Raw genomic sequence first — 144179 nt, forward strand, 5'->3', positions numbered from 1 at the left:
TGCCAATGGGGTGAGAAAAATAATCTTGTTTCTGATTGAAATCTTGTTTTTTTTGTTTCCGTCCGTCCCCCATTGCAGATCATTTTGCCTGTTTTAAGCACACACAAAAAATCACTTAATTTTGATATTTTCCCCCAGAAAACAAGAACATATATCTTATTTAGATATTAGAATATTTAGATATTTGGACTGGAAACAAGAAAAAACTAAAATAACTAAATAAGAAGAGCATTTTTTGCAGTGTATTTAAGTCCACTTGGAAATACATGTTTAGAATCCCGAAAATGTTTAGATTGAGGTTAAATGGAAACATTAAGATTCTGCATTGACCATGTGATCTTTTGTTTTTAACCCTCTGGTGCTCTTCGTTCAGGGGTTGCATTGGTTGTCTTCCCGGTCATAAGTGACCGGACACCTAAAAATTAAACTTCCTCCACCCCAGTAAAACCAATGCAATTTATTTTTCTTCAATAATAATTTTTCTTTTTAATTTTGTATTTTGAGATGATTTGATGGTATTTTTTAATATTTATGCAATAATTATTGTCTATTTTTGCCATTTAATTTTTTAATTTTTTACTTTTTTATTTATTGCAGTATTTTAGGTTAAAATAGAGACTAGTCCTTCAAAAAAAAATTGAAACCCTCTTTTGGAATTATTTAAGAAATTATGCAACCATGGGTGTAATCCACTAGAGGTCTCTATGGAGGGGCTTGTGAATTCCCAAGTTCACTTTTCAACACATTTAATATTTTTTTTTAGCTGGATTTGAATATATATTTAAAAAAATATCAAATATGTTTTTGCAGATTTCCCATTAATTTCCTATGGTGGTCATTTTTGACCGAAGAGGCAAGTGGGAGTATTTTTTTTACAACCACTTAGCATGCTTGTTTGTGTGTTTACATACCTAATGTTAGAAAAGTCACCCAGTTTCCAATTTAAAGATGAAGCTGTGGTTTTTAAAAATTTAAAATGTGGTTCATAGGTTCAATTTTTCATAGGTGTGTGTGTGTGTATAAGTGTGCATGTGTGCGTGTGTGTGTGAGTGGATGTGTCAGTATCACTACTTTTCTTCAGCATTGTGGCCGATTTGTAGATTGTACACACAAATATTCAGAGAATTTTTGTGTTTTTGCCGATTTCCCATTCATTTCCTATGGTCGGTCATTTATGACCGAAGACAATGAACGTTACTTTTTTTTTTTTACGACAAGTCGACCAATTAGCATGCTAGAATCATGAACCCAATTTTTCTGTGTGTTTACATACCTAATGCTAAAAACGTCACCAAGTTTCATATCATTCTGATGAAGCTGGGATTTTAAAAATTTTAAAACAGAAAATTTTTCGGTCAGAAATGACCGAAGAATGCTCGACTGGAGAAGATGACCATTGGGTTTTGTTCATGCATCTCCAGTGCAAATGGATTAGTCTTAATTCAATTTCTGATTCTGATACTACAGTAGTGTCCAAAAGTGAAGTCCAGAGGGGATATTTGTTTTTAATAACTCTACAAGTTTTTTTTTTTTTTTCCAAGTTCATAATTTATCAACACTTGAATGTGGGTAAGTTTAATAATAAAGAAAATGTAATGGTTTGAACAAAAAGCTGAGAAATCATGTTTTTGTTTAAGCCCGGATCGATAATCAAAACACAGATGGAGTAGATTGAGTCCATCAACACCCCCAAAGATTCACAGTCCTGTAGCTCGTCCTGGGTCGACGTTATGTTAGGCAATTTTGATTCATATGCTGTGTAATGTTAATGATTGTGTTATTTTACATATGCATATGATTACATATTGCTTGTTTCTGCTTCTTTTCCTGTGTTTTAATCAGGAGATTCTGTACTCGCGCCCCCTGACGTATTACAGCGGAAACACGGATAGCCTTAAAATTCCATCAGTGAAAGAGTTGATGTAAAATATCTAGTTAAAAATAATGATTTGTAACATTTAATTACCACTTAACAGATTTTGACTCATATTGTGTGATTTATGAACAGAGTATTACGGACACATGATGTTACTCAAACATAGTTTATTCACTGCAATGCATTATTTAGGAGTATTTCTGTTCTGCAAATGAAAATATGTTCTCATGTACAAATACAGTGGTCAAAATGTAAACATTGCTGAAGAAAATCAACAGGTCAGCATATTTTATACACTTCATTCAAGAACGTCATTGTAATTAGCCTTAGACATAACGAGTTTTCTTTTATGAAATCACAATCAAGTGAATAACTGATTAAATAAATAAATAAATAAGTTCAGATAACAGGCAACCAATTATTAAGATTAAGTGCAGAGCAAACATCTCCCGACAAACCATGAAGTTTCAAATAAAGCGTCATGGCCCATTCAAAGTGTCTATGACATGACCAGAGATGAGGCATTTTAAATATCACAGAGAAGCAAAATATATACATGTGAGCCACTATATTTCATATCAAATCTGTGCTCAAAAAAATCTTCTATTAATAATAATGTGCCCAGCTGAAATTATCACATTCACAAGAATCAAAAGATGGCCTTCAACTAGCCCTCAATTATTTTTCATCTAAAAATATTAATTACTTGACATCTTTGTGCAAAAAGGATGGTTGTTTGTGATTGGTGAGGAAAATACACTTCTCGTACACAGTTGCACAGCACTTCTAACACGGCCTCTCAAACACCAAACCACTGACCATGTGATTAAATCGAACAAACCAAACATCAGTCAATCACATTCAAAAGAACTACGTTTCACAGCGGACGTGTTAATGACAGGCAGGCTGGAGCGTCTAAAATAACATTCGGGAGAGAATAGAAGAAACAATCATCTGAGTCAGATATTAAATGTTTGGTCCACTCAAATTATTTTTTTGATCATCAAATCCCTGCAGCCCATGTTTAAAGTTTTATATAACCTTTTCAATAACCATCAACAAACACTAAATTGGGAATAAAATGACAGTCAAATGCCAACAAATAGTGATTAAAAACAAGATATTGAAAATATTAATATCAAATGTGTTTCAGTGTAGTAGTTAAATGTTTGGTCCTTATGAGAAAGTGATTGTAGTCAACATCAAAAATATTAATTTTATATTTTACGAATAATCTCTGTATTTCATTTTCGTTCTCATATGGATAAAGGAATGCATCACTCTCAGTAAAAAAGCTACAGTGCTGTCACTGGGGCGGTACCCTAAGGTACAAAAGTGAAAAGGTACATCCTTGGTCCTTTACTTACCCCTAAATGGTACATATTAGTACCTTAAAGGTACATATCAGTACTTTAAGAGTGTGTATTAGTACCTTAAAGGTACATATCAGAACTTTAAGAGTGTGTATTAGTACCTTAAAAGGTACATATGAGTACTTTAAGAGTGTGTATTAGTACCTTTAAAGGTACATATGAGTACTTTAAGAGTGTGTATTAGTACCTTAAAAGGTACATATCAGTACTTTAAGAGTGTGTTTTAGTACCTTAAAAGGTACATATGAGTACTTTAAGAGTGTGTATTAGTACCTTAAAAGGTACATATCAGTACTTTAAGAGTGTGTATTAGTACCTTAAAAGGTACATATCAGTACTTTAAGAGTGTGTATTAGTACCTTAAAAGGTACATATCAGTACTTTAAGAGTGTGTAAAGATACATATGAGTACTTTAAGAGTGTGTATTAGTACCTTAAAGGTACATATCAGTACTTTAAGAGTGTGTATTAGTACCTTAAAGGTACATATCAGTACTTTAAGAGTGTGTATTAGTACCTTAAAAGATGCATATCAGTACTTTAAGAGTGTGTAAAGGTACACATCAGTACTTTAAGAGTGTGTAAAGGTACATATCAGTACTTTAAGAGTGTGTAAAGGTACATATCAGTACTTTAAGAGTGTGTAAAGGTACATATCAGTACTTTAAGAGTGTGTAAAGGTACATATCAGTACTTTAAGAGTGTGTAAAGGTACATATCAGTACTTTAAGAGTGTGTATTAGTACCTTAAAGGTACATATCGGTACTTTAAGAGTGTGTATTAGTACCTTAAAGGTACATATCAGTACTTTAAGAGTGTGTATTAGTACCTTAAAGGTACATATCAGTACTTTAAGAGTGTGTATTAGTACCTTAAAAGATACATATCAGTACTTTAAGAGTGTGTAAAGGTACATATCAGTACTTTAAGAGTGTGTATTAGTACCTTAAAGGTACATATCAGTACTTTAAGAGTGTGTATTAGTACCTTAAAAGGTACATATCAGTACTTTAAGAGTGTGTATTAGTACCTTAAAAGATACATATCAGTACTTTAAGAGTGTGTATTAGTACCTTAAAGGTACATATCAGTACTTTAAGAGTGTGTATTAGTACCTTAAAGGTACATATCAGTACTTTAAGAGTGTGTATTAGTACCTTAAAGGTACATATCAGTACTTTAAGAGTGTGTATTAGTACCTTAAAGGTACATATCAGTACTTTAAGAGTGTGTATTAGTACCTTAAAGGTACATATCAGTACTTTAAGAGTGTGTATTAGTACCTTAAAGGTACATATCAGTACTTTAAGAGTGTGTATTAGTACCTTAAAGGTACATATTAGTACCTTTTTGGTTTTGTACCTTAGGGTACCGCCCCAGTGGCAGCAATGTACCTATTTTTCTGACAGTGCATGTAAGCTTTTCCTCAGTTGTTCAAACTCTTGTGTAATGTCCTGCAGTGCTGGTTTGGGATCAGTTTCCTGCGTCCTCGTGTCTTAATCCACTGACATGACCTGATCCTGGATCAGCCTTTACCTCAGTCGAGCGGAGAAGCAGCGCATGTACTCCGTCATCCAGCGCTCGTCCCCCATGCTCATCGCTGATCTGCGGGCCTTCTCCAGGTCAGCTGACCTCGCCCTCCGATGGTCGGATGCTCGCCCATCTTTTTTAGACTCTCTCCGTGTCTGGACGCCCACGTCTGCCTGATGAATCTGAAAATCAAATCAAGTTTATTCTGACTCTGGGCACTCTGACTCAACTCATCTGCAGTTTTCTACACTGTTGATGAAATGCAGCGTTGTTTAACCTGCTGAACCTTTGTATAGCAGAGAAGGTAATCCCGCTGCAGCTTCAGGATATCACCGCTCTACGCTGAATAATTCACCGCAGGGTCAGATGTCACGCGCTTCATTCCACTGATTAAGTACACGGATGTTTAGCCACTTCAAAATTTCCCTCTTTGAATGTATAATTTATTAAAATCTGTTAAAAACACACTCATGTTCACTGCTAATGGCTACACATACAAAAAATGCTGTAAACAGTGAAGCTTTTCAAAATATTAATACATTAAAAAATATATTAGACATATACATTTTAAAATATATTGGATATATACATATATGGCCAAAAATGTGAGGAATATAGCATAAAAATATGTAAATATACTTTTAACGCCATAGCTATATATATAAATATATAATAATTGGCCAAAATATATGTTGTATATGTATTAATGAGCATTATTAAATATGTTTAGAGATCAAATAAAAAAATACATAATTGTACATATGACCACATAATATGAGGAAAATTATTGAGAAACATAAGAAATATAAATATATTATATATAGAAAATATATAGGAAATATGTAAAAAACAAAAACAATTATTAGCATATTAACCACACAAATATTGTTAACAAAATTAAGAGAAAAATAGTAATATTGTGAAATATTACGATTTCAAAATAAGTGTTTTCTATTTTAATATACTTTAATAAGTAATTTATTCCTGTGATCAAAGCTGAATTTTCAATGTCTTTAGTGTCACATGATCCTTCAGAAATCATTCAGATATGCTGATTTATAATTATTTTGTTGGAAACAGTTGTGGTGCATATCTAATGATATTTTATTCTAGTCATATGGGTAAATTACATCTGAGATAATGATCTGGGCTTAATATCACATCATAAACGGTTCTCATCTAGATTTCACTGACTCTGAGATTCGATATGACACAGAAAGCTGCATCCAGAGGTGGACAGTAACTAAGCGAGAGGTGCGTTTTTGTGTTGGCACAGTAACTAAGTACATTTACTTGAGTACTGTACTTAAGTACACTTTTTTGAGTATCTGTACTTTACTTGGGTATTATTTTTCTGGAAACTTATGACTTTAACTTTTTTAATTTGAAAGAAATATCGTATTTTTTCCTCCACTACATTTCTATCAAGGTCCTCGAAGTCAAAAGTCGTTTCTGTCGCAGCTCTGAAAGTCAGTGGATGATTTTTTTCTTCTTTTAAAGGTGTTTGGGTTTTTGCAGGAAGCCCTTCAGGAATCACTCTTGTAGAGTCTCGTGAAGTTCAATGATTTCACAGCGATTTTTGAACACTGATTTATACTTTTTAAAGCAAAATAGAAGAAGGTGGATGTTAAAATGTTCATTTTGTCGAGTATTCACACAAACAAAGTTGATTATGTCTTCAGTGAACATAAGCAGTTATCAGATGTGTGTCAGTGTATTGGATCCGTGCATTCTGTCTTAAAGTGACAGCAGCTTTGTAACTTTTATACACGTATTTAAATGAGTTTGAGCTAGTCGTATGATAGCATGTCGGATGGAGCGTCACTGACTGGCTTAAACCATCATGATGGCATAATGTGCATTTATACAACAATAAAATGCGTTGACATAAAAATTGAGTTTTCTTTTAATACTTAAAGGTCCACTGAAGTGCCTTGAAACGCGCCGCATTATTCAACGTGTTGACGTAATTTCCCCTGAAACGGCTCCAGCTGTTAGCAGCTCCTCCCCTTTTTTGAAACAGCCAATAGCATTTCGCTAATATACAGTTTGACTAAAGCGCAAGAGCGGACCTTTCTCTGTTTGGTAAAGCCAGTTTCCTCTAACACTGTTTCTCATCGCGCTGCTGCGGTGTGTGAAACTAACATGAAAACAGACTTTATTCGCCTCAACTGAAAGCATATTTACTCTGAATCGTTTCCTGTCACATATATAGTGTGCTGTGCCTTTCACCATGTAGAAATTAGTAACTGTGTGTTAACAACTGACCGATTTCAGCCGCAGCGTCAGCAGTGTAGGGGGCGGGGCTTAAGATTCTAGAGAGCATTTGATTGGACAGAAGATTTGACGAAAAAGTGAAGTCTGCGATGATGTCACCAAAATCTGAGATTTGTTTTAACGGAAGTGGGAGACTGTACATTTTAAAAGCTTATATCTCCTAAATGCAAATTTTGTCATAGTTTTGGAACACACCAGCTTATTCATAACTTTAAGGCTAACACAGTCATACTAAAAGCAATTTTTTTTTTATTTCAGTGGACCTTTAAGTACTTTTAAAAACAAATACTTCTGTACTTTTACTTAAGCAAAAATCAGTTTTTAACTTTCACATGTAACAGTAATATTTGACCAGTAGTAATTATACTTTTACTCGGGTAATGAAGTTGTGTGCTCTGTCCACCTCTGTCACTCTCAGGCCTCACCTCTCCAGCAGACACAGACGCTCTCATATTTGGTGTTCTTCTGTCCCTGGTCTCGATGTGCCTTTCTGCCCAGTCACAGCGCATAAAAGACCGTCTGTTCTCACGGTTGGATGTCCGCTCCTTGGTGTTGACCGGAGGTTGGCTCTTGGCCCTGGATGGTTTTCTTGCTATGGGTATGTGTGATTCGTCACTATCCAGCTCCTTATTAGGATAGCACGGCTCTGAACGGGGCGCCCGGTGTCTCTGACGCCGTTTTGCATTAGAAGCTGAGGGTCCGTTAGTGGTCACACCGTTGCGACCATTTTCTGTGATGAAAGCAAAATGAATAATTTGATACAGTCACTAAATCAGGTTTCAATCTATCAATAAAATGAAACTCAAGGATAGCAAAAGAAGACATTTGCTGCCTCCCAGTTCGCCTACTTACACTACGTCCTAAAAGTATGTTCTCTTTTTGTGAAGAAAAAGTAATTTTTTTTGAGTGTTTAGCAGAGGAGTATGCCAGCTTTGGGACTACTTCGTCATCTTTAACGGACTCTGTTGCTTAGTTACATGCATCTCATCACAGTTTAAACTGCCCTGTCAATCATCTTCACAGTTCAAATCCAAGTAGTATCGGAGAGAAATGTAGGCGCACGTTGATTTGCCATTCGTGGGTCTTTAATGAGACTCTCCTCATGTGTTTGTACTTTAAATATAATGATGCCTTTAAAAGTTAATGGCCAAACGTGTCGATACAAAAGTTCTCAATGCTGCTGCAGGTGAAATATAATGTGGATAGCACTGAAATAAATATCATATAAATATATATGGTCTAAATATATAATAAATATCTTTTCGTCAGGTTAAATACTGACTCTAAATACTGAATACTGAAACCTCTCTACTTAACCAGCGGACTCACACTTCCGTCATGTTTGTAGTTTTTTTAACACTTTTTATCCACGTTTGTAGTTCTAATCGAATCCTCGTCTAAAGCCGGGTGCACACTGAGCGATTTTGGCCACGATTTGGCCGTCTGAGACAAATTTAGCAAATCCTAAAAGATTCCTCTGATCCTAGGCTAAAATCTGACGTCTTTGGTCGTTAGTTTGACATGTTCACCGGCGGCCGATTAATGAGCGCAGCGATCAAATCTTACATCAGACCAAATTCTGGCAGTGTCTGAAGATTTGGCGCACAATCCTGCAGTGTGACTTCTCCTACGACAACCATCAAATATGTCAGTTTTTCAAGACAATCTATGATCAAAACGAGAGCTAGAGATTTCTTTGTAGCCAGCATTTCAGTCCCGCGTGTAATGCAGCTCACCGTCACCGAACGCGTCATTCCTTGATGATATAAAACTCACTATCGTGCAGTCTGACATTAATGCCAACTGAGATCTTACAGTGTGACATGGCTTACATCGGGGATCATGTTCGTACAGTCTGACAAGGGACATTTGCAAAGGATTTTGAAAAATCGCACAGTGTGCAGGACCCATAACTCGCAATGGGTTGTGGGTAATATCACTTCGAATTCTGACCGGAAATAGTAAACCATCCGGGCATACTCTTATCAGCATACTATGATTTGAGACATACTAATTCTATTTTCGAATACTATTTAGTATGGATAGTATGCGAATTGGGACTTTGATTGGCTTACCCAAAGGAGCCGAGCTTTCCAAGGTTGCACTGGTGTCCGTGTGAACTTCTCCATTCACCTGTGGCTTCCAGGAGTTGTAAACCTCCGCGGTCTCGTTCTTGGACTCGGATGAGGATATGTAGTTTTTGCCATTTGAGACGTTGACCTCTTGCAGTTTGGGACTGGACGTCCCACTCGAGTCAGATCCGCTGTCCCATCCGTTCTCGAATAACGGTCTGTGTGTCTGCTCCATCAGCCTCCGCGTCAGTCTGTACTTCACAGAGTCCTCGTAACTTTTCGAGAATGTCTCCCAATTGGGATCTCTGTACTTCTTCATGTACTCTGTCCGGACCTTCTTGGACATGATGTTGTTATTGGTAGACATTTCGCCCTGTTGATATAGTCAGTCAGTCACCTAAGGAATGAACATTATTATGTAAATGGAAAGTGGCAGTCTTGTCAATGCACACTCGGTTTCTCAGCAATGCAAGCAAAGTCCTTTAAGACAAGTCATTTCAATCTTTGAAACGCCTCTTGGGCATGCGAATGCAACTCCTATCTCTTTGAATGAGGAAACATCAAATTCTCCAAAACTGGTTGCCAGGCTTACAATTACATTTCATATTTGAAATCACCAATGAAATCTGACAGCGGTCTCATAAATGTGGTTTTTAAATGCTTGAATCATGATTTTAAAAAAAAATTTCAGCCTGGACAAAGCTAATGAGCAAACCTAAGCGTGCGCCTCAGAACACTGCCTGTTTCCATAGCAACCGGAACTTTTAACAGCAGCTGCAATGACGCAATGACTTTACTAATCAATGATTGGCTCTTTAATGTAGAAGGTGGGGCTTATTCGCCATATTAGGCGTAGCTCTCTCTCTCATTCATAAGCAATCGGAGTGCAACGGCTTCCTATATATAATGTCTTTGGTGGAAGTCGTCAGTAGTTTGGTAAACTTCTATAGCGGTGAATATGAGAATAAAATAAATAAATAAATAAATATATATATATATATATATATATATATATATATATATATATATATATATATATATATATATATATATATATATATATATATATATATATATATATATTTTTTTTTTTTTTTTTTGTGTGTTCTAATTTGCTCAAATAGCTCAAGAAAAACTCCATAACAATGTTTTCACAACTTTCAAAGAGAGGAAAAAATAGAGAGAGATGGATAATGGCAGTCAGAAGAGAGAAATGTAAATTTTACCGTCAGTCTAATAGCCGCTGTATTAGAAACACCCTTAAAGCAGCGTTAAAGCCAAAATATGTTGTTTTTTTCATCGCTAGTGATCGCTTATTCAAAACAAAGGTGTAGCTTGATGACGCTTTGATTTCGCTGAGCTTTTATTATGCCACAGTCGCTGCTTCTGCTCATGTGTATGTGTGGTAATGCAGAGCTGTTATATTATTATTATATAACACACATTTGAGTGTGAAAATTATGTTATAATGCTTGTCTACTATGAGACACTTGTTCACACTGCAGGGAGCTAGATGGATATTAGGCATGGTAAAACATGGTACTTGTGGTAAATCAAGAAAACCAAATTTAAACAATAAGACTGTGTTGAGCTGTAAAACAATGATTAGTTTTCTAGTCTATGAATGTATCCAAACAGTTGCTCACCTGTCTAATAAAACACATCATATATTAAAGCATCCTTGGTGTTTTCATGGTTTATACAAAATAAAACCGGAAATCAAGGGTAACGTGGGTATGATGTCATTGATAGGCAACATTGATAGGCCATGTGCTGTTTAAAAATTGCTTATTTCTCTGGATATAAACATTCTTGGAAACATTTGGGATAATGTAAGTACACAAGGATAAATTGATACAAAAATCTTACATATTGTGCCTTTAACTTTTTTTTTTTGTAAGATGAGGCAAATGTAATACAACACAAACTCTAGTTTTTATAAATGTACATACATTTAAAAATAAATTAAAAATATAAACAACTTTGCAGTTTTTATGATACTGAAAACACGTCATCGAAGTGTGTGGTTATGGGTTTGCAATGGTTTTGGTATTGAAAATTAAGCATACAAACGAACCCCAATCCTCCCCTAACATAGTACTATAGTACATGTTGTTAATTAATATAAGTCTGCACTTGCATATATAATTACACTGTAATGTCACCTTAAAATAAAGTGTAACCGTGTATTTTATTATTCCAGTTCTTTGGCCGAGTAGGTTACAGCTCAGTGCCCACATTATTTATTTATATTCTTTACATAATACATAAGCCGATGTCACATCCGAGCTTTCTAAAAGGGACATTTTTTGGTGACGTTTATCGTACGATTTTAATAAACTGTGACAATTAATGCTGCGATGTTCAAGTTATTCATAATCATAATATATAGTAAAAATTACACTTCATTAAAGAAGAATGCATTTTTTTATTTAGTAAGGAATTGCTCAAACCATTGACATATATTAATTGCTGATGTATTAATTAAATAAAGCCGTGTGGTTTCGCTGGCAGCGCTCTGTGTTTACAGGTCTGTCTTCACCTGCCCAGAGTATGTAGGTAAACATTGACTCGGATAAATGTAAGCGCTTTAAACTCACCCGCTCCTTTCGTTTCCGTTCCTCGAGGTTTAACGTCGGATGAAGACGTATTTTTTTTATTCTAACATCCTTATTAATTCCAAACACATCTGTCCATTATTGTTGAGCGCCTGCTGCGTAGTAGAAAAACAACCCTCACTGATATTAGAGCTTTGCTGATGTACAGTGCGCATGCGCACACCGTCATACTAGGACTGCCTGAGGACTGATGCTCAAGTGCGCACGCCCTATCCAATCCAACCTTTAATTTATCCTAATTCGATTAAAATATTCTGCTTTGTTCCAGTCTGTGTAGGGAGTTAATTATTTGTGGACTCAGTTTGCCGTTCGACATTTTCGCTTTTTTTTTTTTTGTTATGGGAAAGGACATATGCAATATCATCAATATGCCTAATACTACGTTCCTCTCATGATGACAGTTTCCCAGCGCATGCGCAGGAGACTTCTCTGACTGTCAGGAAAATATTTCACCTCATTACACAATTTAAACAAAAAAATGATATTGAGGTTTTGCATGTACAATATTTTTCTTCTGCTGTTGAATTGTGACTCGTATTGATATCTGTGCTGTTTGTTAAAATGGTATCAGGGTAATTTGTCTTAAAAACTTTTTTCTTTACAGCTAATAGTAGTAGTACCACATAAAAAGCTGAATAAAAAAAGATCCTAATTGATGTATAGTTTGTTTGTATATGACAATATTTGGCAAAGATACAACTATTTGATTGAAAATCTGGAATATGGGGGTGGCAAACAATCTAAATACTAAGAAAATCACCTTCAAAGTTGTCCAAATTAAGTCCTTAGCTATGCATATTACTACTAATTATGGTAGGAAATGTACAGAATATCCTCATGGAACATGATCTTAGTATACTAATGATTTTTGGCAAAAAGAAATATCAATAATTTTAACCTGTACAATGTATTGTTGGCTATTGCCAAAAATATACTGTGCGACTTATGACTGGTTTTGTGGTCCAGGGTCCCATTTATTCAGTATTAAATCAGTACTATTACTCATTTTAGGTTTCTAAGTAATCCACCTAATAAGGTATTATGATGTACACTAAAAGCTAATAAAGATTATGATGCTTTTACAGAGTATAAACTATAAGACTGTCAGTGCTACTGTATGTAATGCTCAGTGGTCCCATAAACATTCATCCTCCATTAGAGCCCATTTAAACAGCCCAGGTGGTTTATAGTTGTCAGATTACAGACATAACAAGACTTCTCGCTGTGTTATTAATCTGTAAACCATCTGAGAGGTTGGGTAAATGTTGTTTAGTCTGTCTCAGTGTAAATCTTATAAGAGTACTGACATATTCATTGACGAGTACCATGTTTAAAAACAGATTTCAGTTTTATTTGTCTGTTGAAGTGTGATTTGTGTTGGCTGTCAATTTGGGCGCACAGAGGAGCGCATGGCACTGGAATCTAAGGAAGAGAGGGATCTTTCCATTTCAAACAGCATTCGCCAAAATACCAAGCCATAGAAGTCAGTAATAAATACATTTGTGTGCAATAAGAGCGCCTGGTATTTTTCTCTCCCTTGACGTTAGCGTCCTTTTCTCAGTTTATGCTTCAACTGCTCCTACGGCGTCATCGCATAAATAACGGCTGTAGAAAAACTGTCCATAGGAGCAATGGTTCCTGAGCCAAAAGCAATGAGCCAGGCGCTTAGAAGCATTTGCGGTGGACGATGCTGGGACCAGCCTCATCGTATTCCTGCTTGGTGATCCACATCTGCTGGAAGGTGGACAGGGAGGCCAGGATGGAGCCGCCGATCCAGACGGAGTATTTGCGCTCAGGGGGAGCAATGATCTGAAGAGGAGGAGGAGATCAATTATTACTCAGTTTTCTTTCCATGCCTTATTGTGCACTTATCAACGCATGCTATTCCAAAGAAAAAAACAGGGCTTGACATTAACTCCTGACAGAGAAAACTGGATTTTTTTTGCGGGGGCAAGTAAAAGAGAATTTGAATTGCCCAACGGACAATCGGATTAAAACGGCAATAATAATAAAAAATAACTAGCGAATGACCAAAATGCAAGAATGATCATTCATTTAGTCTAAGTGCCGATCGATAGAGGATAATAGTATAATGTATAACGTATAATGAACTGATGATAACAAGGTTGTGTTGACACTCGCGCAGCCTCTCGAGGAGAAATCGATATACCTGAGCACCGCTCACACAGAGAAATTGCGGAAAACATTCAAAATGTGAAGTTTTTATATTTATAACATATGATACAGTTAAACAACATCACACAACCAAGTGTGCTGTTTTCCTAAATACCATCACCGCTGAAAATGACACTGTTTTCATATTACAGTTCCATAAACAATTAATTTACATTTAGTCACTTACATTTTAGATGCAATATTGACAGTTTTTGTTTTATTTCAGAAGCGAAAATAGTTCTAAACAGCAGAACCATAACGCTTTTCATAACAACAGTGTGTGTTACTGAATGATTCAGTGTTTGAATGAATCCGTTGAATCAAAGATTCAATAACCTATTCATAAACGACTGCCTAATTCTTGAAGGTAAAAGCCATTTGAATGAATCGTTTGAACGAATCGACAGAATGACTCACTCATTAGGACTCACCTGCTACCACCTATCACAAAAATATCACAAATAGGCATAATTAAAATATTCTGATTGAACACTGGTAAGAATATTGCTTCGTAATAAATTATATATTAAAAAAATTATTCGGGACAAGCTAATTTTTTACTCGGACAAGTGAATGACCGACTTGCTTGTCCGAAGGAGAAGCACATGAACATGCTTAATGTCGAGCCCTTGAAAAACATACCTTGATCTTCATTGTGCTGGGAGCCAGGGCTGTGATCTCCTTCTGCATACGGTCAGCAATACCAGGGTACATTGTGGTACCACCAGACAGGACGTTGTTGGCGTACAGGTCCTTCCTGATGTCAATGTCGCACTTCATGATGCTGTTGTAAGCGGTCTCGTGAATGCCAGCAGACTCCATACCTGTGCAGGTGTTTTAAAGAGAGCATATAAATGGCTGGAACGCTAAAAGGTAAGACAACTGATCATTTCAGATGTTTTCAGACATACCAATGAAGGAAGGCTGGAACAGGGTCTCAGGGCAACGGAAACGCTCGTTACCGATGGTGATGACCTGACCGTCGGGCAGCTCGTAGCTCTTCTCCAGGGAGGAAGAGGAGGCGGCGGTGGCCATCTCATTCTCAAAGTCCAGGGCAACATAGCACAGCTTCTCCTTGATGTCACGGACAATCTCACGCTCGGCTGTGGTGAACGACAAATCAGAAGTCGTTTTTATGGTCACATGCTAACTACATATGCCAGTAATAAGTGACAAGGTACACACCGGTTGTGACGAAAGAGTATCCGCGCTCAGTCAGGATCTTCATCAGGTAGTCTGTCAGATCACGACCAGCCAAGTCCAAACGCATGATGGCGTGGGGAAGAGCGTAACCCTCATAGACGGGCACATTGTGGGTCACACCATCACCGGAGTCCAGCACAATACCTAATAACAGCCGGAAACAAGAAATCAGTCAGCCAGAGATAACAGTAAGCAATAATGTGTGATTAAAGTGCCCCTATTATGCTTTCTCAAATATTTCCTTTCATGCAGTGTGTAAAATGCAAAGTTGTAAAGTCAAAAGTGCACAAAAAATAAAGTTATCCCAAAAGAAAGAATTGACTCTGACCCCACTAAACAAGTCGTTTTTGATTCGAATCCCACTAGATAATGTTGTACGTTGTCCACCCGCCCACAAACATAATTTTACTGATGACTGCTTCTCAAATCTGAGTTCAAAGCGGGATTCGCAAAACGCTTGCTCTTGAAAGATGGGTCAGAAGCAGCCGTGGGCCACTATTACTTAAAACTGTGTCTATTAATGCAGATTGTCTGTCGTTCCTACTACTTTGAGTAAAGATGAAGGATGGAGCTAGATTTGTTTTACAAACATTTACATTACATCAGTCATTAACATTAGTGCTTGGGTAAAATATGCCCTGTTATTGATGCAGTTCCCGCCTGTGCACCGCAATAAATCAGAAATATACACATCAGATTGTCGATGAACGTACTCTTGTTAATGGCGAGGAATTACAGCTGCAACATCTCATGATGGACCTCAAACCGAGTAGCGTATCACTGAGACACGTCCTGCTCAAGTCGTCTTAGCAATGGATGTTCGGGTTGAATAAGTAGTTCTTCCAATGTTTCATCATTCGACTTGCGCTCGGATTGATATGGTACAATTGACTCAGTTGTTTCTGTCTTTACAGTGTGTACCATCGCTGAGCTTTAGGAAGCCACCGGACGGAGCTGGAGTTTATGGTAATGGACGTTTAGCTTTCATAACACGCTGTATGCGGTAGGGTAGACTAATCACAACTCACTGGGCCATCTGGCCAATCAGAGCACAGTAGCTTGTGGAAAGGCGGGATTTAGAGAGAGTGAATAATCCCTTGAGTAGTTTGAGAATCATTAAAAAATGTGAAGTGCAATGTATATTATGAGAAAACAAGTGTTTTTTGACCCCTGATGCATGTAAACCTGTTGTAGGAGACTCCAAAACAGCATTAGAAGCTTTTAAAATAGCATAATAGGGGCACTTTAAAACGGCGTCAAATGCCTAAATGGAGAAATTGTTGCCCTTTCATGTCTTACCGGTGGTACGGCCAGAAGCATACAGGGACAGGACTGCCTGGATGGCCACGTACATGGCGGGGACGTTGAAGGTCTCAAACATGATCTGGGTCATCTTCTCACGGTTAGCCTTGGGGTTCAGAGGGGCCTCAGTGAGCAGGGTTGGGTGCTCCTCGGGGGCCACGCGAAGCTCGTTGTAGAAGGTGTGGTGCCAGATCTTCTCCATGTCGTCCCAGTTGGTGATGATGCCGTGCTCAATTGGGTACTTAAGGGTCAGGATACCTCTCTTGCTCTGAGCTTCATCTCCAACGTAGGAGTCTTTCTGGCCCATACCGACCATCACACCCTGGAGGGGAGCAAGAGTGACACGATCAGGATAGCTCAAAGATAACCCATACAATCATTTCTCTTTCACCTTGTGAAGACCAAAACAAATCCAGCAAGGCTCTCTGTATGTACCTGGTGACGTGGGCGGCCGACGATGGAGGGGAAGACAGCCCTGGGGGCGTCATCACCGGCAAAACCAGCCTTGACCAGGCCGGAGCCATTGTCGCACACCAAAGCTGTAGTTTCCTCGTCGTCACACATCCTGATGGGTTCTAAGAATAGACAGAAGTCAGTGAGTAAGTAAACTGAGAAGTTGAAGACGACACTACAAACTCAACTCATGTTATGCAAATAGAACTGGCCGCGTTATCCAAACCAAACCTCAGTTCACACTTAATAAGAAATCATAATAATATCAATCTTAAATATATTTATTCAGATACCCAACACTTAAATATCTGAGTGGAATTTAAATTAAAAGATGTGAGAAGAATTTGCACCAATATCATAACAATTGCATGAATTGCATAACTAACAAAACAACACTGCAAAAAAGAAATTTTTTAAATAGAATCAACTTTTATGTTTAAGTCATCTCAACTTAATTTACATTAAACTGACTTTAAAATGAGTTAAATATTGTATAGCTTTTGATGAGATAAAGCAATGTAAGTCCATTTGTTGTCATATAAGGTATTGAGCATATCATTTTTACAGTGAATTGCGCGTTACGGATTCGCTAAAAATAGCTAGATAAAAAATTATAACCTTAAAATACAGTCAAAGCAAACTTTCTGTTATATTACTGCAAGAAACTTTGACTCCTCTTAAACAAAAGCAAATCCTTCCATTCAAATCCTAAATGTTCCAGGTCTGAACCGCGATGGTTGAGCTAGTAGGTCCGCTGCTCCGACGCACGGGTGCGCTTACCTGCGGCTGCTCAAGTCAAACCGAAGTGCCGATGGCTCCTGCTGCACCGGGAGGCGCGACACCTTATATACCCGTCTTCTGCTTTTACAGCTCCTCGGACAGCCATTAAGGAATGCCCATGCATTCGAATGGAATTCTTCCCGATCCTCGTCCATATTTGGGTGTCGGTGGGTCGAGCGGAGGGTCTCTGTGAGCTGCGCCGCGCTCCGGGCGCACGGGACGGCCCATATATGGCGCTCTAGAGTCTAGACCCCAAACCACAGCGCGCGGGCGCAGGTCCGTGTAAGGGGCGAGTCCAGCGCCACCAAACGAGTGGACACTGAAGCCGGCACTGGGGGTTTGTAGGCTATCAGTATAAGGACATAGCACTGGGCTGTGATTGTTTACGATTTTCTTATGTGGGGCGTTCCTTCGCATTTAATTCTTTAATTTTAGATACCACAGGTTATTTTAAAGAACAACAACAAAGGAATTATTAAGTCTTATTAGCTGCAATATATTTACAAGTAAATTAGACCAAACGTTTTTAAGTCATTATAAATGTCAAAAACTATTTGTTTGCATACATTGGTATACATTATGTGTACACACACACATCAGGCATAATATTATGACTACTGACAGGTGAAGTGAATAACACTGATGATCTCTTCATCACGGCTCCTGTTAGTGGGGTTATATTAGGCAGCAAGTGAACATTTTGTCCTCAAAGTTGATGTTAGAAGCAGGAAAAATGGGCAAGCGTAAGGATTTGAGCGAGTTTGACAAGGGCCAAATTGGCTAGACGACTGGGTCAAAGCATCTCCTAAACTGCAGCTCTCGTGGGCTGTTCCCGGTCTGCAGTGGTCAGTGTCTATCAAAAGTGCTCCAAGAGGAACAGTGGAGAACCGGCCACAGGGTCATGGGCGGCCAAGGCTCATTGATGCACGTGAGGAGCGAAGGTCTGATCAAAATGTATGAAGGGAAGGAGAAAACATCTTGGAAAATCTCCTACCCGAGGCGGTTTAATTAAACAATGTATTCACCATATTAAAAAAAACTATATCACCGTTGAAAGAAGGTTGATAGGGGAATTTATTGTTCACAAGCTGAAATTATAATAGTAAAGAAGCGCTGTGAAGTCATGACAAATGTATCACCAATGACCAATAATATCAAAATAACCACTTAGGAAAGCCTTTCAGAGAACAGGATATTATAATGACGAGATGGTTATTAAATTATTACACAATCATTAGACGGCCATTTGACAATCACAGGCCTTTGGGCATCTCAATGATATCTGATGCCACAGCTGAATGCTACATCACAAACAAACGAGTATCATATATCCTAGACAGTTTATTTAGTATCTTTAGGGATTCCAGAGGCTCCCACCCCATATAGGGTGTCAGAGAACCCCCAGTAAAGCCCAGCTAACTTCACCCTTCCTTCCCTATTTTTAGGAGCTCAGGGGAGGCATATGCTTCTCCATCAGTTCAGCTGCTCTCTTTACACCAGCTGCAGGAGGAAGGAGAGGAGGAAGACTGAGTGGGAGCGACAGATGAGAGCAAGGAGTAAAAGACAAACAAGATGACGTTAAAAAGATCACCTGTCCTAAAGCCTTTCACATACTAAGACCCAAAGAACGTCTGTACTTCACTGCATTAGATATCAAACCGAGCGAGCGGTGTCTATATGTGGAATCTGATGCTTTGCTGATTTTCACGGTCCACTGACAAAAAACAAAGGCCTGGTTCCACAGACAGGGTTTAGATTAAACCAGGATTAGGCTTTCGTTCATTAGGACATTAAGTAGCTTTTATAAACGTGCCTAAAAAAAAGCATTACTGGTGTGCATCTTGATACAAAACAATGACAGTGATATATATTTTAAGATATGCTTTCAGTTAAAACAGCTCAAACATGCATTTTAGTCTGAGACTATGTTAAGCCTCATCTGTATATCTATGCGTTAATGTTTTGCTCTAAAAGCATGCATATGCTTCTTTAAAATAGTCCCTTACAGGCATCTTTACACAGCTGATTTAAGGCGGATGTGTGCCTGCTCAAGATTCAGTGTCTAGTCTCAGCTTCTTGTATAAAAGCATACGGTTATAACTGGTGTATAAATGCATTGATCGAGCATTAAACAGTCTGTGTAGAGAAACTGAAATGCCACTTCAGAAGCGCTCCTGTGCCACCTCTGCAGTCTGACGACCCCAATATACTCACAGAGACGTTCTTTTTGGTTCTTTGCTTAGGGGTAAAACTAAATTCGAATTATGTGAGCAGTGAGATACTGTCCGCGAACATCCTGACGGCGCCGCCCACACTGCTGGAAGTGACGTTTAGATGAATATGTAAATATGTGCTGCACGCTTTCATCTCAATAACAAAAGAAACCATAGAAAATTGAGAAAACAGTATTTTGGCACTCTAGTAGTCACGTTTATTTTTATATCCTTTTATACAATAGATTGCTTAAAATCAAGCAGCTTTACCGTATTAAACATGAAAACAGTGTCAGTGCCACAACTTCATTTTCTACTATAAAGCTGCTCTCCAGTGTTCATGTTTTCACTCACAGATGTCTGATCTCAACGCACTGAACAGGAGAAATGAACAGGATAAGATTTCCATGTGAAAGACGATGTAATCGCCACGGACCAATGGGAGTACGAAGGCGATTACCAGATGCTTCTGGAAGCTGTTTCGAACTCCCAAAATGAACTCTGTTTTGGCCTGATTTTCTTCGAAATGACGTCACAACAATTCTTCTTCGATTTTGCTTGAAGTATATTGGGGCCTTAAATTTCACCATTTGGTTGGCACCGATTTGGCTTTGTTATTCTATCTATATGCATCTTTACACAGCTGATTTCAGGCTGATCTGTGCCTGCTCAAAATTCTGTGTAAAGAAGTAATGCTGTGTAAGAGCCAGACTAAATCATGCCTGCTCTGACCCGCCTCAGCCCCTAGTATCAAAGTATACTATTAAAATTGCTGTGATATAGCATTTATGCCACTTTAAACAGTCTGTTTTAAGACATGCGCTTCTGTCCCACCTTTACTAAATTTGGGATATCTTTTGCCAAATGTTCACTGCAAAGGTTGTACAAGATCTAGCAACAGAAGAAAACCATTGAAAACGATCTGCCTGTAAATTACAGAAATACAGTTTATTCTGAAATTAAGTCTTGGATCATGTCTTTTTTTAATGAAACAGTACAAAAAGTTGGAATATTAACAAGGAAACAGTAGAAACGTGAAGAAATATCATATCTGAGCTTTCAGGTAGTGCTCATAATTGGCCCGCAGGAGGAACTCAAAGTACGGCTTTGATTTCAAACTCTCCAGCTCATTTTCCAGCAGGAGATCCTTCACGTCAGGCAGGTACGACTGCAGAGTAACACCTGTGTGCACACACAAAACACACTTTCACCACAAATGCAGATTTTAGCCTGCAACTCGCTGCATGCACCAAAGTAAAGTACTATATTTTATACTTCATATCTGCTAAAAATCAAACCTCAAATAAGCTCTAAACCCTCTGTGATACAAAAAGAGAGTCAACCATACCTTCTTGAATGAGTTTCTGAAGGATCTTGACAAAAGTGCTGTCTCTGGCTGCTTCTAGAGGATCGTCATTATCATCAGAAGATGACCAACTGCAAATCAATCGATCATTCAATCAGTTAGTCAAATCCAAAACCAGTAGGCTACGTTCAGACTGCAGGCAAAAGTGGCCCAAATCCGATTTATGTGACTCAGATCTGTTTTTCTCATGACGGTGAACGGCACCAACTACATGGCATCTGATCTTTTCGATTCTTATTTGGGCCACTTCCATAAGCGGTACGTCTGATGTTTTGCAATGCGACCTCAGTCGGAATTCATGCGACTTTTAACACACTATAAATAAATAACTTATCATAATAACTTATCTTCTGTGTTTAAAGGGATAGTTCACTTTAAGATGAATATTCTGTCATCCTTTACTCACCCTTAAGTTGTTTCAAGCCTGTATGAGTTTCTTTCTTCAGTTGAACACAAGGGAAGATATTTTGAAGAATGTCAGTAACCAAACAGTTAACTGGAGCCATTGACTTCCATAGTAGAAAAAAAAATACTATGGAAGTCAATGGCTCCAGTTAACTGTTTGGTTACTGACATTCTTCAAAATATCTTCCCTTGTGTTCAACTGAAGAAAGAAATTCATACAGGCTTGAAACAACTTGAGGATGAGTAAAGGATGACAGAATATTCATTTTAAAGTCAACTATCTCTTTAAGCGTCCTTTTGTGCATGCGGATCAGTTCAGGACATGATCAGCTCTCACTTGAATCTTGAATCTAATATTGGCCAAATTTAAAAACAACATGTTTGTAACAACATATACCACAAAATCAGATCTTAGCAATAAATCATAATTAAGCCCTAAGGCTCGCAGTCAGAACATAGCATTAATGCTCAATTCTGACTTGTTGTTTAGATCTGCAAGATTTTGTTCAGCTGTTCACATTATTGTTTAAATTTGGCCAATATCAGATCCCAGTTTGAAAAGATCTTGGCCCTGAAGTGACCAGAATCTGCAAAAGAACAATAAGACGGCAATCAGCACTGGATTATACCGAGGATAGCATTTATGTGTTGGTTTATAAGGTGATGTGCCTCGAAAGAGTGAATTTGTGCGTAGGCGATTAGGAGCACGAAGATGAGGAAAAAGAGAGCAGTTCTTCTCATACACTCTTTCCTCAAGTATGGTTTGTATAGAGCGGTCACCTTAATGCTGACGAGTGTAACAGCTCACCATCCCTCCACTGCCTAACTTCAGTGTGATTGTAACCTAAACGAGTCAAGTAAAATGAAACGTTCTCCCACACCTATCTAATTTCAGTGAGTTTTGTGATGCTCACCTCTCCTTCCAATCTTTCTTTAAGGCTTTACTGAAGATCTCTCGTTTTAGGGCATCGATATCGAGGGAATCCTTCTACAGGTGATAAAAGCACATAAGAAACATGCCTGCTTCTGAAAGTCATTTCTATTTAAATGTTGTCTGATTTACAGATACCTCCTCCAAGTACTCCAGCAGATCCAGAGCTTTCTTAAAATCGTACTCGTTGGCTCCACGGTTCTCGTCGCAGATGTACAGCTGAAGGATAACAGAGGAACAAATTGAGAGAAATGAGGATGAAGAAGTTACAAACGGTGTGTGTGAGACCGTGTTTTAGTGGTTTACTCACATCAATGAGGTTACGTGGGCTCAGCAGAGGCATATTGTCAGGGTTCAGCTGCTTCTCTTCCAGCAGCTGTTTAGGAAGAGTCTCCTGATGAAGCAGAAACCTCTCCTGCTCCACTATATCTACACCAAACACAATCATTTCAAAAGTGTCAGAAAGTGTTTTTGCAGATTAGATAATTGGGGGCTAGGGATATTAATTGGAGAGGAAGAGAGGGAAATGCAGGTCAGATTGGAGCTAGGGATTGGCGAGGTGATGATGATTGATCATGATTTTAATTTTTTTTAATTGGTTTTTGCGCCATTTTTCATAGACATGTTTTCATGTCATGTTTGTATTTGTCAACATTAATCTCCATGACGGCCATGATGTTTTTACTGGCGTGAGGGCGGGGCAATAACCTGTCAATCACATGAGATCCACCAATAGCAAACCACAAGCATCCCGCCTATATTTGTTCTAGTTTGAGAAGTCGTTGTACTCATATATACGTCACAATAGACCCTTTTGTACATTTCCGGGTTTCTTAGAGCGGTAGTCTTCAAAGTTGGGTTAACTTTTATAGTGGTGAATGAGAGAATACATTTAAAAAAAAATTGTGTCCCCATTTTCTCAAATAGCAAAAGAAAAACGCAACAATAGTGATTTCACAACTTTTAAAAATAGGGAAAAAATAGCGCAAGATTGATAACGGCAGTGAAAAGAGAGAAAGATGTTAATTTTAACATCACTCCCATAGACGCTGTATTAGACACACTCTCAAAGCAGCGGTAACTTGTTTTTGTAATTTGATGCAAAAGTAATATAATACAAACTATTAGTGTTATAAATGCACATACAATAAAAAAAAATGAAAATACAAAAAACCTTGCAGGATTTACAATATTGCTGAACGTTAAAATGCGTCATCACAGTCTGTGAAAAGGGTCCATGGGGAAGAAAAGACTATCGTAGCTTCGCTTCATTAAGACAAATGACAGTAACTCTCCCAAACTCATATGAAGGCACGTTACATTTACATTTATGCATTTGGCAGATGCTTTTATCCAAAGCGATTTACATTGCATTCAAGGTACACATTTTTTAAATTATTGTCAGTTCTTGCTTTCCCTAGGAATCGAACCCATGACCTTGGCGTTGCTAGCGCCACGCTCTACTGGTTGAGCTACAGGAAAGATTACTGAAGGCACATTACTGACCGGTGAGCTGTCTGCGGTGCACGGCTTCAGGCATGTCCGACGCGAGAGCCGTGAGTTTGCTGAGGGCCAGCAGGGTCTTCTTCTTGCTGAAGTATCGTGTCTCTGTGTTGGCCTGACTGTACAGGGTACGATGGGCCTGGCGTGAAGAGAAAGAATTTAGCACTGTGAGTGTCAGTGAGCTCATGGCGGCACACATATTAAAGGGTTAGTTTTTGTGCGCAAACCCTCCCGAAATAATGACTTATATAGTGATATCCGATTTCAAAACAAAGATTCGAACAGTTACGAATCAGCGTATATTGATTCATGATTCAGATCGCGTGTCAAACTGCTGAAATCACGTGACATTGGCGATCTGAATCATGAATCGATTCACTGATTCATAACCTTTTGAAACTTTGTTTTGAAATCAGCCATCACTATATAAATCGTTATTTAGTTTTTGCACACAAAAACTATTCTCTCTCTTCATAAAATAATTGTAGAGCCGCTGTAGTGAGATGGGCTTTGTATCGACGTCTTTAGTGCCTTTATGGGTCTTGAGAGAGGAAATGACATTGGTGTCAATGAAGGCCTTTCTGAGCCATCGTATTTCAACACTAATATCTTCATCTGTGTCTGAAGATGAACGGAGGTCTGACGGGTGTCATTAGGGTGAGGAATTAATGACAGAATTAGCATTTTTGGGTGAACTAACCCTTTAAAGTGAAGAAAAGGTGCTCTTACCCTCTGATAGTCCTGCACATGTATGTCATGCAGCCAGCTGAGGTGATCGTGAGCCTGCAGGAAACTGGCCAGCTGTTGGTGCGTTGCTATTGGCTGAGACAGCAGCTTCCCTCTCTTGCCTTTCTCCATGTACCAGCGGAACAGGAAGTCAGCGAAGTTCTACAGGGAACAGGGAAGGCTGTGGGTAAATGCATTTGGCACAGGTACTGTAACCCATCTGGGATTTTACTTTTGCAAGAATTTATTTTATTTAGGGGCCAAGCACCGAAGGTGCGGAGGCACATATTGAAATCGTTAGCGTTCCTATTATTAGGGGCCGAGCACTGAAGATGAGAAGACACCTATTGCAACCGTCATTTATGCTAAAAACGTTTGAACCATAAGGGCTAGATACAAAATTATAAAAAAGAAAAAAAATCTGTTATGTAAATTTTGAATTTTCTGAAAAAACTACTTTTTTCGAACTTCTTCTGAAGCCGTTGCTCCGATTTTCACAAAATAATTTAAACAGATCATCTTCAGACCATGCTGACAAAAAGTTATGGAATTCAAGTTGATTTGTCAAAACGTTTACGTTAAACGTGCAAACAAATTTTAAGTGGCGGTTGCGAAAATAAACGCAAGGCTATATCTCAGCAACGCTTTATCGTATTCCAACCAAACTTGGTACGTGGCATCACAAATCTGGGATTTAACTTTTGTAAGAATTTCTTTCTTTGTTTCTAAAAGAAGTCTCTTCTGCTCACCAAGGATGCATTTATTTGATCACAAACAGTCAAAAATGTACTAGTGAAATATTACTACAATTTAAAATACTTGTTTTCTATGTGAATATATAGTAAAATGTAATGTATTCCTGTGATCAAATCTGAGTTTTCAGCATCATTAATTCAGTCAGAAATCATTCTGATATGAGGATTTGATGCTCAAGAAACTGATCGTATTGATTCATGATTCGGTTCGCCAATGTCACGTGATTTCAGCAGTTTGACACGCGATCCGAATCATTGATTGATTCACTGATTCACGACCGTTTGAAGCTTTATTTGAGGTTTGAAAACAAATGCGGAAGAGAAGACAAGGCTGAATAAAGTCATAGTTTTTGTTATTTTTGGACCAAAATGTATTTTCGATGCTTCAAGAGACTCTGATTAACCCACTGATGTCTCATATGGACTACTCTGATGATGTTTTTATTCCCTTTCTGGACATGGACAGTATAGTGTGCATACACTTGCATACGCTCTCAGACTAAATATAAAATATCTTAAACTGTGTGTGAAGATGAACGGAGGTCTTACGGGCGTGGAACGACATTAGGGGGAGTCAGTAATTACATAAATTTCATTTTTGGGTGAACTAACCCTTTAATTGTACTGATCCCAAACTTTTGAACAGTGATGTATGTTTTGGGCTTTGTTACCTGATCAGCGAATTTGACCATGTATTGCTGTAGTCGACTCTGGTTATCTGTCCGTTCGCACAACTGCACCAATATGTCAAAGTCACAGTATTTCTCCGCCAGCGCTGCGACCCACTGATGCTGACCCAACTCCACTGGGAGAAATCACACACACACACACGCACACGCGTATTAACCACTTAAAATCCAGCTCAGACATCTTTTATTTATATGTTCATCACTTTTAGCAGTGTTTTCTGTAACTTCAAAGGGTTTCCTGTAAAATGATACACTGTATGTGTGTACGGGAAGCTTTTCAACTTAGGCAAGCCAAATCCAGGCGGAAATCCCAAAAAAGGTCCCAGAGGGTAAGAGGTTAAACATTCAATCTGCTCCGCTTTGCAGCTTACTCTGGCCATTTGAACAAGAAGAAACCAACTGACCAACTGGTAAACTGGCCAATCCCAAAATAACTCACGGAGAGGTGCGAGCAGCTCTGAGCGCTTCTGCGTGTACTCGTTCTCCAGCGTGTCGTAGCGTTCATGTTGTCCAGAGCGGCGGAGAGACGTCAGCTGAGCCACGTATCCGCTCAGCAGGGAGTCCAACAGCGCCACCAGCTGCTCGCTCAGGGCAGCGCGCAGCTCTGCGTCTGCGTGAGGATACGCTGCGTGCAGTATCATCTCATGCTGCCGCGTGATGGTGCTGCGAACTCCACCGACTCCTCCTGAGGCTGAGGGGAAGATGGACAAGTTATTACACTGATGAAGGGATGCTCAAAAAGGCACAGGAAGTCCTTTCAAATGTCCCCATAACTATAGTAAAATGCGAGACCACCTACATTGAGGGGACCAGCCAGCGGTCCCCACTTTTCAAAATGCTTATAAATCATACAGGATGAGTTTTTTTGAGAAAGTAAAAATGCTGAATGTTTCCTGTGATGGGTAGGTTTAGGGGCAGGGGCAGTGTGTGTGTGTGTGTGTGTGTGATGGGTAGGTTTAGGGGCAGGGGCAGTGTAAGGGGATAGAAAATACGGTTTGTACAGTATAAAAACCATTATGCCTATGGAGAGTCCCCACAAAGATAGTGAACCATATGTGTGTGTGTGTGTGTGCGCACTAGAGGGTGACACAGGAGTGGATTTTCAAACCTCTCCCGTCCCACTCCCACACAAAAAAATCCCGTCCCATCCCAATCCCATGAAAAAACTGGGGAGAATTCTCGTCCCGCCCCAATCCCACACTGCAAAAAATGCTCTTCTTATTTAGTTCAATGTTCAATTTATTTATAAAGCACATACTAATACAACAAAAGTTGACCACAGTGCTGTACAAGGGCCAAATACTACATAATTATACAATCACATTCAACTTCAAGTTCATTACACCACCATAGATAAAAAATAAATAAATAAAATTACATAGGAAAGCCCATAAGACAAAGCATAGACACCACTAGCACACACTCATGTATGATCGAATGCCAAAGCAAAAAAATATGATTTCAACTGTCGTTTAAACTCCCAAAGACCGGAGCACTACCGGATATAATGAGGTAACCCATTCCACAGCCTAGTACCAACAGCGGCAAAAGAGCGGTCTCCCCTCATTTTCCGGTATGTCCGCGGGACCTCTAAGAGATTTAATGACTCAGAGCGTAACGATCTCTTTGGTTTCTTTACCTGGATCAGATCGGCTATGTATGTTGGAGCAGTACCATGTAAAGCTTTAAAAACAAATAATAAAAGCTTAAAATTAATCCGATAGGAAACTGGCAACCAATGTAATTCTCTTAGTACAGGGGTGATGTGCTCATTTTTCCGAGTACCTGTCAGAAGTCTTGCGGCTGCGTTTTGAACCAATTGTAATCTGTCTAAACTTTTTTGTTGAACACCATAATATAGTGCATTACCATAATCTAATCGTGAGAAAATAAAAGCATATATTATCTTTTCCAGGTCCTTCTGTGACACAAAGGACTTGATTTTAGCGATTGATCTAAAAAAAAAGAAACTAGTTTTAACAACTTTGTTTATCTGTTTTTCGAATTTTAATGCACTGTCACAAATTATACCTACATTTTTTACCTGATGCATCTGAAAAGGTGAAAGCGCACCTAAGTCAATATTGGATGTATCAAAGGACTCGGAAGGGCCAAATAAAACCAATTCTGTTTTTGTTTCATTTAAACATAAAAAAATTTGTGGACATCCACAGCTTAATCTCGTCAAAACATTCTACGAGTCTTTCTACAGCCAAAGAGACAGTAGGCTTTAACGGAAGGTACAGCTGGGTGTCGTCTGCATAACAATTAAAAGTGATACCGTATTTCCTCATGATTTGACCTAACGGAAGCATATATAGTGAAAAAAATACTGGTGCTAAAACGGATCCTTGTGGAATACCGCAAGACTTAATCGATTTCAGACAATTTCCTCTAATCCCTACATAATTTTCTAGGCGTGATAGCAAAATGTTGTGGTCAATAGTATCAAACGCTGCTGACAGATCCAATAGTAAAAGTACAGTCACATCACCCTGGTCAGTAGCAATAAAAATGTCATTCAGTCATTTAGTATTTCTTCCATGTTTCCAGTCCAAATATCTAAAAATTCTGAAATCAAGATGCATTTACTAGATAAGTAAAACGACAAGATATTTTTTCTTGTTTTGTTGAAAATAAAATCAAAATGAAATGAGTTTTTTGCTTAAAAAAGGCAAAATGGCCAACGGGGTGAGAAAAATAATCTTATTTCTGTTTGGGACGGAAACAAAAAACAAGATTTCAATCAGAAACTAGATTATTCTGCAAAAAAACACTTCATTTTGATTTTATTTTTAACAAAACAAGGAAAAAATACATTATGTCGTTTTACTAGTATAGTAAATGCATCTTGATTTAAGAATTTTTAGATATTTAGACTGGAAACAAGACAGAATTACTGAGTAAGAAGAGCATTTTTTGCAGTGCAGAAGATTGACTCCCGTTCCCTCCCACTCCCGTGTTGTGTTTTTTAGTTAGTTAGTTCAGACTGCCCTAAAATGTCGGTGAGCACAACTGAGGTATCATTTTCCAACAGTAGTCGTTGCAGCGAAGCTTTCATGTCTGACTCAATTTTGATGATGATTTTCGCGGCTAAAAAGTGCATGGGGAAGCCTCCTTTCTCTTATATTATTGGTGGTTGGCATTGGCCACCAACAGTTACAGGAAGTCCTTTCAGTGGTGTGTGTGTGTATGTACCTGTCCATGGGATGTACTCAGGCTCAGAGCTGCAGTTCTCTGGTGCTCTGTATAGAGATGCTTTGGATTCTCTGTACTGTGCTGCCGCTTGAAGCATTTCCTACACACAAAACATGACGATTATTAATTTCATGAACTAAAGGACCAGGAAGCGATGTGCAAAATATTCTTTTTTTTTTTAGTTTTTTTTGTAGCTTTAACTACATATTATATATGTAGTGCTCTGATCTGAGTGCATGATTTAATGAACAGGTGAAAAAAAAAGCTGGGCACCTTGACAATGTCATTGACGTTGAGCACCACGTCGGCCCACCTGGCGGCGTCCGGATGCTCTTTCAAAGCTTTTTCCTCCTCATCCAGCAGACACTCAAAGATGGAGGAGATCTGAGACACCTGGAGGGACACGCACAAGATAAATACATATTCTACATTAGAGGTCGATGAACGGGGAGCTGAAGTCTCGCACCTCTCTGAAGAACACGTCCGCGGGCGTGAGGTTGGACGATATTTCGGTGTTGTTCTTCTTCAGGGTTGATAGGATGGCTGTGTTCACGAGTTCGGGATGCTTGGCATGATGGTTCTTCAGCACGATGGCAGCCGAGAGCTTCTCTGCATGTTCACACAGCAGGAGTCGCGTTGCCATCGGGGCCGAGCGTATTGTTGTGGAAGTGAGGCGGTCTAGAAGACCTGTCTGTAGAGCAGATGGAGAAAAGATACACTGTTGAGTGCTGTGTGAAGGATGAAACGCGTCTTGTAGATTGAGAGTGTGGCCGTGGAGAAACCTGAAGCAGGAAGTCCATGAGGCAGCGGTGAGCTTTCATCTTATCCTCCAACTGATGCAGCAGGATCAGCGACGTTAGTGTAAATCCAGCGCCCTCTACAGGACAAAACGTGTACAAATTGACCAGGGTGCAAAATTAACAAATTTAATCCTTGGATTTACAGAAGTTTCTCTTTTAAAATGTGACAACACACACTTTGAACACTCGCTACAAAAATACACCTCGCGAGTTCATGAATATACACACAAAACTGCTAAATTTAATTTAAACACACACATTAAATATATATATATATACATACACACACACAGTATATATAATTCATTAAATAATAATAAAAAATATTAATAGCATGTTGTTATCATACATCCATGCATACATTTGTTGTTTAATTCATGCAATTAATGATGCATTAAAAAATGTATTTGTAAATGTAAAATAATAAAAATATACTTTCATGGTTGGTAAGCTGGTATCCATTTAATTTTGGAAATGATTTGTTGTGCAAATAAATACTTCTAAAATTATATTTAGGGCAATTAATATTATACTAATAGATACATAATATTAATACCATCTATCTATCTATCTATCTCTCTATCTCTCTATCTATCTATCTCTCTATCTCTCTATCTATCTATCTATCTATCTATCTATCTATCTATCTATCTGTCTGTCTATCAATTAATAATATAATTATAATTAAATTATCAATATATATATATATATATATATATATATATATATATTCTATCTATCTATACATAGCATAAATATTATACATAATATAAATATTACAATAAAATTTTATGATTTATACTTGCATTTTATTTATTTATTAAATTAATATATATAATGTAATATAAAGTACCACACACACACACACACACACGTTCTTTGTATTACATTATATATATTAATTTGTTAAAATAATAAATATATATAATTAATGGCATGTTGTTTTCATACATGCATGCATATGTTTAAGTCATGCAATTAATGATGCATTAAAATGTTTATGTATTTAAGTCACTTGTATAAATTTTAGGACGGTTGCATTAAACAAATTTAATCGGGCAAAAATGAAAGGTAGTCTCCCCATCGCTCACCGTCAGGAACAGACTCAGCCCAGCGGGGGTCACAGGCAGGGTAGTCGTCCACCAGATCCAGATCAATCTGGGTCACAACAGCATCCAGCTCCGCCCCTCCCTCTCCATCGCTGGGGAAGAGCTCGTCCACCATACTCTGAGCACCAATCAGATCATGACTGCAGAACAAACCACAGCACATGATCCGTGAGTTGTTCAGCATCAGTCACTGATGCGAAAGAAGCGGCCGCAGAGATTACACATCTGTGACATGAAGGAAACTCACCGGCAGAACTGTAGGAAAGCTTGCTTCAGCAGTTTAGTTTTGTCCTCTTGTGCCACCATGTCTATTTTGGGTGGCGTCTCTAACGGAGTGCCCTGCAAAGATAAATAATATATGATTTTTTTAAATATTTGGTCTTAAAATCATGCCCCCTTTAAAGGGATAGTTCACCCAAAACTGAAAAGTTGATGTTTATCTGCTGACCCCCAGAGCATCCAACATGTAGGTGTAGGGATGGGTATCGTTAAGATTTTAACGGTATTACTACTCTTATCGATACTGCTTATCGGTAAGGTACTTTAACGGTACTCTTATCGGTACTTTTTGATATTTATATTTATATATATATAAATATAAATAACACTGCATAGTTTATCATAAATAGCTAAATTAATGCTTATTAAAGCTGAAGTTATTCATTCAAGAGCTGTGAGGGATTTTCTCTTTGCATTTGGTTGTTTAATTCGCAGTAATTCGTCAGCATGTTTATTTACACTGCTGCCTCTAAGACAGATGTGCAGCTCTATAGGCGACTGATAATAGGCAGATGCACTACATTTTTTCCCGACTACATCCATAATAACTACGTCCATTTTAGACACAAACTGTGTTGTGTTTAAGAGACTCCAAGCCGGTCATTTTGACAGATGTTTGTGTACATTTGAACGTTTAGACGCGAGTGTGAAACCGAAAGTGTAATCTGCTCGTCTCGTTGTTTCAGAGCGGGCGCCAACTTGGGAACAATCTCTTGCGGACATTTTTGTGCTTTTAATCGCTTTATTATTATTAAACGCTTTTAATTATTATTAAACGCGTCCCACAACCATCAGTAGCTAGACTGTATTTTACAACAATCACTGATCGTGCCGATTCTGTCATTAGGCTTTGTTTGAGTTTTAGGGAGAAATGACAGCGTAGGCTACTGCTGCAAAGGGAATTAAGTTGCGCTAGACATAAATATTACTATTATAATCTTTGGAAGTCAAAATCTAAAATAAAATCAGACTATCACAGATCTAAAGTGTAACCAGCTATGTTTGAATGTTTAGTTCTGTCCTCGGCTGTCGTTTGCGCCTCTCTCTCTCTCTCTCTCTCTCTCTGGTCACGTGTATTTTCAAAAGTACCGACAGCAGAACCGATAACGGCCGAGCTTATCGATACAACTGTCTTTCAAAATTCAGCCCCGGGGCCCGTTTAATACCGGTTTTCGGTACCCATCCCTATGTATGCGTTTGTTTCTTCAGTAGAACACAAATTCAACAGCCTGGAACGCACTTCACTTCCGGTAAGGTCAATAATACACGCTCTGAACATGGGATATATGAGCCAGCGCTTGTTATTGACCTTACCTGAAGTGAAGCGTGTTCCAGGCTGTTGGATATAGCGTTGTATTTGAGGTAAAAAATGATATAAATACGGCTCGATTTCTCACACAAACTGATCGTTTTGTGTCTTAAGATATCAGTGTGTCGTCATGAGCCATAGCGCTCTTTGTGCATGTTGTCTAAGCATGTTTTTTTTTGCTCTTATAGAGTTGTTACCCATTCACATGATTATATGACCTACACACAGCAACGGCTGGAGTTTAAAATCTTCATTTGTGTTCTACTGAAGAAACAAACATGTTGGATGCACTGGGGGTAAGCAGACAAACATTACATTTTCAATTTTGGGTGAACTATCCCTTTAAGTAAACTGACTCCAGACCTCAGGTCCAGGTCCAGCCACTGAGGTGCAGAGCGAATCCTCCATGGTCTCGGGCAGGATGGAAGCGCTTTCTCTTGCTAAAACGGCAACCAGCCCGCTATTCTGAGAGAAAAACACCGGCAGACCGGCACACACCCCACCGCCACGGATACGGTCACCTGGAGAACAGACAAAAATCCCAAAAAACTGAGATCAGCTACAGGAGGAAGACTAGGTTCTTCATTTGGTTTGGTAGTCTGACGGATGTACCTGGAGAGTTGAAGGAGATCTTCTCCTCCGCCAGACCACCGCGTCCAGCTCCAGTGCTGCAGGCGAACACCAGCTCCTCGTTATAGAGGTACGCAGCAGGACTCGACGGCTCAGGCAACACCAAACGCGTCTTCTGCAGCTCATCCTCGCTCTGACGGACAAAACCGGCACAAAATAAATTCAGTTGTATTCCCTTCTCATTACTTTATAGGGTTAGTTCCCTCAAAAATTATAGTTCTGTCATTAATTCATCTCCCTCATGTGGTTGGACACCCGTCAGACCTCCGTTCATCTTCAGACACAGATGAAGATATTAGTGTTGAAATCCGATGGCTCAGAAAGGCCTTCATTGACACCAATGTCATTTCCTCTCTCAAGACCCATAAAGGCACTAAAGACGTCGATACAAAGCCCATCTCACTACAGCGGCTCTACAATCATTTATGAAGAGAGAGAAGAGTTTTTGTGTGCAAAAAACCCCTTAAAAACCCTAAATAACGACTTATATAGTGATGGGCCGATTTCAAAAGGTTTAAAAAAAGATTCGTGGTTATGAATCAGTGAATCGATTCATGATTCGGATCGCGTGTCAAACTGCTGAAATCATGTGACTTTGGCGATCTTAATCATGAATCGATTCACTGATTCATAACCGTTCAAAGCTTTGTTTTGAAATCGGCCCATCATTATATAAGTCGTAATTTAGTTTTTGCGCACAAAAACTATTCCCGCCAAACTGCTGAAATCCCGTGACATTGGCGATCCCAATCCTGATTCGATACACTGATTCAAAATGCTCCGAGCCTTTACGAAGAAATGTTCTGAAATCGGCCGATCACTATACAAGTTTTTTGCGCACAAAAACTATTCTCGTCGCTTCATAAATGATTGTAGAGCCGCTGTAGTGAGATGGGCTTTGTAACGACGTCTTTAGTGCCTTTATGGGTCTTGAGAGAGGAAATGACATTGGTGTCAATGAAGGCCTTTCTGAGCCATCGGATTTCAACACTAATATCTTCATCTGTGTCTGAAGATGAGCGGAGGTCTGACCGGTGTCCAACCACATGAGGGAGAGGAATTAATGACCGAATGTTCATTTTTGAGTGAACTAACCCTTTAATTGAAGACACTCTCAGTCAATACATTCAGATGATTCAAGTGTGTTTGAATGGTGTACCTGGAAGGGCGGGTTGTATCTGGTGACCTCCACAGTGAGCAGGTCTGGGGAGGGCGATGCGCTCTCTGCAAGAGTGACCAGGCAGAAATACGCCAAGCACGGCGTGTCGCCCGGATGCCAAGCTGCCGCCAACACCACCAGCCCCGCGCTGAGAGACACAGAGCATTAGCTGTTAATGTGTGCATGTGCTGTCTGTGTATTAGTTTTATTTGAACATGATATTCAGCACTCACTTGCTGTACTGCATGTCCAGATAAGAGACATTCACTCCTTTCTTGATCTCAGAGTAGTTACTTTCTGAGTCCTATAAGAGAAGTTGAGGATTTTAGAAATATTTCTTAAGGATCTAATCATCATATAAGAACAATTTCTGAAGGCTCGTGTAACCCTGAAGACTGGAGTAATGATGCTGAAAAATCAGCTTTGATCACAGGAATAAATTACATACAACATACACCGATCAGGCATAACATTATATTGTGTTGGTCCCCCTTTTGCTGCCAAAAGCAGCCCTGACCCGTCGAGGCATGGACTCCACTAGACCCCTGAAGGTGTGCTGTGGTATCTGGCACCAAGATGTTAGCAGCAGATCCTTTAAGTCCTGTAAGTTGTGAGGTGGGGCCTCCATGGATCAGACTTGTTTGTTCAGCTCATCCCACAGATGCTCGATTGGATTGAGATCTGGGGGATTTGGAGGCCATGTCAACACCTCAAGCTCGTTGTTGTGCTCCTCAAACCATTCCTGACCCATTAGTGCTTTGTGTCAGGAGCATTATCTGCTGGAAGAGCCACAGCCACCAGAATCCCATTTCCATGAAAGGCTGAACATGGTCTCAGCAATGCTTAGGTAGGTGGAGTGTGTCAAAGTAGCATCCACATGGATGGAGGACCCAAGGTTTCCCAGCAGAACATTGCCCAAAGCATCACACTGCCTCCGCCGGCTCGCCTTCTTCCCATAGTGCATCCTGGTGCCATGTGTTCCTTAGGTGATCCACGTGATGTAAAAGAAAACATGATTCATCAGACCAGGCCACTTTCTTCCACTGCTAAGTGGTCCAGACACATTAACTTTGAGGGCAAAATGTTCACTTGCTGCCTAATATGACCCACCCACTAACAGGTGCCGTGACGAAGAGATAAGTGTTATTCACTTCACCGGTCATAATGTTATGCCTGATTTGTGTATAGTCACGTAGAAAACATTATCTGAAATTTTAATAATATTTCACAAATTACAATATCATCGTCTAGTGCATTTCTGACCCAGATGGCGTCGGTGATGCTGTCTGTGATGATCTGATTGGTGCTCCAGCTCAACACCTGCGTCTCACTGTTCTCATCCACCTCCCATTTACTGACACCACAAGAGCTGAGAGAGTACAGACAGCCGGTTTCCTTCACCAACAACACACTGAACACCTGAGCAGAGAAATATCCAGTCACTGCTTGAACAAATCAAAAGCATGATCTGCATCCACCTGTAAAAGTCAAATGGTACTGACCATGAGGTCGGCTGGTTGGCCACGGATGCCGAACAGGCTGGAAACCCTGCGCCCAATCCCCGAAAGCATGCCCTGACCCTGCTGCACGGGCCTCTGGTGCAGTTTACCGGACGAATCCGGAGAGAGCCGGAGCAGGTGCCCGCGGTATGAGGACACAATGAAGCTACCGCCCTGAAAGAGCAAGAGAAACAATTCATGGAAGAAGAGACACGAAAATAAAAGCCATATAATCCTATAAAACAAGTGAAGGATATTACACAAACACATTCCCACAAACCAGCGCATAAATCCCTGTTTTTGAGTTAAATACACAAATGCTTAAGAGTCAATGACTGGATAGTTATTGCAGTGATTATTATGTTTCTAGCATGTTATATGTTTGGCAACAGTCCTTCTAACCCTAATTGGAGTGTAGTTTTATTTTATTAAGCTGGGCGTACACGTGGGATTTTTGCTGCTGTACAAGCTCGCAAAAAAATAAAAAAACACTTGGGGAAAATCGTGTGGATATCGTAGATGCTCGTATGGCCGTGGCTCGCAGCGTGTGAGAGGAATTATGAGACTACCATGTTACAAGCACCTTCCGACCTCAATAAACATTAAACAAATATAAAGAAATTTAGGGAGTCTGCCCAATTTTCACCAGTCTATGGCCGTCCCCTACTGCCAAATCATGCACATGCACAATTACGTCAGATAGGCTAGACCTATGAGTATATTATGCTGTAGCTCAGTGGCTCTCACACACACACGTTTGTTTTAGTGAAATGTGGGGACTCTCCATAAGCGTAATGGTTTTTATACTGTACAAATCGTATTTTCTATCCCCCTACACTGCCCCTACCCCTAAACCTACCCATCACACACACACACACACACACACACACACACACACACACACACACACACACACACACTGACAAACACGTTCTCTCTTTTTCAACAATTTATTTGCACAAAAAAAAAAATCTTAATTTTTTTCTATCTGGAGCTATAGCAGCAACACCGAAAGCTCCAGCCTCTGTGTTTAGCGCAAAAGCTTGTGTGATTGCCACCGGCTCAGTGCAATACAGTCGTGCGGTCTACCAGCTGCTTTGATGTGATCATCAAGTTAACTGCCTTATAACGTGAGCAATATCTCACAACCTCCCAAATGCCTGAATTTGCACAGTGTACGCCCGCCTTTAAAAACTCTTGTAGGAAGACACATCATGACCATATTCCAGGATGACAATGTCAAGATTGTCAGGCTCAGAATGTGAAAGAACGGTTGGGCAGGAGCATGAAGAATACATTGGACCTTCACTGAATTCTGGGATGTGCTGGAGGAGACTTTGCAGAGGGCTGGACTCTTGGATTGTCAATACAAACTCTTGAGCACAAATTGGTGCACATCTTACATCACAAATAGCATAACTTATTTCCATCAAGAGGAGCAATTTGTGGTCCTGGAATATTTATTTATCTATTTATTTAAGGATAGCCCCTTAGGTGGTCCTATAATGGCCATGATGTGTGTTCCTACATGGTTGTTTAAGAAACGAAAAGCTACACACTTCATCAAGTAGGGTTAAAAGAACTGTTGCCAAATATATAACATGCTAAACCACATAATAATCAATGATCCAATCATTGACTCTTAAGCGTTTGCCTATTTAAATGTTTGTTTGTGCACTTTTTAAGTTACAATTTACATACACAATATTTTAACAGTATTTTTAAACAATATAGACCTCTTATATTGTCTGCTTTCCCACCTTAACAGCTGCGACGTAGTTGCACAAGTGTTCGCTCAGGTCCAGAGAGATCTCAGTGTAAGTCCCCTCGTGAGCCAGACTGGGCCAGAACCGGGCCAAGCCATCCGGAGACACGGCCAAAGCACTGACGGACTGTGAAAAACACATTTATATGGATGTTTTCATGAAAGGAATTGCATCATGGGGTTTAAAACACTCTTAATATTCAGTAATACTATGGATTTGATTGCACTGACACAATCAAAATGGACAGTTCTTGTTTTTTATGGAATATTGCAGCATTTGTTATGTGCCTCGTAATCTGTAATCAAATTAAATTCCCCTCCCTTGCATTATCTCTTCTCTGATGATGTGTTTACTGGCGTGAGGGCGGGGCAATAATCTGTCACTCACATGAGATCCACCAATCGCAAACCACAACAAGCCAATCAGTTCCCCACGGACAAAATCAAGCCCCGTCTACATTTGTTCTAAGCTACGTTTACACATGAGTGGCTATTTTCATGAACGGATCTTTCAACCTCTCCGGTTTCAAAAATAACATTGTGCATATGTCAGTTTTCAGAAAAGTGTTCATTTATATATGCCGTCAAGAGCATGCCAAACCTGTAGGTGGCGGTGTAACGAGAAGCTCAAGCCCACGTAAGCCAATCAGAATCACAAAAATAGCAACGAATCAATTCCTCTTTTAAACAAGGATGGAACTAGGATCATCATAAAGGAGCAGCTGTATTTGCAAATGCAAACTCTTGAGAAGAGTTTGCACCAACATAAATGCGACTGCTACTCTGAACGCTTCCATGATCACATGTAAACATAGGTTGCACTTTTGACATCGGTGCGAGCTCTGGCACATACTGTGACGTTGGCTACCTAAATACTCGTTTGGCTCCTTTTACATACAAATTTGCAAACATAGATTTTCAAAATTAGTTTTTAGAAAGACTCGTTTTCAGAGGCGAATACTCAGTTTGCGTATAAACGAAGGGCGCAAAAAAAGGGAAATAAACATGTATGTGTAAATTGGGCCCTAGTCCGAGCACCGTTTCACTCACAGATGTATGTCGCAATAGGGAAGAAGAGACTATCGCAACTTACATTTCATGCTGACTTTAAACTGAATAATAACACTACTGTCTTCTATAGAGTTGCTTTATAGCTGAAACTAAATTGTTTAATAATTGAGCATAAATACAGCTGAAATTGATTTTCTCTCATATGTGATGAAGTTTGCAGCATTGATTATTAACTGTTATCCTGTTAATTAGCTTTGAAATCTGTATTGTACAAAGCGCTTTATAAATAACGGTGACCAGTGACGTAACTTTGTTTTAAAAAGTGGGTGGGACAGTCTCAAGAAAATACGTATAAATAGTACGAGTGTGCTATCTCGCAGAATCTATACGTCAAAATGAGCTTTGGCGTGCATATGATACACACTTTATGGCGTATAATAAGGGGGGTAGCATTGCTAATACAATGTTTTATCAGATGCAAAATGTGTACAATAACAATTGCAGAAAGTTTTGTATTAAGTAGTTAATAAATATTTAATTTACTGATATAGATCTTGTTTAATTATTGCATCTAAACGCAAAGCGTTAGTGCCAAGATTTTTCACGTGAATAAAGGCATATAGATTTGCACGCTTTGTTTATAATCCCTGGTCTAGTCTGGTAAACTTGTCAGAAGTTCTCGTTTCTAATCTGCCCTCCTATTTTTTCTCTCATCAAAACTGAATATCATCAGTGGTTGCACATCAAGAGCAGGACAGTTTTGTGCATTTTGTTTCGTGATATTACGGAACAAATAGAAAATCTCTGCAACAGTGTTAAGCGTTAGATTAAAGCGCTCGTCTGTGTGAAGACTGCACGAGCCACGAGAGAAATCTGCACCACTGATAACAGCGGCAACGAGGGCCAGATCACCTCTTAACCCTTAAAGACCGAGACAGCCACACCCGGCTAAAAATAACGATCGTTCTAAAATGTTTAATAACTTTTAAACCGATAATCCAATCTGTATGCTGTAAACTGCACCGTAAAGAGGAGAACCTCCTTCCATAGGTATAACATTTCTCGCAATTGTTCATTCAGAGGCTCCATAGTCAGCGTGGCGTGAACATTTTTGTTTCAGTGTTGTTAATATATAACAATCTTTTTATTTACTTTACTACTTGAACTTTTTAGGATGCAGTCAGTAAATAAAATAAACCTGCTTTCACTCAAAAACCTAGAAATGCCTTGAATAATGTTATACAAAGGGCTATAACTTGCTGAGGGATTGTTACATGTAGACAAAATTTCATCTGGAAGTGTAAAACAACCAAGTCTAACTTTCTAAAGGAAAAAAAATCCAAACTTACATGAAGTTCTGTTTGAGTTTACAGTAAAAAAAATACTAATTTTTTGCTGCCGTTTTTCTTGAAATTATATTAATTTAATCAATTCACAGAAAAAATAAATGTACAATTGGGACAATTGGCCTAGATGGAAACTTCAGGTTCTCCTGTTTAAAATGATATATAGCACTTCATGCTAACTGCTAGAATGGGGGAGAAAAACAAAGAAAAGTAGAGGCACTTCAGGCGCCCCAAAAATGTTCTGGGTCTTTAAGGGTTAACAAACAAACTAAATGATGCTCTTCTAGTTAACCAGAGATGTTGTGTTTGTATTAGTTAGGTTCATCCGTGCAGTAAGATGTTTCAAAAAGTGGTGGGAATGTCCCACTCGCAAATTACGATGGTGATGATGGTGACTTGACTTGAAAGATCTCACCTGTATGGTTGCAAGATGGAGCGGGCCGGAGGAATTGATGGAGATGAGATCAGCGCTATATGCAAACTCACTGGGCGGCAGCTGGAGGTCTTTACACACTGACAGCTGCAATGACAGCAAAAGCATTAAGTTCATACAAACCGTCTCAGCAGAAAATTCAGCACCAAACAATAATAGTCACTTTCAGACCTTTGCCACAGACGTCTGAGCCACTTTCCAGACGATCAGATGCTCTCCACAAACCATCCACGCCCATCCGGACGCCTCAACCTTCACAGAAATCTGATCATCCACTGCAACAGACACAATGTCATACATCAAGAAGCTTTCGCACCAACACATCCACAGGACCTGCTCTCAAAACCCAGTAATCTGCCTTAGTCCGGTCCAATGCATGCATGCCTAAAATCCCACCCAAATTGACAAGATTGCCAGGTTTTGAAATGCAGGCTCTATGTAAATCTAGTTACAGAAGACACCAATATTTACCATCAGCCATGGTGAGTGCCTCCATGACTTTGACAGGTAGAGATGATCCAAAAGTCTGAACGTCGAAATTATACGAATCAACAACGGCATGACTCTGAACACGAGTGGGAGTAGATCTGGAGAAAGAAGAGAGATGCTCTCACAAATCAGCTAAAAAACAAATGTAAGTTTTATTAGTACATTATGGAAACAGGTCATATTCAGTATATGGATATTTAATATGTTTGTATTTGTTTTACAATCATAAAAATGACTTGGTCATGACAGGTCACTGTCTAGCTTCTAAAAACAGACTGAAACACACACGCACTATATATATATATATACACATACATACACATATAAATATATATTACAAAACTCAGTAAGTTTATAAAACAAAATGGTATCTGAAAGTAATACCATGATACTGAATGGTTACCATATTAAAGTACTAGTGTTTACATGATAATCTAACATGGTATTGTCACACAAACAGTAATATATAGGTAGCTTTTTGTTGGAGAACATAGTATATTAATGGTTTCTCAAGGTTCAGATGTACATGTGTGTTCACATTCGGCCGGTATGTTTTCTCCGCAGGGTATCTGCAGGTTTCACCAAGTCAAATTTAAGACTTTTTAAGACCCTTTTAAGACCATTATGAATACAATTTAAGACCTATATCACGCAATAAAAAAAACACTCAATTACGCTACTTAAACTTATATTATTTAATTTATTTCAATTGAACAAAGTATTAATAAACGTATTATTCATAGCTCAATCCCACCAGGATTAGCATATATATATATATATATATATATATATATATATATATATATATATATATATATATATATATATACATACATATATACATATATACATATATATATATATACATATATATATATACATATATATACATATATATATACATATATATATACATATATACACATATATACACATATATATATACACATATATATACACATATATATATATATATATATATATATATATATATATATATATATATATATATATATATATACATACATATACACACACACACATATATATATATACAAATTTGACCAAAATTGTATATATATATATATATATATATATATATATATATATATATATATATATATATATACAAATTTGACCAAAATTTGCTTTTATTGTGGTGGTCACTTCCAGATTTGCAAACATTTTTATTTTTTTATATAATTAGGATGCAACATTAACCATATTATTATGTTAGATGCACAATAGTCACACATGGCAATAAAACTGACAAAATGCATGAATCTTGTTTAGTATTACAAAAAAAAAACGCTGTTTCAGTTGTGTGCTATCATCTTTAATAACACGATCGCTTGGGGTGGGAAATATGACCAACATCTTAAAAGTAAACCACAGCAATAATTGCTTAATATAAGTAAAAAGTTTTCAAGTAATTACGTAATCAAGTAATCGGTCAGTAATAAAATTTATAGTTATAAACAAATGACAATAGGACAAATAAATACAACATAAAGATGCATATCTACAAAGAGGAACACTCACCCGTTTTTAGAAATAGGGCTTCAGTGCATGCATTGTTTTAGTTTGTCAGGGTCACCGCTAGCTTAGCTTAATTAGTTTGCTTTCACTTTGAGAACTTACTAATGCGCCGATCCAGTGCTTACTGACACGTCTCAAACTTTTTAACTCAAATCAGGATATAGACATATGCATAATGTGTATATTTGATCGTTCAAGAGTAACGTAAGGCTAATGAGCCTAGAAATAACATTCAATACACTCGCGCGAGCGCTGACAGACAGCAAACACACGCAGTCTGACATCGGAGTTCGGCGTTTACATCCCTGTTATTAACTATTTTAGTGAAATCAGGTATATTATAGCCTACTTTTATTTGGTCATTAAGCAAGGTGCTGAGAAATATTCGCATTCGCGTTCAAGATCGCGGAACTGCAAGAACCGTCAGACTCAGCTGAAGAATAAAATCCGTTTTATGCTTCTGTGGGGTACGATCAGAAAGAGGTTCGTCCCAATAACACGAAAGCTGATTGGCTGCAATATAAGTGGCATGCTTTTCTAATTTGTAGTTGTAATAGAGCGAACAATAGTTGGTCTAGCGAAAGAAAGAACTACAAACACCACGGAACAAACACACACACACATACACACACACACACAAATGCTCGTGTGCTGCGGGAGGCGAGAGCGTTTCAGTGAGGTAGCGTTACATGGACCTAGGAAAATTAAGACCTGTTTAACATTATTTAAGACCTAGAACGCAATGCTTCCGCGAATTTAAGACTTTTTAAGGCCTTATATTTTGATTTTGAAATTTAATACTTTTAAGACTTTTTAAGACTCCGCGGGGACCCTGTCTCCGGTGTGTGTGTTTTACCTGTGTGCTGTGACAGCGGAGCGGCGTGGAGAGAACAGCAGTCCGGACTGAACACCGCTCATACTCTTCCGCCCGCCGGTCCGAGGCGTCAGTCTGCGGCCGGAGCTCGGTGTGCCGCGGGGAGTAAACATACTGGGCCGAGGCTCGGTTTAAACGGGACAGAAACTCATTCAAAGACAAGAAAACACGATAAACTTTGAAAAGCCCTTTTGCCGCGCGCTCACTAAAGTCAAGAGCAGCGCACACAATGTGCGTCATTCACATGCGCATGCGCTCAGGACATGCTGCTGCTGATCCCTGAACGTGGATGAGGAGACATAAAACTGATCCTGGGTCAGCGCTACAGGACAAGCGCTCTTCTTCTTCTTTCACCCCCTACTTGATTTTGAATATGTAGTTTCACTTTACTACTTTAGTTTTAGTTTATAAATAAATTACAGTCTATGATATATATATATATATATATATATATATATATATATATATATATATATATATATATATATATATATATATATATATATATATATATATATATGATATATATGATATATTTATATGTAATGCAGTCAAATCGATTAATCGCATCTAACAATATATCTATATCTATCTATCTATATCTATATCTATCTATCTATCTATCTATCTATCTATCTATCTATCTATCTATCTATCTATCTATCTATCTATCTATCTATCTATCTATCTATCTATCTATCTATCTATCTATCTATCTATCTATATATATATATATATATATATATATATATATATATATATATATATATATATATATATATATATATATATATATATATATATATATATATATATATATATATATATATATATATATATATAGATATATATACACCGGTATATATATATACATTTTGGAGCAAACAAAGCACTCTCGTCGTCACTTCATAAAATTGAGGTTGAACCACTGGAGTCACAGGGATTACTTTAGGGATGTCTTTACTGTCTTTTTGGGGCTTTTGACAGTTGCATTGACTGTCGATGAAGGGACAGAAAGCTCCCAGATTTCATAAATCTTCCTTTGTGTTCGGAAGATGGACAAACAAAAATGTCTTACAGGTTTGAAACAGCATGAAAGTGAAAAATTACAGAATTTCCCTTTGGTGAAATATCGCTTTTTTTCTTCTTTTTTTTAAAGGGGTGGTTCTGTGTTTTTTTTTATTGGCTTGGTTGTATTTATGGGGCGCAGTATAACATGTCTTATTTTTTATTTAATTTTTTAACGCCATATTTTTCTTATATTTGACCTTTATTCCACACCGCTGTCTCCACTGTCATTTGAACGGTTCATTGCTTCCTGCTTCTAGAAGCCCATCCCTCTGAAATACGCAATGGTCTTAGATTGGTTAGATGGCCAAATGTAGTTTTCTGTATTTTTATTGTCTGAAGTGCCAAGCAAGCGGGTAATCTAGCACTTGGAAAGCGTTCCACCCATAGGGCCATTGCTAACCACGCCATCACCTGCTGTTAGCATCCCGTTGACTCCCATTCATTTTTTCGCACAGGTTGCTGGAAACCCCACGCCCCTCACCTTTACGGGCAGAAGTCACATCTGCAGAGACTAGCGAGGGTTTATGATGTCACTAACCCAGGAAGAAGCTCGCTGTAGTCCAAACCGGCCGTTTTTGTAGGCATTAAACTGTCATAACTTTAAAAGACAATATCTCCGTTTGCATTGAACTTTCAGCGCTGTAACTTTGCAGATTCTGGTTATGCTCAAGCAGCAACATTACACACTAACTAAAGTTTAAAAAGTGAACCTCTTTAAGGGCGTTTTCACACCTGAAAGTCCGCACTAAGGTCCGAACCAAAGTTCGTGTTTGGACATTTGGTTCGTTTTGGTTTGCTTTCACATTGCAGTTATGTCAGCGCACCAAAGAACTTTACATGACGCACTGGCGTCCTGTCGTCATCATCTATGTGGGCTGCATCTTAACATTGATTGGTTTGTTAGCGGACGTGCGTCTGACGTCAGTGTGTTGTCAATTCAGCGGCTAACTTTTGACAAGAATGAACAGCAGACGCATCGTTGCCAATACTGTTAATATTATGGCATTACTATCTGCAGCACCAACTATACTCGAGGCAAATCCACCAAATGAACGTCCTCGTTGAGCAAACATTTTATCGGCGCCGACAGGAAAGGAGGAGCTCCTAAAAGATAGGCTTTTTAGCCAAACAATGTATTTTATTTTATAGTTATGTTTAAATATTATAATGTTATTTTTAAATTTCATCTAGGCTAAATTGATTATGAAACGTGCACAGATGTGCAATATATGTCAAAGACATTAAGATTTGTTTTGTAGAAAGCTTTATTTTGTATCTTAATTTTAATAAATGTTTCATCGTTTGCCTGAATTTAATAAATAAGCTTAAATAAATAATATAGCAGACATCCCGTGACGGAGTGATCATTTGCGTTGCACATGAACTGGAGCGGTCTCATAAATAAACCGAAACTCATATAGTCAAGCAGAGCGCGCTGTTCACGCGAGCTGACATAAGTACACAAGCGGTTCTGGTTAAAATGCTGCGCGCTCCATCACTGCTGCTCACATGTGCAGTGAGTTTAATCTGTGTTTTTTCACTAATCCTACACCAGAACTTCCTGTAAATGGTCTGAAAGTCCGAACTATACAGAAAATGCTTTCACACAAGAAACGAACCGAACCTTTGTTCTGTTTGGTCCGGACCGAGACTACCTCTTTTCGTCGGACCAAATTTCGTCTGTTTGGTCCGGACCATGGTCCGGGGGAGGTTTCACACCTGTAATTTTGGTTCGTACCAAACTGAAAAGTCCGAAAATCCGGACCAAACAAGGTAGGTGTGAAAGCACCCTAAATCTCCTCTTTAAATCCACCTCTTTAAATCTTCCAGTTCTTGACACTAGTTGTATCCGGTGGACGCACTAGGGGGCGCAGAGCAGCGCCTGAGATCTCCGCGCGCCATCAGCGGAGGCGCAGAAGAAGAGTGTGCGCGACCAATGGAGCGGCGTTGGCGTCGACTCCTGAACGCCTCATCTATGGCTTAAACGAGCACTTTCTCTAGGACTGTCGCATACGGAATATGCAGTAGGTGTTAAACATCTTTACTAACCTGTAAAGCCGATATAAGCCGGAATGATTGAGGTGTATTTGAGTTCAGAGTGTGCAGAAGTGTGGTGATGATGAGCTCAGTGATTGAGGCCGCGCGGAAATGTGGACCTGCATGATTTATTAAAATTATTAATCTTATCCAAGGGTAACTAATGAGGTGATCTGTGTTTTGGCTTGTCTGCTCGCCTCCCGTTGACTTGGCTGCATTGCACAGAAAGTAACCTGCTGTGAATGGCTGTGTCGAGCTGTCTTTCTGGGCATCATAACGTTAGTCAGCGCCTCTGAGATCCAGAGATCAAACGGAATGGGCGAGCATAATATTTGAGCATGCATATTGATGATCCATTCAAATTAAACCTAATGTTCAAACGTGTTTGATTCCTAAAATCAAATCAAGTATGCAAGCATGCTTATGATTCCTTAAAACTTAAATCAAACACATGCTTCCCTAAAATTGAATCAAATATTTGACTATGCTTATGATTCTAGCATTGAGTCAAATATTCAAGTGTGCATATGATTCGCATATCGAATAAGTATGCTTCTTTATGCAGTTTATCATCAAAACTGAACCAAATGTTCAAGCGTCTGTATGATTATAAAAAAATGAATCATCATATATTTATGCATGTTTATGATTCATTAAAACTGAGCCAAATATTCAAGCGTCTATATGATTATCTAAAAGTGAATCATCGTATATTTAAGTAAGCATGTTTATGATTCATAAAAATTAAAGCAAAGATTAAAGTCTGTATGATTATCTAAAATTTAAGATATTTTAAATACGGTGAGGAATTTGAACATCTTGCTATTTTGCAAGTTCTCCCTCTAGGAAATCATGGAGGGGTCTGAAATTGTCATCGTAGGGGAAGGTGTGTGTCCACTGTGAGAGACATAATCTAAAAAGAAATCCAGAAATCACAATATATGATTTTTTTAACTATTTATTTGTATGATACAGCTGCAAATAAGCATTTGAACACCTGTCTATCAGCTAGAATTCTGACCCTCAAAGACCTGTGCGTCTGCCTTTAAAATGTCCACCTGTTTGAGGTCGATAGCTGCATAAAGACGGCCAGGAGGCTTTGGAGCCGGCTCCCCAGTGAGCTGAGAGCAGTACAGAGCCGGGACCAGTTTAAAGCTGAACTGAAGACTTCGCTGTTCAGAAAGGCTTTTATGTGTTGATTGTTTTTTTTCTTTATTTTTACTTTTTATTCATTTATTATTATTTTCTTCCTTTTTCAACACTGTTGCATTTTGAGATTCTTTGGAATGAAAAGTGCGTTATAAATTAAATCTATTATTTTTATTAGGGCTGTCATTTTTGAAAAAAGTCTAATTCGAACGGATATCAAATATCAAGCAATATATTCGAATATCTACGACCCCCAATAAAAAAAAATATATTAAATAAACCGGACCCTGCCGTAACGGAGGTTCAATCACAAATGCATTAACAGTCTGACAGTCATAAACAGGACTCAGGCCACAGCCTGTATGGAAAAATAAATTGTTAACTTAATGTTTGAAACTCAATTTAAAGGTGGGGTAAGAGTTATGTCAACTGTTTTAGAAAAAGGACACGGGCCGAGTGGAATAACAAACTTGTAGCCAATCAGCAGTAAGGGGCGTGTCTACTATTGATGGTGAGAAGAGAGCGCTCAACCTCATTATTCAAAACGCACGACACACATAACTGACATTAGCCGAGAACTAATATATGCTGTTTTTTGCTGGAATATGCTCGTGTGTCATGTTCACTTGTTTGTCCATTTGCGATCGTATTATGGCTCACTTCAGCGATGATAAAGACCCGTTCATTTCCACACTGTATGAGCATTTAAATCTCCTCCCTGTCTGTTTCAAGCGTCAGCTCACAAAATACAAGTCACAATCCTACAAGTACTATACTCCCAATATATGTTTGTTTCCTCTTTTCATGATCTATATAATCCTAATCCTGTCATAATTGTAATGTGTCGTTAGCTGGACTAGCTTGTGTACTATCGAGACTATCGCAGATTCTGCCATATTCGTTGCCTGGGTTACGTATGTGTGGGGCGGAGCTATCAATATAGGGCCGAGACCCTTTTTGGGGGTAGGGGTGTGTTTATTTTGGGGATTTTGAAATATCAACAACGGTTTCCAGAAAGCACTTACCCCACCTTTAATCGATATGAAGTGCCCCTATGCAATCTTCACAGCTCTGTTTGTCTACCGCCGTCCTCGCCAGCTGCTGGAATTATTTATTTTATTATTATATGAGCTATTTATTTGTTGTAAAGTGTAATAATCATCTCAGAAAAAAATAAATTCTAATGTCAGGCGCAGTTGAAGTAGTTGTTTGCTTACATCGGTAGGTTTAGGGACAGTGTTATTATGCCAACATTATCGTCATAACTTCTAAAAAGTTTATCCCTCAGAAAAATGTACTTTCCTCTCTTGTCAACGTGCTTGGTGCATGAGCGTGGCGCACGCTCTTCAGGGGTGAAGGCGCGCGCTGTGTACGTCGTATAAGGACGCACACTCAAAAGTAATCCGATCAGGTCGTTTACATGGTGAAATGTTTCGTTTGATCGATTCATGAAAAGGTCACCCATCTCAAAACGATTACAATTTCATTCAGTTTGGGCATTTTTATTCCGATTTAGGTGTTTATATAGAGCATTTTCATTCAGATTGGACTTAAACCGATTACAGTGCTCCATGTAAACGCACCCGACTGTAAAAAATTGCGCTACATGGCACTTTCCAAACCGGATAGTTTATTTATTGTTCGATTTCCGATGTTTCACGTCACGTCCCCATACAAACAGTAAGAATCCAACTACTAACATGGCCGAGACCAAAGAGTTGCCCAATGACACTAGAGACAAAATTGTACACCTCCACGAGGCTGGAAAGGGCTACGGGGAAATTGCCAAGCAGCTTGGTGAAAAAAGGTCCACTGTTGGAGCAATCATTAGAAAATGGAAGAAGCTAAACATGACTGTCAATCTCCCTCAGACTGGGGCTCCATGCAAGATCTCACCTCGTGGGGTCTCAATGATCCTAAGAAAGGTGAGAAATCAGCCCAGATTCAAATAAATAGTAAAAAAAAATCATACATTGTGATTTCTGGATTTTATTTTCTGTCTCTCACAGTGGACACGCACCTACGATGACAATTTCAGACCCCTCCATGATTTCTAAGTAGGAGAACTTGCAAAATAGCAGGGTGTTCAAATACTTATTTTTCTCACTGTATATGATGATTCAATTTTAGATAATCATAGACACCTGAATATTTGTTCAGTTTTAATGAATCATAAACATACAGTATTAAATTATGCATGTTTGATTCATTAATTTTTTTTTTTGTGATGCCCTAAAATCATATCAAATGTTGGAGAATGCTTAAGATTCCTTAAAAATCTGATGAAATCTTTGTGCATGCTTATGATTCTCTAACATCGATGTGAAAGAAATATGAATTCCTGCATTACTCTGTGTGTTGGCATCTTTCTCACGACGTATGTGTGTTATGTGCTCTCCTCAGGAGATGAAGCGGGTCCGGACGGAGCAGATCCAATACGCGGTGACCCAGTACCTGAAGAGGAGACAGTACATAGACACAGATGGCTCTCTGAAGGGGGCCAAGCTCTCCCAGTCCGCTGAGGAGATGGCTGCCAGTCTGACGGGTGACTGAACTTCATGTTGATATTTTCATGAACCCTGAACAATAGTAACGGCTAGTGTTGTAGTACTCCAGACTGGTCTTAAAGGGGTGGTTGTATGCGATTTCACTTTTTTAACTTTAGTGAGTGTGTAATGTTGCTGCTTGAGCATAAACAGTGTCTGCAAAGTGACAGCGCTGAAAGTTCAATGCAAACGAGCCTGTTCAAAGGACAGTGTAGACAGCAGTGTGGAATAAAGGTCAAATATAAGAAAAATACGGCGTGTTAAAAAACATTTTTTTTGAAGGACCGTCTTGTCTTGGTCTCGTCCGCATTTGTACTCGGTCTCAGAGTTTATCACCGGTTATCTCAAGACCACAACTGCGAGGATAATCACTAAAATTGCCGGTGTGTTGTCTGATTTAACATCATTAATGTGATTTGATGTAAAACTTACTGCTTAAAATGCAATCAATAACTTCTTTGTAATGTGATTTCTTTTGTTACTGTGCTGCCGGGTTCAAAAGCAATGCAGCGTTGTTTGAAAAATGCCCCAAATTTATATAAATGACCAAAAAATTCTTATATGTAGTTTCTTTTTAATATATATATATAACATAGAATATAATTCAGCAATATCACGAACAAGAGAGCAGTTTTCATGACTAAAAGCGTGATTGCAAATTATATTGATTCATATAAACGTTTAATAAACAAGAAGTTAATATTAATATTAAATGACGGCAATGTTTCGTTATTAAATGAATTGGCTGCTTTGAACAAATCGGTTGAATAAATGATTCTATGAATATTAAATTATATTAATGTTAAATTAATCTTAACATTATTTATGAAGGTGTAATTGTACCAATTCAGATGCAACTTCTGTTCTATTAATTTTATTGTCAGTGATTTGATTGGTATCAGCGCTATAGTGTCTTACTATTCTAATTACATTTAATAACTAAATATAAGTAATTTCTCTGACAGTATATATGGATCTTTTAGATGAATTTAAAGGGTTAGTTCACCCAAAGTAAATTCTGTCATTAATTCCTCACCCTAATGACACCCGTCAGACCTCCGTTCATCTTCAGACACAGATGAAGATATTAGTGTTGAAATCCGATGGCTCAGAAAGGCCTTCATTGACACCAATGTCATTTCCTCTCTCAAGACCCATAAAGGCACTAAAGACGTCGTTACAAAGCCCATCTCACTACAGCGGCTCTACAATCATTTATGAAGAGAGAGAATAGTTTTTGTGTGCAAAACCCCCCGAAATAACGACTTGTATAGTGATGGGTCGATTTCAAAACAAAGATTCAAACGGTTATGATTCAGTGAATCGATTCATGATTCGGACTGTGTGTCAAACTGCTGAAATCACGTGACTTTGGCACTTTTGGCAATGAATCAATTCACTGATTCATAACCGTTCTAAGCTTTGTTTTGAAATCGGCCATCACTATAAGTCGTTATTTCGGGGGGTTTTGCGCACAAAAACTATTCTCTCTCTTCATAAATGATTGTAGAGCCGCTGTAGTGAGATGGGCTTTGTAACGACGTCTTTAGTGCCTTTATGGGTCTTGAGAGAGGAAATGACATTGGTGTCAATGAAGGCCTTTCTGAGCCATCGGATTTCAACACTAATATCTTCATCTGTGTGTGAAGATGAACGGAGGTCTGATGGGTGTCCAACGACATGAGGGAGAGGAATTAATGACAGAATTTTCATTTTTGGGTCAACTAACCCTTTGAGTGCTGGTATGTTCTTGGTCTCAACTTGGTCTTGGTTTCTTGACTACAACAAAAGTAACGGCGATGCTCATCTTTCTCTCTTTCTGGCGTGTGCAGTTCAGACGGAGTCGAGCTGTGCGAATGTGGTGTCCGCCGCCCCGTGCCAGTCAGACCCCCAGCAGTACGAGACCCAGTTCTCCAGACTGCGCTCCTTCCTGCAGGGTGAGAGATAACACACGTGTGACGCTTTGATCCACAGGAGGAAGTGCTCTGGTTTTAACAACCCTTCTCTTTGTCTCAGAGGCAGAAGCACCTCTTGTGAAGGAGGTGAGCGGCGTGTTGTTTCCGCTTTTCCTCTACCTGCACTTGGACATGGCGCGATGTGGCCTGAAGGGAGCGGTGGACTCGTTCTACGGGCGCTTCCACGCACTTTTCCAGCAGGACCCCGAGCAGAAAGCCATCGTGGACCTGCTACGAGGAGCCCTCACGCTGCAGGTCTGTTTTAGCTGTTAACGGTTAAAGCTGTTTATCTGGCTGGTTAATGAGGAGACAGACCAAAACTAAACTTCCCATCATTCTTTGCGGCAAGACAAAACAATTAAATGCATCAATTAAGCACATCAAAAGCACATGTTGTGCTCTTAAAGGGTTAGTTCACCCAAAAATGTTGTCATTACTTCATCACCCTCATGTCTTTGGACACCAGTCAGACCTCCGTTCATCTTCAGACACAGATGAAGATATTAGTGTTGAAATCCGATGGCTCAGAAAGGCCTTCATTGACACCAATGTCATTTCCTCTCTCAAGACCCATAAAGGCACTAAAGACGTCGCTACAAAACAAAGATTTGAACCGTTATGAATCATGAATCGATTCACTGATTCATAACGGTTTGAATCTTTGTTTTGAAATCGGCCCAATCACTATATAAGTCGTTATTTTGTTTTTTTGAGCACAAAAACTATTCTCTCTCTTCATAAAATGATTGTAGAGCCGCTGTAGTGAGATGGGCTTTGTAACGACGTCTTTAGTGCCTTTATGTAGCCTGACAAGCCAGACCCACATCAAGATGTTTGGTCTGGAAACTCACCATAGACAGCTCAATCCGAGGGGCGGATAAACGGTTGTCTTTCAAACTCCCTCTGCACGCGATAGGATAGCGCTACACCAACCAGAGCAGCGAAGGTGAAACAGAGCTCGCTGACTGATTAAACATTCGCCGTATCCGGTCGGCTAAACTCCGAACACATCTTCCCTTTTTAAGAATGACTTCAGTGCCGTTCTTTGTTCTTTTCTCAGAGAAAAGCTTAACTCCAAGTCTTCCAGTCGCGGTCAAAGCTGATTCAAAAGACCGCCGCCGTTCGCCAGTTTCTGTGTTTACTAGAAGCACGCAAACGCAACTCGGCCGTCGTCATTATGGCCCCGCCCACTGTCTCTATACACGATGTGATTGGCCCGTCCAGATTGTGAGGAATACAGCTCCTGAGAGTTCCTAGACGACACTTGCGGGCAAATTAAATTTGCTGCCGCTAGGGTGCGTCTAGATTTCTAGGCTAGCCTTTATGGGTCTTGAGAGAGGAAATGACAATGAATGTCTTTCTAAACCATCGGATCATAATTTTTTTTCATAATATTTATTTTCATATAAAAGCAACATAACTTAAATTACATCCAGTTTATCAGCAGCACAGCGCACGAGTGTGAATCCTGCGATATTCACAACTGATCTCGCAGGTGTCTGATCCACTACGAGAAGAGAGAACTGTCCGGCTTGCCTGCACTTTATTCACTCCTCTCCTCACTGCAGCCGCCTAGTCTCGCCTTCATTTTAGGCGAGGCAAGGAGAATCTCAAACAAGCCTTTTGTCTTTCAGGATGTGACTTCAAACCCTAAACTCTGCTCCCTCCTGGATCACAAGTACGTGGTGCACCTGACGGATCAAGCGTACAGCTACCTGCTGCGGTACCTGCAGAGTGACGACAACAGCGCCATCTGCTGGGTGCTCAGCACACACCTGCAGGTATGAGCAGCCCACAAACACAGGAAGCACTCAAAGAACCCGAGCTACAGTAATTATTAGGGATGCAACAATATAGTTAGTCCATGGTTCAATACATACCTCAGTTTTTAACATAGAGTGTAAAAAAATATGGACGCAGTGTCCGTGACGTCACCCATTATGGACGCTTGTGTAGCGATATTCAATTTGCAATGTAAGATGTAAAATGACAATGCGTTTCAGTATTAAAATGTACATTGCAACATTTGGAGCAAAATGATCATTCAAATGAAGTAATACAATTTACTTTTGCTATTTCCTACACTAGTTTTAACATATAATTTAAACAATGCTTTATAAGTTGCAAAATGAAAATGTATTACAGAAATTACATTTGTTTAAAATGTTAAAGCAAAAATTGTAGCAAAATTATCATTTAAATGATATTTTTCTTAATTGCATTTACACTCCCAGTTAAGATACTTGCGATTGCATTTTCATTACATGTTCCGCAATGAATGTAGCAAAATTCAATGTGGAATTGAAAATGCAATCTGAGCCGATCAAGTCTCCGCCCCCGCCCTGTCAGTCACCGCATCAAGGCAGGACCAGGTGCTGGAAAAACATGGCGACAGACAGCAGAGCTATTCAAATGAGGCCTTTACTGCCAGATGAAGAGAAGCAAGAGCATCGAAATGATCACACGCTTCTGTCTGTGACGGTTCTGTTAGACCAGTATGCTATTACAACCATAGATATATATGGTTAGAACCAAGCCTGCAGTATCCCTCTCAGAAACTGAAGCGTTCGCGCCTCGATCGCCCCCCGGTGGCCGGTCCCAGTATAGCCGCCCCTCTGTGTTTTCTAATGGACACGAGGCAAACTAAACAATAAAATTACACCTCAAATATTTTTTCCCCAAAGTGAGTTTATGTCATTGAAGGCAGTAATCATCACGATTTCATTTCAAGTGTTCGATTTTAAAATAAGTTTAGTTTTAGTTAGTTATCTGATGCTATAAAAACGGGGTGTGTGACGTCATGATTGACAGCTGAGATCGTTGTCTTCTCTGAGTGAAGTTGTCACTGAGGCGCTAACGGACTTTTTTCAGGATTTTTGGGAGCAGATTGGAGCTTTAGCTGTAATTTTCTACATTTCCATAACTGTTTATTTCACACCAACATAATTAATTGTTCTGCATCTGCGAGAGTGTGGGCGGGCTTTGGATATCGCGACTGTACTTCCTGCTCTACTTCCTGCGCTCTACTGCGCAGACTCGGTCCCGAAATCTCTACCGCGCAGACTCGGTCCCAAGATGTCAGCGCCGTGCAGGCCGCCTGAAAGCTTCAACTATGGCAAGCGGAAACAGATGATGTCGCGTCGTCCATATTTATTTATGATCTATTGTTAGAACGTCTTGCAGAGAACGCGCCTGTGGCTTGTGCACTTTACACGAGCGCGGTCGCGCTGAAGTGAGCTGGGCTTTACAACAGATTATTTTACTCTTAAATAATCTTAGACAAGCTGCCCATGATTATTGTTTGCTTCATCAATATGGTTGTATATTTTTCTCCCCTTTACCATTCTGATTGTTGTTTAATGCATAAATTATATTAATAAAACGATGTGTAGTCCATCCATCTTGATGATGATGGGTGTTATTTATAACAATAATAGGCCTAATAATGATAATAATTTATTTTCAATCAGAAATAAGATTATTTTTCTCACCCCTTTGGCAGTTAATTTAGCTTGTTTAAGCAAAAACTCACTTGATTTTGATTTTATTTTTAAGAAAACAAGGAAAAATATCTTATGTGATTTTACTTGTCCAGTAAATGCATCTTGATTTAAGAATTTTTAGATATTTAGACTGGAAACAAGACAATTACTGAGTAAGAAGAGCATTTTTTTCAGTGTTGTAATTATTATGCATGTCTTTTCTCAGGTGGAGGTGACAGCGGCACGCCGAACCGACTATCAGCTGTACGGCGCAGGGATGGGAGGGGGAAGCACGACCTCCTCTTCCTCCACCACATGGGCTGCGCTGGATGGGGCGGAGGGGGCTGAGCGTGTAGAGGTCACGGCGGGGTTACCTCAGAACGAGGCAGCGTTGGAGTCGCTGCAGGACTGCATAAAGCGCGTGCGAGAAGGTCCGCCTTCGCTCACCACGGTCTGCTTCTACGCCTTCCAGCACACGGACCAGCAGCTGAACACGGCCGAGGTTTCGGCGGACAGTCGCCTGCTGGCCGCGGGGTTTGATAACTCGGCCGTCAAGCTGTGGAGTCTGCGGGCGAGGAAGCTGAAGGCGGGGCCTCACAGGGCCGACGTGTCTAAAATAAGACTGGCCTGTGACGTGCTGGAGGAGGAGGTGAGTGACAGCTGTCAGTCTCTCGTGTTTTGGGTCGCTGGCGGATTAATTCATAGTCATAAGTATGAGCCATAGACCGTACAAAAATATGGACGACGCGACATCATCCGTTTCCGCTTGCCAGAGTTGAAGCTTTCAGGCGGCCTGCACGGCGCTGACATCTTGGGACCGAGTCTGCGCGGTAGAGATTTCGGGACAGAGTCTGCGCAGTAGAGAGCAGGAAGTACAGCTGCAATATCAAAAGCCCGCCCACACTCTCACAGATGCAGAACAATTCATTATGTTGGTGTGAAATAAACAGTTATGGAAATGTAGAAATTAAAGCTAAAGCTCCAATCTGCTCCCAAAAATCCAGAAAAAAGTCAGTTAGCGCCTCAGTGACAACTTCACTCAGAGAAGACGTCAGTCTCAGCTGTCAATCATGACGCCACACACCCTGTTTTTATAGCATGAGATAACTAACTAAAACTAAACTTATTTTAAAAACGAACACTTGAAATGAAATCATTGTGATGATTACTGCCTTCAATGACTTAAACTCACTTTGGGGAAAAAATATTTGAGGTGTAATTTTATTGTTTAGTTTGCCTCGGGTCCATTAGAAAACACAGAGGGGCGGCTATACTGGGACCGGCCACCGGGGGGCGAGAGGGATACTGCAGGCCTGGTATGAGCACATCTAATGATATGCATAACAGTGATGCGTGGATCAATGAATAAACAACCTGCACCCGATGGACGTTTTCAACTAACCAGCCCACAACTCGCACTGCAAAAAAAAAAAAGAAAGAAAATCTTGTACCCGACCTGCATCCTGACCCGCATTTTTTTTTTTTAAATGAAGTGGTCAAAGCATAGCATGGCAATTGCTGAATGAGTACAGCAGTATATAACATTTAACATGTATATCTGTCCTCAAACCAGTCTTGCGCTCTGCTCGTCACCATGATGGAAACCCCACACACAAAAAAACCAACATAACAGAAACTCTAAATTAGCATAGCAAAACATTAAACGCAACTAAATCTGCTTCTTAACCTTAGTCTTGCACAATTTTTTTTATAACACTTAATTTTAGCATTTACTCTCCCTTTTAAGTGTCATGGCAAAGCATGCTGGGAAATAGAAACTCCAGCCCAGTCTAAATTAAAAGTCAATTAACTTGCAGTTCGGTTCGTTTGGTCCGGACCCAAAAACAAAACAGTCCTGGTCCGCGTAGCGTTCACACTGGCATTTTTAACAGCGAACCAAAAGTAACCAAACCAAAGGCATAGGGAGACGGGCACAACCTGATTGGTCGCTTTTATGACGTATATTTCGTAGCAGAGCTCAAACTCATTTTGGATACACCGATCTTTCCGCATCATCAAATCAGCTGACTTGTAGCGTCGCATCTTGTGACATTACGTCCTGTTTTTGGTTCGTTTACATGTCTTTGGTCCGTGTTGCGTTCATATATCAGTCGAATCGCACCAGAGTTCGTTTGGAAGCGGACTGAGACCCATCTTTTTAGCGCTCTCGGTCCGCTCCGGATGGTAGGGTTCACATATGTTCCAATGAACCGCACTAAACGAGCAATCGCACCAGGGTTTGTTTTAATCCAACCAAACATGACAAGTGTGAACTTGTGAAAATAATTGATTGCTTTGATTAGGGTAAACCTTGGGTGAATATTTGTTAATTTATTAACTATTTAAAGTTATCTTTCATTGACATGTATTTCTGTTTCTCCTCAGGCAGATGACGAGGACGCCTCAGGCAGTGAGATAAAGACCCTGCGGGCTCACAGCGGCCCGGTTTACCGTACGGCGTTCCTGACGGACGGCTCCGGCCTGCTTTCCTGCTCGGAGGACTCCACGGTGCGCTTCTGGGACCTGAACAGCTTCACCAACACCGTCCTGTACCGCGGCCACGCTTACCCCGTGTGGGACGTGGACGTCAGTCCCTGCAGCCTGTACTTCTCCACGGCGTCCCACGACCGCACGGCTCGCCTCTGGAGCTTCGCGCGCACCTACCCGCTCCGCCTGTACGCCGGACACCTCTCGGACGTCGACTGCGTCAAATTTCACCCCAACTCCAATTATGTGGCGACTGGCTCGACGGATAAAACCGTGCGCCTGTGGAGCACTCAGCAGGGGGCGTCCGTGAGGCTGTTCACCGGGCACCGCGGCCCCGTGCTTTCGCTGGCCTTCTCGCCCAACGGGAAGTACCTGGCGTCGGCCGGAGAGGACCAGAGACTGAAGCTGTGGGATTTGGCATCCGGGAGTCTGTTTAAAGACCTGCGGGGTCACACCGACAGCATCACCAGCCTGTCCTTCAGCCAGGACAGCAGTTTGGTGGCCTCCGCCTCCATGGACAACTCCGTGCGAGTTTGGGACATACGCAACGCCCATGGCTCCGCCCCCACCGACGGATCCAGCAGCGAGCTGATTGGACAATACACGGGCAGCACGAGCAACATCCTTAATGTGCAGTTCATGGCCTGCAATCTGCTGCTAGTGACGGGCACTGCGCTGGAGAAACAGGAACAGTGAGAGTGTGTGTGTGGGGGGGTCAATCTCTGCAAAACACATCTAGGGCATATCTCACCCCAAAATCAAATAAATTATATTTTTGTAAGCAAAATGACAGCATTTGTGACAAACTCCCAATTTAGCATAATTGTAATGCGATCTTCAAATGGTCAAGAGTTTATCGTATTTGGTGGTGGTATTTGGTGTACTTTAATGCATCTGAATATTTCACAATGTAAAAAAAAATGGTGTGATTACAATAATTGCAAATTTTACTCATGCATTCTGCTTATTTATAAGTTCATAACAAGTCACTGTATTTTTTTCCAATCTGCATTAAAGTACAATGAGTACTACCTTGATGTGTAAATATTATTATTATTATTACATTAATAATTCGGTTGGCAAACGTGTTTGAATAGCCAATTCAAATCTTAAAGGGATAGTTCACCCAAAAATGAAAATTGTCGTCATTTACTCACCCTCATGAAGATATTTGGAAGAATGTGTGTATACCAAGCAGAGAGAACAACCATTGACTACCTCCTTTTTTTTCCTTCCTACTATGGTTGTCAATGGTTGCTCTCTCTGCTTGGTTACTGACATTCTTCTAAATATCTTCTTTTGTGTTCAGCAGAAGAAAGAAACTCTTACGGGTTTGGAAGAACTTGAGGGTGAGTTAATGATTGAATTTTCATTTTTGGGTGAACTATCCCTTTAATAGTACTAAAGAGGCTTCATTTTCAATGCGCAAATGTTTTTTTTCTTTTTTTTTCTTGTGAAATATGTTCATGACAGGTCTAGTGAGATTCACCCTGGAGTGTTTTGTAAAGCCAGAGTGTTGATGTTTTCCTTCATTTTTGGTTCTGATGTGTGTTAATGCCTCTCGTGGTCAGAGGTGCAGCCTGCTGTTTTCATATAGATGTAAATATTAGACCAGTTGAGTCATTAGTCCATGTCTGGATTTTTCAGTTCAGCTAATTTCCCTTGTGACATTGCCGTTTTGTTGATGGCCCATGTCTATAGAGGTAATTCTGGAAGCACATCCAACACGGCATGTACACCATGAAGCCAGACGAACAGGATTTATTTGACTTAATGCCTACATTCTTGTTTTTTCTCACATCAGTTAAACACGGCATCAACCCAGATTAAGTTCCCTTCAGATTGGGTTTACCAGGTTTTCTCAAAAGTTGACACAAAAGATTAATTTCCATGCCAGTTTTGTCTTGTGTTGCCTGACTCATTGAAGAATGAATGGGCTGAGTGATGTTTCATTGAGTCTGATTTTTGCAGTCCTGCACTTGGTTTTGTATGAAGTGAAGTCAAGTTCCTCCTCCTTTTTGTGTCCCTAGTGGTCAACAACACAATCATGGGATGTTTGTCTGGAACTGTTAAGAAGAAGGACAAAAAAAAACTTTTGTATTGATTGTTTCTTTCAAAAGAAATGATTGTGACTCATGCTGATAATTGTAAATATATTTTTGTTACATTTCATGGCTGTCCCGATCTCATTTCTGATGTTTATTAGCATTCTAGTACAGTAATACCATAGTAAAGCTCTCATGCAGCGGCTGATCCGCCTCCTCACAAACGGGCGTGCCCGCTTTCACCCTAACCAGTTTCTGCTTTTGATGGGTGTGACGCCAACTTGACAAGCCTGTCCATCGGCCAGTGTGGCTGAGTTTATCTCGCACATACGCACGCTTACTGCTCCTGAAGACAGGTGTCTTCTGTGTCCTCTACAAGTGTCCTCTCTGTGGTTTTTGGAGTTTGGCTTGCAGCTGATTTGAAGATGCCCTACACTGTGAATCCGACGAGTGGCTCGGGCCAGGCGACCCTAGTGGAGAGCACACAGGCGGACGGGAAGACTTTTGAACAGCTCCGGCTGGAGTGTTTGCAGAAGGGAAAGTTGTTTGAGGATCCAGACTTCCCTGCCGTGGAAGACTCGATCTTCTTCAGCCAGAGGGTCCCGGTTAACTTTGAGTGGAAGAGGCCGGGGGTAAGTGAGCACTTCACACACTAAACAATGCTGGGTTAAAAACAACCCAAGTTGGGCTGAAAATGGACAAACCCAGAAATTGGGTTGTTTGAACCCACAGTGAATGGACCCATTCAAACAACCCAATTTCTAGAGTGCATGATTCTGCAAGATGCCTCATTTTTGACACCTGGATAAGGTTCCTGCGGAAATTAAGAGTTGATGCATCTCGGGTATGACATATTGGGATAATCTGGGTTATTTTATGCAATTTTGACTTCAATAACTCACTGCAATATCAAACAAGACTTGTTCACCCAAACAAAACGAGGCCCCAACTTTATTACAAACACGCTGGATTTGATGGAGAAAGATCTCCTATTGTTGCAGATAACTTTAAATGGGATATATTTCATATAAATGGACACTGCAGAGGGAATTGTGTGTGACACTTGAGGGTGTTCCCTGAAATCTATAAGATAAAAATTGAGCATAACCCTACAAATGTGTGGAATTATCAAATCAAAAGATTTACCTCAACACTAATGAAGGATGAAATTCTGAATTTAGTCACTTTAGTGGCAGATAAAGGCATTATTAAAGTTAAAGTAATAAAGTTAAAGGGATTTATTATTGAATGGGGTAGAAGTATTGCATTCTCTGATGATCCTCCAGTTCATGTTTGCATGAATGAATGGGAGTGGTTTTTACGGTTAGTAATTACCAACTGATTTGCTAATTAAAAACGTTGACATGATTTTTGACTGTTATGGCAGACGACTGATTTCCTTTTCCATGCAATTAACATGTTTCATTACGCAAGTGTGCACATTTTAAAACCTGTCACACAAGTTTGCAGAGTAATTCCAGGCATTGAATCAACCAGAGCTGCATTTCCCAAAAGCATTGTTACAAGTCTATAAAATGTCAACGAACCATTGCCAATAATCACTGCCATTGATGTTTCCATAAAGAACATCTGACAGCCATGGGACCTTTTAATTGATCACTGAATGTTCTTGGATATTTTAAATGTTTTCTCAAATTACAGTTCTTTTAATTGATTACTGAAAGGCTCTTTGAGAAGAGCCAAAGGAAGGCAAGTTTATTTGTATAGCACATTTTATACCCAATGGCAATTCAAAGTGCTTTACATAGAAATTAATTTAAATATTGATAACATATGCATGAGAAATAAGAATACCATGTAAGAATTAAAAATAAAAACAAGGATAATTAAAACAGTTGTAAAGAGAATAAAACAATACAAATATTAAAATACTCAATAGTGGTTAGAAAAAAATGATAAAAAATATCCTCCAGTTTACAGTCTACACACATGTACCACCTTAATGAGAACACCCCTCATTCATTTCTTTCTCAAACACGTTCATAGCATCCATTTCAATCACTATTCCCTGATTTTTACCCACAAACCTTCTTGTCTTTGAAAAAACTTGTCTTTTTTAGTCTTTGAGAAACCCAAAATGGTTCTTTTATGGCATTGCTGTGAAACCCCCCTTTGGTCTTTAAGGTCAACTAGGCTCACAATGCTTTTGGGAAACAAATCCTAGGTTGTCCACACAATAAAAGCTCATAACTGTGCATTAAATACATTTTTAGCCATTGGAGACGGTGTGCATGCAACAGGTCAGGAATGCAGGTGGAATGTCGGCATGCACAGAATGCATGTCGTTGATTGTTGAAATATAAAGTGGATGGTTTTATTTAGTTATTGGGCCAGTCGGCTGAGATTAAGAGCAGGTTATCAGTGGTTGTGATGAATGACATATGATCCACACCCCTTATGCTTGTGGGACTTTAAGGACCTCTGAATGAAACTACAACTGCATTTCATTCCAGGGTGTTCCTGTAGAACGACCTTAGATATGCGGCGAGTGAAGAGTGTGGGCTCGTGAATGTGAACACACCTCACACAGGCATCATGGGCGTTCACACACCTCCTGCTGTCTTTAATCAAACGCTTCATTTGTAACAGCTGGTCATGTGATGTGTCGTAACTTCTGGAAATGTCTGTAAAAAGCAGCTGTTGTTAAAAATTAACAGCAGCAGAATTAATAGGAGCAAAGTTTACTGTTGTATGAACAACGCACACTAACCAACTCTTGTCAGATTTGTTTTTCTAAAGAACCCAAAAAAGGTCAAAAAACTAAAAGTTTTTCTTCTATTAACAATTACCCTCGCACACCTGTAGGTGATGGATAGGTGCGTAAGAGAGAACCAAAAAAGGTCAAAAAACAAAAGAAAGTCTCACACTCTATCACAAAGTATCAAAAATGTCTTTATTTGCAACATTTCGGTCCCATATATATATATATATATATATATATATATATATATATATATATATATATATATATATATATATATATATATTTCCAAATGTATTAGGGCATCCCTCCAAATCACTGAATGCAGGTGTTCAATCACTCCCGTGGCCACAGGTGTATAAATCAAGCACTAAACATACAGACGCTTCTACAAACATTTGTGTAAGAATGGGTCGCTCTCAGGAGCTCAGTGAACTCATGCGTGATACTGTGATAGGTTGCCACCTGGCAATAAATCCATTAGTGAAGTTTCCTATCTACTAAATATATTCCACAGTCAACTGTTAGTGGTGTTATAACAAAGTAGAAGCAATTGGGAACAACAGCAACTCAGCCACAAAGTGGTTCTGTAGGCTGCATAAAAATCACAGAGTGGGGTCAGCACATGCTGAGAGTCAAAGTGTGCGCCAACTTTCTGCAGAGTCAATAGCTACAGACCTCCAAACTTCAGCGGCTTTCAGATGAGCTTTAGATCAGTGTGTAGAGAGCTTCATGGATTGAGTTTCCATGGCCGAGCAGCTCATCCAAGCCTTTCATCACCAAGAGCAATGCAAAGCGTGGGATGCAGTGGATTAAAGCAGCTGCCACTGGACTCTAGAGCAGTGAGACGTGATCTCTGAAGTTATCAATCACACTTCTCTATCTGGCAATCCCATGGACGAGTCTGGGTTAGGCGGTTGCCAGGAGAACAGTACTTGCCTGACTGCATTATGCCAAGTGTAAAGTTTGGTGTAGGGGGATTATGGTGTGGGGTTGTTTTTCAGAGGTTGGGCTTGGCCCCTTAGTTCCAGTGAAAGGAACTCTTAATGCTTCATTCCAAGATATTTTGGACAATTTCATGCTCCCAACTTTGTGGGAACAGATTGGGGACGACCCCTTCCTGTTCCAGCATGACTGCGCACCAGTGCACAAAGCATCGGTCCATAAAGACATGGATGAGTGAGTTTGGTGTGGAGGAACTGGACTGGCCTGCACAGAGTCCTGAGCTCAACCCGATAGATCACCTTTAGAATGAATTTGAGCGGAGACTGAGAGCCAGGCCTTCTCGTCCAACATCAGTGCCTGACCTCACAAATGTGCTTCTAGAAGAATGGTCAAAAATTCCCATAAATACACAGAAGAGGGTGGCAAAGAGTGGGCCAACTCCATAATAAACCCCACGGATTAAGAATGGGATGTCATTAAAGTTCATGTGCATGTAAAGGCTTTTCAATACTGTCAATACTTTTCGCAATATAGTGTATGCCTGATCACAGTCCTGGGACCGAAGCATTGCAAATAGTTATTCTTGATACTTTTGTAAATAGCGTGTGGGACTTCCTTTTTCCTTTTTGTGATGGACAGACAGTGGATGTATAGATCAACGGAAGGATGGGTGTTATCAGATTTGTTCAACTGATTTATATTTATCTGTTCAAATTCAGGAAATCTGCAAAAACCCACAATTCATCACAGGAGGAGCCACCAGGACAGACATCTGTCAGGGGCAGCTGGGTAATTTGTCTCGTTTCAGGTTACTCAAATGTTTTTTTGTCAAATGAAACCCTACAATGAGCAAAACACCTTCAATGACCAATGAATGAAACTATCTATAATAATCATATGTGACCCTGAACCATCAGTCGCTGAGTCATGAGTTGCACAGGTATATCTGTGGCAATAGCCAACAATACACGTTCCATTTTTTATATATATATCCCAGATTTTCAAATCCTTATGACTGGTTTTGCGGTCCAGGTTCACATATTATAAATGGCCATGCATTAAATCAGTTGTCCTTCATGCCCGTGCAGGAGACTGCTGGCTGTTGGCAGCGGTCGCCTCCCTGACCCTCCATGAGGAAACGCTGAAGAGGGTCGTACCCCATGACCAGAGCTTTGATCGCGGGTATGCCGGCATCTTCCATTTCCAGGTGAGTCTCGCTCGCTGTAGGTCTACAGGTTCACAATGGTCTTGAACTCTGATCAAACGTACCTTCTTGTGCAGTTCTGGCAGCATAATAAATGGATGGATGTGGTGGTGGATGACAGACTCCCGTGTGTGAGGGACAAGCTGGTGTTCCTCCACTCCGCGGACCAAACCGAGTTCTGGAGTGCGCTACTGGAGAAGGCCTATGCCAAGTATGCTCTTAATTTACAAATAAAATGACTTCCTGTTAAATCTAGTTTTGGGGTGTCAAACTCAATCCTGTGTGCGTCTCTCAGACTGAACGGCAGCTATGAATCCCTGAAAGGTGGAAGCACAATGGAGGCGATGGAGGACTTCACCGGAGGCGTGGGGGAGATGTACGAGACGAAAACCGCACCCAACAACCTCTTCATCATCCTCAAGAAAGCCTTGGAGAGGGGGTCCATGCTCGGCTGCTCCATCGACGTAAGCGAAGTTCGATTCAAATTGAGATCAATAACATACTGTAGTCTTTCGTTCCCGGTTTCCAGATGTTTGTGTTTTCATATCGCTAGATCACAAGTTCTGCTGAATCCGAAGCCCAAACCACTACCGGTCTGGTTAAAGGCCATGCTTACTCCATCACTGGAGTGGATGAGGTAACCACATCAACCTTCATTTAATCAAGATGTTTGTTTATTATCTTCTCTTTTTTAGCTTAGATTCAGTTTTCTCTCTCTAATTCGTCTTGCCTCTTCAGGTCAACTACAGAGGAACAAAGGTCCAGCTGATTCGTGTCCGTAACCCCTGGGGTCAGGTGGAGTGGAACGGGCCCTGGAGTGACAAGTAGGCATCCACTAATTGATCACATAATTCAAGAAAAAGTCTGTTTATTAAATAGGGATGCACGATATTATCGGCACAACATCGGAATATGAAAAAATTATGCCGATCTGCCTTGCCGATATGATAATGTGTTGATATGCGCCTGCAATAACTCACGTGTGCAAGGAGTGCTACAGCGACGGGACCATGTCAGCACTGCGGTCATTCTTCAAGTGAAAACAAGCAAATGCATTGCATGTACAGTGATTTATATTGACTGTTTTTAAATGCTCCCTCGAATTTGTGAATGCGCATGACCGTCAGCGGCAGATTTGCCTGGTTTTCACAACAACTAGACCAAAACTAATCCAAAACAAGCCCATCGCGTCTCTCCACTCTCTAGTGCGTGCAGCAACCTCCACAGCAGCAGCAGAAGCCTCCTCCAGGCCCTAGTGCCCGCCCGCCAGACCGATATATATACATGTAGTGTACCGATATATATATATATACATGTCGTGTACCGATATATATATATATATATATACATGTAGTGTACCGATATATATATATACATGTAGTGTACCGATATAGATATATATATATATATATATACATGTCGTGTACCGATATATATATATACATGTAGTGTACCGATATATATATATACATGTAGTGTACCGATATATATATATATATATACATGTAGTGTACCGATATATATATATACATGTAGTGTACCGATATATATATATACATGTAGTGTACCGATATATATATATACATGTAGTGTACCGATATAGATATATATATATATACATGTCGTGTACCGATATATATATATACATGTAGTGTGCCGATATATATATACATGTAGTGTACCGATATATATATACATGTAGTGTACCGATATATATATATATATATATATATATATATATATATATATATATATATATATATATATATATATATATATATATATATATATATATATATATATATATATACATGTCGTGTACCGATATATATATACATGTAGTGTGCCGATATATATATACATGTAGTGTACCGATATATATATATACATGTAGTGTACCGATATATATACATGTAGTGTACCGATATATATATACATGTAGTGTACCGATATAGATATATATATATACATGTCGTGTACCGATATATATATATATATATATATACATGTAGTGTGCCGATATATATATATATACATGTAGTGTACCGATATATATATATATACATGTAGTGTACCGATATATATATATATATATATATATATATATATATATATACATGTCGTGTACCGATATATATATACATGTCGTGTACCGATATATAAATACATGTAGTGTACCGATATATATACATGTCGTGTACCGATATATATATAATAATAATAATAATAATAATAGATTTTATTTATAACGCACTTTTCATTCCGAAGAATCTCAAAGTGCAACAAAGGGGGGAAAAAATAACAAAAAAAATTAATAACAAGTAAAAATATAGAATACTACAAACAATTAACCAACACAGAAAACATAACAGAAACAGAGCTGATGGTGAACAGAAGCAGAGCTGATGGTGAACAGAAACAGAGCTGATGGTGAACAGAAGCAGAGCTGATGGTGAACAGAAACAGAGCTGATGGTGAACAGAAACAGAGCTGATGGTGAACAGAAACAGAGCTGATGGTGAACAGAAGCAGAGCTGATGGTGAACAGAAACAGAGCTGATGGTGAACAGAAACAGAGCTGATGGTGAACAGAAACAGAGCTGATGGTGAACAGAAGCAGAGCTGATGGTGAACAGAAAACAGAGCTGATGGTGAACAGAAACAGAGCTGATGGTGAACAGAAACAGAGCTGATGGTGAACAGAAACAGAGCTGATGGTGAACAGAAACAGAGCTGATGGTGAACAGAAACAGAGCTGATGGTGAACAGAAACAGAGCTGATGGTGAACAGAAACAGAGCTGATGGTGAACAGAAGCAGAGCTGATGGTGAACAGAAAACAGAGCTGATGGTGAACAGAAACAGAGCTGATGGTGAACAGAAACAGAGCTGATGGTGAACAGAAGCAGAGCTGATGGTGAACAGAAACAGAGCTGATGGTGAACAGAAACAGAGCTGATGGTGAACAGAAAACAGAGCTGATGGTGAACAGAAACAGAGCTGAGGGTGAACAGAAACAGAGCTGATGGTGAACAGAAACAGAGCTGATGGTGAACAGAAAACAGAGCTGATGGTGAACAGAAAACAGAGCTGATGGTGAACAGAAACAGAGCTGATGGTGAACAGAAAACAGAGCTGATGGTGAACAGAAACAGAGCTGATGGTGAACAGAAACAGAGCTGATGGTGGAAGTCTCTGTTAGCTCCGCAGCACACTGTGGTCCACTCCATGTTTTACATTTCTCCCAGCGCCAGTGTCCTGATGACATCGTCGAGGCATGACAGCTGAAGACCAGATGATGGGTCTTCATGACGATTCAAACGATGGGGATCGCGCAGCACCATGCAGGAGGCAGACAAAGCTCTCCGGGCACTTCTGTGGACACACCGGGGTCGGCGCAGAAGTCCAAGCCGCTCCACGGCCGCAATGCAGGATGGAACAGCGGCGCAGCCGAGAAGCGGAACTTCCCAACATCATGCCGGACGCCGATGACACTGGCCCGGATGACGCTAGCCCGGTGCAAACTTCAGCCACCGTGCAGCTTAAGCCCAAGGGAGACCACCAGTGAGCAGTCGCGGCGAGAAACATCAAATGTCCTCCAAACAAGAAGCAACCGCAGCAATTCAAACATAAACATTAGAGAAGCTGTGGAAAACGGCGAAACGACGAACAACGTCCTCTCAGTGGCTGTCAGCAATCAGCAACAGTCCCAATTGTAGCTCTGACTGTTAGACTAGTAACAAACATAAGGAAATAAAATAAAATCTAAATCTAATAGTACATTAACATGATTTGTGGGTGGAGAAGCGGCGAACAGACAACGCCAGCGTCCTCTCCCCCACGTTGCCTAGCAACCTTCATATATATACATGTAGTGTACCGATATATACACTGTTGTTACAGTTATACAATGGAAAGTAGAATACACAAATAAATTGAAGTTACTTCTTGTTCTGAATAAACAAATCAGTAATGATGTCATAAATCACAAGCATGACACTTGTAAATTAAATACTTTTATATACAGTGTTTTAATCTGTACGGATGTCATGCCACCCCCACTTCATTTGCACAAACGTTAAATCCAAAAATACAATATTTATGTTACAGCTGGATATGGGGTGAAAAATGATGGCTTTTGTTATTATTTTCAGGGCTTTTAATATACTCTTATCATAAAAAGAACTGTATTGACATCTATTTATCTTCAACAAGAATCCTTTTAGTAAGGAGACCTCAGAAATCTTAAAAAAAAAAAAAAAAAATTGCTCAAAATGGTGTCGTTTCCAAACAAAGGGAAAAAATAAACATATATCGGCATCGGCCAAAATGAGCTGAAAAAATTGGCATATCGGATATCGGCAAAAATCCAATATCGTGCATTCTTAAAAATGAAAATAAATCATAAAATAATTGTCAAGAAATATTATAGAGATTAGACAGTCTTGTGTCATATACCGTTGCAGATGTCTAATAGAATGCAATATGCACTATGTGAAAAATGCACACATTTATGAGAATGTGTTATTGTATCTTTTTATTCAACAAGAGAATTTACAAAGAATTTATAAAAAAATAAGTATTTCATTAAACCAGTTAGGTTTTACATTACAAAAAAGCCTCCAAAAAACAATGGTATTAGCCAATATACAGTGTTGGAAAGGTTACTTTTGAAATGTAATAGGTTACAGAAGATTACAAGTTCTAGCAGACCTTCAAGCAGACGGAAAAATACATAGTGCAGCTTTAATAACTAAATATATTACATTAGCACCAGGTATGTCTGTGTAAATGCTCCATATTTTGTGTTTTCAGCTCCAGGGAATGGAGCTCCATTGACAGTGCAGAGAAGAACCGATTGCTTCATAACTCCTTGGATGACGGAGAGTTCTGGTAGGTACGGCCCACCGGCCCAGTTCACACCAGGCTAATTAATCTGAAACGATTTCACTAAAACGGCTCGGAGAAGTTTCTGCTGAACAAGCGTCCAGTAAGCTCCTCCAGGCCTGCGGTATTAACTCTGTAATGACTTCTTGTGTTGCAGGATGGAGTTTGGAGACTTCAAAGCCAACTACGATAAGATCGAGATCTGTAACCTGACTCCAGACTCTCTGTCCGAAGACAGTACGAAGAAGTGGGAGGTCAACCTGTTTGAGGGCAACTGGATCAGGGGCTCCACGGCTGGCGGCTGCAGGAACTACATCGGTCAGTATTTGTGTAGATTTCATCTTAAAAGTATGGACATTTAGGGTGCGTTCACACTTGTCATGTTTGGTTGGATTAAAATAAACCCTGGTGCGATTGCTCGGTTTGTGCGGTTCTTTGAACATATGTGAACGCTGCCATCCGAACCCTGGTGCGCACCAAACAAGCGGACCGAGACCGCTAAAAAGATGAGTATCGGTCCGCTTCTAAACGAACTCTGGTGCGATTCGACTGATATATGAACGCAACACGGACCAAAGACATGTAGACGAACCAAAAACAGGAAGTAATGTCACAAGATGCGACGCATAGTCAGCTGATTTGACGACGCGGAAAGATCGGTGTATCCAAAATGAGTTGAGGGCAAACGTGGAGCAACGAGGAGGTAAGTTCCTCATCAATATTTGGTCCGACGAGCACGTTTTGAAAATGCTAGAAAAACACACAAAAAGCACATCTGGTTCTTATCATCAAAGGACCTGTGTTGGCCATTAGTTGGTACTCAACTGCCGTCTCTTTTACAGCCGATCTTTGTTTCTGCAACTGAGGAAATCCTGCTGCTGTTTTGAAAGTTTTGAACATTTTATGAGATCTTCGTGAGTTCTCAGCTGGTAAAAATAAAACCATATGTACACGGATAAAATGATGACGTTTAATCCAGCACACAGAATTGTTTTGAAAGTTCGGCAAGCAAGCTCCTACGTCATATAAGCCGACCAATCAGGTTAAGAACGTCTCCCTATACCTTTGGGTCTGTAACTTAAGTGTGTTAAAAATGCCAGTGTGAACGCTAAGCGGACCAGGACTATGTTTTGTTTTTGTTTTTTGATCCGGACCAAACAAACCGAACTACAAGTGTGAACGCACCCTTAAACATGAGGCAACAGAAATTTCATTCTTTAGTGTTTCATAGACCAACATTTGCGTTCCTCTTTATCTTCTCAGACACATTCTGGACAAACCCGCAATTTAAGCTTCGTCTGAAAGATCCAGATGATGGGGATAAGTTGTGTAGCGTCATTGTGGCCCTGCTGCAGAAGAACCGCCGTCGGCTCAGGAAAGAGGGGCTTGACATGGAGACCGTCGGCTTTGCCATTTACGAGGTGAGAAAGATAAAACGTAGATGAGTTTAGAGAACTTCAGAGCCAGGCAGTAGTAGAGTACATTTACTTGAGTACAGTACTTAAGTACAATTTTGAGGGATCTGTACTTTACTCAAACATAATTTTTGGGGAGTACTCATGACTTTGCTCAAGTACATTTGAGAGGCAAATATTGTACTCTTTACTCCACTACATTTCTATCCATAGTTACTACTTCTAAAAAAGCCCACTAGGAAACCTTCAATTTGTTGTCTTCCTCTCAAATGTGATTGGATTGTGCAGGCGCCACTGATTGGGACGGCCTGTAAGCAATCCCCTTCAGCTTTCCGCCAGGTCAGATTTAGATAAGAGATGAAACCATGAACGAAACAATGGACGAAACAATGGATGGAATAAGCCAACCCGTGCGGTGTGTTTAACACAGTCAGGTTCAAATGTGGCTGCAAAAAATCCATTTAAACTCTAGCAGAGGTTTGTCAGAGCGTTGCCTTTGTGCTATTGCCTTGTGGACAAGTGAGAAATGTTAAATAAAGCAACATGGTAAAAAGATGAAAATTACTTGATTTTACTTTCAATAACTTTTACATTCTCTAAGGTTTTAAAGGGGGGGTGAAACACTCAGTTTCAGTCAATCTCATGTCAATCTTGAGTACCTATAGAGTAGTATTGCATCCTTCATATCTCCGAAAAGTCTTTAGTTTTATCATATTTATAAAAGAAATATGGGCTGTACCGAGTCTTTCCGGAAAAAACCGAGCGCCTGGAGGCGTATCGTGTAGGCGGAGCTAAAGAATAACAAGCGCGCAAAGCGGTGACGTCCTCAAGCGTGGAGAAACCCATCTATCTCAGCTAATACAGATAATGATCCAGAATCATATCTGAGGCTGAAATAAATTGAACAGGAGAAACGGCAACATCAGGATGTCCGTCTCTGTGGTATGTACTGTATTTAGGGGCCTTTGTGTGCAGTTTATGAGGACATGATTCGGTTTATGGACTATTGTATGTGACTAGACCTTAGAGGTAGCAAGCAAAACGGTTTTGCACGTCAGAGTCAGAATAGTGTAACGTTATACAGAACAACAATGGAGTAACCGTTAGCGCATTTGAATGACGAAGCACGCGATCATATCGTTTACTGATGTTTACTCATGCGACGGTAGCCAATAGCAGAGACATTTGAAGTTGATTTACTCACCGGCATCTTCCAAAGCAGGATCGCTCTGTCAAAAACACACTTCTTTGGTATGATTTGGTGAAGTCCTGTGACAGCAGTGACCGTGGAAATCCACTTTGCGACGCGACTGAAGCGATGCCTTGAAGCTTCCCGTCATTTCTGCGTTCAAATCGGTTCAAATGCAGCGCTGCCTTCCCGGAATGCTGTGCTGAAGCGCTGAAGTCGCTCGACGTCACCCATAGGAATAAAGTGGAGCGCGGCGCGTCATAAGTGTTCACGGACGACTGGATCTGCACCTGAGAGACTGTTTACGGCGTGCATTTCCTCTCTCCCTCTAGTCACGCGCGCGCGCACCCTACCGGGAGAAGAGCCCGTACAGCCCATACAAGGACCTTCCGCTCTATTTAACGTCAAGTAGACCCATACTCGAAAAAAACTCGCCGAAACTTGTGAGAAACCGGAAGGAGTATTTTTAACACAGAAATACTCCATCAAACGTCCAACATTAGTTTTTGAAACTTTGTCTATGTTTAGGATGGGAATCCAAGTCTTTAAAGGTGTAAAAAGCTCTGTATGCATGAAACAGCATTTCACCCCCCCTTTAACATTAATATTTTTCATAACTCCATGTAGGATGTTTCTGCACATAAAAGTAAGCACTGTGGCAGGAGTAATGCAATATTTAGAAAATGTACTCTTGCTCCTCAAGTACTTTTAAAACCAAGTACTTCAGTACTTTTACTTAAGTAGACATCTGACTGTAGTGTTTTTACTTGTACTCGAGTAAAATTTAGCAGGGCTTATCTGTACTTTTACTCAAGTAATGAAGCTGTGTACTCTGTCCGACTCTGGAGAACTTCTTGAAGTGCTTCTAGCTCCACAAAAGTCTGACCTGCTCCCTTTACCGTACCCATAGGCTCCTGATGATCAAGACCACCAGGGGAAGGACTTTTTCCGCTATAATGGCTCTAAAGCGCGGAGCCGTAGTTACGTCAACATGAGGGAGGTGTCCGAACGCTTCCGACTGCCACCAGGAAATTACCTGTTGGTGCCGACCACCTTCCAGCCGCACAAAGAGGCCGACTTCCTAATCCGGATCTTCTCCGAGAAGAAAGCTGGAGCTATGTATGTCTATCCAACATACTCTTCGGTTTTATCAGCCAGATTTTGTATATAATGATAATGAACTAAAGAATATTCTATATAACTGATCATTTAAGCATATGAAGTTTGCTTTAGTGCATTTTGGAAAACATGTTTTCCATAAAATAAAATAACATTTCCAACGAGAAACTGAGTCGTGTCTTAGGCAGAAACTAACATTTATTATTTTTGTTAGTTAGAGGGTGGTCAGTGAGGTAGTTCCTCTAAATATACTCAAATAGGTTATATTCATTATATTCAGTAGATATATTTTTACAGCACATTACTGTATAATGTATTATGTTTTGTGTTTGCAGTGAGATGGGAAACACTATTCAAGCAGATTTGCCAGAAGTGAGTCAAAAAAAATCTAATCATTGGTTCATGCCATGGTTTATTTTTGTGTCTTTGTGCAAGACTCGTCAGTTTTCAGTCAAATACTGTTTGGGGGTAAATAGTTTAATGTGAGCAGATGTTGTAAGTTAAAAGTGTATGTTTATGTCTAATTTGTAAAGCCACCGAAGCCAAACCCACCTGAGGAAGAGACAGATGAGGAGAAGGGCCTGAGGAGACTTTTTGAACAGATCGCCGGATCGGTAAGACACAGAAAACTACGGAAGCTTGTTTCCTTTCCGCCACATAATAGCTAGGCTAATAATAATAATAAAGAAAAATATGTATTAAATAATAATGTAAAAAATAAATATTATGGATTGAAGCCCCTAAAAGAGACACGGTGAAGGGGAGAAGTATGGAGGAAAAAATATTTGTCTTCAAATGTTTTGGGTTCCGGTGAGAAACTTTGCATGTGCTCGCAAAGAGCTCATAAAAGTTAAACTTTTTTTTTTAATAGCCTATAAATAAAAGCAGAAAATAATAAATTAAGGGAAAGAAATACAAAATTTAATTTAATGATTTAGTATATTTTTATTAAAAAATTATTCATATTTATTTTATCAAGTCATTTGTTCTGTTATTTGTTTTTCTATTATCACATTTATTGATCTATTTATCTGTTTATTCATTTACATAGGCTATGAGTAGGCTAGGCTATATTTATTCATTTATTTACTTTTAATTTATGCAGGTTTGGTCCTTCATATGTTCTTGAGATTATATAAAACTAATAGGCTACGTAAATCATTAAAAAAAATTATAAAATTTAAACAAATCATTAATTAAAAACAAGAACAATCCCCAAAAAAGCGTACGGTAATAAAAAAGGTTTAAAAAAGTATACCTGCATCATACAGGCTGGATGTCATGTGACTATTAACTGACATCCGTGAACGTGTTTCATTATTTTAAATATTGATTTAAAATCTTACAGGGTACTTTTTAAGATATATATTTTGGGCCTAATTGTTTCGGCTGATAAACACGTTCCCTGTGGCGGTGCAGTGATGTGGTTCAGGCGGAGCGCGCCCTCGTCTGGTTACAGTCTGTGTTACACATAGTCAGTAAAACAGTTCCCAATGTGTCCCTGCAGGATAAAGCCATCAGCGCCAGAGAACTGCAGCATGTGCTGAACAATGTTCTGAGCAGAAGTGAGTCTGTCAACATTTTCAAGCTTCTTAACCCAAGAATAATTTCAGTATTCAGTGATACATATGAAAGCTAACATGTCAGGTAACCCTGTGTCTCTGCAGGGAAAGAGGTGAAGTTTGATGGATTGACCCTCAACACCTGCCACAGCATCATAAACCTGATGGATGTATCCTCTCAGTGGCTGTCTATGTGTTATTCATCTAAAAACAACAACAACTAACCAACTCCTGTCCCAGAAACTAACAGTGAATGTCTAGTGAAACTCTTGTCATGTTTGTAGGGAATATGACAATAATACTGTATATTATCAGTTTTCCTGAACCGAGAACAGGTGGATGGCTCAGGAATGCTGGAATTCGGCGAGTTCAAAGTCTTCTGGGATAAGCTGAAGAAATGGATTGTAAGTTGCAGAATCACACATTTAATCGTCCGTTTGTCATGAACTACCATATTTTTCAGAATGAAGTTTCCAAGTTGTGTCTTGTGCCGATTGTAGATGCTGTTCCTGTCTTACGACACGGATCGTTCAGGACGCATGTCTTCCTACGAGCTCCGCAGTGCTCTGAACGCTGCAGGTAAACACACGGGACAGGACAGCCTGATCATCAACTAAAACGGCGCAATTTAAAGGGACAGTTCACCCAGAAATGAAAATGTGATGTTTATCTGCTTACCTCAGAGGAATCCAACATGTAGGTGTGTTTATTTCTTCAGAAGAACACAAATGAAGATTTTTAACTCAACCGTTGCTAGAATTAGACCCCATTGACATGCATTATACGAGCAACGGTTAGAGTTAAAATCTTTATTTGTGTTCAACTGAAGAAACAAACACACCTATATGTTGGATTCCTCTGAGGCAGATAAACATCACGTTCTTATTTTTGGGGTGAACTATCCCTTTAAATAGAATTATTTAGAAATAATTAGTAAATAATACTAGGGTAATTATTGGTACGCGATTTAGACCAGGGGTTTTCAATCGTTTTTATGAACCAGACCCCCAAAATATGCTCATTAGATTAATGAAAACGAATATTATGAATTTGTCTAAAAATTATTTGGAAAATATTTTGTTTCTATGAAGTTAATTGTTACAATTTAGCACTGTACTGTTAGATTTACCTGTTTATTATGATTACTATCATTATTATATTATATATATTTATCACATTTTTATTTATTTTAAATAATAATGTGTGTGTGTATGTGTATATATATATATATCAAATTGTATTTATTTTTAAATAAAATTTTATTTATTTAATTTATTAAATAGATAAATTTATAAAATTTATATATATATATATATATATATATATATATATATATATATATAAAAACCCATTTAGACTCTGTTTGTGTTTTCTTCATCCAGGGATGCAGTTGAACAATAAGATTCTGCAGTTGCTAGGTCTGCGGTTCGCAGACGAGAGCTTGGAGATTGATTTTGATGATTACCTGACGTGCATCGTGCGTCTGGAGAACATGTTTCGTAAGTGACAGCGCTGCATTAAACATTAAACAGAAAACCTCAAGGTCTGATTAGACTCAATATTGCTGGAAGATGCCTTTGGTGATGAATGTCAAAGCAAGCATTTGTGATTTATTAGTAATATTCAGTAAAATCTGTGATTTCTATTAGTAATATTCAGCATCTTCCATAACAAGTGAGGTGTAAATAAAACCCAAGCACTAGAAACACAGATTTTGGCATGTGTTACAGGAGTTTTCCAGGCCTTTGATAGCAAAAAGAAAGGAGAGATCAGTCTGAACATCCAACAGGTAACGCTACATTTTGTATTTACATTAGTAAATGTAAAAAAGGCACAAAGGTATCCATTTATTTATTTTGCAATAGTTCCTATACATTGAGTAGAACACAAGAATGTTAAGCAAGTTAAACTCACATAAGTCTTAGGAGTTTCCTTGTTTACTTTTAAGCTGCTCTCATTCTACTAAAAATTTGATTCAGTTGTGCCATTTCCAGTATTTTGTAAGATGCAGTCAGGTCAAATTTATAAACAAATCTTCATTTCTTCACAGTTCCTGATGTTATCCATGAACGTCTGAGGATTCAACCAAATTCGGCGCTACAAACACACACACACACACACACACACACACACACACACACACACACACACACACACACACACACACACACACACACACACACACACACACACACACACACATACACACACACACACACGTTTTGTGAAATGTGGGGACATTCCATAGGCGTAATGGTTTTTATACTGTACAAACTGTATTTTCTATCCCCTTACACTGCCCCTACCCCTAAACCTACCAATCACACACACACACACACACACACACACACACACACACACACACACACACACACACACACACACACACACACACACACACACACACACACACACACACACACACACACACACACACACACACACACACACACACACACACACACACACACACACACACACACACACACACACACACACACACACACACACACACATACTGCCCCTGCCCCTAAACCTACCCATCACAGGAAACATTCTGCATTTTTACTTTCTCAAAAAAACTCCTCCTGTATGATTTATAAGCCTTTTGAAAAGTGGGGACATGGGTAATGTCCTCATATTTCACCCTCTCCTTGTAATACCTGTCATACCCATGTCATTATACACATTTGCGTCCTCATATGTCCCCCCCCCCACACACACACACACTTTCTCATTGATACCACACATTCATGTGAAAGTTTTACTCTGATTGTTTTTGAGATCTATAGTCTATAATTTTGTGTTCTTCTTGGCACATTTACTGTTATTTTTTTGTGATGAGGCATATTCACTCTTTATGAATTATGCAAGAAATTGTGAACATTACAAGATGTTGTATTCTTCACAGAGCTGCTAAACCACCAAGTTTTCATCTTGAAAGGTGCACGCATAATGAACAAAAATATAAATTAATAAAAATGACAATAAAAATGACTGTGGATTGTGTTATTGACAACCAAATGACTGAAATATTTAATAATGTGTTTAATATTAAACAAGGTGCATGCATCCTGTAAGTGAATCATCACCAGGAAAAAAAATAATAAATGGGCAATGCATAAAAAAACTGTTTTATAATTACAAAAAACATACAAATTATACAGGTGTAATAAAAAATGAATGTGAAATGATCATTTATTTTAAATTCCAAATACTCAATTAAATGGAACTATTTCTTATTTTTATTTTTAATAGACTTAAAGGGTTTGTTCACCCTAAAATGAAAATTCTCTCATTAATTCCTCACCCTCATGTTGTTCCAGACCCGTAAAACCTTTGTTCATCTTCAGAACACAAATTAAGAAATGTTTGATGAAATCTGGAGATTTGTCAAAGTTCTGATTCTAAATGTTTATATATGAATAAAAGCCTAAATTCAATTTGTTCATCGTATAAAGCGATAGTTTCTCTTCAGAAAACATGGACTAAACGGCTTAATTCATATGGATTAGTTGTAGGCTACAATCTCTTTATGAACCTTTTAATATTGTGGTAGTTGCATAGCAGTCAATGGAGGCACAGAAATCTCCCAGATTAATCAAAAATACCTTAATTTGTGTTCTGAAGAGGAACGAAGGTCTTATGGGGTTGGAACGACATGAGGGTGCGTAATTAATTACAGCATTTTCATTTTAGGGTGAACTGTCCCTTTAATAAACAGAACAAACAATTGTTAAATAGTCAAAACCTCATTTGCCACAGCAATAATTGGAATATGCGTATAGTAAAAAAACAATTACGAAAATTACTAAATAAAAAATGCTAAAAGCCTATGTAATGGGCTGCGTCATCAGCACGTCCCCCATCTAGAATAAACTAAAAGTAGATCAGGGGTGTTTTGTGGAACCACAATGGTTGCGTATGTTTTTCCTGTAATTTATCCACTCGCTTCAGTATTAGATTATAAATCCCGTATTTAAAAAAAAAACCTTATATATGAATAATTACGTGTCGTTTATATTTATCGCATGGACTGCAACTTCCCTTCACTCCGTCGAGATGGTCGAGTCTCAAAATGGCCGCCGTTGTCCATGTGTTTTGACCTGACAGAGGAATCCCTATGATTTGATTCCACGTTTTTTACTTTTGATAACATCGATGCCATTAAAGTCACTTGATATCTGAAATACAAACGACCAGATAACACACTAACGTGTAATAATGGTGAGTAGTTTTATTCTTGTTTGCATTTTTAGCTGGCATGCTAGTAGGGAATTGTTATTGTAAATCACGTTTCACTGTTAATTGTTTAAGTTATAACTGTGTTATTTGGACTCTACGTACAGTGACAGTGCTCTAAAAAGACTTGTTTATGGATTTAGGTTAGTTCTGGGGCCTATTGCACAAAACAATGATAAGGATAAGCCGGGATATCTCCGCTAATATAAAGTTATCTTGCGTTTTCGTTCTTGGTGTGAGTGTGGCTTCAGGGTACGTTTACACGACAGCGGTGTACTAAATTTTGAAAACAGATGACAAAATCACCAAGATATCGGTATAATCCCTTGTCCTAGTTTTGTGCAATAGGCCCCTGTAATCATACATATTTCGTGTAATCATAATAATGAATGTGTTTATTGTAAAATAGGTGGCCTATATATTCACTATCATTCACCCTAAAGTCACCCTACTGTCCCAGAATATGGCATGTGTGTGTTGGCTGTACTTGAGATGTGATCTGTGTGTCTCCAGCCTCACAGAAAGAAGAAATCCTTCATCAATAAGAAGAATGCTTTGTCCTTCCACCTGGTGCACAGAAGTCAGAAAGACCCGCTGGCTGCAGACGAGACAGCACCTCAACATGTCCTTCTGCCCACTGCCAAGGTACAACACATTGTTAAATGGTCATGACACTCATGTGTCCGCCTGTAGAGCGTGTCACTGAAGTTGCCGTCTGTTCCTGCAGGTGGAGGTGGAGAAGAGGAGGGAGGAACAGCGCAAGTTTGGAGTGTTTTTCGATGACGACTACGATTACCTGCAGCACCTGAGGGAGGCGCCCCATCCTGCGGAGCTGGTCTCCGCCCCTCGAGTCCACAGAGACCCACGGCCAAAGCCGGCAGAGGAGGACATGGAGGAAGAGGAAGTCAACGTCCCTGTAAGGCAGAATGGCGGCTACCAGATTTACATATCTAATGATGTTCTTCTGACACCATTGGCGTTTTCATATGAAAATTGCACAAGCTTATTTTGCCCATTAGATTTAAAGATCTCGAAAAAAAACATACATTTACCCACCCAAAAACACCAGGTGTAAACAGGAAAGTATCTCCTACTTCTACCTGTGATCTGTTTGGCCAAAACGCATCTAATGCTGCCTTCACGTGCTATCAGAAATTTGATAATGATTACGAGCTTATTGCATTCAAGTGCTTTGTTGTCGGAATGAACAGGAATCATAGAAGACAGGTTTATTCTTGCCTATTAATTGGGAAAATCTTATTAAAAGCTAAACAAAATTATAGTGTCACTTGGACTGACAAACATTTACGATACCAGATAGTTTGCTTTCTGTCGATTCTGTAATTTCAGTCAAATGCAGGCTTTTTTCGCTGTGTATAAAACATACAATATGCTTAAAATGATTACTTGTATATGTAAACATGCATTATATATGACCAGACAAGATCTAGCTGTTTTGGGCAAAAAACGAATAAATCATATACCTGTCACAGTAATAGTTCTCCCCGCCATCATGTTTAAAGTTTATGGCATCCCATCTCTGCAATTTTTTCCGAACTTCTCAGTGGTAAACACGACATCAGTGGGCGTGCAATATTTACCTAGGAAACTTGTATTTACAATAATTCAGATAGCAGCATTAATACCAGGTGTAAACCGGGCCTTTGAGGACAAAAATGTATACGCATATCTGATTTCATCAATACTTTTGTCCATAGACCTTATTCAGGATAGACTTTTCATTCCTGTCATGTATTAAATATACCTCTGACCTGACTATGTCCCATTTTCCTAGAAAGACTTTAAATGTTAAATGTGTACTTAGATGGATCTGTAGTCACTTTTGCTCAGACATTTAGTTGTGTTTGACAACAAACAGTCAGTGTTACGGTCCGGTTGTGTCCCTTGCAGGTGATGAGTGTCATTAAACTTGTGTTTTTGCTGACCTGCTGAAGTTTTATGTTGATGTGTGTCGTACCTGCAGGCGTCCTCCATCAACCTGCCCTCGTCTGTGTTTGCATCAGAGTTTGAAGAGGAAGTTGGTTTATTAAACAAAGCAGCTCCTGTTTCAGGTGAGTCGGTTGGAGATCAGAATCAGTCCTGCTCGTGTGACTGCTCTCACTAACCTGCAGAAAAACAATGATTTCATTTGTTTTATTTAAAATCATACCTCATATTGATCAAACATGACACCAAAAACATTTATAATATTACAAAAAACTTAATATATCAAGTAAACGCAGTTCTTTTGAACTTTATGTACATCAGATATTCTTGAATGCATGTATCGCATTTTCCATACAAATATGAAGCAGCACAACAGTTTTCAACGCTGATAATAATCATAAATGTTTCTTGAGCACCAAATCATCATATAAGAATGATTTCTGAAGGATCATGTGACTGAAGACTGGAGTAATAATGCTGAAAATACAGCTTTGAACAGGAATAAATTACATTTGAACATATACTGAAAACAAGCTATTTTAAAATTTAATAATATTTCAATTTTACTGTATTTTTGATCAAATGAATGCTGTGAGCAGAAGAGACCTCTTTCAAAAACATGTAAAAAAAATTAATAATAGTATTGGTATGATGATTTTTTTTGCAGCAGTAAATGTTTTTGAAGAAACGGCCAAATTCAAATCTGACAGTGTAGTTTTGCATGTTGCATCTTTCCAGGGCCGCGGTTGGATATGGATCCTGACATTGTGGCTGCGCTGGATGAGGACTTTGATTTTGACGACCCCGAGAACATGCTGGAAGACGACTTCATCATCAAGGCCAATGACGTCATGGGTGACACGGGGTAAAACTGACAAAAATTACATAAAATGTGTAACAGGAATAAATGAGCCACTTCGTTGTTAATTGAATTGAGTATTTTAAAAGGTTAGTTCACCCAAAAATGAAAATAGTCATAATTTACTTGGTCGTTTCAAACCCTTAAGACTTGCGTTTATCTTCAGAACACAAATTAAGAATTTTTTGATGAAATCTAAGAAATAGGGCTGCCCCCTAATAGTCGACTACAGGAAGCTTGGTTGATTTAAATTTTATTAGGCGGTCAGAAATAAAAAATGGCTCCACAGGAAATGGCGAAATCTCGCAGCCTTTGACGGCAAGAATTCCAAACATTCGCCCATCATTTATCAACCTCAAATAATGGTTTATCACTTGAAACGCAAGTGGCAGTAACTTTACAAGTCCGCTTGCACTTATATTAACCTAGATAAATGTGGGCTATTAGCACACTTACTGCATGACAAACAGTCATGATCACTTCATTTAACTTAAAATACTCTGTCATTTTTGTTCATACAGGAGTAATGCAAACAGTAAAGGGTCTAATTTTATTTCTGCAAGCGCACAATAACAACAAAAGCTTGAGCTTTTATAAAATAATGAAAACAATCAGGATGTGCTTTCTGCCATTTCGGTCTTCGTGAACTTGAGTGTCGCAAAAATGAACCGAAACTCAGCCTCCACTTGCCTCGCAGACATGAGAAATATATTTATAGAAAGCGTGAAATGTGTTTTAAATGAACCAATTCAAGTGAAAAACATATTCGGAGAGTAATCCATAGGAAGTGTGCTTATGTGCGGAGATGACAAGTCACCATCGACTTAATCTCTGCAGCCCAACGCACAGAAAACATCAATAAATTATTTAAAATGTTAAAATAATTTTAACGTTCGAGCACTGATTAAGCTATGTATTAAATATTGAAGCAATCAAAGGCTCATTATTATGATTTATTAATATAAACGCGTGATTAGTCGACTAATGGCTTAAAATAAATGACTACTAGTCAGCTAGAAAAATCTTTCATTCAAAAATCTTTCAAAAATCAATTGCTACTTTGACGCTTTAAAAGGTTCATAAAGAAATCGTAAAACTAACCCATATGAATTGAGTGATTTAGTCCACATTTTCAGAAGATACTCGACCTCTTTATAAGATGAACAGATGAACTTAGGCTTTTATTCACATATACACAACACACAAAAATCTCATAAAACTTAAACTTTTCAAGTGTCAAAGGGGTAGTGCTTAGCGGTCAATGGAGGTACAGAAATCTCCTAAAATATATTTTAAGATGAACAAAAGTCTTAAGGGTTTGGAACGACATGGAAACTTACGTTTTTGGCTTAATTAACCCTTTAGGTAGTAAATTAGGTCAATTATGTATATGAAATTAAGTCAGTTGAATGCTTGAATCGGCATACCCCCCTTACATCAGGTGCCTTCACCAGTTTCCTTTGTTTTTGACTTCAGTGATGATGATGATGAGTGGGAGGACACGGATGAGGAAGATGATGATGAGCAAGATTATGACTCTGCGGGTCTGTCAGATGAGGAAGGTGGCCAGAAAGAGTTCATGTTTGGAGACTGCGAGACGAAGAGTCGTTTCACAGAGTACTCGCTCACTTCCTCCGTCATGAGGAGGAACGATCAGCTCACGCTGCTGGACGACCGATTCGAGAAGGTCAGTCCGCAGATCTGAGGCGCAGAGGGGCCTGCTCTCATTCAGCACACATTTCTCTGCCAATGTTTGATGCAAAGTACTTATTAAAATACAAAATATGTATTTTTATTCTTTGCTGGCTAGTTGAAAAAGTCATCAACCAATGCGATATGATATAAAAAAGTTTTTTTTATTAAATATAGCCATTTTTGTTATCATACTTTGTATATTACATTAAACAATGCAAAAAATAAAATAAATAATACTTTATTTTAATTGTAATTCACACGATTAACTAGTTTATTATTAGCATGCATTACTAGGATATTGGCTGTTTATTAGTACTTGTAAAGCTCATATAAATGCCTTGTTCTGCATCACCATATTATACATCTCTTAATCCTGCCCAATACCTAAACTTAACAACTACCTTACTAACTATTAATAAGCAGTAATTAGGAGTTTATGGAGGTAAAAGTCGTAGTTAATAGTGAATGTGTTCATGTTTATACTTCTTTCTCAAGGCAAAACCACTGAATGACTGAAACCTTGATATAGTTTTTATGTACACTTCTATTATAAAGCATGAGTCCGATGATCTAAAAACAGTAATTGAGTGTTTGTTGTGTTGTTGAATAGTTTTACGAGCAGTTTGACGATGACGAGATCGGAGCGCTGGATAACGCGGAGCTGGAGGGCTACATTGAGCCTGACAGCAATCGGCTGGAGGAGATCATCAAAGACTACTTCATACAGAAAGAGAAAGAGTGAGTGTGTGAGACTGTTACAGCATCTGTGTGTGTCTGTTTGTGTGAGATCACACTTCTCATCACTTTGTGTATGTGTGCGTGTGTGTAGATATCAGAAACCAGATCAGCTGGGTTCTGCGGAGCTGCCCTCTGTGAGAGAGGAAGACGAGGATGATGAAGACGATGAAGATGAGGCGGCCATTGAAAGAATGGTCATCGAGCCTTCAGAGCGCTGGGACTGTGAGACCATCATCAGTGAGTCTGAATGCAGTGCACTTTCTGATGCTATGTATGGATGTGAATTATCGAAATATCGAAATGTACATATTGCAATGGCTCGCAATATCTGTATGATTTTAATAGGCTACTTCAACATTGTGAAAAGTGTACGTTTTAGGTCACACATTAGGCAGAGAATAGACTGGACACGACTGTTACTTATGTGACTACGCATTTTTCTTCAATATCGCACAGCCTTAATGTGAATGAATTATTATTTTACATATTAACCCTTATATTAAGGGTGTAACAGATGGCAGTTCATCCGTAATCCGTACGGAACAGGCACCACAGTTTGGCACGCATGAGATTTGCAAAGTTTAATCATCAGAGAATGAAAGTTTATCATTTGCACATTTATATGTCTTGAAGATTTACACTTTCAAGAGTTTTTAAACCAAGAACTCAAGTCAGTACTCGCACACTGTTTTCTGTGCGCACAAACCCGAAGCTTGCTCACACACACACACACACACACACACACACACACACACACACAGAGAGAGAGAGAGACGTGAATAATGGACTCTTTCACATCTCTTTGCACTTGAATGCTGCAGGTGTGACGTCACTTTGTAGGCCAGTCGGCAGTTCGCATCGCCCTGTCCCCTCAAGAAAAACCCAATAGGATTTTCCCATAGGATTTTGGATTATCGCAAAAAACAAGCGAAATACTTACACGTTTTGGCCATCAAGATGGTTATCACAGATAAACACAACTCATTTTGAAGCCTGAATGCAGTCGCTAGAAGTAAAAAGCTAAAGGTAGACTATAAACGGACTACACCACAGTCACTCGATTTCAACGTCACCCAACATCACTAAAGCTTCCCACAACTGGACTAGTTCATAAGAGCACAATTATGATCATAATGAGGCTGTAAAATTGGACTAAGTTTAGCTGTTTGGTGTGATGGCGTTTAATCTCCTCGACAGACTCTAGTTTCATCTAACAATCGCATTTTTCAAGACACATAACAGTTTAAAAAATCACGATTGGTGTAATACTGATGTATTTTATGTCATAGAATAAAATGTGAAAGTGTCTTGAGCTTTTGTTCACCACAGACTTTATTTCAGCCATTTAAAGGGATAGTTCACTTTGAATTTAAATGTTGATATGTTTTAGCTTACCTCATGGGCATCCGAGATGTAGGAGTATTTGTTTCCCCAGTAGTTTAAATTTTGATCATTTTAGGTCAAACCGTTCTTGTCTGTGCCTCACATAATGCAGGTCTATGGTCACCACCTCAAAGAGCATACACAGAGAAGTCCAAATGAAACAATCCCCCATCGTAAGTACACACTGATGGCCTAAGACACCAAACGAGCGGTTTGTGTGAGAAAACGAACAGTATTTATATCGTTTTGACTAGGGATGCACCGGTTGACCGGCCCAAAATCGGAACCGGCCGGTTTTTGCTTCTAGCGCGCGACCGGCAACCGGACGTTTTTTTTTTTTCTTTCCGCCGATTTTTCCGGAAGTGCGCCCACTTGCGCAATCCACATACGCTTATATTACAATCATTCGCGAACGTCACTTGTGTGGAAGTATTTTGCAATATGCGATCAGGACTGGAAATGCAGAGCTACCTGTCTGAAGCACAGATACAAAGAAGCAAACAGCCGTTGGTTTACTGGCACACAAATACGGTAAGAGCAGCTTTCCTGCACTTGCTGAAGTTGCGCGAGCTCCTCTCTGCGCCGTGCACAAGCGTAGTGAGCACGTGTTCAGCTCAGCTTCTCACGTGTTGGAAGAGAAACGAAACAGACTAACTTGTGAGAGCCGAAATGCTTCTGTTTGTAAAAAAAAACATCCATGCACTTTTGAAGTGAAATACTATCAGTTAAGGATGATCATTTTTATTTTATTTTTTATTTTACCTTACCTTAATTACATTGAATTAATTTGCTGTAGCATCTTTGTTTTCTTTGTTTTTTTGTTGCACTAAACATTATTTGATTTAACATTTTTGGAACAATTCTAAACTTTTTTAAATTATTTAATTTAATTATTTATTTTAATTTAACTGGTAAAGACTTTTTTCCCCTTTAAACTGAATTTAAAAACAAATGCTGATTTAAGTTAATTCTTTGTTTGGATTGTTCAATGTGTGTTGATTGTGTTGTTTGGATTGCAGAATATGCATATTTTAAAGTTAATAGGTAATGTTAATTTTTAAATAGGTTCAACCTAATTTAATTTCCTATTAATTTCAGATTGCACACTTGTTTTCATTGGCCAAAAACCAAATTGGCCTATTAAATAACAAATAAACATCTTGTTCATGTATACTTTCTTTCTTTATTGTTTGTTGCTTAAAATAAAATAAAATCGGTTATCGGTATCGGAATCGGCCACTTTGCTTGAAAAAAATCGGTATCGGAATCGGCCATGTAAAATCATGATCGGTGCATCCCTAGTTTTGACCTCTTGTACACCACAGGAAACACGCATGCGCGCCCTCGGATCAGTCGGATGTAGTGGTGTACAAGAGGTCAAAACGATATAAATACTGTTCGTTTTCTCACACAAACCGCTCGTTTGGTGTCTTAGGCCATCAGTGTGTACTTACGATGGGGGATTGTTTCATTTGGACTTCTCTGTGTATGCTCTTTGAGGTGGTGGCTCTTCCTCTGCACGCGATAGGATAGCGCTACAACCAACCAGAGCAACGAAGGTGAAGCAGAGCTTGTTGATAGATTAAACATTCGCCGTATCCGGTCGGCAAAACCCGAACACATCTTCCCTTCTTAAGAATGACTTCAGTGCCGTTCTTTATTTTCTTAGAGACTAGTCTAGAGTCGTGTTCAAAGCTGATTCGAAAGACCGCCGTTCGCCAGTTTCTGTGTTTACTAGAAGCAAGCAAACGCAACTCGGCCATCGGCATTATGGCCCCGCCCACTGACTCTATACACGATGTGATTGGCCCGGCAAGAGTAAGGGGCGATTACAGCTCAGAAGGGTATTGAGAGTTGCTAGACGACACTCGCAGGCAGATTAGATTTGCTGCCGCTAGGGTGCGTCTAGATTTCTAGGCTAATTATTGTGTTCACTTATTATAATGTTGAAAACAGTTGTGCAGCTTTCATGTTTTATATTATTTTTGTGGAAACAGTGAGACATTTTTCCAGGGTTCTTGATAAGTGTATAGAAATTTCATAAGAACAGCATTTATTTGAAATAGAAATCTTATGTTACATTATAAATATCTGTACCATCACTTTTAATCAATTTAATGTCTTAATCTTACTGACCCCAAACCTGTATATAATTCAGAGTCTGAATACTGAGAGATGCTGGCGTTCAGGACTTTGAATGATGCTGTAAATCAGGAGTGATTGATCATGTTCATCTTTCTCTTTTAGGCACTTACTCCAACATCTACAACCGGCCCAAACTCATCCAGGACCCTCCAAAGGTGAAGAAACCTGCCTCACATGTCTCATTTAGCCAAGGATATTTCAGAAATGGCTATTTCATTACACTGATGATGAAGGCTAGGGTGAAATACACTGGAAATTCGATTTCCAATTCAAATCCGCATATATTTTGCATGTGAAGCAAATGTAAGATGTGCTCTGAGTTACGTGTATGAATGTTTTCACCTACAGCACAGACACAGAAGCAAACATACTATATTTGTACCAATAAGATTGTGGATGATTTTGTATTCATTAATTGATCCTAACGAATATTACCCTGTCATATGACGTCATGCATTTAATGGATATTTAATGCATTAATTCTTCAAGCTCATTCATAGTTTATGTGACCGATAATACTGTTATAATGGGTCACATGCAGGCCAATGCCATTTACATTCTCTTGACAATAGTTTGCATTCGATGTATTGTGACTAAAACATTTTAGAGGTCACTTGAGGTGAATGTTTGTTCACAGGGATGAACTGGGTTATAAAAGGATTTAGTGCTTTAAAACACATTAGCTGATAAACACTGGAAGGACATGATGCAGTCAGTAGACTTGTGCGTGCCTTTTGCAATGCCAAGGTTATGGGTGTGATTCCTAGGGAATGCATGAACTGATGACCATGTATATTTTGAATGCAGTGTAAGTTGGTTTGGATGAAAGCATCTGCCTAATCTGCATTCATTGTAATTGTGTTTGCAGATCCGAGTGTCCGATAAGACGGGGATTCCTCTGGATGTTCTGGCCAAACGAGGCCCAACGGCCAAACAGGTGGAGAGGATGGAGAGGATAAACGACTCAGACCTGCCCCGCGTCTCCACGCAGCCCCGCTCGCGGGAGGAGAGCGCAGAGGAGAGGAGGGCCAGGAAACACGCCATCAAGACCGAGAGAAAGGTGCGTACGGCAGCGTTTGCTTGTCAAATCTGTTGTGGCATGCTGAAAACGATTTTAAATATTCATTAAGGCCTTAGCACACGAAATCTGAAATTTTTGTGTATTCGTGATCCGAAAAATTCGTCACGCACAGAAACCTTGCATACTGAGTCCAATGCGTATTAATGAATGCGTTACGGGGAAAAAAACGCAAAACAAGCCAACATCTTCAAGTAGTGAGGATGATTTGTTTTGTCCTGAGGAAATATTGGGTTCATCTACTCCTGCGGTCGCGTAGAGAGGAAGGAGAGTTCCTCCTCCTTATCCAGCGGGATTATCCAGACCGATCCAAAGTTTACTTTAGTGTCAGTAGCTCAGTTTGATGATTTGTTAGCGATACTGGAGCCACATATTAAAAAGATCACCAATGTCCGTGCATCAGTCGATCCTGAACAAAGACTGGCAGTATGTATGGATCCACACACACACACACACGTTTGTTTTTGTGACATTCCATAGGCGTAATGGTTTTTATACTGTACAAACCGTATTTTCTATCCCCTTACACTGCCCCTACCCCTAAACCTACCCAACACACACACACACACACACACACACACACACACACACACACACACACACACACACGCATGTGGTTTACAGGGACTTGGTGTGCTATAATTATAGCTGTGATATAATATTTGTAGTATTTCTGATAGAATAATATGTATGGTGGCTCTGAGTTGTCAAAACTTCTCAAAATGCATTTTTACGGATGCAAAAACGCAGAAAATCGAAACTGTTCCAAAAAAAATTTTTGACGGACGAAAGTTTCGGAGGCTGTGTGCAAGCGTGATTGGCATAACGTGAGTCGAATTTATTTTTTTTACGTGCGAAAATTTTGCATGCGAAGGCCTTTAGGGTGGCTTCATTAAGGCTTTTCACACTGTGTTTAATTTATTGAGCACTATTCATATTTCAAAGGTCCCGTTTTTCGTTTGTTTTTGAAACCTTGATTGTTTTTACAGTGTGCAATATAACACGAGTTCATGTTTCGCGTGTAAAAAAACACACAGTATTTTTCACACAACTGACTTATCTGTACAGCGCTGTTTCCTCTGTCCTAAAAACGGCCTGATGATTTCCTTGTTCAATGAAGTCCCTCCTTCAGAAACACGTTACGAGTTCTGATTGGGCCAGCGCTTCCCGCGCTGTGATTGGACAGCAGCTTAGCGCACTTTGCCCGGAAAGGTCCCGCCTCTTAGCATAACGGGGAGATGTACGCGCTCAATGCTCTAACAGCAACAATACACACTAACTAAAGTTTGAAAGATGGGATCGCGAAGAACGGGACCTTTTAAGCATTTGCATTATCTATTCAAAATCTCGTCTATAGGGCAGTGGTTCTCAAACCTGTCCTGGGGAGCCCTTACCGTTGCACATTTTCCTTGTCTCCCTCATTTAACACACCTGATTCAACACATTAGTAGAGACTGCAAGACTTGAATTGGGTGTCTGATAAAGGAGACACCCAAAATGTGCAATGGTGAGGGGTCCCTAGGACAGGTTTGAGAACCACTGATCTTGGGCACTAGCGGAGCCTGGGCTGGCCCTGGGTGGAGGAAAGGGGCTAGTTAAAGGGATAGTAAAATAGATCAAATTAGATGTTTATCTGCTTACCCCCAGGGCATCCAACATGTAGGTGTGTTTGTTTCTTCAGTAGAACCCAAATGAAGATTTTGAACTCTACCGTTGCTCGTATAATGTATGTCAATGGGGTGTATTTCTATGAATAAAAAACACAGACATACAAATCCATATTAAACCCTGTGGCTCGTGGCGGCACATTGATCTCTAAAGACGCGAAACGATCGGTTTCTGCGAGAAACCCAACAGTATTTGTGTTATTTTTACCTCATATCAGACGAATCTCATCTAGTATTCCCCAGCGCCATTACTTCGGCCGAAGAAGGTGAAAATACTGGCGTGATCATAGATATATTTACGTAGACCTCATTTGACCAATCCGCACAGCCACTAATGAGGCATCTATATATAAATATCTATGATCGCACTGGGATTTTGACCTTATTCGGTGGAGGTAATGACGCTGGGAATACTAGGTGAGATTCGTCTGATATGAGGTAAAAATAACACAAATACTGTTGGGTTCCTCGCAGAAACCGATCGTTTCGTGTCTTTAGACATCAATGTGTCGCCACGAGCCGCAGGGTTTAATATGGATTCGTATGTCTGCGTGTTTTTTACTCTCATAGAAATACACCCCATTGACATGCGTTATACGAGCAACAGTTGAGTTAAAAATCTTCCTTTGTGTTCTACTGAACAAACAAACACACCTACATCTCGGATGCCCTGGGGGTAAGCAGATAAACATCACATTTTAATTTTTGGGTGAACTGTCCCTTTAATAGCCGCTTAGCAGCATATTGGCTAAAAGGCACCACTGCCTCACCCTGGCATTCACATTTGTTCCTTCATTGTTTCAGGAGAGGAGGACCGAGAAGAAGGCGAACAAACTGGCCTTCAAACAGGAGAAACAGATGCAGGAGAAACAGCTGGTTAGTTTAAGAGCAAATGTCCAGGGCCTGAAGCTCTCGTAGGAGACTGTACCAACACCAGCAGAGACTATAGGACCTTACTGAAGACACGTCTGTTGCTGCTGCATTTACCTTACCAGGACTTCCGTGTTATTTTCCTCATGCAGTGTATAAGCAGACCATTCATGTTTATGAATAGTGTTGCCATGGATGGATCATAATGAATGGACTCTACACAAACTGTTGTGTTTATCAGGCTTGACTTTTTAAAGGTAATTATATATGTACAAAAATGTAATTAAACCTATTCATCACAGTCTAAAAAGTTATTTCAGCCAGTTATAAAAACCAAAATCCCAGTCCCACTTTTGCTAAAAACACAGCATTTTCACCAGTGGCACAGCATTGAACTTAAATCAAACTATCAGCTGCCGGGAAGCTGGACAGGATGGCTTCTCAATTCATTACGACGACAATCTCTCCTGTATGATTAGGCAAAGTGCACAAATGTCCTTCACAAGCTTGAACAATACACAAATAAAAAAACTAATATTTTTTTGACCTGAAATAAAAATTCCTGTTTTCATCTGGAGCGAGCGTGAAGATCTGCTATATGGCCGTGAGCTCTAATATGTTCCTATTATTTCACAAATACAGTAATTTCTGAGTTGATCACATTTTTGCTGGAAATTTAAATTTCCAAGCTGGAAGTATTTAGTTAACTTATGCATAGACTACCATTCAAAGGTTTGGAGAAACTTTTTAAAGATTTTTAAATGTTTTTGAAAGTCTCCTCTTTTCACCAAGGCTGCATTTATTTGATCAAAAATTACAGTAACATTTTTAAATATTACCATTTAAGTTTTCTATTGTAATATATTTTAAAATGTATTCCTGTGATCTAAGCTGTATTTTCAGCATCATTACTCCAGTCTTCAGTGTCTCATAATCCTTCAGAAATCCTTCAGATATGAGGATTTGCTGCTCAAGAAATATTATCAATGTTGAAAACATGATACATTTATATTTTGAGCAATAGAAAATGTCTTTACTGTCTCTTTTGAGCAAATTAAAATGTCCTTGCTGAATTAAAATATGGATTTTTTTAAACATTTGAACGGTAGTGAACATTTCTGTTTTATTATAGCTCAACTGGTGCATTTCCTATCTTACAAAATAAATATAGATTTTAATTCATGTAGAATTATTTTGCTGTCATTTTCAACAAAACTGCTGATGAATGATCTGTTTGGTGAGAGTGAAACAAAATACAAATGGTTCTGCCACGCTGGTAATTCCGGTGAAACTTGTGCGGATTGCAACATGAATCCAAATTCACGAGTCACCTGACCGGAGCAGCACTCGTAAATGACTTTGGCCAAAGGAATTAATTCTGGCCGACCTGAAGATAAAATGACCATATGCAGCAACAAATACAAGCTTTGATAGACGCAAATGCTTTAAAAAAAAAAAAAAAATTACTGATCTAGTGTCAAAGGTGTTCAATTCAAATAAAAGGGAGTGCCGGTAATGATGACACATTTTTCCATGAATCGGAAAACCTCTGGGGAATTTCGTGATGTCATGTAAAGGCCTGTATTTGTAAGAACATTCCCAACCGGTGTCATTTTCCCAGAATATCCTGGAGACGGGTGCTTTTACAGTCTGTGTTTGGGACTTTCCGTCACTTCTCCACCTCTGGAAACAAAGAGGGAGTCTCTAGCACCCATAACCTTTTACCACATCTCCAGGACTCATCTCCAGACTGAGGGCGTGTGGACAGTCGTAGCCATCCGGCAAGTCGTCCTGCTCAGTGTCATCATCCAGGTCATTTTCCCCGTACGGACTTACAGTGTCCGAACCGCCGGACCGCTCATCCTTGTACCCAGCGGCCGGCTCCTCGTCGCTGTAGCATGCTATCTCTAGTAACGTGGTTTGTTCTTTAAGTCCCTCGTCTGGTTCGATGTGCAGATCGCTGACACAGATCTCCAGCTCCGGTTTGCAAAAGTGTGTTTGTGTTGGCATGATATCCTACCAAACCAGAAAGAGAACATTTAGAGTCGCCGAGCCCCGGGCAGGAATGCGGCCGGGTACCACAACAAGCTCACGACAACAATAGAGATCTGATTAAAAACTGACTGATTAAAGGGATAGTTCACCTAAAAAGATTGTTTGGAAGCAAACAACGCTGGATCCCACCGGCTTTTATCATAAGGACATAAAAATAATGAGTCATTTGATCATTTATGTTGCACAGAAAACAGAAAGTCATTGGTTTGGAACCACATGAGGTCGAGTACATGAGGATTTTTGGGGTGAACTGTCCCTTTAATCAGAGATATGTGTGTGTGTGTGTGTGGTTTACTAGCTCAGTTTTGCCAGCCCACATTTGTATGGTGATTAGTGGTGTCTTTTTTAGCATTATTTATATATTTTTCAAGTGTAGTAATTCTTATTTTATTATTTAGTTTTCATTTGAATTGTAGTAGTTTTCTAAAGTTTCTTAGTAGTTTTTGTCTAATATTTATATTTTACATCAGTTTTATTTCAATTATTAAAAAACAATTTTTAATGGTAGCTAAATGACATGTAATACTCACATCTGAATGGTGATTAGTGTAGCATTTAGTAATATTTTGAAATAGCATTTCAGTTTTAGTAATTTTGTCATATTTTTTGTCTATTTAGCTCTATTTTAGTCACTTTAGTATTTCAAATTAAAACTTTATTTCAGTTTCAACATTACTCATTTAAGTTTAAGCTTTTCATTATTTATTTAATATTATTTATTATTAAATAATATTTATTAAAAATGTTTAATACCGTATTGTTCCAAATATAAGGCAACCCCCTTTTTTTCAAGGTGGATCAAATCTTGTATTTTATAAATATGTTCTTATAAAGAAAATGCTTTTTTTTGAAAGAATTTTCATATTACATATATTTCATAATTTAATGTTTGTATTGAAAGTATGGAAAAATACTGGTAAAATGCAAAAACACTTTTAGGCATACCATCCTAATAACCTGAATGATATATATATATATATATAAATAAGACTTTCCATCTCATAGTTAAACCATGTAGTCTACCAAAATGTCATTAACAGCAGAAGTAAAACCTGTGTACAGTTACGTATAAAAGTCACGTACGTTGGAAGTTCAGCCCGTCAGCGAGGCACGCAAACATGACAGTCACGCGGCTCTTAGACGGTAAGCTTTACTTTGACCGTTAACGTATTTTACCTGACACACCTTTTACCTGTATTTAGCGGCCCTCTTGTTGCCCTCAGGTATATTTTTGACATGTAAAAGTGTTTTTGGGTTTTTTTTAGGTACGTTTCTAAGAAAATAAAATGGTCTTATTTTCGGAACAATACGGTAATTGTAGTTTTAGGTCCTGTCCACACAGTTATTTTCAAAACTGCTGATTTTTCTATGCGGTTTGACCGTTCGTCCACATGCAAACCATTATCCGGTCACGGAAACCACACTTTTTTGAAGAAAAAAAGAGATTTTGGCTTATTATGTTAAAACCAGAACCGCCTATTTTCCAGGCTTCTGATTGGCCAATATGGCTTTACGGTTAGGGTTATATTGCCACCTGTTTGTTTGGCATGATATCTTCGATAAAAAAATTAAAAAAAAAAAAAAACTATATATATATAATTTTTTTTTTTTTTTATCGAAGAAAAAAACTTTATAAAAATACTCGTTTACTAGGCCTTAGTTAACAATAATAATGCTGATTTTGATTGGTTTCTTGTTTATTGTAAATTGTTTGTGCAATTATTTTTACACAATTTTGTGTTTTCAATTCAATCTGGTAATTACGTGAGAATGTTTTACTGAACAATTTACACATAAATACAGATCCCAAACAGCAACTTACCCCAAATCTGTGACGCACAGAGCTGGCTTCCTTCTTAATTTCTGAGTTGTATTTCATCACTAGCAGCATAATGATGACGGTCAGGAAAAGCAGTGTTAAGACGACCCCCAGCACTGGATACAGGTACACCGTGAACGGGGGATCTGGGTGGAAGAGTCAAAAACATCCTCCTCAGCTTGTGCAGGTTAGCTTTGTCTTTTAATATACTTTTAATATTTGTCCCATTATGTTTGTACTCCAACTCATTTTTTAAAAATAAATAAACATTTAATCAGTTGATGATAACTTGATTTTGTGATGGATTTATATTAGTGCTGTCAATAAATATTACAGTATTTTTGAAAGCTATCAAGTTCAATATTTATTAGGCTTTAAAAAATAACTTAATTTAACTGAAATTCAAACAATTGTCACATAAACCATTATAATAAATGTCTTCTGTCTGACAGGTAAGAAATACAGAAATTGAATAAAGAACACATTACAGTCTTACCTGCTTAAGTTGTAAAATAAATATAGTTTAATCCTTATTAAAGCTATAATTTTCTCTGTAACCTTTTTTCTTTGAACATTAGTGAGACATCACAGCGACTGGTTTATTGTGCTGCTGTCACTTTAAGATCTGCCGCTGCTGAACATTACGCCGATCTGACGTTTGAAGACGTTATTTAACTCATCGAAGACTGCTTTTATACTCGACAAAACTGGGTTTTTGGCATAATTGTGTGTGTTCTTGTTCGTTCAAGCAACTTCTTGTGAAATAAACAGTTGTGGAAATGTCGAAAATTAAAGCTAAAGCTCCAATCTCATACTGAAGTTCCCAAAAAATGTGTTGGTGCACTTACATCAGCTTGATAAAAACTGCCTAAAATGACAAAAACCATTGTTGGGAAGAATATATTTGAAGTGTAGTTTGATTGTTTTGTCTTATGTCCCGTTACATTTCATGGAGAGGGCGGGGTTTATGAGCTATACTGCATGCAGCCCCCTGGGGGCGATAGAGACGCTTTGGCTTCACTTTTCAGGACTTGTGTGGCACACTTGGTCGGGACATTCACAGACAGCGCATTCTCTTTTGTTTTGGATGGTTTAAAAGCATTTGTATGAAGAAGAGCGTGATTCATATTCTTGAGATTTAAGAATTAAAATAAGTTCATAAAAATTAGAATGGATTAAAAATTATGAAAACAATATTTGAATATTTTTTAAATAACAGTAAAGTCCTCATAGATATGAACTAATGATGGATGCTGCATTTCCTCTATCATCTGCTGTAGAAATGAGTGGAAGTTTGTTTGGTTGAATTGGCACTTACAGATCCTTATGTCTCCCCTGAAGCAGCTTCTTCTAGGATTGAGTTTTCTTTGTCCGATTTGTCCAGTCAGACTGACACAGTAATTTCCTCTGTGCTCGGAAAACAAAACGGACGTCTCGCATGTTTTAGTCTCCATTAGACATGATACACCATGTTTCTGGGCTCCCTGTAAGAAGTTTGAAAGAAGACAGTTAAAAAACAGTTCACAAAAATTGTGCACTGAATTTCATTCAGATTAACACTACCATTCAAAGTTTGTTTTTTTCAAATAAATATATACAACTTTTATAATCTATTCATCAAAAAATATATATTTCTTGAGCATCAAATCAGCATATCAGAATAATTTCTAAAGGGTCATGTGCCCCGTAATGATGAGTAATGATGCTGAACATTATCACATGACATATAAAACAGGTATCTTAAATTGTAATAATATTTCACAATTTTACTGATTTTAGTGTATTTTTGATCAAATAAATGCAGCCTCTGTGAGCAGAAGAGACATTTAAAAATCGTACCGACCACCGTAATCTTCATTTTAGGATTAATCATTTCTTAAGTTTTCAGTTGTTTCCACACATAAGACAATTATATAATATAGCTAGAATATAGACTATAAAGACTATAGCTAGAATATAGACTATAAAGACTATAGCTATATAGACTATAAAGACTATAGCTAGAATATAGACTATAAAGACTATAGCTAGAATATAGACTATAAAGACTATAGCTATATAGACTATAAAGACTATAGCTAGAATATAGACTATAAAGACTATAGCTATATAGACTATAAAGACTATAGCTATATAGACTATAAAGACTATAGCTATATAGACTATAAAGACTATAGCTATATAGACTATAAAGACTATAGCTATATAGACTATAAAGACTATAGCTATATAGACTATAAAGACTATAGCTATATAGACTATAAAGACTATAGCTATATAGACTATAAAGACTATAGCTATATAGTCTATATAGACTATAAAGACTATAGCTATATAGACTATAAAGGCTATAGCTATATAGACTATAAAGACTATAGCTATATAGACTATAAAGACTATAGCTATATAGACTATAAAGACTATAGCTATATAGACTATAAAGACTATAGCTATATAGACTATAAAGACTATAGCTATATAGACTATAAAGACTATAGCTATATAGACTATAAAGACTATAGCTAGAATATAGACTATAAAGACTATAGCTATATAGACTATAAAGACTATAGCTATATAGACTATAAAGACTATAGCTATATAGACTATAAAGACTATAGCTATATAGATTATAAAGACTATAGCTATATAGACTATAAAGACTATAGCTATATAGACTATAAAGACTATAGCTAGAATATAGACTATAAAGACTATAGCTAGAATATAGACTATAAAGACTATAGCTAGAATATAGACTATAAAGACTATAGCTATATAGACTATAAAGACTATAGCTATATAGACTATAAAGACTATAGCTATATAGACTATAAAGACTATAGCTATATAGACTATAAAGACTATAGCTATATAGACTATAAAGACTATAGCTATATAGACTATAAAGACTATAGCTAGAATATAGACTATAAAGACTATAGCTATATAGACTATAAAGACTATAGCTATATAGACTATAAAGACTATAGCTAGAATATAGACTATAAAGACTATAGCTAGAATATAGACTATAAAGACTATAGCTAGAATATAGACTATAAAGACTATAGCTAGAATATAGACTATAAAGACTATAGCTATATAGACTATAAAGACTATAGCTATATAGACTATAAAGACTATAGCTATATAGACTATAAAGACTATAGCTATATAGACTATAAAGACTATAGCTATATAGACTATAAAGACTATAGCTATATAGACTATAAAGACTATAGCTATATAGACTATAAAGACTATAGCTATATAGACTATAAAGACTATAGCTATATAGACTATAAAGACTATAGCTAGAATATAGACTATAAAGACTATAGCTAGAATATAGACTATAAAGACTATAGCTAGAATATAGACTATAAAGACTATAGCTATATAGACTATAAAGACTATAGCTAGAATATAGACTATAAAGACTATAGCTAGAATATAGACTATAAAGACTATAGCTATATAGACTATAAAGACTATAGCTATATAGACTATAAAGACTATAGCTATATAGACTATAAAGACTATAGCTATATAGACTATAAAGACTATAGCTATATAGATTATAAAGACTATAGCTATATAGACTATAAAGACTATAGCTAGAATATAGACTATAAAGACTATAGCTAGAATATAGACTATAAAGACTATAGCTAGAATATAGACTATAAAGACTATAGCTATATAGACTATAAAGACTATAGCTATATAGACTATAAAGACTATAGCTATATAGACTATAAAGACTATAGCTAGAATATAGACTATAAAGACTATAGCTAGAATATAGACTATAAAGACTATAGCTATATAGACTATAAAGACTATAGCTATATAGACTATAAAGACTATAGCTATATAGATTATAAAGACTATAGCTATATAGACTATAAAGACTATAGCTATATAGACTATAAAGACTATAGCTATATAGACTATAAAGACTATAGCTATATAGACTATAAAGACTATAGCTATATAGACTATAAAGACTATAGCTATATAGACTATAAAGACTATAGCTATATAGATTATAAAGACTATAGCTATATAGATTATAAAGACTATAGCTATATAGACTATAAAGACTATAGCTATATAGACTATAAAGACTATAGCTAGAATATAGACTATAAAGACTATAGCTAGAATATAGACTATAAAGACTATAGCTAGAATATAGACTATAAAGACTATAGCTATATAGACTATAAAGACTATAGCTATATAGACTATAAAGACTATAGCTAGAATATAGACTATAAAGACTATAGCTATATAGACTATAAAGACTATAGCTATATAGACTATAAAGACTATAGCTATATAGACTATAAAGACTTTAGCTATATAGACTATAAAGACTATAGCTATATAGACTATAAAGACTATAGCTAGAATATAGACTATAAAGACTATAGCTAGAATATAGACTATAAAGACTATAGCTATATAGACTATAAAGACTATAGCTAGAATATAGACTATAAAGACTATAGCTATATAGACTATAAAGACTATAGCTAGAATATAGACTATAAAGACTATAGCTATATAGACTATAAAGACTATAGCTAGAATATAGACTATAAAGACTATAGCTAGAATATAGACTATAAAGACTATAGCTAGAATATAGACTATAAAGACTATAGCTAGAATATAGACTATAAAGACTATAGCTAGAATATAGTGTTAAAAATCCCATGGGCTACTTATGGTGCTTTTTTGAGCTATAAATGATCACACTATAAAAAAGCTGCTGAAGTTTTTGTGTGATCCATTCTTATAAGCGGACAGGAAAGTGAATGCTACCTCTTCTGCTTCAACGGTGTATGTCAGTTTATTATCTTTGAGGTCCCTCAGAGCCGGCGTATTTCTGTACAGTTCAATAGGGTTGATGAACTGGACGAGAAGTTCGCCATCTTTGGGTGAAAGTTCAACCTCGGGAAAATCCAAATGACCTGAACGCACAACAACAGTACTGTTAGATCACACTGCATATGTTTGCTACGATAGTTAATGGATGATATTTCAGAGCTCAACCAATAACACAGGCTAAACATACACGTGATTTTGGCATTGGTGACTAATTCATTGAAGCTGAAAATATCTGAATCGCGAGATTCTGACGGCTGTCCTCCCCGAGTGGCCTCCACACGGACAAAGTAGTAATTGGTCCCTGAATCGAACAGCATACTGGATATGTTCAAACTTAGTTTTTGTGTGCTATTCAGTAGTATCCTGGAACATAAATAAATAACAGTAAGGTCATGATGACAACAATTAAACACTTTCAAACTAAAAAATGAAAAGCCTTATGGTTTGGCTAGTATTTCACAATGATTCAGTCATTTAATCAAGCTAGAATGAACCTTTTAAAGACTATAAAAGGCAGTGAAAGATTGAAGCTGTTGTGGTTTGATTCAGATCATTTACCTGTTTTCAGAATTGACTGCCGCGATCACCTTCGCTAAGAAGGAAACATCCGGACTGAGATCGGGATATTCCCATCGTACTTCCACTCCATAGCTGTCACAATGAATGGACACGTTTGCAGGAGGAGACGGGCGACTCGTGACTAAAAGAGAGTTCATCATATTAGAGTCAGACCACCTGATTTATTTCTTATTATTATGCTAAACTGAACACTGCTCAGAATTCACATTCAGAGTACTTTAAAAAGACAAATACTGTAACATAAGTAGATACTGACATAAGATTTATTTGTGTTTAACATTATTCTCATGACAAGAACATTTAATTGTCAGTAGCCTACAGTAAATAAATCAAATTCTCATTTGCATTACTATAAAGCAAAAAGTGATATTTAAATATTCCATTATTTAGTACATTGTTTATTAAGGCAATCAAAATGACATTTTACATTTATGCATTTGGCAGACGCTTTTATCCAAAGTGTCTTACATTGCATTCAAGGTACACATTTTACATTTTTGTCAATTCTTGCTTTCCCAGTGGTTAGATGACTTTCAAACTAAATCTAATAATTAAACAAAAAACAAAAAAAAATTGTTATTGTGTGTGCGTGCGTGTGTGTGTGTGTGGCCGGCATGGTAAACATTACATTATGGAGAAAAATGTCCCCACAAAGATGGCAATATATGAAATCCTTGTCCTTGTGGGGACATTTTTTGGTCCCCATGAGGAAAGCATCTTATAAATCCTACTAAGTGTTGTTTTTTGAAAATGTTTTTACCGAGATGGGTAGGTTTAGGGGTAGGGGCAGTTTGTTTTTTGTGAAATATGAGGACACAAATGTGTGAAATGACATGGGTATGACACAGGTATTACAGGAGAGGATTGGCCATGTCCCCACTTTTCAAAATGCTTATAAATCATACAGGATGAGTTTTTTTGAGAAAGTAAAAATGCTGAATGTTTCCTGTGATGGGTAGTTTTAGGGGCAAGGCAGTGTGTGTGTGTGTGTGATGGGTAGGTTTAGGGGCAGGGCAGTGTGTGTGTGTGTGTGTGTGTGTGTTGGGTAGGTTTAGGGCCAGGGTTAGTTTAGGGGGATAGAAAATACGGTTTGTGCAGAATAAAAGCCATTACGCCTATGGAGAGTCCCCACAATTTACAAAAAAAAGTGTGTGTGTGTGTGTGTGTGTGTGTGTGTGTGTGTGTGTGTGTGTGTGTGTGTGTGTGTGTGTGTGTGCGTGTGCGTGTGCGTGTGTTAGAATTGAAAATAAATGTAGTCAATTGTAATAAAAAAAATAATGGTGCAACATCAAAAACACGGCAACAAACAATGACTTCCAGTGGTTAGATGACTGAGGGATGATTGTTGGTGTTTGTTGGGACAGTATGAACAAGTCTTTACAGGCTCCATGTCCCCACGTGACCCTTCCCAGCCAGCGCTCGCTCTCTTTAGGGTCTTTCCAGTTCCAGCTCTCTTCAACCGTTTTAATATAAACCTGAGATCACCAGCCAGTGGTCCCCACAATGTAAATGGATTCATAAACATGCTAAATTGTTTTTTTTTTTTGAGAAAGTAAAAATGCAGAATGTTTCCTGTAATGGGTAGGTTTAGGGGCTGGGCCGTACAGTACAGTATAAAAACCATTACGTTTATGGAGAGTCCCCACAAAGATAGTGAACCAGACGTGTGTGTGTGTGTGTGTGTGTGTGTGTGTGTGTGTGTGTGTGTGTGTGTGTGTGTGTGTGTGTGTGTGTGTGTGTGTGATGGGTAGGTTTAGGGGTAGGGTAGTGCAGGGGCGTGGGACTGGGGGGATAAAGGGTACTGAGTAACCAGGGCCCGAGGCAGGGGGGGGGGGCTTAGAAGTCAGTTTTCTATACATACACATACATGGTACGGGGGCCCAGCAAGATGGTTTGTACCCAGGGCCCAAAATTTGGTGCTACGCCCCTGGGGTAGTGTAAGGGGATAGAAAATACGATTTGTACAGTATAAAAACCATTACGCCTATGGAATGTCCCCATATGTCACAAAAACAAACGTGTGTGTGCGTGGGTGCATAAAAATAATGGTGCAACATTAAAAACAGCCAACAAACAATGACTTCCAGTGGTTAGATGACTGACGGATGATTGTTGGTGTTTGTTGGGACAGTATGAACAAGTCTTTACAGGCTCCATGTCCCCACGTGACCCTTCCCAGCCAGCGCTCGCTCTCTTTAGGGTCTTTCCAATTCCAGCTCTCTTTAACCGTTTTTCCCTTCCCGCTGGCTATACCAGCCGAACACACACCCACACACACACACACACACGCTTACACATGCCGTATGCTAACAGACAGCATTTAACCTGTGATGACGCACGCTATTATCTAATTTGTTCAAATGTGACATATTTATAACTATTTAGGATTTTAATGCGAGGAAGTCGTTTATTCTCCTGACTCGGTTTGAATAACCATTACTAGCCGTACCATCGTCACTGAGAAGAAATGTGACGGGAGCACACACACACCCATTATTCTGAAAGCTGATACAATTTTCTGAGAAATCACAGAACAGAACAAGATCGGTTGTGTCAATCACAGTCTGTCCCAATGCTCGCCTTATAAGAAAAGACGTCTACTTCCTTAAAACTGCCTGAACTTCTGAGAACTCCCACCCAAAAACATCTCACATTACACATGACAGAGGTGTTGTACTTCCGGGACCAAGCTGTGGCTCTTTTAATGGGGTTTAAATTGAGTTATGACTGAAATCAGATCCATTTGTGTAGTATAATCTTAGTCTGATCTAATGGCCTTTAACACCTGTCATCACAGTCTCGCATTTATCACATCAGACTCCTAATCAGATTTATTCAGTCATATGCTTGAACTTTGACCTGCTGTATGGATTTCGTTAATGTGTAGAGTACAGTATCTGTCTGTCATGATTGTATTTCTGGCCAAATGTCTCAATTGTGAAGCACACATAATCCATGGATAACAGGAATGGGTGAAATGACAGGGCTGACGATAGAGAGAAAGGTTTGTGTACCTGTCGGATGAGTTTTGGGCAACACTTTATTATGATGGTCCCTTTTTAACAATCTGTTTACTAGTAGCTTTGCAACAACATGTCAATTAGCTCTCATTAGAGTATTAGTAGACTGTAGTTAATATCTGCTGACTCTTTATTGTGATGGTCCTTCAACAGACTTACTGCTGACTGCACAAAAATCTTCAAATGTTTTTTCCAAATCCTGAGTTGTGCTTTTTGGGGGTTATTTTTGGGGGTTATTTTTCCAGTGTTTGGGTAGTTTTTTGTGTTATAATCTATATAAAATATGCTATACTGTAAAATATGTTTGAAAATAAAGGAATTATCATGCAAACAAGTGGTTGTGTGGAGTATTTTTTATTTTATTTTACGTTTAGAGAAGTGGTTCTCAAACCTGTCCTGGAGGACCACCAGCCCTGCACAGTTTGTATGTCTCCCTCATCTAACACACCTGATTCAACTCATGAGCTCATTAGTAGAGACTGCAAAACCTGAAATGGGTGTTTAAGATATTGGGAGACATACAAAATGTGCTTCTCCTGGGTGGTACATCAGGAGAGGTTTGAGAACCACTGGTTTAGAGGATTTAAGTTCATCCATAAGCATTAATTCTTGTATGAGGCTAGCATTATATTAAAAACAAATCAACCCACTATTCTGGGTTAAAGGGACAGTTCACCCAAAAATATATATTATCCAATGATTTACTCCCCCTCAAGTCATCATAAGTGTATATGACTTTCTTCTTTCAAACGAACACATATTTATTTTAAAATAAAATTCCTGGCTAATCCAAGTTTTTTAATAAAATTTGAAGCCCAAAAAAGTGCATCCATCCATTATAAAAGTACTCCATACAGCTCTGGGGGTTAATAAAGGCCGTCTGAAGCTTAAATTAAAGGTTAATCTGAAGCATATCAATGGGTTTGTGAAATAAAAATATACATATTTATCTCATTATAAAATGAAATATCTAGCTTCCTCCACACCAGTATTCATCTGAAGTACTTCTCTGTGGGGCTTTAAATTTTGGGCTGTCACTGCCATTATAAAGTTTCGATTAGCCAGGGCATTTTTTTATAACGCTGACTGTGTTCGTCTGAAAGAAGAAAGTCACACACACCTAGGATGGCTTGAGGGTGAGTAAATCATGGCGGACATTTTTGTATGAACTATTCTATTAAATAAACAACCGAATTTGCTTGTTAAAATTAACCCAGCATGTGCTCTTTCCTATATTTGCCCAGCCCAGTGTTTTTCTCATGTAGGAGTAACTTTGCAACACGTCAACTTATTCTAACACTAACGTCTATATGCATCTTGGATTAATCTCAAATGTGAGTGCAATAAAAAAAAATAGCATCTGTACCAGCCCTTTGGACCTCGCGAGCACATAAAACCATGCTTTTAAAATTCTTATCATGTTAATCATCCTTGTAAAAACAGCTCAGAGAGCAAAGACCTTTAGAAAGCAGGATTTCAATATGGGGTTTTCTAATGACTGATTCATATTCAATCCTGAATACGTGATGTCATTTAAAAGCAACAGCAAAACAATCAGTGTAAAAAGCATATGAAGTCTTGATGCATGTGATTAGAATATGTTGAATACATACATTTGGATGACACTTCTATCCAAAGCAACTTAAACAGCATTAACATATATTTCTATCAGTCTTGCATTGCCTGGGCATTAACCCCCCTGACCTTTGTGTTGCAAGCACCACACTCTACTCGGTTTGACCCACAGGACTGCCAGATTAGATTAATTTAGATTTTAAAGTAATTTAAAGTCAAATAAAAATTCCTACCAAGTAGTACAATATAACAAAAGTCATTAATTAATAACATTTTTATTTAGTGACAGTGAATGGGATCTGCTTCTTATACCCGCAAGAATACTCAACTATGTACTTAAAAAAAAAAAGTACAATGTACTCATTGTAATCATACTGTATTGCAAAACACCTTTGCTGATATTGAGGTGGGACATGGGTAAAGTTAGGGTCAGGTGTGGTGGTGTGGGTAAGTTTAAGGGAAGTGTCAACAATGTAATTATAAATGAATTACAGATGTAATTACATGAAGGTAATTTTTTAAAATGTAAGTACACAATAAGTGCATTGTATCATATTATTCATTTAAATGATAGTACATTGTAGTTAAGGCACCTAATATAAAATGGATCCATACAAATAATAATATTATATATATATATACGTAAGGCTATAAATATTTTTAAAAAGTAAGTAGCCTAATAAATGTATTCAGTATTTATTATTTTAACTAATAAATAATAATCCTTCAAACTAATACATGATAATACTATATAAATATTACATTAATTCGATGCTAGTAAAATAAATGAAATAAAATCTTACCCTCTGATGTGGATTTATGGATTAAGATCAAGACAGTGATATAGAGCTGTATCCGCATTATCGCCAGCGAGTTTGAATCCAGTATTCACATATTATCTTCGAGTAAAATAAAAAGTTAATCCTGTTGAAATGATAGTTCTTCAAGTAAAGCCCATTGTCGGTGAGATCCGTGTGAGCCGTGAGCAGCGCGTGCGGTTCCGGCGAAGCGGCGCTCTTCTCTTCAGGGAAATGACGTGTGTGTGGATCACTCCCTCAGGCACAACACAGGTGTTGACACCATGGTTGACACTCAGGTATCTAGACTACAGGTTACTCACTCACTTACTCACTCACTCACTTGTTAAGGCTTGACCCAAACTTACATGAGTTCACTAATGAATGAGAATCATTTTACCGAAATATTTCAAATGTTACCTTCAATGGATCAGTTATTTCATCTGTGGGATTAAATGAGATGGTGCCCTCTAATGTTATTGGGCTATATTGCGTTGAGGCTACCTGTGATAAGTTATCTACATCTGGATATCGCCTCGCCGGAGTGAGAAACATTGCCAAATTCTTTACTTGAATCTGTGTGTTGTTGTTTCTCGTTTAATATGCTGTGGCGCCACAATTTGAACACTCAGTCACCATCCAATCAAAACTGACAATTTTTTTTAAAAAAATGGAATATTGCCGTTTTTAGTTATTGCTAATTATTTCTTCGTGCATAACATTATTTTTTGTATTAATGTGCCCTCGTAATCTTTAACCCTTGTGTGGTGTTCATGTTCGTGGGTCTGGTGGACCCGATGCATTTTTGGGTTTTTAATTCGACACAATCAAAATTTGTATGTTTAAACTCAACAGATGTTTACTTCATCCAAATTACAAGCAATATAAACAGCATATATGGTTCATAGTTTCTCTTTACCTTTGTTAGATCACATTTAAGAATTGCAACCTCGTATGGGAATGGCATGGGTAGAAACAAAACTCACCTACACACACACACACACACACACACACACACACACACACACACACACACACACACACACACACAGAGATATGTGGTATATGGTTACTTTCCATAGGCATAATGGTTTTTCTAATGTAGCCTACAATCTGTATAATCTGTCCCCCAATCTGTATAATCTATCCCCCTACACTAACCCTACCCCTAAAAATACCCATCACAGAAAACTTTTAGCATTTTTTGATTTTCAAAAATAACACAATTTAGTATGTTTTAGTATGAGGACACAGATATCATCATAAACCATGTTGACGGATGTCTTTATACACATTTGTGTCCTTACCATAAACATGAACACACACACACACACACTAACAGCAGGCCCTGACAGGAGGAGGACAGAGTAAAAGTACACAGGACCTACAATTCCCACACTTTTATTAGCCCCGAACATCCTGTGTGTAATATAAATGTGTGTGTGTGTGTGTGGGGTGGGGGTGGGGGGGGGTGTACATTGAAAATGTGTTCTGATAAATATTGCTCACAGAAAATGAGCCAAGGCCAATGAGTCTCATTTTGAAAAAATAATTAATCATATCATTTTTCTTTTGATAAAAAATGAAAACGGGTCCAACAGAGGAATAGTTCACTTTAAAAGGAAAATTACCCCATGATTTATTCACCCTCAAGCCATCTCAAGTGTATCTGACTTTCTTCTCTCTGATGAACCCAATCTGAGTTATATTACAGTTTTTCTCAATTGTTTACACACAAATACCGGTACTGGAGCTCAACATGTAACTCTCGCACCAACCCACTGAATCAACACAAATCCGGCTTCACACTCAAATTGCAGCTCTAAAACACTTTTTCAAAACACTACGCACAATTCTCATGCATTTGGCACAATTTTCATGCTGACAATCTCTTGTTTTCACAAGGAACACACTGCCATTCAAATACGCACACTGGCTCATCGCATGGGCAAACAACCTGTGACCTGTCAGTTTTATGATCAGCAAACCCGTCACAAAGTTTTACAATCAGCAATAAGCAAATAGTTTTACTGTAAATTTGTAAACAGTCAATTTCTTTTGTTGTTTTGTATGTAGACCACTGTATGTGCAAACATGTTGGTTGTGATGTACACTGTATACATTGTTTTTGTGGGGAAATACAATATATTTGTTACCGTCGATGTGTGTTCTGAGTATAAAAACGATATTCTCAAATATTTACAACTCACTTATTTATGGACTGTCTGTAGTAAGTGTAACACTGAACCAAAATAAGACCTAGGCCTATATACGTCCATTGAGCACATCAGTGTTCAGCTGCTTCTTATAAATGTCTATGATGGTTTGTGTGTGTCATTTGAAAACAAAACACCATTTTGAGAAGAAATAAGATTGTTTTGAATGTAATGTTTCATTTTGCAGGAGATTTTCTTCTTTCCAGGTTTGCCCATTGTGTGTGATTTTTGATTTGTGTGTAGATTTCTGAGAGTATGAGGCATGCTTTCAGAAAATTTGTGTAAATAATTGAGAAAAACTAATAAAGATCCTGGCTCTTCCAAGTGTTATAATGACAGTGATGGGGTCCATTGAGTTTAAAGCCCACAAAAGTGCATCCATCCACTATAATTGTACTCCACACGGCTCCGGGGGGTTAAGAAAGGTCTCCTGAAGCGGATCGATATGTTTTTGTAAGAAAAAAACATTACGTATTCAACTTACGGAAAAAGTGTATAGTGACCAGCATCAGTTACGGCGCTTCATTGCCATTTATAAATCTTCTCCCGTGGCCTCATGATAGTGAAGTGTCCATCGTATGCACACTTCAGAGTTTCGCCGGAAGCAATAGGTCATCCGGGTATTTTTTGCCTACTCTTTTATGAGCACTGTGTGAGTTTGGATGTACTTCTTGTGTCACATACTATTCTTGTCCTACTATATAGTAGGGAAGTATGCTATATCGGATGTAGTCAAAGTCACTCTTAAAAATGCATCAAAATGTATCAATTAGCATGCATTTAATTGCAAACACTATTATAAAGTGTTGAAAAATATTCCAGGAATGATGCTGAGAGCAGGATCAGGATGTGGTTCTCAACTGTTGTTGTCCTCATGAGCGACGTCAGTGTCAGCTCAATATGTCGGAGCATGAGCACTGAGCGCAGCTTTAACCTGTAATATCCTCTGGCATCCATGAGCGCTGTACACGGAGAGAGAAAGATTACTCTGGAGCGAGTGACCCTTCCCCTCTGGAGCTGAAGTTTTCTGCATCTCTTATATAAGACACCAGAGCTGGATCTGTCTGGAACAGGCCAAAACGGACCAGAAAATCACTTGAAGGTGATTTTGTGTGAATGTGGGGGTTTAGAATATTTGAACTTGGTTACACTCCAAAAAATCTTGGGTTATTTTTTAGTGTTTGGGTAGTTTTTGTGTTACCCAGCTCCTGGGTCAGACATAACAACCCAGTGTTTGGGTAGTTTTTGTCAGATGTAACAACCCAGTGTTTGGGTAGTTTTTGTCAGATGTAATAAACCCAGTGTTTGGGTAGTTTTTGTCAGATGTAATAAACCCAGTGTTTGGGTAGTTTTTGTCAGATGTAATAAACCCAGTGTTTGGGTAGTTTTTGTCAGATGTAATAAACCCAGTGTTTGGGTAGTTTTTGTCAGATGTAATAAACCCAGTGTTTGGGTAGTTTTTGTCAGATGTAATAAACCCAGTGTTTGGGTAGTTTTTGTCAGATGTAATAAACCCAGTGTTTGGGTAGTTTTTGTCAGATGTAACAACCCAGTGTTTGGGTAGTTTTTGTCAGATGTAATAAACCCAGTGTTTGGGTAGTTTTTGTCAGATGTAATAAACCCAGTGTTTGGGTAGTTTTTGTCAGATGTAATAAACCCAGTGTTTGGGTAGTTTTTGTCAGACGTAACAACCCAGTGTTTGGGTAGTTTTTGTCAGATGTAATAAACCCAGTGTTTGGGTAGTTTTTGTCAGATGTAATAAACCCAGTGTTTGGGTAGTTTTTGTCAGATGTAATAAACCCAGTGTTTGGGTAGTTTTTGTCAGATGTAATAAACCCAGTGTTTGGGTAGTTTTTGTCAGATATAATAAACCCAGTGTTTGGGTAGTTTTTGTCAGATGTAACAACCCAGTGTTTGGGTAGTTTTTGTCAGATGTAACAACCCAGTGTTTGGGTAGTTTTTGTGTTACCCAGCTCCTGGGTCAGAAGTAACAACCCAGTGTTTGGGTAGTTTTTGTGTTACCCAGCTCCTGGGTCAGATGTAACAACTCAGTATTTGGGTAGTTTTTGTCAGATGTAATAAACCCAGTGTTTGGGTAGTTTTTGTCAGATGTAACAACCCAGTGTTTGGGTAGTTTTTGTCAGATGTAATAAACCCAGTGTTTGGGTAGTTTTTGTCAGATGTAATAAACCCAGTGTTTGGGTAGTTTTTGTCAGATGTAATAAACCCAGTGTTTGGGTAGTTTTTGTCAGATGTAATAAACCCAGTGTTTGGGTAGTTTTTGTCAGATGTAATAAACCCAGTGTTTGGGTAGTTTTTGTCAGACGTAACAACCCAGTGTTTGGGTAGTTTTTGTCAGATGTAATAAACCCAGTGTTTGGGTAGTTTTTGTCAGATGTAATAAACCCAGTGTTTGGGTAGTTTTTGTCAGACGTAACAACCCAGTGTTTGGGTAGTTTTTGTCAGATGTAATAAACCCAGTGTTTGGGTAGTTTTTGTCAGATGTAATAAACCCAGTGTTTGGGTAGTTTTTGTCAGATGTAATAAACCCAGTGTTTGGGTAGTTTTTGTCAGATGTAATAAACCCAGTGTTTGGGTAGTTTTTGTCAGATGTAATAAACCCAGTGTTTGGGTAGTTTTTGTCAGATGTAATAAACCCAGTGTTTGGGTAGTTTTTGTCAGATGTAATAAACCCAGTGTTTGGGTAGTTTTTGTCAGACGTAACAACCCAGTGTTTGGGTAGTTTTTGTCAGATGTAATAAACCCAGTGTTTGGGTAGTTTTTGTCAGATGTAATAAACCCAGTGTTTGGGTAGTTTTTGTCAGATGTAATAAACCCAGTGTTTGGGTAGTTTTTGTCAGATGTAATAAACCCAGTGTTTGGGTAGTTTTTGTCAGATGTAATAAACCCAGTGTTTGGGTAGTTTTTGTCAGACGTAACAACCCAGTGTTTGGGTAGTTTTTGTCAGATGTAATAAACCCAGTGTTTGGGTAGTTTTTGTCAGATGTAATAAACCCAGTGTTTGGGTAGTTTTTGTCAGATGTAATAAACCCAGTGTTTGGGTAGTTTTTGTCAGACGTAACAACCCAGTGTTTGGGTAGTTTTGTGTTACCCAGCTCCTGGGTCAGACATAACAACCCATTCGTTTTTGTGTTACCCAGCTGTGTTTCAATGTTGAAAACAGTGTCATAGTTTTGTGAAAGCTGTAATACATTTTTTTTCCGGATTCTTTAAAAAGTTCAAAAGCTTATTAAAAAAAAAGTTAAAAAGGACAGCATTTATTTGAAACACATCTTTTTGTAACATTATAAATGTCTTTACTGTCACTTTTGATCTATTTAAAGCATCATTGCTATAAACAAAGAAGAAAAATCTTAAAGCTCATGGCTATGGAGGACCAAATTACTCAAAATTAAATAATTCAATAAATAAAGAATTCAATAAAACAACAATTTAAATGTACTAGTTTATTCTAAAATAATTAATTTAATAAAATATGAATTAAATAATTAAATGTATCTATTAGCTATTTACTTTGTAAAATTACATGAAAACAACATTTATTAATGTTTACAGTTTTTGCCCGTTGCTTGAACACTTTAGCTCCATGCTTAGACTAAAGTAACACAACGTGAAGCTTTTGTTACCATACCTCAAACACTTGTACCCATACCTTAAACAAAAGCGCTGCTTTGCACTCTAGTTGCAATTCTGCAACACACTTACGCCTTTATGCAACACACTCGGTCCTGCGTACTACACTCTATTCATACATAAAACACTTCGTTCAAAAATGAAATCTCAGGGTGCCATTTGGAAAACACAAAATACAACACACATCGTGCAATTGCAATCACTCAAATACATACCTGAAGGCACTTACTTGCAAAACTGAACACCAATCAGCCAACCACAAATAGGCCTCAGTTAAGCCATGTTGAGAACTTTGCAACCATTGAGGCAGGGAGAGAGAGAGACAGAGAGAGAGAGAGAGAGAGAGAGAGAGAGAGAGAGAGAGAGAGAGAGAGAGAGAGAGAGAGAGAGAGAGAGAGAGAGAGAGAGAGAGATGCATCTGTCATAAGGACATTCAGATTCCAGAGTGTATCTATCTACATACTATACCGTATCACATTACTGTTTTGCAAGTTGGCTAGTGCTCCTTTAGTAACAAAAAATTGTAGTTTTGTGTATCATACAGTACGGTACATAGCACTGTACCATTGAGATTGTACTGTAGTGTGAAGTATAGTACTGAGATGTACAGTATTGTGTCATTTGTAACATTTCAGTACTTTCATTTTTGGTTGTTGTGAAAACCTTTGTTGGAACAAAACAGAAACTGTAAGTGCATTGCTTCACAGAATGCTAACCGATGAACTGAATAAAAACAGTGAAAATTAAAGACTACAGTGTTTTATAAGTAGACTAGTGTGTTCCTCTGATCTGAAAGTGTATTCATATGATGCAAGTGTGTATCATTTTGTCATCAGAGTTACATTTTGACAAAGGAATGTTAGGTTTTGATAGCAGTTTCAGTTTGACACAGATGTGAACGGTATATTTCCCAGGGTTGTGTCATGTTTGCTTGTGTGTAGCGTTTTGGCACAATGAGCGAAGTTTTGCAAAATGTGTTCAAGCAACGGGCAAAAACTGTAATATATTTCACAATTACCTCTTCCACACACACTATTGCTGTTTAAAAATCTATTTTTGATTAATAAATGTGCTTTTTCAAAAAGTCGTTTTTCATAAAAAAATGCTGCATTTACAAATGACGCCTATTTGATGAATCATGCATTTCCAAAGCACGATTTTCCCAAAGATTTTTTTCATAATAACAGAGGACATTTCACAAATGCCAATCAACAGGCAGTGGGCGGAGCTTGGTGCTGATTGGATAATCCTTTCAGGTTGATTTTTTTCTGTCTGGGTCTGGTAAGTGGCATGGGGAATTTGGGGAATTGATTGGAAATTAATATGGCGGTAGGAATTGATCAAGATAAAAACGCACTGCCTTAAACACAGCCACAGCTCTCATAGTTTTCAGGTTTTTAGAAAATTCAATAAAGTCAAAAAAATACATTTTCAGTCACCACACCACAGACAGATCGATCAGTCATCTCTTCAACTTCAAACCAATCAGCGCCAAGCTCCGCCCACTGCCTTTTGATTGACATTTGTGAAATGTCCTCTGCTATTATTATGAAAAAAAATCTTTGGGAAAACCGTGCCTTGGAAATGCATGATTCGTCAAATTTGTCATGTCAAGTTCGTAAAAAAGCAGCATATTATTATGAAAAATGGCTTTTTGAAAAAGCACTTTTAATAATGGAAAAAAATATTTTTAAACATAACAATAGTGCGTGTGGAAGAGGTGATTGTGAAATATATTAACCAACACATGTCGTGTTTTTATGTAATTTTACAAAATACATAGATACATTTATTTATTTCATGATTTAAGTAATATTTAATTAAAGTAATATTTAATTTTAACTACTTAGGGTCAACAGTCCAGAGCAATGGGGAGTGTGGAAAAGAGGTGAAGAAGCGTGTGCAGGCAGGTTAGAATGGGTGGAGAAAAGTGTCAGGTCTGTTGTGTGATAAAAGAGTACCAGCGAGAATGAAAGGAAAGGTGTACAGGACAGTAGTGAGACCAGCGGTGTTGTATGGTTTGGAGACAGTTGCTCTGAGGAAAAGACAGGAGGCAGAGCTAGAGGTAGCAGAGCTGAAGATGTTGAGGTTCTCTTTGGGAGTGATGAGGATAGATAGGATCAGGAATGAGTACATCAGAGGGACAGCACATGTCAGATGTTTTGGAGACAAAGTTAGAGAGGCCAGGTTGAGATGGTTTGGACATGTTCAGAGGAGGGAGAGTGAATATATCGGTAAAAGGATGCTGAGGTTAGAGCGGCCAGACAGGAGTTTAAGAGGAAGACCAAAGAGGAGGTTTATGGATGTAGTGAAGGAGGACATGAAGGTAGTCGGTCTGAGAGAAGAGGATACAGAGGATAGAAATAGATGGAGGCGGATGATTCGCTGTGGCGACCGCTGAAGGGAACAGCCGAAAGAAGAAGAAGAAGAAAAAGTAATATTTAATTAATAAATATTTTTTTAATTAATTATTTCAGAATAAACTGGTACATTTAATTGTTGTTTTATTGAATTCATTAATTATTTCATTATTTAATTTTGAGTAATTTGGTCCTCCATACACGGCAAGCATCACCACTTTCACCAGTGACAACACTCATTGTCAGCTGTTGAGTAAGATGAATGAGTTTTCAGTCAGGCATTAAGACGAAACGCTACCGTGCCAGAGTAACCAACTCACATAAACACTCAACACACAAGCAAAGAAAGAGAAAGCGGTGAGGAAAGCCTCTTAAAGGATTACAGCTGCTGTGCTTTGCGGAAGCAGATGTGGAGTGATTGTGATCACTGAACAAACATCGGTACAGGTGTGTGAGGAGACTCCGGTGGCTGGATGATTTTGATTAAAGTGTGTTGTTTCTGCGCCAAAGCTGTCACTAAATGCCAAAATACAAACAACTTTTAATACGTCGCTTCGTCTCATGTGTATGGGCACAAGCAGAGTGTTCAAACTATTCAATTCTTTATTAACCGAGTGCACCTTTATCAATATAACTGCATCAGGGGTTTCTTAAAAAGTCTTCATTTGACCTTCCACAATGTAAGGCCTTAAAAATATCTTAAATTGGAGCAGAAAGTCCTACATTCAATATGATGGAGTTAAAGGGGTACTTCAGCGCTGGAAAGATGAATCTGTATTTAAACTGGGTAATCAATGTAGTACAAATGTGAAATTGTTTTTTAATTTGGTGCCTTCTAGACTGAGAAAAGACAGAAAATGTATTTTTGTCTCATGAGGATGAAAGACTACAATTCCCAGAATGCTTCGCTGCCCTGTGAGGCCATTCCCAAAGCCTGGATTACAGTGACTGAGTTTGAGTTAGAGAACAGACACTACAATTAAATTCTGAACGTGTGTGTTCAATATAACGATCGAGTCGCAGCGTGAGTCTCACAGCACCAACTCAGATTAGGAGTCAGATTACATTTAACGTCATAAATGAGCTGAATGAGCTCTCGTGATGAGAGCTGAGGTAATCACGACTACACTCGCGGCATACATTCACAACGCGAGTTCAGTCTGGCGCGTTTTCAGTTCATGCCTTTGGAAGCTTAACTTTTATAGAAATTTATTTGAGAAGTTAAAAGACTTACATTGCTTAGCATCCGTTTAAATGAGTGCCTGTAGCTGAGCTGAGCTCTGAGTGTGATCTCCATTCCCCATGCGCGGATTCAAAACATGCGGAAATGGCTCCCTCTGCTGGCTGTAGTCTTTAGCCTTTGGTCAAACATTCCTCATATGACACAAATATCGTCAATTTGCATCATGGGAGGAATATTTCCAGAAATAAATTGCATAAATCTCTTGTCTCAGGAGGATATGAGGGGTGGAAGCACAATCATTTGAATATACTCCAGGGTTTCTACTGATACAAAGCCATATGCTAATCGCTGAAGTAACCCTTTTAAGAGACAAAAGAACACATGGTCAATGCAGAATCTTAATGTTTCCATTTAACATCAACATAATGTATCAATCTAAACATTTTCGCGATTTTAGACGTATATTTCCAACTGGACTTAATTACAGATTTTAAGGGTTTCTACTGATATGCTCATCGCTGAAGTAACCCTTTAAATCAGGGCCCTATGTTTTATGTGATGTAGAAAACATGGACAGAATGGCAGAATCCATTCATAAAAATGGAATTTATGTATAATGCAGAATATGCATGAAAGTCAAAGTTAAATTTAATTTAACCATTAAAGGAATAGTTTAACTAAGAATGAAAATTAGTCTTGAAAAAAGTCCCTAAAAGTCTATCTATCTATCTATCTATCATATATCTGCTCCACACAGCTCCGGGGGTTAATAAAGGCCTTCTGAAGTTGCGCATTTGTGTATGAAAAATATCCATATTAAAAACGGAAATAACTAAAATAATACACAAATTGGCTAAAAGAGTGACCCCTGACACGATGTATAGAAGCATCGCAAACTTTTACGCCACCTGTGGATAGTGCTGGACAACAAACTCATCATCAATCCGCCATTTCTCTTAAAAATTCTCGTTTTAGACTCGGTGTTTTGTTTTGCTCTATCCTCTGTGCTTCTGCGTTCATCAGTACGCATGCGTCAAGGGTCAAGGGTTACTCTTTCGCCGTAAATTAATGCGTACGGCAATCCGCTGGAAGCTAGTTATAGTCTATAAAGTTTTAAATATGGATATTTTTCTTACACAAATGCACCACTTTGCTTCAGAAGAACTTTATTAACCCCCGGAGCCGTGTGGAGCAGTTATATGATGGATAGATGCACTTTTATGGATTTCAAAAACGACACAACCATTCACTGCCATTATAAATTAGCCAATTTTATTAATCTGAAAGAAGAAAGAAAGCCCAGGATGACTTGAGTGTGAGTAAATCATTTTTGGGTGAACTATCCCTTTAAGACAACCTTTCATATTGCCCTAAATTTAATTGCTAAATTTAATTGCATGCACTGCAAAAAAATATGTTCTTCCTCAAGATTTTTGTTTTCCAGTACACATATCTAAACATCTTTAATTCAAGATTTACTTGAGATGCAAAACTAAGAAATTACGTCTAATTTTCGGAGAAACTTTTCGCTTAAAACAAGAACAAACATCTGTCACTGGGTATGAACATTACTGTAAATAAAGTTGATTTTTATGAACCCAATGGCAGATATTTGTTCTTGTTTTAATCATAAAATCACTTTAAGATTTCTTATCTCCCACTTTAAGCAATTTTTTTGTACAATTAATTAAAAATGGTTATGGAGATCTGTTGGAAATCTGTTTTCTAACTTTGAAGTGTCACCCATACAATTCATATATGTCTGATTGGTGTATATATATACTTAAACTTAATACATGCATTCTTATACTGTATCTAAAAATCACAACACTGAGGTCAGAGATGACACTTCTATGAGGCCTTTGTGTGTGTTTGGGATTTGAGACCAACAGCTGTAATTATACTCTCACTTGTTACTCAGAGAGGGCCGAAAATCTGAGCCATGCAGGACAATTCACACCAACATGCCTCAGCAAGCCTTTCAGTATAAGTGTGTGTGTGTGTGTGTGTGTGTGTGTGTGTGTGTGTGTGTGTGTGTGTGTGTGTGTGTGTGTGTGTGTGTGTGTGTGTGTGTGTGTGTGTGTGTGTGTGTGTGTGTGTAGTAGCAAGAGCTTCCAGAACCATTTTGACAATGTTCCAGAATGATTGTGAGTGATGCAGGGGAAGGTATATGAGAAAGAAAGGGATTAAGACAGGAAAACATTCGTCATTACGGTTTTCATGTGGATTCTTAAATCGCCACAGTTTAGCTCACCTGGTGTTTTGTAGGTGGAGGTGATTTGAGGACACGTTTGGGATGCTGGTTGCCTTTGTGAGGGAGCTGGGATGACAACGGAGAGTTTCCCTCGAGAAAGACACTGCATTTATAGTGCACCGCAGGACTCTGTGAATAAAAAACGGCATACTGTTGATTCGTTCCGCTTGATTGCATTCATTACTCTCGACATAACAGCAGCAGCATGTCCTGGAAATAAAAAAATAAAAAAACTTTTAAAATTCAACACTGTAAAAAAAAAATGTATTAACTTTAAAAAGTAAGTAACCTGGTTGCCTTAAAATTGTGAGTTTATTGAAATAAAATAAAAAAGTAAATACAATGAAGGAAATTAGTTTAATAAATAGAAACTCAAAATATTATTGTATTTGAACCACATAAAAATGTGATAAATCATGAAAATAGCACATTTTGGCATGTTTCACTGCGTCATCACAAATAAAACACACACAATTACCCAATATGCCTACAAAATATTTTAATCATATTTGAATAAAGGTTGTCGATTCTCAAAAATGTTCATTGTATTAACTATATTTTTTTAATTTCAATGAACTCAAAATTTTAAGGCAACCAGGTAACGGTGCAGCTGCATTCTTTAAAAAAGGTTCTTTATCGGAATCTAAGGTTCCATGAAGAATCTTTAACGTCCATGGAATCTTTCCATTCCACAAATGTTTCTTTATTAAATGGTTATTTTAAGAACCGTTCTTTGGGCATCAATGCGAAAAACACCTTTTGGAGCGAGCCCTCATTTATAAGAGTGTAAAGCATGTGTGCATCTGTGATGCTTATATGAAGGGTATTAAGGGAGGATACAGTCGCCAGGGATTTGATGATTTAGCGTTGTGTGTGTGTTTGTGTGTGTGTGTGTGTGTGTGTGTGTGTGTTGTGTGTGTGTGTGTGTGCCCTTGACCCATGTTTCTGCTGGAGGTTAGACCAGCCGCTGAGCTCTCAACATATTGCAGCTATTTGAAGATCTCTAATGACGTTTCTGTGTGTAAGGGTATTATAGAAGTAAATGTGTGTGCGTGTGTTTTAAAAAGTAATTATTTATTTTCTGTAGGCCTACATAAATGGGAATACAAATAAATAAAAAAAAACGTTGCATACTCTAAAAAAACAAAACGGTGCTGTATAGTACACTAGAAGTGGTTCTTTGGCTTGTAATCATAGGGGAACCACTTTAAGTGCTGTAAGAAATAAATGTGATATGGCACCTCTTATGGGTTCACCATTTGGCAAAGGTGCTGTAGAGCTTTTTGGCACCAAAAGTGGTTCCCCTACAGCCAAGAACCATTTTTAGTGCCAAACAGCACCATTTTTTTTTTGAGTGCATGGAGTGTCTTCATACCTCAAAAAATTTCATATTTGCCTGATGCTCATATTATATTCAGGGTTTCTGCAGGTTTTATGAAAGTAAATACAATTTTTTTAAGACCAACTAAAGAAAAACGTAAGGAATAAATCGAAGGGAACATAACACGTCAATAAGTAAATGTCTAAACACACAATATAAGGTCCCCCTTCCCTGCCCCGTCGAGGCATGTACTCCACTAGACCCCTGAAGGTGTGCTGTGGTATCTGGCACCAAGATGTTAGCAGCAGATCCTTTAAGTCCTGTAAGTTGCGAGGTGGGGCCTCCATGGATCAGACTTGTTTGTTCGGCTCATCCCACAGATGCTCGATTGGATTGAGATCTGGGGAATTTGGAGGCCAAGTCAACGCCTCAAACTCGTCGTTGTGCTCCTCAAACCATTCCTGAAGCATCTGTGCTTTGTGTCAGGAGCATTATCTGCTGAAAGAGCCACAGCCACCAGAATACCGTTTCCATGAAAGGCTGAACATGGTCTCAGCAATGCTTAGGTAGGTGGAGCGTGTCAAAGTAACATCCACATGGATGGAGGACCCAAGGTTTCCCAGCAGAACATTGCCCAAAGCATCACACTGCCTCCGCCGGCTCGCCTTCTTCCCATAGTGCATCCTGGGGCCATGTGTTCCTCAGGTAAGCAGCACACACACACCCGGCCATCCATGTGATGTAAAAGAAAACGTGATTCCTCAGACCAGGCCTCCTTCTTCCATTGCTCCGTGGTCCAGTTCTGATGCTCACCTGCCACTGTTGGTGCTTTCGGCGGGGTCAGGGGTCAGCATGGGCACCCTGACTGGTCTGTGGTTATGCCGCCCCATACACAACAAACTGAGTGTATTCTGTGTATTCTGACACCTTTCTATCAGAACCAGCATTAACTTCTGGAGCAGTTTGAGCTCCAGTAGCTCGTCTGTTTGATCGGACCACACGGGCCAGCCTTCACTCCTCACGTGCATCAATGAGCCTTGGCCACCCATGACCCTGCTTCTAATACATCAACTTTGTTATTCCCTTCACCCGTCAGTGCTCATAATTGTATGCCTGATGTGTATATATAGACACATAATATAAACAAACTTTTATGTTAGATGCAATTAATCACAATTTTGCAAAACATACATTGACTATGGATATTAGTTATTTTATAATTTTTATAATCATTTTCCCAACTGACATCTTTCACTTTATATAAGGATAACTAAACACACACACGTCTGGTTTACTATCTTTGTGGAGACTCTCCATATACTAACCCTACCTCTAACCCTACACATCACACAAAACTACAGGCATTTTACATTTCCAAAACAACACATTCTGCAGGATTCACCCACAAGGACAAGGATTTACGATGCTGCCTTCTTTTTACCAGCTACACACACACACACACACACACACACACACACACACACACACACACACACACACACACACACACACACACACACACACACACACGCGCGCGCGCGCGCACGCGCGCGAGTGCAAATGTTGCTGACACAGATGTCCAGTCTCACAGCTGTTTTGTGAGTGTTCACCCTGATTGAAAGAGAGAAAATAAAGCTCTACTGAATTTTAATTAACAGAGAGAAATGGGAAGGAGATCTGATCATTTTAGATCACCTCAAATACAAACCAAGTACTTTTTGCTTACTGTAGCACATTTGATAACATTTAATCAGCAATTTAACGCTAATTTAATGATTAAATAATTTAATTAGGCCTAACTATTTTGATTAATGACCGCAATAGTCACTTCTCCATCCAGTTATTTTATTTTTGTACATTTCAATATATCATGTTATTATTTTGATTATTTATCACACACACACACACACACACACACACACACACACACACTCACACACACACACACACACACACACACACACACACACACACACACACACACACACACACACACACACACACACACACACTATAGTAGAATTAGGACAGTGTCTTTAAATCTTCAGTAAATGTGGTTGCGTAACAGAACTTATAACAATAAGGCCACGGGAGTAAAAACACAAACGAAGACTTTATATTACGGCTTAAAAACGGACACAAAAGAATAACATAAAGGCCTTGAACTGACCCCACAGATTCGATTTTGATATTTTAAGAAAATAATCAACTTGAAATGCTGACTGCTCATAATAAAAGTTTTCCCAAAAAAAGTGTGATTTTTTTTTGGCAGTGGTGTCACTTTAGGAGATTCTCTGAATCCTTGCATTAGCAGATTGGGTGAGTTCCTGTGTGAATGTGGTTTAAGAGATGCGTCCTCTGAATGAGACCTGGTCTGTGCTGGAGCGCTCGCTGACCCCATTCTGTGTCGGACCGAGCAAAACCTCGTGCCGTGTGTGTGAGATTACGGTTGTGTGAATGTGTCGAGCATTAGCGTTAAATATGAAGCTTTCAATTTTTTTTATCGCAATTATTATTTTTATTAATAGTATCTAGTGTTTTTCTAGTTTGAGTTTAGTTTAGTTTGAGTTTTATATATATATATATATATATATATATATATATATATATATATATATATATATATATATATATATATATATATATATATATATATATATATATATATATATATATATATATATAAAAATATACCAATATTCATATTCATATTTTGTGTATATTTTCTGAGTTTAGTTTTAGGTTGTCGGTATTCTCTGTTCATTTTATACATATTATATATTATATTATTATATTATATTATTTATAATAGTATTATTATTATTTTTAACTAATAGTATTATTTTTACTATTATTAATGTGTAGTTGTGTTTTTATACATTAGATATTTTACATGTTATTTACTAACATTCTTTTTTAGTGTCATAAATTTGTAGTGTGGTGTTTTTTTACTTTGTTTAATTTTAGATTATTATTTTTTTATTTTAATATTATATTTTGTATTTTTTACTTTCAGTTTAGTTTTAAATTTTCAGTATATATATATATATATATATATATATATATATATATATATATATATATATATATATATATATATATATATATATATATATATATATATATATATTTATATTAGATATTTTAAATATATTATATTATTTGTATTAAAATATTCTTATTCTTTTTCTAGCTTGGGTTTGTTTTAGATTTTCAGTATATCTTTACCTCTTTTTTTATATATTATATATTTTATATTATCTATATTAATATTGATATTATTGTATTTCTTACTAATATTTCTTCTTACTAATACTAATATTAATAATTTTTGTATTAATAATTTGTAGTCAGAGTCTTTCTATTTTCAGTATATTTTTATTTTAATATAAAAATTATTTATTAGATATACATTATTTAATTTTTGTATGAATATTTTTAGCAATTTTGATTTGAAGTCAAATGAATTAGTCTATTTTATTTGAGTATTTTTGAGCACTAGTGTCAATGTAGATGAATGTGGGGTTCAGGCTGTGCCGTCATCATCCCTCTGGTTTGTTTTGTCTGGTCATGTGATTAAAGTGTCTCGTTAATAAACCTCTTTTTGCATGATTGCTTTATCCACGGCTTCACGGGACGTCCAGCAAACTCTCATTAATGGTCAGCGAATTTTCTCTGGAAAACCTTCACGTGTGTGTCAGAGATTTCGACTGAATTACAGAGAAATGCCCATATCTCTAATTAAAAACATGGCCTCTGCTAAAGCTGAAATGCTCTGTCCCAGCCGTCCCCTACAAACCCAGATATTAGGATTGTTCTGCTTCTGAAATTCATCCGTGAAAACATTTCCCATTCATACAAAGCATCAGCGCACACAATTATGTGTTTTAAAGGACAAAATCATGCAGCCAAATATGCTTCAAGTTACACTAACAACTGCTGGACATTTTTATGGTCATACGATGGAAATAGCTGCACATTTTCACCTTTTGACTTTCTAACATTATAAGATTAGGGACATTTAAATGATTGGAGGTAAAATTCTGAATCATTTTAAAGCCAATAGCAAAAACAGAATCAGTTTAAATTCAGTAGTTTTGGAGCAGGACCTCAGACATTAATAAAGCAAATGTCCTGACAGTGATCCACGGCATATCCGTAATGAGCTTTAGTCTTAATGAGACTATCGCAGTGATGCCGCTTTGGCTTGTTCAGTTTTATCGCTGATTGACTGTAGCTCATCTCAAATGCCCTGGCAATCACGTTCCACATCGCCAACCAACCACACTTCACATCTGCATGTTTCTGGTCAATTTATCCTGCTTTTTCAAAGATTTGATAATGCAAAATTCTAAAGACATTAATATAATCAAAACTTTGCTGAAAAACCTGTAGCACTCAATTTACTAAATGCCTTCTGTGATTGATAGCTTATACTTTTTTTTAGTAAAAAACCTTTCAGTGCAATTGTAAAATGTCCGCCTTTAAGTCGTGGTAAACGTGTCTTGTGGTGAAATCTTTAATTTGGTAAGATTGAATGTTTTTTATCATTAGTTGATTTCATTAGTTGATTCTGCTTGTTAACAACAGGTGTCTATCACTAATGCTCAATCCTCACTCGATTATACAATTATTATCCAGTTATACAGAACTTTTCTGTTACTCATCACATAACTTTCTGTAATATTTGGGTGCAAGGAACTCATTTTTATTTAGTAAAAATAACGGTTAGATTTTAAAGGTGTATTATTAGGAGATATAGAGTGACAACTGATATTTATATGCACTTTATTAAAGTAATCAACCATACTGTTATAAATATTACATTGATGTACATTACAAGCACTCAGAATTTCATCTTGGAGATAAATATGAGCAACTGCAACAAACTGCATATTTTTGCTCAGTGCATCTTGTTCTCAAAATTCTCACTATATCATACAATAAACACTCACCCAGGATTATTAGGAGCACCTGTTCAATTACTCATTAATGCAATTATCTAATCAACCAATCACATTACAGTTGCTTCAGTCCATTTAGGGGTGTGGTCCTGGTTAAGACAATCTCCTAAACCCCAAACTGAATGCCAGAATGGGAAAGAAAGGTGATTTAAGCAATTTTGAGCGTGGCATGGTTGTTGGTGCCAGACGGGCCAGTCTGAGTATTTCACAATCTGCTCTGTTACTGGGATTTTCACACACAACCATTTCTAGAGTTTACAAAGAATGGTGTGAAAAGGGAAAACCATCCAGTATGCGGCAGTCCTGTGGGTGAAAATGCCTTGTTGATTCTCGAGGTCAGAGGAGAATGGGCCGACTGATTCAAGCTGATAGAAGAGCAACTTTGACTGAAATAACCACTCGTTACAACCGAGGTATGCAGCAAAGCATTTGTGAAGCCACAACATGCACAACCTTGAGGCGGATGGGCTACAACAGCAGAAGACCCCACCGGGTACCACTCATCTCCACTACAAATAGGAAAAAGAGGCTACAATTTGCACAAGCTCACCAAAATTGGACAGTTGAAGACTGGAAAAATGTTGCCTGGTCTGATGAGTCTCGATTTCTGTTGAGACATTCAGATGGTAGAGTCAGAATTTGGCGTAAACAGAAAGAGAACATGGATCCATCATGCCTTGTTACCACTGTGCAGGCTGGTGGTGGTGGTGTAATGGTGTGGGGGATGTTTTCTTGGCACATTTTAGGCCTCTTAGTGCCAATTGGACATCGTTTAAATGCCACGGCCTACCTGAGCATTGTTTCTGACCATGTCCATCCCTTTATGACCACCATGTACCCCATCCTCTGATGGCTACTTCCAGCAGGATAATGCACCATGTCACAAAGCTCGAATAATTTCAAATTGGTTTCTTGAACATGACAATGAGTTGACTGTACTAAAATGGCCGCCACAGTCACCAGATCTCAACCCAATAGAGCATCTTTGGGATGTGGTGGAACGGGAGCTTTGTGCCCTGGATGTGCATCCCACAATATGGGCCAACATTTCTAAAGAATGCTCTCAGCACCTTGTTTTATATATATATATATATATATATATATATATATATATATATATATATATATATATATATATATATATATATATATATATATATATATATATATATATATATATATATATATATATAACGAATTTAATTTAGTTAAATTCGTACAAAGCTACATCTATATCTTACAGCTACAGCTGCCTGAACCATTCATAGATGTTCATGTGAACATGACACACACACACACACACACACACACACACACACACACACACACACACACACACACACACACACACACACACACACACACACACACACACACACACACACACACACACACATGCTCTGAATGCAAAGACAATGTTTCACCCATTTCTGCACTCAAACTTGTTTGATTGACAGCTCTCTGCTGTTTATTGAATATAGGCCAGCTGTGCGAATCACAAATCCCCGAATGATTCCCTTTCGGGTGTTCTTTCGCCCTGTGCCATTGGCTGACCGCTGGCCTGATTTTCACTGATCTGCATGTGTGAGCATGTGAGACACTACTTAACACACACACAAACTCCATCTCTCTCTCTCTCTCTCTCTCTCTCTCTCTCTCTCTCTCTCTCTCTCTCTCTCTCTCACACACACACACACACACATACACACACACACACACTGAGTTCAGACAGACACAAAATGCAGCTGTTATCCCGCTGCACTCTTTAGGCAGCAGCCGGTCTGTCTCTCTCATCCGCTAAACACACACTCTCCAACATCACCCGAGGCTTTTCTGTCAACTGCAGAATGCGACGGTTGTTGGACAGCAGCTGGATAAAGTTTGGACCAGCTGGAAGAGATGACTGGATTGCAGGATCTCCCTCACCGCCTACTGCGGAACAACGGCCACAGGTTAGTGAGCAATCCCATTAAACCTTAAACATGTCATTAGGACAGAAAATGGCAGATTAGACCACAAAAGTTCTTTGAGACAGAACAACTAAAACTACATTTAAAATGAAAGTTCTGTATTGGCATCAATGGCTCCACTAAGAACGTTTAACATATGGAACTTTTCCATTGGACAAAAGGTAGTTAGTGGAAAAAAGCTTATTTAGATTATTACAATTTTTTCCATACTAATTAAAATGCTTCTTTTAAAGGAATAGTTCACTGAAATCATCATTTACCCGCCCTCAAGTTGGTCCAAACCTGTATTTTCTTTGACTTCACCATTGACTTCCACAGTAAAAAGGAAAGAAATAGTATGCAAGTCAATGGTGGAACTGTTTGAATTTTCATTTTTGGGTGAACTATCCCTTTAAGAACTGTTCACTGAAATGAGAAAATGATTCTTCTGTGGCATCACTGCAACAAAAAACCTTTGGAGTAAAAAATATTAAAAGCTTAACTGAAATAAAAATATTGAGTTTAATTAAATAATTAAAATAGTACCATTTTATTTGCTGAATACACATTTATAATTAAGTTCATGTGAGAGTCAAACTTTTGCTGCTGTGATGTTGTAAAGTTTCAGTAGAGGTTTATTTGAGGTGACACAGTGGTTTGGCATAAACAACGTGGGTTTAAAGCACCAAAATATCTAATCTGGATAAAAAGCAGCATTATGTGATTAGCGTTGGTAAAACGGTGAAAGAAGCAACAGATTTTGGGATGCAGTCCAGTTATGGTGGACACGCTGCTTCTGGATTAGAAAATCCCTTGTATTTCTAAGCGCTATATAAGATTTGGTCAAGAAATGAGTCCAAAAATTGTTTTTGTTTATTGGTTCTAGCACCAGTCCATATTGTTATTTTTTATGACTTCTACAAGAACCAACAAGGTTCACTTTTGTTAAGCAGCACGTTTGAGCTTCAGCAGGAACCAATGAGATTCATTCTCGTTGTTACCGTTGTGTTGTGGCTTGTTTCCGCTGTGTTGTGGCTTGTTTCCGTTGTGTTGTGGCTTGTTTCCGTTGTGTTGTTGCTTGTTTCCGTTGTGTTGTTGCTTGTTTCCGCTGTGTTGTGGCTTGTTTCCGTTGTGTTGTGGCTTGTTTCCGTTGTGTTGTGGCTTGTTTCCGTTGTGTTGTGGCTTGTTTTCGTTGTGTTGTGGCTTGTTTCCGTTGTGTTGTGGCTTGTTTCCGTTGTGTTGTGGCTTGTTTCCGCTGTGTTGTGGCTTGTTTTCGTTGTGTTGTGGCTTGTTTTCGTTGTGTTGTGGCTTGTTTCCGTTGTGTTGTGGCTTGTTTCTGTTGTGTTGTGGCTTGTTTCCGTTGTGTTGTGGCTTGTTTCCGTTGTGTTGTGGCTTGTTTCCGCTGTGTTGTGGCTTGTTTCCGTTGTGTTGTGGCTTGTTTCCGTTGTGTTGTTGCTTGTTTCCGCTGTGTTGTGGTTGTTTCCGTTGTGTTGTGGCTTGTTTCCGTTGTGTTGTGGCTTGTTTCCGCTGTGTTGTGGCTTGTTTCCGTTGTGTTGTGGCTTGTTTCCGTTGTGTTGTTGCTTGTTTCCGCTGTGTTGTGGCTTGTTTCCGTTGTGTTGTGGCTTGTTTCCGTTGTGTTGTTGCTTGTTTCCGTTGTGTTGTTGCTTGTTTCCGCTGTGTTGTGGCTTGTTTCCGTTGTGTTGTGGCTTGTTTCCGTTGTGTTGTGGCTTGTTTCTGTTGTGTTGTGGCTTGTTTTTGTTGTGTTGTGGCTTGTTTCCGTTGTGTTATGGCTTGTTTTCATTGTGTTATGGCTTGTTTCCGCTGTGTTGTTGCTTATTTCCACTGTGTTGTGGCTTGTTTTCGCTGTGTTGTGGTTTGTTTCCGTTGTGTTGTGGCTTTTTTTCATTGTGTTGTGGCGATTTTGTTGTGTTGTGGCTTGTTTCCGTTGTGTTGTGGCTTTTTTTCGTTGTGTTGTGGCGCTTTTGTTGTGTTGTGGCTTGTTTCCGTTGTGTTGTGGCTTGTTTCCGTTGTGTTGTGGCTTGTTTCCGCTGTGTTGTGGCTTGTTTTCGCTGTGTTGTGGCTTGTTTCCGTTGTGTTGTGGCTTTTTTTCGTTGTGTTGTGGCGATTTTGTTGTGTTGTGGCTTGTTTCCGTTGTGTTCCGGCTTGTTTCCGTTGTGTTGTGGCTTGTTTCCGTTGTGTTCCGGCTTGTTTCCGTTGTGTTGTGGCTTGTTTCCGTTGTGTTGTGGCTTGTTTTCGTTGTGTTGTGGCTTGTTTCCGTTGTGTTGTGGCTTGTTTCCGTTGTGTTCCGGCTTGTTTCCGTTGTGTTGTGGCTTGTTTCCGTTGTGTTGTGGCTTGTTTTTGTTGTGTTGTGGCTTGTTTCCGTTGTGTTGTGGCTTGTTTCCGTTGTGTTATGGCTTGTTTCCGCTGTGTTGTGGCTTATTTCCGCTGTGTTGTGGCTTGTTTTCGCTGTGTTGTGGCTTGTTTCCGTTGTGTTGTGGCTTTTTTTCGTTGTGTTGTGGCGATTTTGTTGTGTTGTGGCTTGTTTCCGTTGTGTTGTGGCTTGTTTTCGCTGTGTTGTGGCTTGTTTTCGTTGTGTTGTGGCTTTTTTTCGTTGAGTTGTGGCGATTTTGTTGTGTTGTGGCGATTTTGTTGTTTTGTGGCTTGCTTCCATTGTGTTGTGGGGATTTCTTAATGTGTGTTCCTAAGTTTTTTTTTAATGCAGGCATTTCAATGCAAATGTTCATATTAAAGATCATGTTCTTTTCGTCTCTTTATAGGGTTACCACTGGAATGTGCTTTCGACAGAAAACAACGGGAAATCGGAGCTAATCCTGTATATTGTTCTCCCGTTTGTCACGCTCGTCGTGTTTGGCATCGCGTTTGTCCTTCTTTACCGGAGATTCAGACAGAGCAAGCTCGGACTGTGCAACATCATCTCACTAGACCTGCAGGACCCGGAGCGCAACGCAGATATTCTGTCGTCACTCACCGGGAACGCGGAGCGGCTAAACAGCACGAGCTCGGACATGTCTGACGGGGTCTTGCTCATGGTCTACCTCCCGCCGCCCTACGAGGAAACGCTGACGAAGATAACGCGCGCCGCCAGCCTCAGCAGCGGCAAAGACGTCGAGTCCGTCAAGATCGAAGACCTCGAAGCCAAACTGTGTCCGGAGCTTAAGGCGAGCGGGGAGTTTGTCTGAGAGAAGACTACTATAGAAACACCGGGGCTCGTTGTCACACACAGAAGATGTCACAACTCACAAGGGCTAACGTGGGCTACAGTCTAAAAAATGCTGGGTTAAAAACAACCCGATTTGGGTTAAAAATGGACAAACCCAGCTATTGGGTTATTTTAACCCAGCACTTGGGTTATTTTAAGCAAACATTTAACATTTAATATTCACTGAGATAAACCAACCAAATTGCTGGGTTTGTCCATTTTTAACCCAATTTGGGTTGTTTTTAACCCAGCATTTTTAGAGTGTATACACACATGCTTATTTTATGGTTGTCTGTTAAACTAAAAATAAATAAAAATATTGCAAAGAAAAAGGTTAAAGGGATAGTTCACCCAAAAATGAAAATGTGATGTTTATCTGCTGACCCCCAGTGCATCCAACATGTAGGCGTGTTTGTTTCTTCAGTAGAACACAAATGAAGATTTTTAATTCCAACCGTTGAAGTCTGCCAGTCATAATGCATGTGAATGGGTCTACGAGGGTGATGGTACAACTCTATGAGGGTAAAAAAAGCATACTTACTGTGCGTTCACACCGCCGGCGGCAAGAGCGGCAAGTTGGCCCGGAAGTCATTCATTTTCAATGGGAGCCGGGCGGCGAGCTCCGGCGAGAAAGCAAAATATAAGAGAAGTTGAGTGCGGGTTTTCCTATCATTTATGACGAGATCATTCATAGTGATGTGTAATTTGTTGTGTAGAAGTCGCACAACACTATTTTATAGGCGTTAGAACGCTTGTTGTTCAGCGGGTATGCAATTCATTCTTTCTTGCACATTTAAATGATTTCATGAAGTTAATTTATTCCCTACTTGTGGTCAGTCTATCCATCAACATGCTTGTTTGATTTGCGGCCTCTTTAAATACAGTTTAAAAAAAGAAAAATCATTCGATCTACGTCAGAGTGGCAGCGCGTCCACAAAGCTTTCTACAGCGTCATTGGCGGGGTGGCAAGAGCGAATTTTGACGCTCTCGCCGGCGGCGGTGTGAACGCACGGTTAGACAACATGCACAAAAACCCTGCTGCTCCTGACGACACATCTAGCGGCAGCAAATTTAATCTGCCCGCAAGTGTCGTCTAGGAACTCTCAATACCCTTCTGAGCTGTATTCCTCTAAATCTGGACGGGCCTATCACATCGTGTATAGAGTCGGTGGGCGGGGCCATAATGACGACGGCCGAGTTGCGTTTGCGTGCTTCTAGTAAACACAGAAACTGGCGAATGGCACCGGTCTTTCGAATCAGCTTTGACCGCGACTGGAAGACTTGGAGTTAAGCTTTTCTCTGAGAAAAGAACAAAGAACGGCACTGAAGTCATTCTTAAAAAGGGAAGATGTGTTTGGAGTTTAGCCGACCGGATACGGCGAATGTTTAATCTGTCAACAAGCTCTGTTTCACCTTCGTTGCTCTGGTTGGTGTAGCGCTATCCTATCGCGTGCAGAGGGAGTTTGAAAGACAACCGTTTATCCGCCCCTCGGATTGAGCCGTCAATGGTGAGTTTCCAGACCAAACATCTTGATGTGGGTCCGGCTTGTCAGGCTAGACGACACATTGATGTCTTAAGACACGAACCGATCGGATTCTGTGAGAAACACAGCAGTATTTATGTTTTTTGTTTTTTTTTACCTCATATCCAGGCGAATCTCATCTAGCGTCATATATATATAAATATGATCGCGCCAGTTTGACCTTACCAGACGGAAGTAATAGGGTCATTTTTGGGTGAACTATCCCTTTAAGTTATGTTGTGCCTAAGTTATCTTTCTAAAAATATACCTCAAGTGAAAAATATACACTTGAGTAAAGAAAGTGTGACAATTAGCCCCGGTCCTCCCTATAGACATCTTAACTGAATTTGGCAGGGTCTTTTATACTGTAAGATAATAAAACCATACACAGAATAAAAAAGATATCTCGATATTCATGTTAGTTTTGAATTAAAGCAATGTATTATACATTGTCATGAGAGTACATCTTTGAGCTTGTACAGTATTTACAGTAGTAGGCTACGTGTTTTCAGGAAGTAATCACCATGTGTTTTACTTTGAAATACTGCCTAGTTAGACACACGTTTTAACAGTTAATCAGTCTATTAACACGTCATTTCTTATATCTGCATGACTGCATCAGTCCTGGTTTGCATTCAAACATAAAGCACAGTCCTGACAGGTTTTGCATTATAGTCATCAGTCATGTAGTCTTCTAAAGTATTTTTTAATAAAGACCACATTAAAGACCACTAAGTGTCACTGCACTTATTTGCCTGCATGCCATGTCATAGTGCATCATTAACTGAAAAAGCTTTATATATTATACACTCACCTAAAGGATTATTATGAACACCATACTAACACTGTGTTTGGCCCCCTTTCGCCTCCAGAACTGCCTTAATTCTACGTGGCATTGATTCAACAAGGTGCTGAAAGCATTCTTTAGAGATGTTGGCCCATATTGATAGGAGAGCATCTTGCAGTTGATGGAGATTTGTGGGATGCACATCCAGGGCACGAAGCTCCCGTTCCACCACATCCCAAAGATGCTCTATTGGGTTGAGATCTGGTGACTGTGGCGGCCATTTTAGTACAGTGAACTCATTGTCATGTTCAAGAAACCAATTTGAAATGATTCGAGCTTTGTGACATGGTGCATTATCCTGCTGGAAGTAGCCATCAGAGGATGGGTACATGGGGTCATAAATGGATGGACATGGCCAGAAACAATTCTCAGGTAGGCCGTGGCATTTAAACGATGCCCATATGGCACTAAGGGGCCTAAAGTGTGCCAAGAAAACATCCCCCACACCATTACACCACCACCACCAGCCTGCACAGTGGTAACAAGGCATGATGGATCCATGTTCTCATTCTGTTTACGCCAAATTCTGACTCTACCATCTGAATGTCTCAACAGAAATCGAGACTCATCAGACCAGGCAACATTTTTCCAGTCTTCAACTGTCCAATTTTGTGAGCTTGTGCAAATTGTAGCCTCTTTTTTCTATGTGTAGTGGAGATGAGTGGTACCCGGTGGGGTCTTCTGCTGTTGTAGCCCATCCGCCTCAAGGTTGTGCATGTTGTGGCTTCACAAATGCTTTGCTGCATACCTCGGTTGTAACGAGTGGTTATTTCAGTCAAAGTTGCTCTTCTATCAGCTTGAATCAGTCGGCCCATTCTCCTCTGACCTCGAGCATCCATAAGGCATTTTCGCCCACAGGACTGCCGCATACTGGATGGTTTTCCCTTTTCACACCATTCTTTAGAAACACTAGAAATGGTTGTGTGTGAAAATCCCAGTAACTGAGCAGATCGTGAAATACTCAGACCGGCCCGTCTGGGACCAACAACCATGCCACGCTCAAAATTGCTTAAATCAGCTTTCTTTCCCATTCTGACATTCAGTTTGGGGTTCAGGAGAGTGTCTTGACCAGGACCACAGCCCTAAATGCATTGAAGCAACTGCCATGTGATTGGTTGATTAGATAATTGCATTAATGAGAAATTAAACAGGTGTTGCTAATAATCCTTTAGGTGAGTGTATACAAGTGCAAATGTGTGTGCCTGTTAGTGTGTGTGTGCAGTGAGAGTGGACTCATGTAAATTGAGGTCCCCATGTGTACATATAAAAGCTTATAAATCACACAGAATGAGTTCTTATGAAAATATAAAAATGCAGAAAGTGTTGTGTGATGGGTAGGTTTAGGGTTAGTGTATACAAGCAGATATATGGTGTGTACAGTATAAAAACCATTGTGCCTATGGGGAGTCAAGTGTGTGTGTATGTGTGTGTGTGAGAGAGAGAGAGAGAGAGAGAGAGAGAGAGAGAGAGAGAGAGAGAGAGAGAGAGAGAGAGAGAGAGAGAGACAGAGAGAGAGAGAGAGAGAGAGAGAGAGGCTGGATTTGTCAATATTAATAGTATATTAAATATCTGACACATCTAATGGTGTTGATATAATGCAGGCACATTTTGTGATGAATGTGGAACAGATTAATAAAAACTACATATTTATTTTTGTGTTTTATTATTATTATCCAAGTACTATCCAATTACTAAAAAATAAGGGTGTCATTTATTTCCGTGTCACAGTCCATTCGTTAACAAACACATTGCCCACGCAATAGCTACTGCGTAACACAAAGTGTGTCAAAAATACCGTATTTTACTCATCTGAACCACAGATTAGCCAATAAAAGAACCACCAATTCGTCATTCGACAAACCAACCACCAAATCTTTTACACACCTTCTCAAAAGCCATATGTTTTACACCACATAATGTTTGAATGAATGAAATTCATGAGCACAACACTGCGTTTCAAAAGGATTTAATGACTCGAAGACACACAAGCTACCTGTGCTAGGATTTGTTGTCTAAAGTAAAGTACATAAATGTAAAACTAAAGCAGGGCATGTCAAGTTTCAGTGTTCAAATCAAGAAGTGTAAAGCTCAGGTTTATGGACAGTCAAGGAAGTAGGTAGAGGCCTTTGCAGTGGCGCACTCCGGCTGGTAGAGCAATGAGATCCTGTCAAAGGAAAGACCCGGACATTAAAGACTGCAGTGCTTTTTAAGAACCGAAATTATCCACAGTGGCTATAGGGTATCCGTTTTGCATTCAACAACAGTAAATGGCAATGCATTCATGTTTTTCATTAATTGCTGTATTATATTAGTTGTTAAACATGTGTTTTATGCTTACATTTTGTGGATGCGTTTAGCAGCTTTACGGTCAGAAATCACTGTAGTCCTGTTATAGTCAGATGAACACAGTTTCAGGACACACACTCGCCTGCCTTATGAGGATTTACTACTAATATAATTTCTATGTGGAATAAATGTTCACACTACAGTGCAAAATTAATAATAATTCAAACATCTACAAACACATTTCATGAATATTTGAATGAATATTGTTAAAGCACACCACACTAGAGATGTGAAAATACTAGCTTTATACAATAATAGTATTTTCTGACATTTATGTGTATTATTAAAAGCAATTTTACTCACATTTTATTTATAATGACCTGCACACAGGCCAAGTCATCACTGATGTTATCATCAAGCAGCTCTGAGAAAGAAAAAAGAAAAATCACATGCATTTAAGAGTGTACACACAAATAAATACTATATATATCTTCTTCTGCTCATCAAGGCTGCATATAAAAAACTAAGTAAAAACACTAATATTGTGAAATATCACAATTCCTATTTCTATTCAAATATATTTAACATAATTTATTCATGTGATCAAAGCTGAATTTTCAGCATCACTACTCCAGTCTTCAAAGTCACATGATCCTTCAGATTTAAAAAAAAATGTTATTGAATTATTTCAAATAACAAATTGACATTAAAATGATCAATGACAGACATTAATAATACAACCAAGCAGCATATTGCAAACAAGAAAACAATAACATAACACGAAAAAAAAACTTAAAAAAAAAACAAAAACAAAAAACTAGCGAACATGAATGGAAAATTATAACAGAGTAAATTAGATTTCTGGAGGGGCTAATCCATATTGCCTGTAATTTAGAGAGCTTTAAGGCACTCCTCATTTTTTAGTTGCTTTAATGATAGTTTAGTTTAGCTTTAGTCATTTTTAAAAGCCTCAAAACAATGATCCTTCAGAAATCATTCTAATATGATTCATGTTTAATAAACATTTCAGGTAATTATCAATATTTAAACTGCTTCATATTTTTGTGGAAACCACTAGCTTTCTAAATAAATTGAGAATCACTTTTTTTCTTTCTTTTCCAAACAAAGATTGCATGTTTCCGAACAGACAAACTAAACAAAAGAACACGTAATTTACTGGAGGTTCTGACCAAATGTGTTTTTGTAACATCACGAATGCCTTTACTGTCATTTTTGATGACATATCTGAATATAAATATAATATGAATACGAATATAGAGCATCTGTGTTAGTAAAAGTGAATATACTCACTGTCGCAGGTCAGTCCGCAGAGGTTCAGTGAATGACCTCGAGAGGAGCTGCACGCCACTTCGTCACTAAGCTGGAACAAACCATAAAAGGTCCAGTACTCATCTTTGTCCTCGCCACTTTCCACTTTCCACTTTCCTTTATTTTTTCCTTGGCTCCTGACAAACCTGCCTTTACGAGGACCTCGATTTTCATCTGGCTTTTGAGGCTCACTGATCGTCTTAATGGCGCTGGTATTGAAGTTAGACGTCAGATTGACGTGACACACAACTGTAAAAGAGAGTTTCCGATTAGGCCTGTTTACAACAAGAACGATAAATGGTAACAACCAATAGCATCCACACCAACGCACGATACTGTTCTGTTTATTCAAAGCCTGCGCTGCAGTTCTGTCAAGCCGCAGTCTCAGCTGGTTTCCACCAGAGAATATAACTTTTTAAAAGATAATTGTGACTTTTTAATCTCACAATTGTAATTCAGAATTGTGACAAAGTCAGAATTGACAGATATAAAGTCAGAACTGCGACAAAGTCAGGATTGCAAGATATAAATCAGAATTGCGTGATATAAAGTCAGAATTGCAAGTTATAAAGTCAGAACTGTGACAAAGTCAGAACTGCAACAGTCAAAATTGTGAGATATAAAGTCAGAATTGCGAGATATAAAGTCAGAATTGCGAGAAAGTCAGAATTGTGAGATATTAAGTCAGAATTGCGAGATATAAAGTCAGAATTGCGAGATATAAAGTCAGAATTGAGAGATATAAAGTCAGAATTGCGAGATATAAAGTCAGAATTGCGAGATATAAAGTCAGAATTGAGAGATATAAAGTCAGAATTGCGAGATATAAAGTCAGAATTGTGAGATATAAAGTCAGAATTGCGAGATATAAAGTCAGAATTGCGAGATATAAAGTCAGAATTGTGAGATATAAAGTCAGAATTGAGAGATATAAAGTCAGAATTGCGAGATATAAAGTCAGAATTGCGAGATATAAAGTCAGAATTGCAAGATATAAAGTCAGAATTGAGAGATATAAAGTCAGAATTGCGAGATATAAAGTCAGAATTGTGAGATATAAAGTCAGAATTGAGAGATATAAAGTCAGAATTGCGAGATATAAAGTCAGAATTGAGAGATATAAAGTCAGAATTGCGAGATATAAAGTCAGACTTGAGAGATATAAAGTCAGAATTGCGAGATATAAAGTCAGAATTGAGAGATATAAAGTCAGAATTGAGAGATATAAAGTCAGAATTGCGAGATATAAAGTCAGAATTGAGAGATATAAAGTCAGAATTGAGAGATATAAAGTCAGAATTGAGAGATATAAAGTCAGAATTGCGAGATATAAAGTCAGAATTGAGAGATATAAAGTCAGAATTGCGAGATATAAAGTCAGAATTGTGAGATATAAAGTCAGAATTGAGAGATATAAAGTCAGAATTGCGAGATATAAAGTCAGAATTGAGAGATATAAAGTCAGAATTGAGAGATATAAAGTCAGAATTGCGAGATATAAAGTCAGAATTGTGAGATATAAAGTCAGAATTGAGAGATATAAAGTCAGAATTGAGAGATATAAAGTCAGAATTGCGAGATATAAAGTCAGAATTGTGAGATATAAAGTCAGAATTGAGAGATATAAAGTCAGAATTGCGAGATATAAAGTCAGAATTGCAAGATATAAAGTGAGAATTGTAAGCTATAATGTCAGAACAGCGACAAAGTCAGAATTGCAAGATATAAAGTCACAATTGTAAGATATAAAGTCAGAATTGCGAGATATAAAGTCAGAATTGTGAGATATAAAGTCAGAATTGTGACAAAATCAGAATTGCAAGATATTAAGTCAGAATTGTAAGATATAAAGTCAGAATTGCGAGATATAAAGTCAGAATTGTGAGATATAAAGTCAGAATTGCGAGATATAAAGTCAGAATTGCGAGATATAAAGTCAGAATTGTGAGATATAAAGTCAGAATTGCGAGATATAAAGTCAGAATTGAGAGATATAAAGTCAGTATTGCGAGATATAAAGTCAGAATTGTGAGATATAAAGTCAGAATTGAGAGATATAAAGTCAGAATTGCGAGATATAAAGTCAGAATTGTGAGATATAAAGTCAGAATTGCGAGATATAAAGTCAGAATTGAGAGATATAAAGTCAGAATTGTGAGATATAAAGTCAGAATTGAGAGATATAAAGTCAGAATTGCGAGATATAAAGTCAGAATTGTGAGATATAAAGTCAGAATTGAGAGATATAAAGTCAGAATTGCGAGATATAAAGCCAGAATTGTGAGATATAAAGTCAGAATTGAGAGATATAAAGTCAGAATTGCGAGATATAAAGTCAGAATTGTGAGATATAAAGTCAGAATTGAGAGATATAAAGTCAGAATTGAGAGATATAAAGTCAGAATTGAGAGATATAAAGTCAGAATTGTGAGATATAAAGTCAGAATTGAGAGATATAAAGTCAGAATTGCGAGATATAAAGTCAGAATTGCAAGATATAAAGTGAGAATTGTAAGCTATAATGTCAGAACAGCGACAAAGTCAGAATTGCAAGATATAAAGTCACAATTGTAAGCTATAATGTCAGAATTGTGACAAAATCAGAATTGCAAGATATTAAGTCAGAATTGTAAGATATAAAGTCAGAATTGCGAGATATAAAGTCAGAATTGTAAGCTATAATGTCAGAATCGCGACAAAGTCAGAATTGCAAGATATAAAGTCAGAATTGTAAGATATAAAGTCAGAATTGCGAGATATAAAGTCAGAATTGCGAGATATAAAGTCAGAATTGCGAGATATAAAGTCAGAATTGCGACAAAGTCAGAATTGCAAGATATAAAGTCAGAATTGTAAGATATAAAGTCAGAATTGCGAGATATAAAGTCAGAATTGTAAGATATAAAGTCAGAATTGTAAGATATAAAGTCAGAATTGCAAGATATAAAGTCAGAATTGTAAGATATAAAGTCAGAATTGCGAGATATAAAGTCAGAATTGCGAGATATAAAGTCAGAATTGTAAGATATAAAGTCAGAATTGCGACAAAGTCAGAATTGTAAGCTATAAAGTCAGAATTGAGAGATATAAAGTCAGAATTGCAAGATATAAAGTCAGAATTGTGAGATATAAAGTCAGAATTGCGAGATATAAAGTCAGAATTGCGAGATATAAAGTCAGAATTGCGAGATATAAAGTCAGAATTGTAAGATATAAAGTCAGAATTGCGAGATATAAAGTCAGAATTGCGACAAAGTCAGAATTGTAAGCTATAATGTCAGAATTGCGACAAAGTCAGAATTGCAAGATATAAAGTCAGAATTGTAAGATATAAAGTCAGAATTGCGAGATATAAAGTCAGAATTGCGAGATATAAAGTCAGAATTGTGAGATATAAAGTCAGAATTGTGAGATATAAAGTCAGAATTGCGACAAAGTCAGAATTGCGAGATATAAAGTCAGAATTGCGACAAAGTCAGAATTGCAAGATATAAAGTCAGAATTGTGACAAAGTCAGAATTGCGAGATATAAAGTCAGAATTGTGACAAAGTCAGAATTGCAAGATATAAAGTCAGAATTGTAAGATATAAAGTCAGAATTGTGACAAAGTCAGAATTGCAAGATATAAAGTCAGAATTGTAAGATATAAAGTCAGAATTGTGAGATATAAAGTCAGAATTGCGAGATATAAAGTCAGAATTGTAAGATATAAAGTCAGAATTGCGAGATATAAAGTCAGAATTGCGACAAAGTCAGAATTGTAAGCTATAATGTCAGAATTGCGACAAAGTCAGAATTGCAAGATATAAAGTCAGAATTGTAAGATATAAAGTCAGAATTGCGAGATATAAAGTCAGAATTGAGAGATATAAAGTCAGAATTGCGAGATATAAAGTCAGAATTGTAAGATATAAAGTCAGAATTGCGAGATATAAAGTCAGAATTGCGACAAAGTCAGAATTGTAAGCTATAATGTCAGAATTGCGACAAAGTCAGAATTGCAAGATATAAAGTCAGAATTGTAAGATATAAAGTCAGAATTGCGAGATATAAAGTCAGAATTGAGAGATATAAAGTCAGAATTGCGAGATATAAAGTCAGAATTGTAAGATATAAAGTCAGAATTGCGAGATATAAAGTCAGAATTGCGACAAAGTCAGAATTGTAAGCTATAATGTCAGAATTGCGACAAAGTCAGAATTGCAAGATATAAAGTCAGAATTGTAAGATATAAAGTCAGAATTGCGAGATATAAAGTCAGAATTACGAGTTATAAAGTCAGAATTGTGAGATATAAAGTCAGAATTGTGAGATATAAAGTCAGAATTGCGACAAAGTCAGAATTGCGAGATATAAAGTCAGAATTGCGACAAAGTCAGAATTGCAAGATATAAAGTCAGAATTGTGACAAAGTCAGAATTACGAGATATAAAGTCAGAATTGCGACAAAGTCAGAATTGCGAGATATAAAGTCAGAATTGCGACAAAGTCAGAATTGCAAGATATAAAGTCAGAATTGTAAGATATAAAGTCAGAATTGCGACAAAGTCAGAACTGCAAGATATAAAGTCAGAATTGTGAGATATAAAGTCAGAATTGTGAGATATAAAGTCAGAATTGCGAGATATAAAGTCAGAATGGACCCACTTTATATTAGGTGGCCTTAACTACTATGTACTAACATTTTAATTTATCATTTGATACAATGCACTTATTGTGTACATACATGTTTTTACATTGTACTTATATTTAAAAAAATACCTGCATGTAATTACGTCTGTAATTAATTTCTGTAGTTACATTTGTAATTACACAGTTGGCACTTCCCTTACACCTAACCCTACCCTTAAAATGACCCACACCACCACACCTGTCCCTAACTTTACATGTATCCCATCTCAATATCAGTAAAGCTGCTTTGCAATACAATTTGAACACAGTAAGTACATTGTACTTATTTTTTGATGTAAGTACATAGTACTTAAGGCCACCTAATATAAAGTGGGGCCGTCAGAATTGAGAGATATAAAGTCAGAATTGTGAGATATAAAGTCAGAATTGCGAGATATAAAGTCAGAATTGCGACAAAGTCAGAATTGTAAGATATAAAGTCAGAATTGTGAGATATAAAGTCAGAATTGCGAGATATAAAGTCAGAATTGCGACAAAGTCAGAATTGCAAGATATAAAGTCAGAATTATAAGATATAAAGTCAGAATTGTAAGATATAAAGTCAGAATTGCGAGATATAAAGTCAGAATTGCGAGATATAAAGTCAGAATTGCGAGATATAAAGTCAGAATTGCGAGATATAAAGTCAGAATTGCGAGATATAAAGTCAGAATTGCGACAAAGTCAGAATTGCGAGATATAAAGTCAGAATTGCAACAACGTCCGAATTGCGAGATATAAAGTCAGAATTGCGAGATATAAAGTCAGAATTGCGACAAAGTCCGAATTGCGAGATATAAAGTCAGAATTGCGACAAAGTCAGAATTGCGACAAAGTCAGAATTGCAAGATATAAAGTCAGAATTGTAAGATATAAAGTCAGAATTGCGAGATATAAAGTCAGAATTGAGAGATATAAAGTCAGAATTGCGAGATATAAAGTCAGAATTGAGAGATATAAAGTCAGAATTGCAAGATATAAAGTCAGAATTGCGAGATATAAAGTCAGAATTGCGACAAAGTCAGAATTGCGAGATATAAAGTCAGAATTGCGACAAAGTCAGAATTGCAAGATATAAAGTCAGAATTGAGAGATATAAAGTCAGAATTGCAAGATATAAAGTCAGAATTGAGAGATATAAAGTCAGAATTGAGACAAAGTCAGAATTGCGAGATATAAAGTCAGAATTGAGAGATATAAAGTCAGAATTGCAAGATATAAAGTCAGAATTGAGACAAAGTCAGAATTGCGAGATATAAAGTCAGAATTGCGACAAAGTCAGAATTGCGAGATATAAAGTCAGAATTGCGACAAAGTCAGAATTGCAAGATATAAAGTCAGAATTGTAAGATATAAAGTCAGAATTGCGAGATATAAAGTCAGAATTGAGAGATATAAAGTCAGAATTGAGAGATATAAAGTCAGAATTGCGAGATATAAAGTCAGAATTGCGACAAAGTCAGAATTGCAAGATATAAAGTCAGATTTGCACAAAGTCAGAATTGCAAGATATAAAGTCAGAATTGTAAGATATAAAGTCAGAATTGCAAGATATAAAGTCAGAATTGTAAGATATAAAGTCAGAATTGTAAGATATAAAGTCAGAATTGTGAGATATAAAGTCAGAATTGTGAGATGCAAACTTGCAATTCTGACTTATTCAGACTTTAACATCTCGCAATTCTGACTTTATAAATCGGAATTGTAAGAATAAAAAGTTTAAAATCTTTTTGCCTGTAGTTTAAAAAAAACTGTTGTTTAAAATGCTCAAGCAGTTCTGGTTGGCTGTTAGTTCACCGCAGAAGTTCACTGCAGAAAAAAACTCTTTTGGAAACGAAGTGATATCTTTATCATTATCGTTACAGTTAACGTCCTTTTTATTCGGTAAAACTTAAAAGGTCATTTTAGAAGAAAATCACAGCCACACTTTTCCATAAGTGACCAAAATCAATATGCTCACCTGCAAACTGTAAAACAATATTAACTATATTAATCTACAGAGGCATCAGTGTTCGGTATCTCACGTCAGATATTAAGCTGTGGATGTAGACTTACTCTGCGCCAGCATGTCGGTCATATTCGGAGACAGTGCAAGGCCTGCTTGAAGATTCTGCTTCAGCTCACATTTATTGAGAATCACGCTGTCACTGACACCGACCGCCAGGAATAAAACAACCACAGCTGCCAACATCTTCATGCCTGGATGGATTCCCATGATCTCTGAGTGTTTCTCTTACCGGGAGTGATTGTGAGTAGATGAGCCGAATGTGTAGATATAGAGCCACTTGTTCCCCTGAGACGGCCGTCTGTTAAACCTCGAATACGTCAGTGGCTTGTGTGAAGTAAGAGTTTGAAGGGTTGTGTGTCAGTATGTAGGAGGTTTTATGTCACTTTATGTTCTGTATAGTGTTACGGTTTGGCTTTCAGAGCACAGATTCAAGAAATTAAGACAATGAAGTTTTGTGCAGACAGTAACATCAGAAAAAGTGTTTTTGTGTCTGAAGGGATTGGATGTCAAGTACATGTAATGTGACACCTCGAGACTACATCATAAAAAGATGATGGACAGGCTGACAATGCTGGGAGGAGAACTGTGTTAAAATAATTACATTAGAGGTCTTTATGTGTCCACTTCGGTACGAAAACCTGAGCAGAATGATGCAAGATTTTGCTTTGTTCTGTATCAACAAAAAAAAGTAGGCTAGTTAGTTTGTAACCAACTATGTCAAGTAGGAAGTAGGTTGAGATTAAAATTGGTACACTAGGCCATAACCATGTCTTGAACATGGGGAGGGGGGGCAAGGTATGTAAAATAATAATAATAATAATAATAATATTTTTTATAAAGCATAAAGAAACAGAACAGTGAACAAAATTCTAGGTCTAATTCTAGTTGAAAAATAGTCCTTTTGGGAATATTTGCAAACAATATTTGCATTAATTTGTGTCAAATATATTATTAGACTCGAGATTCTTCGTATTAGTGAATAAATATATAGATCTCGGTTGATATTTAAATCCCCAGTGCTCTGGTGGTATAACTTTTGTTAAACTGTGTCAAAGGTTCTGGGTGCTAATCCGCTTTCATAAGGTTTTTTTTTCTTCTTCATTACAATCAAAGATGTTCTTCAATTTTATTGTAAGTCTTACTGCACAATTATTTATGAATCACGCAATCTGCGTTGCACTACTATATGCACTAATGGACCCACCCTCTTCATGTTGCGCTGGTATGGGTTTTTGCATTTCATTTTATTGTTTTAATTGTAAACCTCAACCTACATATATTTACAGATGAATGCAAATGTGTTGATGTTGCTTTGCATTTATTGAAATGGAATGAAACATGAAATAACTCATTATACATACAGACGATACATTGAACACACCATATCATTATATCAGAGAAAAACCCAAAACAAACAAACACAAAGGTTTACTAACATTAAGTGGATGTCAGGGAAAAATATGAGCCCTCATAAATTACTATTTGTTCATTTTATTATCCTGCAGGTGAGTGGAGATTGG

General features: G+C 38.2%; 9 protein-coding genes across 14 annotated transcripts; 4 read left to right on the plus strand and 5 right to left on the minus strand.

Moving 5' to 3' along the window:
• Positions 1–3036: 3036 nt before the first annotated feature.
• On the minus strand, positions 3037–11905 carry ccsapa (centriole, cilia and spindle-associated protein a). Of its 5 annotated transcripts, none has more exons than XR_010904693.1 (5): positions 11730–11903; positions 9133–9526; positions 7483–7787; positions 3725–4962; positions 3037–3682 (listed from the first exon to the last, which is right to left on the minus strand). XR_010904693.1 is itself a non-coding variant. In XM_067440803.1 (4 exons), the coding sequence occupies exons 2-4, from the start codon at positions 9494–9496 to the stop codon at positions 4783–4785; spliced, it is 849 nt and encodes a 282-aa protein (XP_067296904.1). In that variant the 5' UTR covers positions 9497–9502; positions 11730–11905; the 3' UTR covers positions 3037–4782. The 5 variants fall into 5 exon arrangements, 2 of the variants coding, with proteins under 2 accessions (XP_067296904.1, XP_067296903.1); XR_010904695.1 differs by having other exon boundaries at positions 3037–3350; positions 3683–4962; XR_010904694.1 differs by having other exon boundaries at positions 3037–3436; positions 3683–4962.
• A 1171-nt stretch (positions 11906–13076) lies between these two features.
• Positions 13077–17818, minus strand: acta1a (actin alpha 1, skeletal muscle a). The gene is made up of 7 exons (XM_067440804.1): positions 17661–17818; positions 16863–17002; positions 16425–16749; positions 15108–15269; positions 14834–15025; positions 14565–14746; positions 13077–13556 (listed from the first exon to the last, which is right to left on the minus strand). The coding sequence occupies exons 2-7, from the start codon at positions 16989–16991 to the stop codon at positions 13413–13415; spliced, it is 1134 nt and encodes a 377-aa protein (XP_067296905.1). The 5' UTR covers positions 16992–17002; positions 17661–17818; the 3' UTR covers positions 13077–13412.
• Positions 17819–20802: 2984 nt separating this feature from the next.
• Positions 20803–43952, minus strand: nup133 (nucleoporin 133). The gene is made up of 26 exons (XM_067440806.1): positions 43671–43952; positions 41258–41373; positions 40958–41061; positions 40769–40873; positions 37992–38123; positions 36235–36405; positions 35996–36151; positions 34966–35036; positions 34733–34880; positions 33556–33706; positions 33307–33464; positions 31603–31694; positions 31338–31495; positions 30229–30323; positions 29913–30137; positions 29720–29839; positions 29447–29546; positions 26688–26939; positions 26231–26364; positions 24808–24966; positions 24082–24217; positions 22886–23004; positions 22714–22794; positions 22559–22632; positions 21222–21310; positions 20803–21055 (listed from the first exon to the last, which is right to left on the minus strand). The coding sequence occupies exons 1-26, from the start codon at positions 43799–43801 to the stop codon at positions 20919–20921; spliced, it is 3414 nt and encodes a 1137-aa protein (XP_067296907.1). The 5' UTR covers positions 43802–43952; the 3' UTR covers positions 20803–20918.
• A 2671-nt stretch (positions 43953–46623) lies between these two features.
• On the plus strand, positions 46624–60587 carry taf5l (TAF5-like RNA polymerase II, p300/CBP-associated factor (PCAF)-associated factor). Of its 2 annotated transcripts, none has more exons than XM_067440808.1 (7): positions 46624–46783; positions 50349–50490; positions 52324–52428; positions 52508–52701; positions 54081–54227; positions 56155–56577; positions 58314–60587. In XM_067440808.1, exons 2-7 carry the CDS (start codon positions 50352–50354, stop codon positions 59109–59111), a joined length of 1806 nt encoding a protein of 601 aa, XP_067296909.1. In that variant the 5' UTR covers positions 46624–46783; positions 50349–50351; the 3' UTR covers positions 59112–60587. The 2 variants fall into 2 exon arrangements, with proteins under 2 accessions (XP_067296909.1, XP_067296910.1); XM_067440809.1 differs by lacking the exon at positions 46624–46783 and adding an exon at positions 49986–50002.
• Positions 60588–60707: 120 nt separating this feature from the next.
• capn9 (calpain 9) lies at positions 60708–77627 on the plus strand. The gene is made up of 20 exons (XM_067440807.1): positions 60708–61092; positions 64847–64916; positions 65216–65334; positions 65409–65542; positions 65627–65795; positions 65885–65968; positions 66070–66155; positions 70146–70223; positions 70375–70535; positions 71481–71638; positions 73732–73940; positions 74276–74312; positions 74474–74554; positions 75448–75505; positions 75608–75672; positions 75838–75906; positions 76003–76081; positions 76885–77001; positions 77233–77291; positions 77553–77627. Exons 1-20 carry the CDS (start codon positions 60886–60888, stop codon positions 77577–77579), a joined length of 2067 nt encoding a protein of 688 aa, XP_067296908.1. The 5' UTR covers positions 60708–60885; the 3' UTR covers positions 77580–77627.
• Positions 77628–79546: 1919 nt separating this feature from the next.
• Positions 79547–92672, plus strand: ltv1 (LTV1 ribosome biogenesis factor). Its single transcript, XM_067440810.1, has 11 exons — positions 79547–79729; positions 80258–80389; positions 80472–80660; positions 81729–81816; positions 82430–82556; positions 84027–84237; positions 84856–84983; positions 85075–85220; positions 88614–88666; positions 89380–89571; positions 92061–92672. Exons 1-11 carry the CDS (start codon positions 79727–79729, stop codon positions 92172–92174), a joined length of 1383 nt encoding a protein of 460 aa, XP_067296911.1. The 5' UTR covers positions 79547–79726; the 3' UTR covers positions 92175–92672.
• A 307-nt stretch (positions 92673–92979) lies between these two features.
• On the minus strand, positions 92980–107107 carry ifngr1 (interferon gamma receptor 1). The gene is made up of 7 exons (XM_067440811.1): positions 106880–107107; positions 101461–101602; positions 101090–101265; positions 100837–100985; positions 97319–97484; positions 96004–96146; positions 92980–94142 (listed from the first exon to the last, which is right to left on the minus strand). The coding sequence occupies exons 1-7, from the start codon at positions 106935–106937 to the stop codon at positions 93831–93833; spliced, it is 1146 nt and encodes a 381-aa protein (XP_067296912.1). The 5' UTR covers positions 106938–107107; the 3' UTR covers positions 92980–93830.
• Positions 107108–126672: 19565 nt separating this feature from the next.
• Positions 126673–130010, plus strand: LOC137073887 (small integral membrane protein 28-like). The gene is made up of 2 exons (XM_067442599.1): positions 126673–126777; positions 129552–130010. The coding sequence occupies exons 1-2, from the start codon at positions 126673–126675 to the stop codon at positions 129972–129974; spliced, it is 528 nt and encodes a 175-aa protein (XP_067298700.1). The 3' UTR covers positions 129975–130010.
• A 4274-nt stretch (positions 130011–134284) lies between these two features.
• On the minus strand, positions 134285–142897 carry LOC137073888 (alpha-lactalbumin). Its single transcript, XM_067442600.1, has 5 exons — positions 142707–142897; positions 135962–136228; positions 135014–135074; positions 134703–134750; positions 134285–134528 (listed from the first exon to the last, which is right to left on the minus strand). Exons 1-5 carry the CDS (start codon positions 142864–142866, stop codon positions 134459–134461), a joined length of 606 nt encoding a protein of 201 aa, XP_067298701.1. The 5' UTR covers positions 142867–142897; the 3' UTR covers positions 134285–134458.
• Between the last annotated feature and the right edge of the window lie 1282 nt (positions 142898–144179).

The sequence above is a fragment of the Pseudorasbora parva genome, chromosome 4 (genome assembly GCF_024679245.1).
Source record: "Pseudorasbora parva isolate DD20220531a chromosome 4, ASM2467924v1, whole genome shotgun sequence".
NCBI lineage: Eukaryota > Metazoa > Chordata > Actinopteri > Cypriniformes > Gobionidae > Pseudorasbora > Pseudorasbora parva.

Coding starts and splice junctions, on each gene's coding strand:
- ccsapa (XM_067440803.1), bottom strand. CDS start 9,496: ATGTCTACCAATAACAACATCATGTCCAAGAAGGTCCGGACAGAGTAC. Junction 7,788..9,132: donor GGAAAGCTCGGCTCCTTTGG/GTAAGCCAATCA, acceptor CTTTCATCACAG/AAAATGGTCGCAACGGTGTG. Junction 4,963..7,482: donor CGTCTGTGTCTGCTGGAGAG/GTGAGGCCTGAG, acceptor TTTGATTTTCAG/ATTCATCAGGCAGACGTGGG.
- acta1a (XM_067440804.1), bottom strand. CDS start 16,991: ATGTGTGACGACGAGGAAACTACAGCTTTGGTGTGCGACAATGGCTCC. Junction 14,747..14,833: donor GTTCCAGCCTTCCTTCATTG/GTATGTCTGAAA, acceptor ACACCTGCACAG/GTATGGAGTCTGCTGGCATT. Junction 13,557..14,564: donor CCAGCACAATGAAGATCAAG/GTATGTTTTTCA, acceptor CCTCCTCTTCAG/ATCATTGCTCCCCCTGAGCG.
- nup133 (XM_067440806.1), bottom strand. CDS start 43,801: ATGTTTACTCCCCGCGGCACACCGAGCTCCGGCCGCAGACTGACGCCT. Junction 33,465..33,555: donor GATCTCCTTCAACTCTCCAG/GTACATCCGTCA, acceptor TCTGTTCTCCAG/GTGACCGTATCCGTGGCGGT. Junction 29,840..29,912: donor CGGACGTGTTCTTCAGAGAG/GTGCGAGACTTC, acceptor GTGTCCCTCCAG/GTGTCTCAGATCTCCTCCAT.
- taf5l (XM_067440808.1), top strand. CDS start 50,352: ATGAAGCGGGTCCGGACGGAGCAGATCCAATACGCGGTGACCCAGTAC. Junction 50,491..52,323: donor GATGGCTGCCAGTCTGACGG/GTGACTGAACTT, acceptor TGGCGTGTGCAG/TTCAGACGGAGTCGAGCTGT. Junction 54,228..56,154: donor TGCTCAGCACACACCTGCAG/GTATGAGCAGCC, acceptor GTCTTTTCTCAG/GTGGAGGTGACAGCGGCACG.
- capn9 (XM_067440807.1), top strand. CDS start 60,886: ATGCCCTACACTGTGAATCCGACGAGTGGCTCGGGCCAGGCGACCCTA. Junction 74,313..74,473: donor TTCAAGCAGATTTGCCAGAA/GTGAGTCAAAAA, acceptor TAATTTGTAAAG/CCACCGAAGCCAAACCCACC. Junction 76,082..76,884: donor CAGTGCTCTGAACGCTGCAG/GTAAACACACGG, acceptor TTCTTCATCCAG/GGATGCAGTTGAACAATAAG.
- ltv1 (XM_067440810.1), top strand. Junction 80,661..81,728: donor AAGAGGAAGTCAACGTCCCT/GTAAGGCAGAAT, acceptor TCGTACCTGCAG/GCGTCCTCCATCAACCTGCC. Junction 88,667..89,379: donor TCATCCAGGACCCTCCAAAG/GTGAAGAAACCT, acceptor TTGTGTTTGCAG/ATCCGAGTGTCCGATAAGAC.
- ifngr1 (XM_067440811.1), bottom strand. CDS start 106,937: ATGCGGATACAGCTCTATATCACTGTCTTGATCTTAATCCATAAATCC. Junction 101,266..101,460: donor GCAGTCAATTCTGAAAACAG/GTAAATGATCTG, acceptor TTTATGTTCCAG/GATACTACTGAATAGCACAC. Junction 100,986..101,089: donor CACCAATGCCAAAATCACGT/GTATGTTTAGCC, acceptor TTGTGCGTTCAG/GTCATTTGGATTTTCCCGAG.
- LOC137073887 (XM_067442599.1), top strand. CDS start 126,673: ATGCGACGGTTGTTGGACAGCAGCTGGATAAAGTTTGGACCAGCTGGA. Junction 126,778..129,551: donor CTGCGGAACAACGGCCACAG/GTTAGTGAGCAA, acceptor GTCTCTTTATAG/GGTTACCACTGGAATGTGCT.
- LOC137073888 (XM_067442600.1), bottom strand. CDS start 142,866: ATGGGAATCCATCCAGGCATGAAGATGTTGGCAGCTGTGGTTGTTTTA. Junction 135,075..135,961: donor CTGCGGACTGACCTGCGACA/GTGAGTATATTC, acceptor TTTCTTTCTCAG/AGCTGCTTGATGATAACATC. Junction 134,529..134,702: donor GCTAAACGCATCCACAAAAT/GTAAGCATAAAA, acceptor TTCCTTTGACAG/GATCTCATTGCTCTACCAGC.